This window comes from Haliotis rubra, unplaced genomic scaffold (genome assembly GCF_003918875.1).
Source record: "Haliotis rubra isolate DU_JTF1 unplaced genomic scaffold, ASM391887v1 Scf434, whole genome shotgun sequence".
Lineage (NCBI taxonomy): Eukaryota > Metazoa > Mollusca > Gastropoda > Lepetellida > Haliotidae > Haliotis > Haliotis rubra.
The window spans coordinates 133464-277642 of record NW_025767118.1 but is presented as its reverse complement, the minus strand read 5'-3'; the positions used below and the strand labels follow the sequence as shown (position 1 = coordinate 277642).

Genomic DNA, 144179 nt, shown 5'->3' with positions numbered 1-144179 from the left:
TCATGCAAAGAAGCGACTACTAAAATAGCCGAAGAATAAATTTACATGTGACCATCCATTGAAGCAGCCTCCAGACTAAAGGTTAAGACTGTTAACAAGGGAAGATGAAAAAAAAGCCCACATCAGACAATATTCCATGACCTGACTCAACAAGGCACGCTTGATCCCTTAGCTGACCACTGTATAAGTTACTGTTTCCATCAAACCGACACAAAAACATCCGGTTCGGCTTTAAGCTATTACGAAACAGTGACAGCCTTGTAATTAGACATGGTTGTACCCTGTCCAGTCTATGACAGTGAGCTTCCTTCCTGCGCTGTGGCTCTCATCGCTGAAGCAGATCACAAGTGTACTGTCAACATGTCTACATCGTTACAAAGCCAGGCCACTACTGTGCTGTTATTACGTCTATATCATCAACAGCCACTACACCATCAACAGCAACATCTACACAATCAACAGAAATTATTACTGTCGATGGCAACATCCACTTAGTCAATAGCCAATACAACATTAACAGCAACATCTACACCATCAACAGCAACATCTACATCGTCAACAGCAACATCTACATCGTCAACAGTGACATCTACACGGTCAATACTGCCATTTACAGTACACAGCCACTACTACATCGGTCAACAGTGACATCTACACGGTCAACACTGCCATTTACAGTACACAGCCACTACTACATCGTCAACAGTGACATCTACACGGTCAATACTGCCATTTACAGTACACAGCCACTACTACATCGTCAACAGTGACATCTACATCGTCAACAGCAACATCTACACCATCAACAGCAACATCCACATCGTCAACAGCAACATCTACACCATCAACAGCAACATCTACATCATCAACAGCAACATCTACATCGTCAACAGTGACATCTACACGGTCAATACTGCCATTTACAGTACACAGCCACTACTACATCGTCAACAGCAACATCTACATCATCAACAGTGACATCTACACGGTCAATACTGCCATTTACAGTACACAGCCACTACTACATCGTCAACAGTGACATCTACATCGTCAACAGCAACATCTACACCATCAACAGCAACATCTACATCGTCAACAGCAACATCTACATCATCAACAGCAACATCTACACCATCAACAGCAACATCTACATCGTCAACAGTGACATCTACACCATCAACAGCTACATCGTCAACAGCAACATCTACACCATCAACAGCAACATCTACATCGTCATCGTCAACAGCAACACCTACATCGTCAACAGCAACATCTACATCGTCAACAGCAACATCTACACCATCAACAGCAACATCTACATCGTCAACAGCAACATCTACATCGTCAACAGTGACATCTACATCGTCAACAGCAACATCTACACCATCAACAGCAACATCTACACCATCAACAGCAACATCTACATCGTCAACAGCAACATCTACACCATCAACAGCAACATCTACACCATCAACAGCAACATCTACACCATCAACAGCAACATCTACATCGTCAACAGCAACATCTACATCGTCAACAGCAACATCTACACCATCAACAGCAACATCTACATCGTCAACAGCAACATCTACATCGTCAACAGCAACATCTACACCATCAACAGCAACATCTACATCGTCAACAGCAACATCTACATCATCAACAGTGACATCTACATCGTCAACAGCAACATCTACATCGTCAACAGCAGCATCTACATCGTCAACAGTGACATCTACACAGTCAATACTGCCATTTACAGTACACAGCCACTACTACATCGTTAACAGCATCATCTACATCATTAACAGCATCATCTACATCGTTAACAGTGACATCTACACAGTCAATACTGCCATTTACAGTCAACAGCCACTACATCATTAACAGCAACATCTACATCATTAACAGCAACATCTACAGTCAATAGTGCCATTTACAGTACACAGCCACTACTACATCGTTAACAGCATCATCTACATCATTAATAGCAACATCTACATCATTAACAACATCATCTACATCATTAACAACATCATCTACATCATCAACAGTGACATCTACATCATTAACAGCAACATCTACATCGTCAACAGTGACATCTACACAGTCAATACTGCCATTTACAGTACACAGCCACTACTACATCGTTAACAGCATCATATACATCATTAACAGCATCATCTACATCGTTAACAGTGACATCTACACAGTCAATTGGGCCATTTACAGTCAACAGCCACTACATCATTAACAGCAACATCTACATCATTAACAGCAACATCTACTTCATTAACAACATCATCTACATCATCAACAGTGACATCTACATCATTAACAGCAACATCTACAGTCAATAGTGCCATTTACAGTACACAGCCACTACTACATCGTTAACAGCATCATCTACATCATTAATAGCAACATCTACATCATTAACAACATCATCTACATCATCAACAGTGACATCTACATCACTAACAGCAACATCTACAGTCACTACAATTGTCGGACTACAAGTCCTAAACACATTGTATCCATGGCATGTCAATCTTGTTTCTACCTGTAATATATGACACCTGCTTCAAACATGTGACATGCATTTTACATGATGTACGACACCTGCTTCACAATGTTACATGAATGTATGACACCTGCTTCACCCATGTTACATGCATTGCACATGATGTATGACACCTGCTTCATCGTCCACAGACACTTCTTCATCGTATACAGACATTACTGCATCATCCACAGGCACTACTTCATCGTCGGAAACTACTGCACCGTCCACACACTAGTTACTGCATCGTCCATAGTCAACAGCCATGACTACATCATTAACAGCAACATCTACACAGTCAAAAAACACTACTATACTGTCAACAGCAACATCTACAGAGTCAACAGCCACTACTTCATCGTCCACAGATACTTCTTCATCGTCCACAGACACTAGTGACTGCATTGTTCATAGACACTACGTCATCGTCCAAATTTACAGTGAACAATTTTTTCATATAGAACATGTACAATGTGTGAAGCCCATTTCTTATTTTATTGCTGGCATATTGCTAAAAGCTGTGTATAACTCACTTACTCACTCAATTACATTTACAACCTGCAGGAAAACATCTACATCCCAGACACCCAAGAACATTGTCGGTCTGTGCCTATGCTGATGAATTCCTGGAAATATTAGGGTCATAAATTATGAGAGAATTCATTAATGTTAAAGTGAACAAACATTCCGATCTTTTGAAGCATACACAAAACATCCTTTAGGATGTCAACAGCTGACTATGTATAGTCAAGCATGCTAGGATACAACACAAGGTGCCATTAAAACCTCGCAGGATCAATGTAACTGTGAGAAAAAGATAAATTTAGAGTGAATGAGCAATTGCAAGTCAGTATGGTTTTACACCGCTTTTAGCAAAATTCCAGCAATATAACGGCAGGGGACACCAGAAATGGGCTTCACACGTTGTACCAATGTGGGGAATCGAACCCAGGTCTTCGGTGTGACAAGATGCTTAAACATTATAAAGGCTACCCACCGCCTCAGATAAATCTAGAAAGTCTGAAGCTGAAAGCAACAGATACTCAATCACTCTTTCTTTTAAATCATAATTATGATTGTTAACCAGTCACAATATATAATTATTCAAAAGTTGAGAATTATACAGTGTGCGAAATAGCCACTGGCCCACTTGCCCGTGGCTTGTAAAAATCCATTCAGGCCACAGGTCACTGGCCCAAGTCGCTAGTGAATTTTCATGTGGTCATTTTGTAAATATATCACTCTCTCCGACTTGATCAGTTATAATACACTTTTAGATCATGCAACATTATGTATGGCCTGATAAAAATGTTCAGCATACTAGCAACTTAACGATGAAACCTCAGCGGAGCATGACACAGGTAAAACCCGTGTCATGTCGACAATATCTTATTCTCCTCTATTTGTGTAATCTTTTGCTTAGTTTCTACATTCAAATTTGGGGCTGGTGAATTATTTTGTGGGCTAGTAACTTTCAGGCCTAGCTAGCCGGAAACTGTTACATGATGAAAATCACATGATAAAAATGTACATTTGGATTATTTAGGTTATATGATACAAACCCAGTCTGAATGTCAGGGTTAAAAAACCTGAGAATCTTAACAATTTTCCCTTTACAGAGTATACATTTATTACCTCCGATGGCAGTTTATAAGACTCATGAAAACAGTGATGCATAAATTTTACACATTTTGTTGGTTACAAGATAACATACATTCAGTTAACATTTAAATGTCTCGCTGTAAAATGTAAAATTACACACTTTTTCAGCAATAATCATGATAAACCGAAATGTCAGTCATGTTGCCTCCAGAAAATATACACCTGAAAATGTCGAATGTTTAGATCTTTAGTCTGCTGAAATAGAAATAATACTGTTTATGCATGTGAATATAGTTCATCTGCAATTACTTTTGTTGGTTAGTTAGTAAAGTTGGACAAGTCGTGCAAATGTTATTTCTGTTTCAATGTTTGACGTCTGCAAGTTGAGTCTATACAGTAGCAGGTCTCTAAGATGAGCTTGTTTAATCTCCATATTAATAGTGGCCAAATATGTTCTTTACATTTGTTCCAAACTTTGTTTTGTTGGAGTGAGTGAGTGAGTTTAGTTTTACGCCGCTTTTAGCAATATTCAAGCTATATCACGGCCGGGGACACCAGAAATGGGATTCACACATTGTAGCCATGTGGGGAATCGAACCCATGTCTAAAGCGTGACAAGCGGACGCTTTAACCACTGGGCTATCCCACCGCCACTTGTTTTGTAGGAATTTTTCATAATCTTATTTTTCAATCTTTCCAAACAAGAGGGCAAGACAAATAGAAAAAATTCCCACACCCAGCACTAGGTCCTGTGAGCTATCATGTAACCAACATGCCTATATCTGTTACTGAGGCATGAGAGCTGTCATGTAACCAACATGCCTACACCTGGTACTGAGACACGTGAGCTGTCAATGATTGTAACTAACACGCCTACACTTGGTACTGAGGCACGAGAGCTATCATGTAACCAACACGCCTACACCTGGTACCGAGACACGAGAGCTATCATGTAACCAACATGCCTACATCTGGTACTGAGACACGAGAGCTGTCATGTAACCAACACGCCTACACCTGGTACAGAGACAGGATAGCTGTCATGTAACCAACATGCCTACACCTGGTACTGAGACACGAGAGCTATCATGTAACCAACACGCCTACATCTGGTACTGAGACACGAGGGCTGTCATGTAACCAACATGCCTACACCTGGTACTGAGACAGGAGAGCTGTCATGTAACCAACATGCCTACACCTGGTACTGAGACAGGAGAGCTGTCATGTAACCAACATGCCTACACCTGGTACTGAGACAGGAGAGCTGTCATGTAACCAACATGCCTATACCTGGTACAGAGGCATGAGAGCTGTCATGTAACCAACATGCCTACACCTGGTACTGAGACATGAAAGCTGTCATGTAACCAACATGCCTATACCTGGTACTGAGACAGGAGAGCTGTCATGTAACCAACATGCCTATACATAGTATAGCTATGCAAAAGGCAAATTGATAAACATTTTAAATATCGCAAGGTTTTTTACCCATGAAGTCATTCCTCTCACTGTGATACTGAACTTTTCCCGCATCAAATGATACGTCTCTAACATCCATTAAACCTCTCAGCCTAAGGTTCCGAAACAGAAATAGTACAGTGGTTATTAATCATCTGGATGGCATCAAAACCTCCAGCAAACACACTCCTAATGCTATTATCCTGACAAAACTCAACATACAAAGGTCAGTAGGGGACATCTGTTGACAAATTGAAAATTTGACAGGAAGACTTGTTCAGATGCAGATCAAATTCTGTTACACTTGCATCACTGGGCTGACAGAATACACGTAGCCAGCACAAATGAAATACTGACAATCCCGGATTGACACATAAATAGGAGATTTCATCAGCTTCAAATGGATCAGACTGGAGTATACTTGTATAGAAGTGTTAAAACCATCTTTCAAGACGCCATGAGGGAGATGATTCATCACTAACCCACCCCTTCTTTCACAATCTGTGGGACCTAACATTTTTATGTCAGGTAGATGGTGGGAGGAGGCTGGATTTTATTAAAAACCAAGGTATCTTAGAAAATAAAATATACTCATGCTAGATGTAAATAATAAAAGAAATAATCTAAATGCATGTAAGCCCCCATTTCTTATTAAAACAGTAACTAATTTTGCAGATGTAGCCAAAAAAATATCAAGTCTCTTCACAAAATCTCATCAAACCCTTATCAATCCTTCCCACCTCAGAGGCCCGGGTTCGAATTCCCACATGGGTACAATGTGTGAAGCCCATTTCTGGTGTCCCCCACCATATTGCTGGAATATTGCTAAAAGCGGCGTAAAACCATACTCACTCACTCACTTTCCACCTCAGAGAGAATATGGATAGGCCACTACCTTATTGGCTAAACTGCTAACATTTTTACAAAATCTCTGTCGTCATAATCCATTTTTTAAACACTGAATGTTGTATTTCATATATTCCATATTGGGTTAGCATAAAGGAAACATTAAAAATATATTTAAGTCTTAAAAATCCATTTTGAACAACATAAGCTCCTGTGTTTATAACTTCATCACAATTTCTTGCAAAGCTTGTAAACTTGGGAAAGGGGTCACGAACTGTACACACATTAAACAAACTGTATTAAAAGCACCATTTGCATTTAAAATCAATTTTGAACAAGATAAGCTTCGGTGAATAAAACACTGTCACAACGTCTTGCAAAGCTTGTAAACTAGGTTCACAGGTCATGAAACATACAAACACAAAACAGGACATTATCAAAAGCACCATTTACATTTAAACTCAATATTTAACACCATAAGCTTCTGTTGATGTTATAATGTCACAATGTCTTGCAGTCCAGGGTGAGAGTTCATGGAAAACGCAAACAAAACCACGAACTGCCACCATAACATACCCACGCAAAATCTCAACAATAAACACACCTGCTAATGTACATCTCACTTGACAAAGACATGTTCCTGTATGTGAACTATTCCAACTATCACCCTAAAAACTTACCAGCATCACACATAAAGCAATCCGTTGTTCAAACAGGTCTACATCAGATCCTTATCCACATCCAGACAACATCAGTTCATAGAATAAAATGAAAGTGCGACTCCTGTCTCGGTAATATATAGGTGAAATCTCTGTCTGTAGGGGTCGTGTCCACAAAACCTAGAGAGGTGTCAATATTGACTTAAGGCCAGATATGGACAGGTTGTGATAGAATGACCTTCGACACTGTCCATAATGTCAATCCTATCTGATGCTGTAACTCTATTTTATCCAAGTGTTTTGCACTGTGACACATAAATATAGCTGTGTGCACTTTATAGGATAATCTGTACCTGATTTTAAGCCACATCATTTACCCATTCACTGGTACATGTGTGTTATTGAGAGAAAGTGTTCCAGCATTCTCTTATTTTAAAACTGAAATTGTCCAATTAAGGATGGGATATTTTACTGTTGTATCCTACACATGTAGTGCAATTTCTAATTAGCACAGACTTTGGTTGCCGGAGGAATAGGATGAGGATTTCACATTTTTTCAAATTCAGCATCGCCTTCCAGTGAAGATCCGGGTGAGAAAATATCTTCAGTAACCATTGCTTGTCATACGAGGTGACTAACGGGATCAGGTTGTCAGGCTTGCTGACTTGGTTGACAGATGTCATCGTATCCCAGTTGTGTAGATCTATGCTCATGATGTTGATGACAGGATTGTCTGGTCAAGACTTCATTATTTACAGACTGCTGCCATTTTGCGGGGAAAATTGCTGAGTCAGCAGTGTTAAACAAAAAACAAACAAAACAAAAACCTTAATATTCAACTGGGGTCTGCCTTGGAAGTATTCGGTTATGCTGTTCAGCAAGACAAAAGTAAAGGATCAAGCCCAGACCAGAAAAGACAAATGAAGCAACCAAACATGGTGGTTTGGGATGATGACAGTCACACACTGAAACCCAATCCACAATGTTATCAGCCCCTACAACAATGAGTGGCACCTCTCATCAGTGAGTGAGTGAGTGAGTTATTATTTAATGTCACATCGGCAATATTGCAGCCATATCGTGACGACTCTCATCAGTGAGGGTCAGGGTGCCATTGAAAAAATACAACCTTAACACTGGCTGTCTTAAGTCTATGTTAAGGTATTGAAATTATGATCACCTTAGCACTACGACCTTCGTAAGTCTATGTTCAGGCATGGAAGTTCTGATCATCTTAGCACTACGACTGCCGTAAGTCTATGTTAATGCATGGAAGATATGATCACCTTAGCGCTAAGATAGCTTTGTCCAGCGCACCTTGTACAAGAAGCCATGCATGGATGACCCTGTTGGTCGACACTGCCAAGTATGCGTGAATATGTATGTTGTCTTGTACCTGTCTGCTGCTTGAGAAATTAGACATTCCACATCATGAGTGATGTGATATGAGGAGTAGGATTGCTGTGTTGTAATAAAACCAGGATTATTCGAATTTATAAGTGGGTTGTTTACTGCATGCAAATTGCTTTCAAAAAGGCACAAAGATGTTTCATTTAAATATAACAAAAGTGCACGCAGAAAGGGGGACAAAAAGTCTTATGGGTCAATCCAGTCAGAAATGGATATATCAGAGTATAACCAGGTCTCTTGGGCTACTGTCCTGCTGCCAGGCTAGCACAGTACAGCCAGGTCTCTTGGGCTACTATCTTGCTGCCAGACTAACACAGTATAGCCAGGTCTCTTGGGCTACTGTCCTGCAGCCAGACTAACACAGTATAACCAGGTCTCTTGGGCTACTGTGCTGCTGTCAGACTAACACAGTATAGCCAGGTCTCTTGGGCTACTGTCCTGCTGCCAGGCTAGCACAGTACAGCCAGGTCTCTTGGGCTACTATCTTGCTGCCAGACTAACACAGTATAGAAAGGTCTCTTGGGCTACAGTCCTGCAGCCAGACTAACACAGTATAGCGAGGTCTCTTGGGCTACTGTGCTGCTGTCAGACTAACACAGTATAGCCAGGTCTCTTGGGCTACTGTCCTGCTGCCAGACTAACACAATGCAGCCAGGTCTCTTGGGCTACTGTGCTGCTGCCAGACTAACACAATGCACCCAGGTCTCTTGGGCTACTGTCCTGCTGCCAGACTAACACAGTACAGCCAGGTCTCTTGGGCTACTGTGCTGCTTCCAGGCTAACACAGTATAGTGAGGTATCTTGGGCTACTGTGCTGCTGTCAGACTAACACAGTATAGTGAGGCATCTTGGGCTACTGCCCTGCTGCCAGACTAACACAGTACAGCCAGGTCTCTTGGGCTACTGTGCTGCTGCCAGACTAACACAGTATAACCAGGTCTCTTGGGCTACTGTCCTGCTGCCAGACTAACACAGTATAGTGAGGTCTCTTGGGCTACTGTGCTACTGCCAGACTAACACACTATAGCCAGGTCTCTTGGGCTACTGTGCTGCTGCCAGACTAACACAATGCAGCCAGGTCTCTTGGGCTACTGTCCTGCTGCCAGACTAACACAGTACAGCCAGGTCTCTTGGGCTACTGTCCTGCTGTCAGACTAACACAGCACAGCCAGGTCTCTTGGGATACTGTGCTGCTGTCAGACTAACACAGTATAACCAGGTCTCTTGGGCTACTGTCCTGCTGCCAGACTAACACAGTATAGTGAGGTCTCTTGGGCTACTGTCCTGCTGTCAGACTAACACAGCACAGCCAGGTCTCTTGGGTGATACTGTGCTGCTGCCAGACTAACACAGTATAGTGAGGTCTCTTGGGCTACTGTGCTGCTTCCAGACTAACACACTATAGCCAGGTCTCTTGGGCTACTGTGCTGCTGCCAGACTAACACAGTATAGTGAGGTCTCTTGGGCTACTGTGCTGCTGCCAGACTAACACACTATAGCCAGGTCTCTTGGGATACTGTCAGACTAACACAGTATAGCCAGGTCTCTTGGGCTGCTGCCAGACTAACACAGTACAGCCAGGTGTCTTGGGCTACTGTGCTGCTGCCAGACTAACACAGTACAGCCAGGTCTCTTGGGCTACTGTCAGACTAACACAGTACAGCCAGGTCTCTTGGGCTACTGTCAGACTAACACAGTATAGCCAGGTCTCTTGGGCTACTGTCAGACTAACACAGTACAGCCAGGTCTCTTGGGCTACTGTCAGACTAACACAGTACAGCCAGGTCTCTTGGGCTACTGTCAGACTAACACAGTATAGCCAGGTCTCTTGGGCTACTGTCAGACTAACACAGTACAGCCAGGTCTCTTGGGCTACTGTCAGACTAACACAGTATAGCCAGGTCTCTTGGGCTACTGTCAGACTAACACAGTATAGCCAGGTCTCTTGGGCTACTGTCCTGCTGCCAGACTAACACAGTACAGCCAGGTGTCTTGGGCTACTGTCAGACTAACACAGTATAGCCAGGTCTCTTGGGCCACTTTGCTATGAGAGATACATGCACTCTTCAGCTTATAGACTCGCTCACATACCACAACCAGCCACAGAATCAATGTTCATCTGAGGTTGTCACCAGTCCAATAACTAACTACACAAAACAATGCCAGAGCCTTGGAAGATATTAAGTCTTAATTCCTGAGTTGTCACTCACCCAAGTTCAAGCCTCTGCAGTGAGAAACAGTACAATGCTGGCTCCAATGATATATACTTCTCAACTTTCGATAGGGATAGCATGAACATATTTTGAATATGTTGTTTTAGGACCAACACTACTTAATGATGATTGAACACATCAAGGAACATAGTTTTATGCAGCTTTTAGCCATATTCCTGCAAATATAACGACAGAAATGGGTTTCACACATTGTACCAACTGTGGAATTAAACCCAAGCATTCGGTGTGACGAGCAAACACTTTTACTACTGGGCTATGATGATAAAGGTGTTGGTTTTGTATCAACATCCTCTTTATTTCTCAGTCTATCATTATGTAAACTTTAAATGTTTAAAAATATGCAATCTAGAATAAAACCAGAATGTTGTGTCTATCTGCATCATCTGGTTTGAAGCCAGATTGAGTTGACCTACATGTATATGTACACACAAGTGTGGATGTAGATAATGTTATGTGCACTGGTAAACACTGCTAAATAGCATATTGATGCCTGTAGTACATTGCTGTGTCGCTGTGTATGAACACAGGTGAGTTGCCAGTCACAGCTGACTGTGTGGTTCTACACACCTGGCCATTCCATTCATTATTCTTATTATGAAATTCTTACAAATCTCTAACAATGAAAATGCCAATGCTTTTATATTCTTTCTTTGACCATAACAAATTAGTTCACTGATTCTCCTACTTTGTAAGTGTCAACAGGCACCATGAACTCTTTTCTTGATACATCTTCTGTATTGTAGTGAGTGAATTTAGTTTTACGCTTTTAGCAATATTCCAGCAACATCACGGTGGGGTACACCAGAAATGTGCTTCACACATTGTACCCATGTGGGGAATTGAACAAGGGTTATTTAGCGTGATGAGCGAATGCTTTAACCAGTAGGCTACCCCACCACCCCTTCTGTATGTTACCGTGTTACAAGGCAATTTTCCTCAAGGCTGGCCCAACAATGACCAGTATCATTTAGCTTTGATTTCCAAGTCCTTGACTTGACATTAGTGTCGCAGTAAGTATAAAATCAGCTTTAGGGACCGTTCATAATTTATGGCTAGGGGGGGTGATGATGATTTTTATGGAGAAGCATGTACAATGTGGATGTACTGCATGTCATGTACAAAATCAATGACCCCCCTCCCTTCCCATAATTTCTAAGCATAATTTTTATGTACAAAATTGCTGACCCCCCCACCAGTATGTGTGTACAATATTGCTGACCCCCCTAGCACCCTAGAACAAAATGGATGACCCCCCCTTCAAATCATCATCAAAACACAAAAAAAAACAAAAAAACACACCCCATAAATTATGAACGGTCCCTTCGTCATGCATGCAACCTCCTTGTCTCAAGCAGCCTGCATGGTCACCTGGTTTATCAAGCTATATCACTGCCCTTGTGTCTGCCAGTGACTGACAGGGTGGGGTAGCTTTATGGTTAAAGCGTTAGCTTGTCACGCCACAGATCCGGGTTCGATTCCCCACATGGGTACAATGTGTGAAGCCCATTTCTGGTGTCCTCGCCGTGATATTGCTGGAATATTGCTAAAAGCGGTGTAAAACCATACCTGCAGACTTGTCAGTGACTGACAACGGTATGTATTCCTTATCCAAGTCATCACCTAACATCTCTGAACATTGGTTACCTCAAGAGGATCATTTACTATTATTATGTTATGAATATTATTATTATTATTTGATGAATAGCTATTTATAACATATTGTTTATACTGTATATTTATCATACTGTATCATATCATAGATATTTTTCAAACACCATAATAATGCATTGTATTGTAAACCAGTAACTTAAAACACTTTGTTCAAAATATAGAAATATATATATAACAAACAACATAATTGAAATTTCCTCCCTCAGTGTTACTGGAAATTCATTATCCAGCAAAGTCTGCTTTATATCATTCCACAGTGATAGTCATTAAAAACCAAGCAATGCCAGCAGAATAATTATAACATACCAGCATATTTTATCTGTCAAATATACCCTGCCCACTCCTCAACATTACAATGTTATCTAGGAAGAAATGAATGTTATTATCGGTCACTGCAGGCTTGGTAACCCTCAAACCTGTGCTGACAATGACACAGTTATAGGTATAAATTTGAGTCAGCTGGGAAAAATAGGCTAGGTAGACAATGAATTGTATACAATTAAATAGATTATAAAGGAATCATATGTCAGATCATATAGGACATTATGTTTCCAGTGAACCAATGCTGGGGATATAGAAGTAAGAACATTGATCTTTTATTATCTATAATCTTGAGTGAATGAGTGAGTGAGTGAGCTTTTAGCAATATTTCAGCAATATCACAGCGGGGAACACCAGAAATGGGCTTCACACATTGTACCCATGTGGGGAATCAAGCCCGGGTCTTCGGCGTGACGAGCGAACGCTTTAACCACTAGGCTACCCCACCGCTCCAAGTGAATGAGTGAGAAAGTGACTTTGGTACCAATGCTGGAAATATAGAACCATAAACATTCAGCTTTTATTATTTATCATCTATAATGAAGCATTATTTTAATAAATATTATCACTTACTCACTCACCTATGTAATATAAAACCCATTTTAAGGAACACCCCACCAGACTCTCAAATCAGCTGGGACATAGCTCACCTATATGATATAAAACCCATTTTTAAAGGACACCCCACCAGACTCTCAAATCAGCTGGGACAAGCTCACCTATATAATATAAAATCCATTTTTAAACGACACCCCTCCAGACTCTCAAATCAGCTGGGACAAGCTTGACTCTCTGTCAAACAACAGTGCAGTTTGGGCAACTGAATCACTGACACTTGTCAGTGTCAAAGCTCAGAATTAGACCATATGCTATGTAACAAGACACAGAATAAGCCGGCATAAATGACTACAAGGCTTAACCTGATTATCAGTAATTACAGCTGATAATGAGATAATTGTGACGATATTGTACTGGAAAGCTTCTTTCAGACATCCTGCAAGGTGAGCAATAGACACTACCCAGACCAGACACCGAAGGTTGAATGTGTCTGTCACACACTGATCTGGTGGTCTCTGGGGGTCTCTGTGTCAAGGTCTATCTGAATGGTGATAGAATCACTAATTCCTGCCCTGTGTGGTATAACAACCTGTATCAAATGGCAGTGTTACACCCTTGGGCAATCATTAAACACTGATGAGCCTTTTATATGTGTATAAAACATGACGTGTTGCTGGAAAACGTTTAATGATGATTACGAAACTTACCTAACTTGATTAAATCAGATTGGCATTGCGAATAAAAAGCCTCAAATGAATAGCATTAAATGTTTCTTTTCAAAATATTAAATGTGAAGAACCATAAGATTTTTCTTAATTAATGAGTCAGTTTCAGAGAGTTTTAGGGAAAAAAAGCGAGAGATTATGCCTCATCATCAGAAGGCCCTGGGCAATCTGGTTCAGGCTAAATCTCCAGAAACTCATTCTTATAATGTCGGATTAATATGAGGATAGAGTGGTACAGTGCAATTGGGTGACCGTCTGAGTGTGTATTACCAACTCCAACAGCAAGGAACAGTGCTCATGATATTAAACACTGGTTTGTCTGACTCAAATGTAACTATTTAATTTGCTGCTTTAATCAATACTCCATGTCATGGTGTGGACACCATGGGCTTAACACATTGTAACACCCCTAGCCACTATAGATCATCATCTGAACAATATATGCAAAACATTTTCTGAGTTACACAGTGGGGGTGGTGCAGTAGCCTTGTGGTTAGAGCGTTAGCTCATCACACCGAAGGCACAGGTTCGATTTTCCATATGGGTACAATGTGTGAAGTCCATATCTGGTGTCCCCAATTGTGATAACGCTGGAATATTGCTAAAAGCGGCGTAACACTAAACTCACTCCATGTGGTTCATAAGTTAGAGCCATGCTTTACAAAGGTTCATAGACTAGTGGTTAAAGCATTGGCTCGTCACGCCGAAGATCAGGGTTCGATTCCCCACATGGGTGCAACGCGTGAAACCCATTCTGGTGTCCCTGATTGTGATATTGCCGGAATATTGCTAAAAGTGGCGTAAAACCAACTCCCTGACTAGTTATACAGTGAGAGTGAAGTTAGGCCATGCAAAATCCCCTATCATCATGATGTCATGTTTCTGATCATTATTGCATGATAGTTTCTCATGATAAGATCTTATCAACTGAATGAATTAGCAGTTTTACCAGATCAGACTGATACATATAATGTCAGTGACAGCACGACTAATAATGTCTCATCTCAAAATAAATCATCATCATCATCATCATTCAGCCTACAAATTTGGAATTTGGGACGTCAAGGAACTCCCATCGGTATTTCAAGTAAAAACAACAAAATCCTTTCCATAAATACTAAACAATTCTGAATGCATTATATAGAGGATACTAAACGACCTTCCGTGCAATATCATTTTTATTAAACGAGTTAATGATTTGGTATCTGATACTAAATCTTTCATGAGTTTAATAAAAACGGTATTTCACAGAAGCGAATTTAGTATTCTGTTTATTACTGTCCAACATAAATTGATAGAAACTGCCTACAAACAGTGTGATGACTTTCAGCTTTCCGCGAGTCAAGCAAGCTCTGATACCATTGTGACAGAGGTATTAGCATTGTGACGTCACAATTGAAAACCATTATGTCGATCGGTATTACACTAGTGTAATATTGACATAGAAATTTTACACTGCAGTATCTTCCACGTGCGAATAATAAAAGAATATAATAATTAATCATTAACAAATAGTGTCTGTGAGAAGGTTAGCTGCACACTCTGACCGACCTGTGGCACCTGACACAAACACATGCAAAGGCAAGTCATTACTGTTTAATTAAAAAATGTGAGTATGGTTTTACGCTGCTTTTAGCAATATTCCAGCAATATAACGGCTGGAGACACCAGAAATGGGCTTCACAGATTATACCCATGTGGGGAATCGAACCCGTGTCTTCAGCATGATGAGGGAACGCTTTAACCACTAGGCTACCACACCTCCCCACTTGAAAATAGCACTGGAACATGTAGTACAAGTTAAATTTAGAAATCGCATAGCACATAATTCACATGTCACTTATGTGTCGAACTAAGGTCCGATGATGGCATGGGAACTACGATTAAATGTCCATATAGACACAAATAATCCTGACTACAAACCATCTGTGGGAGTTTTATCTCATCTTGACGCATGTCAGAAATACATATTACCTTATCAAAAAACTTTCCAGACAGTTAAGATTGTATTGTAATCACCATACAAATTTAAACTTCACTTATTCCCCATGGGAGCCTAGCATCTACAGACCTATCTCAGATAGATATTTCAGTGTCGGCTATCTTCAAGACTTAATCAGCACGAGTGGATCTTGTAAGAAAGGGCATTACGGCTGACAAGGGGAGCATCTCAAAGATAAAACTGTCGTTTCCATGCTAAGTGAGTTTCGTCTTAAATTGAGTGATACTATATCAACCTGAGGTGCGAAATCAGATTGGGAAAATCTGTCACTTCCTTAATGAATGAGTTAGATGTGAAACTGATTGACATTAGGTCAGCCTGAAAGACATAATAGTTTAGGAAAGAGCAAATTTATTTTTGATTATGGAAGAAGAGATTTACTCCCCATGATAAAGAAATGGTTTCACGTAGCTCAGGTTTGTTGTAAGAGCCAAGTCACTGAGGACGACTAACAAGGTTGATTGAAGGTTATCATAACCGAACAGTTTGGGCCTCTGTTCATGCTATCAACCACTTGTTGACATATGAGTGAGTTAGTGGTCATTGCTTTAAGCTGCATCAAAAACTCTGCAACTATTCATATCAATCTGGGCAGACACTATCTACTGGACCACTGAGATGGTTGTGGCAGGCGCTCTATCTACTGGACCACTGAGATGGTTGTGGCAGACGCTCTATCTACTGGACCACTGAGATGGTTGTGGCAGATGCTCTGTCTACTGGACCAATGAGATGGTTGTGGCAGATGCTCTATCTACTGGACCACTGAGATGGTTGTGGCAGGCGCTCTATCTACTGGACCACTGAGATGGTTGTAGCAGACACTCTATCTACTGGACCACTGAGATGGTTGTGGCAGATGCTCTATCTACTGGACCACTGAGATGGTTGTGGCAGACGCTCTATCTACTGGACCACTGAGATGGTTGTGGCAGATGCTCTATCTACTGGACCACTGAGATGGTTGTGGCAGATGCTCTATCTACTGGACCACTGAGATGGTTGTGGCAGACTCTCTATCTACTGGACCACTGAGATGGTTGTGGCAGATGCTCTATCTACTGGACCACTGAGATGGTTGTGGCAGATGCTCTATCTACTGGACCACTGAGATGGTTGTGGCAGATGCTCTATCTACTGGACCACTGAGATGGTTGTGGCAGACGCTCTATCTACTGGACCACTGAGATGGTTGTGGCAGACGCTCTATCTACTGGACCAATGAGATGGTTGTGGCAGACGCTCTATCTACTGGACCACTGAGATGGTTGTGGCAGATGCTCTATCTACTGGACCACTGAGATGGTTGTGGCAGATGCTCTATCTACTGGACCACTGAGATGGTTGTGGCAGATGCTCTATCTACTGGACCAATGAGATGGTTGTGGCAGACGCTCTATCTACTGGACCAATGAGATGGTTGTGGCAGACGCTCTATCTACTGGACCACTGAGATGGTTGTGGCAGATGCTCTATCTACTGGACCACTGAGATGGTTGTGGCAGATGCTCTATCCACTGGACCACTAAGATGGTTGTGGCAGATGCTCTATCTACTGGACCAATGAGATGGTTGTGGCAGATGCTCTATCTACTGGACCACTGAGATGGTTGTGGCAGATGCTCTATCTACTGGACCACTGAGATGGTTGTGGCAGATGCTCTATCTACTGGACCACTGAGATGGTTGTGGCAGACTCTCTATCTACTGGACCACTGAGATGGTTGTGGCAGACGCTCTATCTACTGGACCACTGAGATGGTTGTGGAAGACGCTCTATCTACTGGACCACTGAGATGGTTGTGGCAGATGCTCTATCTACTGGACCAATGAGATGGTTGTGGCAGACGCTCTATCTACTGGACCACTGAGATGGTTGTGGCAGACTCTCTATCTACTGGACCACTGTGATGGTTGTGGTAGACGCTCTATCTACTGGACCACTGAGATGGTTGTGGCAGATGCTCTATCTACTGGACCACTGAGATGGTTGTGGCAGACTCTCTATCTACTGGACCACTGTGATGGTTGTGGCAGACGCTCTATCTACTGGACCACTGAGATGGTTGTGGCAGACGCTCTATCTACTGGACCACTGAGATGGTTGTGGAAGACGCTCTATCTACTGGACCACTGAGATGGTTGTGGCAGATGCTCTATCTACTGGACCACTGAGATGGTTGTGGAAGACGCTCTATCTACTGGACCACTGAGATGGTTGTGGCAGATGCTCTATCCACTGGACCACTGAGACGGTCTGGGCAGACGCTCTATCCACTGGACCAATGAGACGGTCTGGGCAGACGCTCTATCCACTGGACCAATGAGACGGTCTGGGCAGATGCTGTGTCTAGATGATGAAGAATCAATGAGCCCTGAGGCCATCACAGATTTAAATGTCGCCTTACTTCATGTAGACAGAAACAGGTGGACATAAACGGCTTGGCTAAGCTCATACACAGACAGGGCGAGTCAGATTCACATGAATATTTAATAGGTCAGCAAGATCAATTAGATTATGATGCCACACACCAGCTTCATCTTCGTTATATAATGCTTGAAACATGTTTGGGGATACTAATGACCTTCAAGAGATCTCTTTGAATGTGTTTGTGTCAAGCACCATTATTCATTCCACACACCTTCAAGCTCACTGAATTTTCATTAACGACGTCTGCTGGTCTGTATTCAGAGTATTCAACTATTTCTGAGATAGGTATTTGTCAGACCTAGTCGACATAATCCGACTTTCCAATCGAAAAAAGTTTGGTGTGCAATCTATTGATCCAGGCAAAATTATCAGCTGCTGTGACAAATTTGTACATTACAATGGAGACATGTTGGGAAATCACTTGACATCTTTATAGTGTTGGACAAAAGAATAATCAATAGTATTTAACTTTTTAAAACATTTCAACCATGTATAGATAAAACATTCGGCAAAAATATAACTTCAGAATTTTGACATTTCGGTGTGCTCATTTTGTAAGAAATTGCAAAAATGTGTGAATTTCTCCATTTCCTAATTTTCTAATACACAGTGCGTGAGTGAAGTTTTTATGCTGCTTTCAGCAAATATTCCAGGAATATCATGCTGAGAAGTACCAGAAATGGACTTCACACACACTGTGCCTATGTGGGGAATCACACCCGGGTATTTTAGTATGGCGAGCAAAAGCTATATCCACTAGGCCATTCCACTGAACCTCAAACAGGCAGAGTGCTCCACTGATGTCATACAGTTGTATGACATGATATCAAATCAGCATATTAATTAGAAATAATATTTTTCAGCACAAGACCAAGACAAGAAAAGATACTGTTCACAGTCAGTTTTATACAGTTCTAACTCATAGCAAAATTGAAGAACTGATAACTGGTTCAGAATTACAACCCTCATATGCTTTTGGTACACCATCATATGATTTTTCACTTAACCTTAGCACAATTTAGCAGTTGTGGACTTGCAGACAAGCGTGAATTATAAATGCTGAATCTAATATCTTTCTCCTTTATAAGTAAAAAGATTTAAGAGACTATGCACACACTCCATGATGTTTCAATACAGAAACATTGCAAATGAAACATTTCACCCAAACTGAAACACCTAATTCGTTAAATGTCCAGTCTATGAATCACAGCTCCTGCCCAACAGCAAGTATTACCCGAGTTAAAACCACCAGCAGGTATATGACAGGTGAGTCAAGTCAAACAAAGTTTTGAGGGGGCGCCAGCCAGCAGCACCTCGCATTACTATGCGGAAACACGCCCAAAGCTCACGACACTTGTTACAGTAATGGAGCATGTGCTGTTTATGGAGTTAGTGGTTAGTAAGTGGTATTGAGAGTGTACAACCATGTCATTGCATAATTCTAATTCATAAGACCAATTCTAACCTGGTGTTCATGGGTAACAGAGTCTTGGAATGGCCATTGTACGTGCATAATGACACCCCCTTATGTTCCTCCCCCAGCTGGCCCTCAAGGTAGAACGGACTCCCAACTTGATCCTGGGTGAGTGAGTGAGTGAGTGAGTGGGTGGGTGGGTGAGTTGGTGAGTGAGTGGGTGAGTGAGTGAGTGAGTGAGTCTGGGTGAGCGAGCAGCATCTTTGATTGTATTCATTGGGGAATCACTCCCAAGTCTTTGACAGGACGAGAAAAGGTTTTAACCATTTGGGTACCCCATCATTCCGAATCTGGAAGAACAGCTACAACACATTTTCCATAAATGATCATAAAGCTAAGATAGAACGATAAACTTATAAGTCAACCTGCATTGCAGCTGATGGGCCACATATTCCAAAGAATAGTAAGACTGTATTGTAAAACATGCCCTGGAACGTAGTCATCCAGCGATGACAAAATCCAGTGATATGCCAAACCAAAGCCAAACCAAAGCCAAATCGGGCCTTATCTGGGCACTTGTCTTAAATGGAATAACATCACAACAACCATTAAGTATACGAGTCATGACAGATTAAGATTGTATGTTTACTTATTTGTTTTTGTTGTACTACACTCAGCAATATTCATGATTTTTATAACTATATGCTGGCAGCTTGTAAATAAGCGAGCCTTGAAGGCACAATCTAGTTATTGATATTGCGAGGTTGCAGCAGACCTGTTTTACCCTGGTATCCACAACGGGTCAGTTAAAGTCAATGATAGAGTACATGAGTTTTCACAATCATACACAAAGACTGCATTGTGAAAGTTGCGCCCAACACTTCAAAGCAATTGTTAGCTAAGCACACCCAATCCCATTTTCCACACAGCCTCCCTAAAAAAAGAGCTTGGCAACTTGTGAGTGAGTGAGTGTAGTTTTATGCCACTTTTACCAATATTACAGCAATACCACTGCGGGGACACAAGAAAGGGGCTTCTCACATGGAACCCATGTCTTAGAGTCTCACCACACAATCCTGTCAGTGGCCTCTAATGGCAAGCATAGATTGCTGAAGACCAATTCTAACCTGGTGTTCATGGGTAACAGAGTCTTGGAATGGCCATTGTAAGTGCTATACAATAGTCTGGATAGTCTAGAGATCAACATCATGAGCATTGATCTATGCAAATGGGATACAATGACATGTGTCAACCAAGTCAGGGAGCCTGACCACCTGATCCCGTTAATACCTCTTACAAGCATGGGTTGCTGAAGGCTAATTCCAACCACGATCTTCACAGGTCCATTGGGAACTGCATAAGGGTTATAGCTCTCTAAAACTGCTGGTCCATGAGGACGATCATTTAATTTTACATGTTTGCAGAGAATTTAGTAGTTTTGGTCTTTCAAATTTCAAAAGCTGTATGGATCTGCTTGATTAAAGGTTTACAAGATTTCTGTTGAATCAGTAAAATAATACAAATGTAATTATCTTTTGCCCTTTGCAGAACTAGTTAAGGAATTTTTATTTTTGCTTCCAATACCCCTGTCAATAATAATTCAATTATACCTGCTCCAAAATTCTCACTGGTATAAAAACTTCCTGGTTTATATCAGGCCTCATATTTGTGAATAAAAGTGTTTCATTTCAATAAATACTTTATTTGGCAAGACTTCCACCCATATCCCCCCTAAATTTTAACGACGAGGAACAATTTCTTTAAGTGGCACTTTTAAAAGTTGGATATGTCTTTCAGTATGTTCAGATACAATCAAAGAAACATGTTAGAACTCATCCTTATGAGATGAGGAATCAGGTGATATGATTTGACTAGAATGAAATTTAAGGGAGGGGGGTGGGGGATACAGGCGGAAGTCCTTCCCTTTATTTCTGAAGTATGAAGCATTACAGGTTATATTTTTGTTTGTTTTTTAATGCCGGTCTCAGCAGTATATGGCAGCGGTCAGTAAGAAATTGACCAGACAATCCAGTGATCAATATCAACATGTCAGCATTGATCTACTCATTACAGGTAAGTTTGTAACAGTAAACTGGCTCTGCATTGAACAATAACAAGCCCAGCTTTAACAGGCTTTAAATAAACATCAACCAGCTTTAAATTAACTGATTTATATATTTTGAAATGGGAGCCAAACTTCTAAACACTCATGGTGAGTGATTGGGTGATTTTGGTTTTACGCTGCTTTTAGCAATATTCCAGAAATATCATGGCCGGGGACACCAGAAATGGGCTTCACTCATTGTACCCATGTAGGGAAATGAACCCGGGTCTTCAGCTTGACGAGCAAATGCTTTAACCACTAGGCTACGCCACCTCCCCTAAATATTCATGGTGAAGTCTTTAGCTAGATTACTGTTCAGTAAACCAACTTAAACAAAGTGACACTACTGCTGTATTAGCAATACAGATAATCAATAGACATGTCTGATACAAATTGAGTCACTGGTATATAAATCTAATATCTAATCTGCCACTACAGCTTGTAGGTCACATGTGTCTCCAGCACAGTCACGAATGACAACTAGGTCATTATGAGTTCATATTAATCATAATGACTGTAAATATATACAATGTGCCAGGCAACTCTCTGCCATATGTCACTGTAAAAACAAGCTTCAAAGAACTGGAGCTGACCAGATACGATTCCATGGCGACATAAATAGTTGGAAGCATGTGGGAATTGTTTTATCTGTCAAGTTTTGTATTGGTTTGTTGTTTAATGTCGCACTCATGAACATTTCAGCTATTTGATGAAAATTTGTAAATAATCATGTTTGGACCAAGCAATCCAGTGACTGATTTACACAATAGGAATATGAAGACATGCATCAACCAAGTCAGTTAGCTTGACCACTGACCGTTACGACAAGAATGGGTTGTTGAAGACCAATTCTTTAACCCATCACCAGCCATCAAGTAACGTGATTCTTTTTGGGGTAATGGTCTCTAATATGAACTTTATTTCAAAGGACACATAATATCAAGATATGCACCAAGACATTTAAACATAAATATCATAGAAACCAATTTTCCCGGTAAGTTTCCCTTCCTTTTGCTGATCAAAGAAAGGAAATGACTATGCTCCAATGTAATGTTTTATATCAGATACATTTTCTAAAATCGAAGTTTCAAACTTAAAAACACAAAACACAAAATGTTAACAGCTATGTAGATATTTTAAGGCATCCTCATGTTGAGGTATCTCTGTCAGAATATGTGGCTGGACGATCAAAGTTGATCCCTCTAGCCGTTTCAGGATGTCTGATTTATGGATGGGCAACAAACAGGTTGACAAATGATCGACTAATAACGGACAACACACAATTGTATAAGTTCCTATAACCCCTGTCGTGACATGATCAATGATGATCGACGTGTTCATATACCATGAACTAACATACACAAAGTCACAACACTAAACACTAATAATTCGTCTACACTGTCACCACTAGAAAGTCTGTACAACTTCGTATACTCCAAAACAAGATTTCTTATCTGCAAATTATTGTCAATATTTAGATACAAAACGTTTTCTGCCAGTTAAAAGTAGTGGTGGTCCGATTAATTGAAATAATCGAAGATTGGTCGTAGTGACTAAACGACCAAGCAATCGGTCATAATTTCTAATAATCGAACACAACCACTTTTGGAACACTTGTTTTCATTAACAATATTTTTCACATGGTTGGTTTTGTCTGTTACATTTCGTAAGCACTACAAGCTCGTTTCAAGTCACGATTGAATTTATCTTAAAGGCTCCAAGAAATTTATGTTCCTAACATACTAGTCATCCTTTAAAGATGTGAAATTTTGCCAAAAAGCCCCAAAAGAATGACATGTTTTTTTCCTTATTTTTGTGTGCGTTAACAAATTTCATAAATGACGCTAACCAATTATTTTCGATGATTGATCGGTTGTAATGAACCAATCATCAATTATGAGATTTTAACCAATTCCCAACACTAGTTAAAAGATTGCTTGTAGACTGGTCTCAAAGTAAATCAGTGAGTATGTTTTTATGCATCTTTCAGCAATATTTCAACAATATCACGGCTGGGGACACCAGAAATGGGCCTCACACATTGTACCCATGTGGGGAATCGAACCCGTGTCTTCAGCATGACGAGCCAATGCTTTAACCACAAGGCTACCCCACTGCCCCTTAGAAGTAAATCAAGAGACCCTTACAGAATCAGACTACTCAATACAGTATCTTTCATTTAACAATCTAATTATGATTGAGAAATGCAACAGCAAAACCACATCAACTCAGTTTGATAGTGTTCAAGTCATCGTTAAATCTTAATCATCAGGATGGTGTTTAAACTCAACTTGTCTGTGATTAAATGTCTGGTCTTACAGACTGGTCTAGAAGTTGTTCAAGAGGCACATATTGAGGGCTTAATACAGAAAATACAATATATTTAAATTTCCAATTAAATTATCATTGACTGACTGACTGATTTTGGTTTAACGCCGCTTTTAGCAATATTCCAACAATATCACGGCGGGGGACACCAGAAATGGGCTTCACTCATTGTACCCATGTGGGGATTCGAACCCGGGTCTTCGGCGTGACGAGCCAACACTTTAACCACTAGACTACCCCACCGCCCCATATTATCATTGAGAAAACACCCAGCAAACCTTCATCTGAACCTTTATCATCACCATGGTGTATATACTCCACTTGTCTACCACTATGCACGTTGAGGATAACTTATATATTTACCCTTTGTAAATAAAAATCAAAACACACCGTATTTCAAATTGAGAGGGAGGAGGGACAGGCCACAGTAAGCCTCACATGCTACAGTGAAGTAATGTTATTATGATCACAGAGGGAATTTTTGTTCACTGAGATGTCACCATGATTAAAGCCTCTCCTGCAGTTTAACAAACACAGGTGCGCGTTGTGTACTATCATTCAATCAGATGTTGAATATGTAAGGAATATTGTCAGATTAGCATCTACATGTCTCCCAATACCGAACACACAAAACAGGTATATTGGCACTACAATTAGTGTAAATTTTATGAAAGTATTTCATATTTTGTTGACTGTGAAACAAACAGAATTTTGTAGGAGATTATGGCTGGGATTGTTAAATATATAACATAAACTAGTGATAAAAGTATTTATGAACCAACTAGCTATCTAAAGATGTATTTTAGAATGATATAATACCTGTAATTTGCTGTCATTAATGGATGTATAGGGTTAGTTTTCAGTCAAGACATTGAATCTGTCATTGTCGATCAGTAATCATTGACATTCTTTATCAATAATCAGTAATATTATAGTATCTGTTATCTGGTATTTGAAAATGGGAGATAGAAGGAAGGGAAAATTGACCCACATACGTCTAGCATTAATACCAGCGACAACAAAAACTGCCTATTAACTCAATGAACAAAATATTTACATTCACAAAATGTATGACAAGGCTGATTACAGAACAAAGTCAACTCTGAAAGAAACATATAAACATAAAGACATTTAATAAAGATGAATATAAACAAAAAGTCTGCTACTAACTTTCTTCCTGGTCAGATTCAGTATTACATGTGTCAGCACAATTTAAAGTAACTTGATTAACTTCTTCACCACCATATTTGTAAATCATTAAAACAGAACCCCCAGTTACACCTGATATTGTAATGAGCCTGTGCTCCAACTATCCCCAAGCCGTGGTGTACCTCCTGTCTCCAACACAGACAGGTATACCGAGACACATGTAAACAACAGTGGACAGCCATGGGACCTCACCTACCTTGTCAGACAAACATCACCAAGTCTACCACCCTTCTGCAGAAACATGGAAGTAAATCCAAATCGTATATTCCTGAATGTACTTATGCACGGTATTCCTGGGTCAGTGTTGTAGTGAATGTAGATGGCAAGATACAGTCTGGCCTACGAGGACTCAACTACTCAACACACCTTGACAAGAGCGAGCCAGCAGTGTGCGAGACCCATACAGAAATAAGGGCCGTCTCAAAACCTACTTGGTTATTTTCACATTTTATGTTTGACTGCCTGCCATCACTTTTATATGCTTTATGCAGTGAGTTAACAATGAATAACCTACATTGATGATGTTCTGTAGATGTAGTACAAAATCGGACTGAATTGACAGGGGTTGTCTCAAAACATACATGGTCATTTTACATCATTTCATGTTTGCCTGTATGCCTTCACTTTTATGCTTTATGCTGATAGTTATGAACAGATAACTTCCATTGATGATGTCCTGTAGATGTAGTACAAAACTGGACTGAATTGACAGGGGTTGTATCAAAACCTATATGGTCATTTTTACATCATTTCATGTTTGACTGCCTGCTATCATATTTATATGCTTTATGTAGTGAATTAGGAATAAATAACCAACAAGGATGATATTCTGTAGATGTACTATATAATCCGACTGAATTGACAGGGGTTGTATCAAAACCTAGTTTTCAATTTTTACTTGTGTTGAAGCAGTCACCTTATTGGCTGTGTTCTGGGAGATAATGTGTTGACATATTTAGACTGGAAACATGTGTCACATTGATAATAATGATTTTGTATGAATTCTGAACATCAAATGTGCTGCATTATAACCAGAAGCAAGACCATTATCACAACATAAATTACACATATATTGAACATCAATGATTTGTCTTCAGAAGTCTGTTTGGTAACCTATGATATTTATAGAATAAAATAGCCTGCCAAAATATGCATTCATGTTTTGCATTGATAAGCTGACAACCAAAACTACCCCATAGAATATAATTCTTCAGTGTTTCTCTACATGCCTGTATTTGCAATATGTGCAATGAAATTATATTTTGCGGAAGAGTGATTTGTTTTTCTGCTAAGGCCAGACCAATTTTATTTCTTATTTTACGGTTATTTGTCCTGAAAAAACTTAAGACAGGAGGGAAAAAAAAATCACCAGACAAAGTAATATTCCTTTTAAATACTAAAAGTATTTTACTTGGGGCATTTTATAAAGTGGATATGGGAAAAAAACAATCTAAAATAATTTCTTGTAAGTTATCATGAATATATTGTAAAAACTAAGATATAAAATTATGATTTTACAATTTCATCTCAACTTTATTTTGCCAACTGAACTTTCCTGTTGAAAATCATTATCAAATTCTATAGCAGGCCTTAGTTGAAAACCAAGACATGTCACAACCTGCATGTTGCATCAAGGTGAGATGTGGTGAGGTGAGGTTATGGAAACTTCTGACTTCAAGCACTTAATTAGTACTAGTGCTGGCTTGAAAGTGCTAACCCACTGACGTAATACAGATTACCATGAATCTCCAACACAGACACCAACCAGTCCTCGTCTTATCAGGGTTATGTTAATACCAAGCAACAGGCAGGGTAACATCAAATACCATATTTTAACTTCATTTGTTTGTGATGTAAGCTTGGGATCAAACCCACTCCTTTTCTCTATCCAGTCAAACACTCTATCCACTACACTACAGAGACAGTCTATGTAGTATGAACATAAGTGTGGAAAAGGTAGCACAATAAAGCAAATAAACTAAAACATATGATACTCTGCACATTCAAATGCATCCATCTACATCTTGTAAAATTTAATTTAAAAAGCATGGATTTCATCACACCCAAAACACAGAATGCTTGAACACACTGAAACATCTCAAATTTTATTCACATTACAAGGTGATAAGAATCTTGTCTCCCTATTTCCACGGCAGAAGGCTCCTTCCAAACGAATCACAGCGATAAGCATCTCTATCAAAGTTGAACATTCTTTTCTCAAACTGGTTGATAAAAAGTTGAGCCGTGCTGTGCAAGACACGAAGGCTGTCACTAACGCTGCACCATGCACGTGGAGAATGTCAACAACTTGCCTGTGATGTAACAGAGAATCATGATATGTCTCAGTCTCAGTCTGACTCACACGGTGTCAAGGCTCGGTGCCACTGAGACGGCAGACATTCGAGCTATTGGTCTGTGATAATGCCATTATATTATCTGACCTTATCATGGACCACCACCAACATGATGCAGGGCCTGTATAGATCTGCAATTATATTATTAAAACATTTCTCATTTGATTAAAATAATAAAAATAAAAGTATAAAGTTTCTGTTACTTTTGCACCACTTGGATGACATTAAGACATTGAAATCTGTAAAAACAATTAAATTGTTTCAGGAAGGTGAGACACTTTCACTAGACTGCTAGTCATGTCAATCTTGAGAAGAGACAAGAACTGGAATTAAAACTAAAGTATTGTCTCCAAAATTTACATTATGTTACCATATTTACACACACTCAAACTTAGTGATTGGAATGTAATTAATGTTTTCTCTTTTCAAAGTCCTAGAATTATTAAATATCCTTGATTAATTATGATTAGCTGTATACTTTAGTAACATGAATAAATACAAACATGTACAACATAGGACTGATTACTCTTCACTTCAACAAAAGCAACTGTGTTTAGATGAAGAATGAAAAGGGGCCATTTCAAAATCCCTAAGTAAACATTAGTTCAAAATACTGATTTAAAGGTTCCAGATTCCGCTGCCTTCAAACTAAAAGATGTCAGGACCTGTATTAAGTTTAAAAAACAAAAACAACATCTGTGCAACAATTCCTCTCCCTAAATGTTAAACAGATGCCGACACGAAAAAAAACCCAACAAAATGTTCCAAAAAAATGACACGACGACTGAATTTCAACATTACCTTAGCAACACTTATAAGGGTGTAGAAGCAGAAACTAATCCTTCAGTATTCAAAAGAAACTAAAAATCCACGAGATTACATAGTGCATTTTTTTCAAATACAGGATGTTTATCAGTTAAATTCAAAGGTTTAACACCTAAGTCAAACAGGTTGTTTCACAAGAGGCAAGCAAACCTGTTTAATTTGATGGACAAACAGGAAACTAAACTGAAGTTACCTCGTGGATCCAAAAGACAAGGCGGATCTGGCATGGCGTAATACGTCTGTGGGACATTGTGCGCAACTTGATGCACCATGTAAATATTTGCCCATCAGTTTCTTCTGTATTGTTTGGAGGTGAGAACACTTGTCTGGGGACTCTTCCCACTGAACAATGTTTAGGCCGTATAAATAGCCCTTTGTCAACTCAGACTTTTTACCCAGAACCTTCACAGAACAAATTTAAACTCCATTTTGAAAGATGTTGATGTTATTCATTGGAATGCACAATACAGTGCTGCTAAATGTATGGTGATTTAGTTATGCATAAATTAGAGATGCAACCTTTAAAGGGCATGAAGCTTATTGTGTCTATACAAACTGCGTTAACCATGTCAACACCATTTATTTCAAATAAAACAACTGTCTGAATGTTAAGAATAGATTTTCTACTGTTTTCCTGAATAATCCCAAAATGTCAAGGATTTGAGACAACTCTGGAAAAACGTAATAATATCTATTGGAAGAAATATGAATTGTGGTTAAATAGTCCAAATTTCTGTTTATGGTTTAACTTCTCTACCTCTTTTCAAACACATACACACAATGTTAATCTGGGGGGTTGAATTTGCCTCTCATGTTTGCAGAAGTTTGGATGAGCTATTATCATTGAAAAATCCTGTGATGGAAAATAGATTTACTGAAGATGTGAGTAACATAATTTGGTCTTCAGGAACATAATACTACAACTCTGTAGCATTGAAGTATCTTAATTTTTAGAGTGAGTGAGTGAGTGAGTGAGTGAGTGAGTGAGAGAGAGAGAGAGAGAGAGAGAGAGTGAGTGAGTGAGTGAGTGAGTGAGTGAGTGAGTGAGTGAGTGAGTGAGTGAGTGAGTGAGTGTGGATTTATGCTGCTTTTAGCAAAATCACGGCAGGAGACACCAGAAATGGGCTTCACATTGTACCCATGTAGGGGATCGAACCCGGGCCTTCGGTGTGACGAGCGAACGCTTTAACCACTAGGCTACCCCACCGCCCCAATTGAAAAAAGCAGTGGAACATGTAGTACAAGTTAAATTTGGAAATCGCATAGCACATAATTCACATGTCACTTATGTGTCGAACTAGGCTACCCCACCGCTCCTCTAGAACTGAGGGGGCGGTGGGGTAGTCTAGTGGTTAAAGCGTTGGCTCGTCCCGCCGAAGACCCGGGTTCGAATCCCCACATGGGTACATTGTGTGAAGCCCATTTCTGGTGTCCCCCGCCGTGATATTGCTGGAATATTGCAAAAGCGGCATAAAACCAAAATCAGTCGGTCAGTCAGTCTAGAACTGAGAGGCAATGACTGCTGGTAGACTAATGTTTACTCTCCGAAAATATTTAATTTTATTAGAACCAAATACCCCATTTAATTTGAAAAGGAGTCTATGTGAACTGAACCTGAATAAAATCTTGACTTGCCTAATTTGGGGCTTTTGCATTATAGTCCAGGAGGAGAATCTCAAAAGAGGCCTAGAAATAGGATTTCATGAGCCTCCCCAGTACTGATTTTGTTTGACACTATTTTCAGTTAGTATGATGTCTTTGGGCTCATGAAAAGGCCTGTAATACTCTCAGATTGTGGTATCAGGTTTTTTTTACAGGCCATTATATGTGGTGGGGTCTGCAGCCATTTCGTCACATTTCGTTTGCTCCCGACAACACCTCAAAGTTAATCATTAATAGTTTTACTACTATCAATCTGATCACTTTCATTTTGACTTTTGTGTACTGCTAAAGGATGTAGAAATTATTTGACATAATGTTGTTTTGAAAAAAAAGATCAAAATGGCCGCCATTTTGTCCGCCATTTTGTTTTGTCGGTGTTTTTGCCTTCTCAGCACTTCAATCTACATAAAATGAACACTGAATGTTTCCATTTACATCCAAAGTTGATACTTTTGATGTGTTTTGACACTTGTTTCTCCTAGAGTGATGGCTTGGGCACAAAACAAGTCATTTGGTTGGTCATATCGTGGTAATTTAATGTTTTACGGCTCATTCTTTGAGTCAGGTGTATTTTAGCGATTCTCCGACTTTTCATGGAAATGTGTGAGGGTGATTTATTTAATGGCAGTTGACATTATTTTTTGTTACTAAAACAAGTTGTTTTTGTTTTCTCTTTACTTCTAGTGTGACGGCATATTATTAGGATTTTTATATATTACCCAGACTCAAAATGGCTGCCAAAATGGCGCCATTGTAGTTTAACTACATATACTTATTGGAAGACTAAATTTGTACTGATATGAAATCCAAACATATCATTTGGTGTCTAATGTTTAATACAGTATAGGAATAGAGCTAAATTTCAATGATAGGGTCAGTCAAAGCTTCACATTCCTAAAATATTTGATGAAATAACATTATCCAAAAGTGTTTGAAAATTATGCTTCATGGCCAATAACTACGCCTAAGCTTTGGTTGTAGGTATTCAAATTGTTCTATCAGATAACTCTTAATCACTTTTGATACATCCATAAGCTTGCAATTAACCCTCCTTTTCACTTTCTTTCATTTCATTTGTTACTTCATGTCAGAATCGGACCTGTGAAGATCCGGGTTAGAATTGACCTTCAATAACCCATGCTTGTCGTAAGAGGCTAATTAACGGGATCTAGTTGTCAGCCTCGCTGACTGGGTTGACACATGTCATCGTATCCCAATTCGCGCAGATTGATGTTCATGCTGTTGATCCCTGGATTGTCTGGTCCAGACCCGATTATTTACAGACTGTCGCCATATAGATGGAATATTCCCGAATCGCACAACTAAACTCACTCACTCACTCATGTCAGAATCGGAGTCATCTACTGGCAACAAGTCAAAGGTGTTCAGGCAACAATCATCTGCCATACAAAAGGACATGCCTATGTGCACACTATATCATTCTTTCTGCTGGCATGATGACTTTTGCTTTTACACGATGTCAGTTCAACTAATCCATGGGGAGCAGGATCTCTCTCGACATCAGAATAGGGATAAGCTGACCATCACAAAGGCTCCAACCATGGTCAACTGGTGAAGGAATGTTCATGATTGGTTGCAGAGACTGTTTCCAAACATGGACTTTGTAGGTTACTCGTTCAATGTGATGTTTTAGACTGTTGGATGTTGGTTGGAGGTTTTCATTCAATATCTTGTGTCATCTACAGACATCACTGGATTATTTGGGTACATGCAATGTTCACAAGATGCAGACATCATTCATTTGGAAGATTGAATGGACTTGTCATCAACCTTGATGTGAACATGGACATTTCTAGTGTTCATTTCACAATGGCTCATTCAGATGGAACATTAAGAAAGAACATCAAAAGCCAGGTTTGTTAAAATGAACTTTAAAAGGAAGCTTTTTGGTCCTTCGCTGCTTATACTAGCAGAAGAGAGAATGTTGCCAGTTCATATAGTTGATGGAATGGCAAAATTGCAAATGCTCAGAAAGGAAGCTGCTTCCACATTTGGACACTTGGCTGATATGCATTGGGACAACTTCACTTCAATTCTGAATCGAGACAGACTGCATTAGAGTTGATGTTGTTTGAGACTAAAGCAGGGGAGCAAATCAAAGAGGATCGCCAACGGCGCTAGAAGTCAAAACAAACCACTGCCAAGACAATGGGACAAACCCATCAGCAGTCCTGTCAACAAGTCTAGTCTTGTAGCATGTATGGACTGACGATGGTGTTACCTGTTGGTAAAGCCTGAGTCACACCAATGTAGTTCTTAGGACGTCCTGCCCTGTCCAAAGAATAACTGTAAAGTGAGCTCGAGCGGGATAGAGAGCGTGTAACTTTTGTATAAATTACAATGCTAGTTTGATCATAAACAGTTCTCAGTATCGTCTGTCACGCCTTTTTACCCCCCAGACGGACAGTTGGTGTTATGCGTTTAGAGTGGGTAAAATTGTCCGTTCAGCCCGTGTGGACAACGTTTTCAAGCAGTCCAATCCGGCCCATAGTCACTTCTATTTCCTTCTGAACTAAACCTATCTCGCTCTTCTTATCACGCAACCCCGTTCTAACTCATTCTTCTAAAACCAACTCATTTTCAGGCACTTCTTTCCGTTCTCACTACTTTCTCCACCGCTTTCTAGTGCTGCAATCGTAAATAGCAATAACTTCATGGTTCGATTTATATAAATACCCTGCCCATTCTTAGTTTCAAGGTGGAAACATTGACATCACCATGCCTCCAAGGAAGAAGAAGGGTGAACATCTAAGTTATAAAGGGGTCAATGCGTTCAAGAAGTTCATCAAACATGGAGGGGTGATTCTCAAGAAATTGTAGAAGGACTCATGATCATCAAAGGCGGAGCTCCTCCATCAGGTGATGATAATGTCCCACAGCTATTCACCTCTCAGGTTTAAGCCAGTTCCTCACCCAACACGTTCTTGTGTTTTCCTTCTTTCTTGCTCTACCAACTCATTGTACTCTTGCTCTGCTTCCGATCAAAATTGCAGGAAACCAGCATTAAATATTTTGACAGCTGCAAACTTGTTCATAGAAACTCTATCCCAAAGGGATCGACCATGTTAAAAGCGCGTGTATATATACCCTACCTTGTCATTTTAAGTAATGCACACAGAGTTGACATAGTAAGAGCGGCGGCATGAGAACTACATAAACATACTAACAACGAAGTAGAACGTGATGTGAACCCATTGCAAACTGTTAGAACCATGTACTACAAATTTCTTCAGAACGATTCTTTTGTTTTGAACATATTTGCTTGGAATAGCGACTAACAACTAGAGTTCAGTAGAGTTCTGCAAACGGATGGACCAGGTGGAAACTGTGTACAAACATATTGCAATTGATGCGGACTGCACTACGTCCGCCAACGATTCTGTTCGTGAGTATGGCAATTCCGCTTCTTAGTATGGCAATCTCATTTTAATACGTTATTACTCCGTCCCATTTTAGAACGTAGTAGAACGTTCGACATGGGGAATTGACTTACACAGAAGTCCTCTGAAAATCACTAACAAACATTGACACAATTGGGTGACAATTTGGATTGTCTGCATCTTGTGAACATTGGAAGTGGAGTTGTTGTCCCCAAGGATATGATTCACAGCCTCTTGCATGTTAAACAGATTGGGGCAGAGCAAAGGGATAACTAGATAAGTAGTCGATTGAACTCTTCCAGGACAAACTTGTGGTCACCTTTACATCGACTGAACCTGAAAACCTTTTCTACATTGATTCCCAAAGAGGCTGTAAAGCCCAGGGGATGAGAAGCTTCTCACACAACAAATGGATGACAATTTGGATGTTCAAGAAACACTCATTACATCTTGTGGCCAGTTTGTGAGTTCTATGCATGTACCAAATAATCCAGTGATGTCTGCAGATGACACAAGATTTTGAATGAAAACCCTCCAACCAACATCCAACAGTCACATTGAACGAGTAACCTACAAAGTCCATGTTTGGGAAACAGTCTCTGCAACCAATCATGAACATTCCTTCACCAGTTGACCATGGTTGGAGCCTTTTGTGATGGTCAGCTTATCCCTATTCTGATGTCGAGAGATCCTGCCCCCCGTGGATTAGTTGAACTGACATCGTGTAAAAGCAAAAAGTCATCATGCCAGCAGAAAGAATGATATAGTGTGCGCAGAGGCATGTCTATTTGTATGGCAGATGATTGTTGCCTGAACACCTTTGACTTGTTGCCAGTAGATGACTCCGATTCTGACATGAGTGAGTGAGTGAGTTTAGTTGTAATGATTCCGGGAATATTCCATCTATATGGCGACAGTCTGTAAATAATCGAAGTCTGACCAGAACAATCCAGGGATCAAACAGCATGAACATCAATTCTGCGCGAATTGGGATCACTGATGACATAATGTCAACCCAGTCAGCCCGAGCCTGACAACTAGATCCCGTTAGTCGCCTCTCTACGACAAGCATGGGTTATTGAAGGTCAATTCTAACCCGGATCTTCAGCAGGGTCCGATTCTGACATGAAGTAACAAATGAAATGAAAGAAAGTGAAAAGGAGGGTTAATTGCAAGCTTATGGTTGTATCAAAAGTGATTAAGAGTTATCTGATAGAACAATTTGAATACCTACAACCAAAGCTTAGACGTGAGTTATTGGCCATGAAGCATAGTTTTCAAACACTTTGGATAATGTTATTTCATCAAATATTTTAGGAGTGTGAGGCTTTGACTGACCCTATCATTGAAATTTAGCTCTATTCCTATACTGTATTAAACATTAGACACCATATGAGTTGTTTGGATTTCATATCAGGTACAAATTTAGTCCTCCAATAAGTATATGTAGTTAAACTACAATGGCGGCCATTTTGTGCAAGCCATTGAAATTCTGGGTAATATGTAAACATTCCTAATAACATGCCGTCTCTAGAAGTAAAGAGAAAACAAAAACAACTTGTTTTAGTAACAAAAATAATGTTAACTGCCATTAAATAAATCACTCTCTCACATTTCCATGAAAAGTCGGAGAATTGCAAAATACACCTGACTCAAAAGAATAAGCTGTAAAACATTTAATTACCACGATATGACCAACCAAATGACTTGTTTTGTGCCCAAGCCATCACTCTAGGAGAAACAAGTGTCAAACAACATCAAAAGTATCAACTTTGGATGTAAATGGAAACATTCAGTGTTCATTTTTATGTAGATTGAAGTGCTGAGAAGGCAAAACGACAAAACAAATGGCGGGACAAAATGGCGGCCATTTTGATTTTTTTTCAAAACAACATTATGTCAAATAATTTCTTTACATCCTAAATGGCTTTCGCAGACCCCACCACATATAATGGCCTGTAAAAACCTGATACCACAATCTGAGAGTATTACAGGCCTTTTCATGAGCCCAAGACATCATACTAACTGAAAATAGTGTCAAACAAAATCAGTACTGGGGGAGGCTACGATTTGAAATTTTTCAGCTGCCTCCTCCTGGACTATTACAGAAAGGTTTGGACGGAAGGTAAAATACCTTGGTTCATGGACTGTGTGTAGGCTGAGAAGGGATTACAGGTTAGACAGCTGACAGACATGAGCATATGCTAAGAGGACAGTAAATAATAGAGTTTGGACCTGTAAGTGAGTGAGTTTAGTTTTACGCCGCACACAGCGATATTCCAGCTATATGGCAGCAGTCTGTAAATAATTGAGTCTGGGCCAGACAATCCAGTGATCAACAGCATGAGCATTGATTTACATGATTGGGATATGATGACATGTGTCAACCAAGTCAGTGAGCCTGACCACATAATCCCATTAGCTGCTTCGTCTATGCATAGGTTGTTTAAGAGAAATTCTATGCCAGATTTTCACGTTGTTTCATAACACAGAATATAAATATTACACATGGAAGCTTGATAAGACTCAATTCACAGGTATTTGACCCAAACTGATTTTGTTGTATATGCATACAAGGTGAGGTAAGGTGAGGTGAGGTGAGGTGAAATTGGCCTTAATGTTGTGCTTAAGGACATTTTGCTCATATGACAAGGTGCATGCGTGTGTATGTGTGGCTGCTTGTACTAGTCCTAGCTCACTGAGATACCATGCCGCAGTTAAGCATGAATACCCCACTCAGACACATTATACTGACTCCAAGCCGACCAGTCCTTGCTGTACCCATTAATGCCGAGCGCCAGGCATGGAAAAACACGTACCATATTTTAACGTCTTCTGGTATGACATTACCGAGGATCGATCTTGTGACCTTCCACTCTCTGGGCGGACGCTCAAACCACTACACCATGGAGGTGGTTCCAAACATCAGAGAGACAGATTTGCTAAATTTGATTCTTGTTCAGAAGTTTGAAAATAAAAGCCCTTGTCATTCACGTAGGTTGTATCATATATTTCTATACTGTCATTAATTAAAACCTGGCAACAGACAGAAGGAAGAAATTCTAGTTGTAAGCCAGACAGTCAAGTCGGAAACCTAACTTCAATCTTTTATTCAAATATCCACAGAAGTCAGACTAAGACTGTATTTCTTATTTTAAGTCCTTTTAAAATGTGATCTTGATGGAGCAACTCCTGACTTGTTTTTGAACATATCTGATCAGCCTATTTTCATAGGGGTGGTGGTGTAGCCTAGTGGTTAAAGCGTTCACTCATCACGCCGAAGACCAGGGTTCGATTCCCAACAAGGGTACAATGTGTGAAGCCCATATCTGATATCCCTGCTGTGATATTGCTGGAATATTGCTAAAAGTAGCATAAAACCATACTCACTCACTATATTTTCATACTTTGGTTGGAATGCAAGTGTTAAAGCTATTGGATGAAGCTCCTCTAAAATCCTTGTTTTGGATTGATATGTTATGCCATATTTTAAGGCGTTTGTTGTTTAACCAAACCCAGCAGTATTCCATGTATCTGACAAGGGTCTGCAAATAAATCAGTCTGGACCAGACAATCTAGTGATTGACACTATGGGCAGTGATCATGTTATCAGTGTTGCTGACAAAGCACAAACCAGGTCACTATGAGTAACCATCCATTCCATTTCGTTGCTTTTTACAACCAGTGCTAATAGCTCGGGATTCCCAATAAAGTCACCTCTTACTAGCAATCAAGTGCTCGAATTAAATTCTCCCAACGATCCCCCAAGGACAACAATAGACACAAGTTAACACTAAAATGATTCACTTACAACATTCAACAACCAATGACAAGCCAACTTGAACTTCAGGCAACCTCAAGTTAACCCCCTGTATAATCTGGTACGACTCTGGCAGGAAGCTGTGGATATACAGGAAGACAATAGCACTTGAGCTTGACAGTCAATGGTCAATTGAAGCTAAATTATGATACTACATCACCTTATCATATCTACTAAATTTTCAACATACCATTACATACTTGACTGTTAGGAGAACGAGATGGCTGTTGTGAATACCTTAAGGAGACAATCTTATTTGCATTGCAAATTGATATGGATACCGTATAAAATGTAATAAGCCACCTAGGCATTTTCAGAAAAATTACAAAATTGTGGTTCTTACAGGGCTTCAAAATTTGTTTTAAAAGCCACTTGCCACAGGGCAAGTGACTTCAAGAAAGTAACTTGTCCTGGCTAATTTCTCAGTATACTACTCCTAAGCAGTTATTAATGTTCTCTTGTTATACTTCTCAATAGAATTTGAAAAACACCCAATTTCATCTTATGAAAACAGGCAAAAAGTCATTGCTGCCGGGTATTGTAATATACAACCTTCCAATTGAGCATGTGCTTAACGTGTTTTGAGTTGCATAGTTTAAAGATTTCGTACCCCTTCCCCACTGCTGTTTTCTGTAAAATATTTGTAATACATCTTTTAAAAAAATGTCATGTAAACTTATGGGCTTTTTGAGGATGTTCTTAAAGATTAATTAAAGATTCATCTTGCAGTTTGCCTGATGTTAGTGCAGGGCACTGAATACAGTGAATAAGGTACATATTTGACTCTCAGTGGAAAGAGATGGCTATTGTGAAAACTCTAAGGAGACAAATATATATAGTATGCTTAACAGCACAACACATGTATGATGATAAAATAAATTATTGTTGAAACTCTTCATCATTTGTGGCACTGGTTAGGGTGAGGTGTAATAAATATTGACTATCGGCAAAAAGTCTTGGAAACTAAATGAGGTGAGGTGAAATTGGGTTTAACGTCGTGCTTGAGAATATTTCGCTCATATGACGACATGCATGCGTGTGTATGCGTATGTGCGGCTGCTTGTACTAGTCCAGACTTAAGCAGGTTTTATAGTGCTAGCCCACTGAGATACCATGCCGCAGTGAAGCATGAATACCCTTCTCTGACACATTATACTGACTCCGAGCCGACCAGTCCTTGTACCCATTAATGCTGAGCGCCAGGCAGGGACCAACAAGTACCATATTTTAACGATGCAGTCTCCGGACGGAACCTTCTAACCTCGACGGACGCTCTAACAGCTACACCACAGAGGCGGTGGAAACTAAATGAATGGATACTGCCATTACTGCATAAAAGGTATCTCTCTGTCGTGAATTATTCCTGAGTCATGTTTACTCAAATCAGAAAATACTGACAAGCAATCGGTTCATATCACTGCGACTTTAGCACATGAAAAGAACACTGAACGAATACCAACATGACAGGTAACCATGGTAACATTAAACATCTGTAAATTCAATTTGAAATTTTCTTAAAGTTTCAAATACTTTATTAATTAATAAAAAATATATATATATTTACATCGGATAAGCTTGTTCAATATTCATAACATGGAACTTGATTTAATGAATGATTTAATGGGACCAGGCCACACTAAGATGATCAATGCATATGCAGTGAATTATATGTGCTTACATGTATGTATGTACAATTATGTACAAATGGTTTAACCACAAGGCTACCCTCCTAATTTTGTAAAGGGTTAACCATTCAGTCTGCAAGCTGAATGATGTCACATTTTCACTTCTCAACTGTTGTCAACAGCTGATCAATACACAGCTAGGGTTGGCCTGGTCTTTCACTGAAGACACCACACTCTCTGGCATTTAGGAGCACCTAATAATTAACAGGAAATAATCAAAGGCACTTTTTTACTGTTGGCCATCTTTCTCACTTTGTACTTTGTAGGGTGTTTTTTTTTTTAAGCAATTTAGTTGAAAGCACACCTCAAAGACACCCCAATCTTTGACTTTGAGACCATGATGTCCATTATAGCGTCGGTCTTCCAGCAGAAGAGGAATAATGACGCTCCTTCATATATGTGCTATTCATGGTCACATACCCAATATAAAAGTTTACAGTGGGAGTATCAGTGATCCAGTTATAGAGAAGTGGGTCTGCTTAATATGGGAAGAAAGCCTGAAGGAATGGACATCTCAGACCATTACCACTTTTATGACACCTGCAAGCACGTTTAGAGCTGACAAATGTTGAAACGTAATCAGAGTGAATTGGGATCTGAACCCACAATCACAGGTTCCTGGCATGTCCAAGGGACATAACTTTGGACAGCAAATTTTACATAGTTTGACTAGATGCAAGTGGAAAAAGTACTATAGCTTCTTCTGTATGTCTAACTCATAAAAATGCAGCTATTTATAATGACATTGCTGATTCTTGGCTGGGGTGGAAATAACTTTAAAATTGCTAGTGTACTCCGGTACAGTGGCACATGTAAAATCACTTGCCCTGATAATTTTTCCACTATACCTGCTGTTTTCTTGTTGATTTTTTACATAAAGAACATAATTAACATTGGAAAGTCAACTGGACACCGGTACAGTGTGATATACAAATTGGCTTGCCCGACAGAAAAAAACACTGGACTCGGGCGTCAGGCAATGGGTTATTTCCACCCCTGCTTGGTCAGTCATGACAGTCTGAGAGTTCTAAGTCCGGTATATTTCTGGTCTAATATGCTCAGCTTATAAAACTATATCAGTGATGGAATAACCCTGAAACTGTTTGAAACTCTACTTGCCCTAAGGTAACCTTTAACACTGACAAAACTGCTTGGGATGAGTAGGCTAGCGTTAATGTCTATCCCTGTAGTTCTTTTAACACTAAAATACAGAAAATGACGATAACAGCCAATAACATGTACCATGATATACACCAAACAGTATATAAAAGGGTTAAATTTAAAACATAAGCCCCTTTATTTGAAATTAAACGTCATATAAAAAAAAACATTACAAGGTGTAGATCCCACTATAATTATTACATTTACCACTGCAATGGCAAACCAATAGGCTATATTCTGACACAAAATTATGCAATATGCAGAATTCTATTTTGTGTCATACAATTATCTTTAATATCCAGTTAGGGCTGGTTGCAAGTAGAGAAGTATGTCAATTATGGACAACAATTGTGTCATTATACATAATTAATTCAGGCTGTATACTCCCCAAATGAGTGAGTGAGTTTAGTTTTATGGCATATTCAGCAATATTCCATCTATATGGTGGTGGTCTGTAAAAAATCAAGTCTGGACCAGACAATCCAGTGATCAACAGCATGAACATCGATCTAAGCAATTGGGATACGATGACAGTTCTCAACCAAGTCAGCGAGACGGACCACCTGATCTTGTTAATCACCTCTTACGACAAGCATGGGTTACTAAAGATCAATCTTCACGGGTCCTCCCCAAATGAAGGGAGTTAAAAGGGACTGAAAATGTTCAAAGACTTTAAGAATGGTTCCAATTGACTAAAAAATACATTAAAAACATGATATCAAAATATCATTTGCATTTGGAAAACACAAAATTTACCTCATGTGACTATACTCTCATACACAGCATCTCTCCTGATTACTTAATTTTGTCCAGTCAGCATTTTCATGTGACGTGTGTTTGAGTGAATGTCATGTTATGTCGGGAATATTTCATGCACGAATAACCAAAAAACGACGTTATATAGATATGACAACTCTGTGCAGCCATTCGTCTAGAACGTCAGGCTCATTTTTTACCTGGGAGTGTGATTTGTATCTGACTGCTCTGATTTGATTGCAATTACACACTCCTCTCTCTGACTGCCATCATCAAATAGCCCGCCGGTGATTCGCTGAATCTACCCATCATACATTGTAATGCTGAGGTAGACTTTGTTGACACAAATTGTGTACCGGAATACAAACGAATCATGGATTCACCCGTGTCTCAATTCGCGAATACTTACTGAAGCGTTCGTACAATATATATATATATATATCATACGTCTAAATAATTATTGCAGTCAATGAAAATAGTGGAATACTTTTGTTTGGCAAGTAATCGTAAATTCTTCGAATTTATGTTGAATTGTAACCACATTTTGGTGCTGTCTCTATTTGGTTATAAATAAAGCTATCAAACTACCATATCTATTCACTAAAGGAAGCATGTTTGACTATTATTCAAATGTTTTATCATCAGACTCACTATATTAAAGGTCGCAATCAACCTGTTAAGCAGTCTTATTGGCAGACAAACGGAGGAGGAAGAGAGGCAGTTTTTATGGATGTCAACTTCTTTATTATGAGGAACACAACGTTTCGGAGCATATCCTTACTCCTTAATTCATCAGAGTAGCGAGTGAGTGAGTTTAGTTTTACACTGCACTCAGCAATATTCCGGATATATTGCGGCGGTCTGTAAATAATCGAGTCTGGACTAGACAATCCAGTGATCAACAGCATGAGCATCGATCTGCGCAACTGGGAACCGATGACATGTGTCAACCAAGCCAGCGAGCCTGACCACCCGATCCCGTTAGTCGCCTCTTACGATAAGCATGGGTTACTGAAGGTTCATTCTAACCCGGATCTTCACGGTTTTCATCAGGTGAATTAATGGTATGGGGCAGAGAACATATATATGTACATGTACATGTAAGAATAGACTAATGCTTAGTCTCTGAATATATATAATTTTGATAGTAACAAACAAGCCCATTTAAATTGAAAAGGAGCCCCAGGGAGACCAGAGATTGAGGAAATCTAGACTTGCTTTATTTAGGGCTTTAGCACTGCAGAGAGAGAGCTTGGCAGTGGGGAAAATAATGTGGTTCAGGGACTGTGAGACAGACTAATGTAAGAACAACAAAAGTAATAAGACAACACAGACACTTATCATAGGCGGATCCAGAGGGTGGGGGGTGGGGGCACCCCCCTTTGGTGCTGAAAGTTTGTTAAATGACCATTGAAACTCGGGTGAAAATTAAATGTGCACCCCTCCTTTTCTCAAAAAAGCTGTATCCGCCCCTGGTTATAACAGTCAATCAGCACTGAATAGAAGCTAACACAGTTAATGTTGGCTTCCATTTGTTCTGTTATGTAGAGTGTATCTTTGTTGTCTTATTACTTTTGTTGTTCTTACATGTACGCTCACCTTTCGCAAAGGGAATGATATATACACATGTTCACCATATAGTCACATTCGACTCTTCGTTTGGTTATTGGTTTACATTTCTAAACAATTATAGGTAGTTGGTCTCTGCTTGTGGTGTTGGATTAGGAATCCTGTTGGACTTCAGTCTGTCTCAGATATCACAGTGTTATCTTGCGAAGAGGGAGGGAGCCGATCATTCATCAGACAGAAATGAGCAAGGTGAGACAAAACAGGCTTATATATGAGTGAGTGAGTAAGGTTTTATGCAGCCTTTAGCAATATTCCAGCAATATCACGGTGGGGACACCAGCAATGGGCTTCACACATTGTACCCATGTGGGAAATCGAACCCGGATCTTCGGCGTAATGATCGAACGCTTTAACCACTAGGCTACCCCACCGCCCGGCTTTTATGTGAGATCCAATGCCCCTTAATATAGTGGCACCTGGCATGGCACACAATTGCTTTGAATTAATATTTCAGGATATATAGGAAGCCTATTTTACATTGTTTTTTATTCCCGAAATTATCATTCCTCGGTTTGTTCTTGAAGCCAACCCTTTTCATTATGATGCTGCTAATAGAGACAGTCTCATAAAGTTACATAATGTTACAGGAAACAATCATCAAATTTGTTTTGTGATACCGCCTTTGATCGTTGGTATTTAATATAAGTTAGGACATCGCCAGATTGTTATTTGTTCGGAATTGTTATTTCGAATCATGTTTCCCGTCCACGTTTTGGAATCTCTGATTTACAGGTGCTTCAAAATGGCGACCAAAACAAACAGGCTTTTGCGATTATGTGGTCTCCTGGTGCTGCTTCTACCGCAGTCGAAGTCATTCCTTGATTTTGAGGAGTTAAAATCTACTCACTATGGTATAGATATTGTCAACGTGCCCGTAAAAATGGGACAGGTTTGTAAAATATGATGCTGGAGCCAAATTGTAACGAGATGTCATATCATAATTAACATTAATAATTCCACCGTATGAAATATTTGTGTTCATTAAGACAATAACAATTTTTGGGGGCGTAAAGACACGCTGACATATTATACTTTGCAGCTTCTGCTAGGGCCACCAGTGTACATATTAGTTAATTATGTCATTAACATGTTATCAGTTCATGAATGAGATAAACAGTGATGACATGCAGTTAACATGATCAAGTTCATCTTGAATGAGTTCGCTCGGTAAAATGCACTGCTCCCCTAGTTAAGTATTTTTAAACATTTGTAGCATATGTGCTCACTCAGCATGTTTTTTGTATGTTTTATTAGCTTCCTTTATTTTAGCATATTTTTTATGCTCTATATTCTTTTAATTAAAATGTAATCCACCCACCTTGTTCTCAAGGCAAACCTTTTCACCTATACATTGGGTGTGTCAACTTAAAAGTATGTATGAATTCACAGTGCTGAGTCTGTCCCTTAAACATACCAGAAAATATGATCATGGGTTCAAATTCTGGTTCAGGATTGTGTTTGTAGGTTTCACTAAAGTGGTCAGAGATTTGCATTACATCAGGCTTCCTTCCCACGTTTACATATTTGAATATTTGACACAGTTTGAATATTTCTACCAAGGGCACGTTATCCACGATATATCCTGGCTGTTTTAGATGATCAACTTGATCAATGGTCTTTTTATTCATGTTCATTCCGGTCATGAAATGGGCCTTTCATCTCTTCAAATAAAATCAAGTGTGGATGTTCATAAGATTCTTGTGTAAGAAGTTACAAGAACAAAAATAGCCCAAAGGGTTGCCAATGAGTCTTGAAGAAAATATATTACCTGAAATCAGCTGATCCATACTCAGCATATTTGCGTTTCACATCAGCAAGGTCAGATGCTTTTATCATAACACATTTCCACTGTGCGTCAGGAATTATCATGGTGTGTGAAGGTTTGTATTTCAAGTTCTGTCAAGACATCCCTGACTGTTTGCAGTGAACTGAAACAGAGCTGCTGAAAATATATTTTTCACCAATTACAATCATAGAATATATTCTTTATCAGTTTATTATCAACCTTTTACCCTTTTTATTTCAGGAAGTGCCTGGCAGTGTTGTGCAGCTGAGTTCAAAGTTCGGCCAGGCGTACCAGTGCAGCTTCCCAAACCAGGTGGAGCAGGAGAAACAAAAGGAAGAGGAGGAGAAGCTGGCCCTGGAGACCGGGATACTGCAGCTACTGAAGCCCTTCAAGACACAGGGCTGTCTTTTTCAAGGTGAGTTCGAATCCCCACATGGGCACAATGAAGACCATTTCGGGTCCCCGGCCGGATGTTGCTGGAATATTGCTAAAAGCCCCAAACTCGTCAGTGTACAATGTGTGTGTGGAGCCCATTTCTGGTGTCCCCCGCCATGATATTGCTTTAATTAGGTTTAAGGAACTGCAAAAATACTGATGAATGTGGAAATGCTTGGTTAAAAGTTAACCACATTGACCTTTTTTAATTTTGTTTATGAAAGAGTTTGTTTCAAATCGCCAAAAGTTGTGGATATGGCAGTGTATGAAATAAGGCCCATCCGACCGCCCCAGATGGGCTAGATTTCTGACGGACGGGCTAAATTCACAGATAGCCAGCCCGATGGTCTGGTAAACAATTTAGATAACATGTTCCATACATCTGAATAAATTCACCGTACCTTAAAATCTATTTTTCAATTTGAACTTTGCATTTAGACTTGACATTTACTGTTTGAACATTGAACTATCGTATTGCAAGCTCAAAGCACTGCGTTGACATATATCATCCTTAAAACAGCGTCTAAACAATAACTTAAAATTGAGTTATTCTCTTTGGATTGTCTGGTCTGGCTAAATCCATTTTGGGCTGGTAACATTTTGAAGTTACCAGCCCTGATGTCTGGCTGGGCTTTTGACTTATTTCATACACTGGATATGGCACAGTGGATAGCTTCGTGGTTAAAGTATTCACTCATCATGCTGAAGGCCTGGGTTCGATTCCCTACATGAGTACATTGTGTGAGACTGATTTGTCACCTATTGTTGGATTTCCGCAAAAATTGCCAAAAAGTTCTCATGGAAAAAGCATTGGAGTAAAGATCGTTCATTTTAGGATTGTGCATTATCACAAGTGAGCTTGTCATGCATACTGATCATGTGGATATTGAAATGTTTGGGTGTGTTTGGTTTCAATTTATTTGTACATTAAACATTGTTGTCATTTGACATGAACATAGTATACCAGCAACTTGAAATATACTTCTGTTGCAGACTAAAGACTGGTGGAGTTATGAGTTTTGCTATGGAAAGTTTATCCGACAAATGCACATTGAGGGTGAGTACAAGTGCACCTATAGACAAAGTCGTAACGTACAATCATTACAGCACTGCTATCTTTTGTAGCCAAGATAGTTGCGGTCACACTTCTCAGTAAAGCTCTTGACATTATTTGATTCAATCCCCACAGCTATTGGTGCTTGAGAGATTGATTGATTATTCGGTCAACCAATCGATCTTGCTTGCATCAGCGATTATAGATGGGCTTGTGAGACTAATGAATATTCATAAAAAATGAAAACAGCAATGAAAACAACATATATCTGTGCATGCCTCGACAGAAGTATCCTTCATCATCTTTAATGCGGTGTTAATCAGTGCCTGTTTTATTTGCACAGTGTAAAGATTGTGGCCTGTTATTGCCCACATAGGTTTTGTGGTGGGGTTTTCGATTACAATCATTTATTGATCGATTACTGAGCTTCATTTATCAATCAACAATTGTTGCTATGCTATCCATCTGTCACTTCAGTGAAAATAATCAAAGTGCAGTGTGCGAAATTTATGCTAGTCCTGTGGTCCCTGGCTTGTAAAAATTCATCAGGAGCACTAAATGATAAGTTTGCAGTGGTCCTGGTGGCCAGTAAATTTTGTATTGATGGTAAAGTAAATCTACACATGTTAATTTTTCCTTATCCTGACTAATGATCTTCAGCTTATCTCCCTTTCCTCTTCGAATGGACCAGTGAAGTACAGACAGGACCACTAATTATTGTCCACTTACTGGTCCTGTGGAAAATTTTGAAAGGTTTCTTTCTCCAAAACAAAGCGCTTTGTAAAATCATCCCCATGTGACTGTGAGAGATACCCCATGCCCCATAGCATTGTCGTCACTGTTTGGTTGTGTGCACGCAAGGCTTGTGCGATTGGCTTGTTAGTAAACTTAAGCTGCACTTGAGTGACATCAATGGTTTTCGAAGACCTGATTGGTAGTATATGGTAGTGTTGGTTTGTTTTAAGTAAACTCATGGGTATGAAAGTATTGAACGGCCACAACACATCTCTTTATTACATAATGCATTATTCATTTTATTGTACAATATTTTGTACAATAAACATGCTAGGCTAACAATCTCTGGGGGGTATTTTGGGGTATTCGAGGCACACTGGAATAATATAACATTGAGACCTGCCATACTCTTTCCATTTGGGGGACGCTGTGAAGAGTTGTGTCCCCTGAAAATGCCAGCAACATGAGATTGCAGCTTCGAATGCCAGTTTAGCCCAGTAACATTTCCAGGTTTGTCAGCACCATCAATATACTCAGGGTTTGACCATATGGTAAACATCTGACACCTCCATTAGCTCTTCTTTCACATTAAGCTGACACACTGTGATATATATGGAATACTGTTAATATAACTGGTGTTGAACCAAATCACTCACTCACTTGTCCTTTCTATTTGATTACAGAAGGAAAAGTCAAAGGCGAAGTCATTTACCTTGGCCATTATGAATCAGATTTTGATTGGGACAATGAGACTTTAAAGGTATTGTGAAGAATGTTTTAGTATCATAATTTAACAAAGTTGATAAAAAAGTTTGTTGCTGTAAGATGCTTGTCTTTGATGCTGGAACTAATTGTACAGAGTTGCCTCCTTTAGTCATAAAGGATCCGCTGGTTGTGATGGAGCTGGGACAAGCAGCACAGGTGGGTCCTGAGTAAGACCTTGGTCCCCACAGAACTACCTGGTGCCTTAGTTAATCACTTGCTATATTGTTTAAGGGCAGTAGCAAAAAAACAAAAGTACCTCATGCATGCATTTCTTTTGGGCTATGCAAGCATTCTTCTTACTTTTATAGGGGGCGGTGGGGTAGCCTAGTGGTTAAAGCGTTCGCTCGTCACACCAAAGACCCGAGTTCGATTCCCCACTTGGGTACAATGTGTGAATAAGTGGCGTAAAACAAAACTCACTCACTCACTTTTACTTTTATATGTTTGATTAAAGATAGAGCTCCAGTGGTTTTCAGTGTTTTCATGATCAGATCAGTTAAATCTGTCAAAATAGTTTTTTGCCAAGGCTGAGGTAAAACAATTCCCAAACAGACATTTTGCACCCAACTCTTGAGGCCTAAAATGAGAATGGCTGGGTAAGAGGGAGGCAGGTCCACAGGTAGTACATCATCCCAGTCCTATCTATATAAGTTGTGTGGAAAACCTCAGACAACTTTACACAAACAACCCAGGATTTGTCATCACCATGACTGTGTTATTGACAATAGTAGTAAACATTGACAAACTGGCTCCGATTTCTTGAAACAAACTTAAGTCTGAGTTTTGACTTGAGTTCGAGTTTTTACTCAAATTTGAGAAAACGCAGGAAAATGCATTTCACAGAATGAACTGAAATCGGTATTAAACTCAAACTATAGAAGATAATTTGAGTTTGGTGGATAGATTACTTTAGTTGTTTGGGCTTTTATATTTAAAAACTGCAGTCGAGTTAAAAATTCAGCTGTTCCAAATTGTGAACTCAGTTTGAGATTTGAGTAAAAACTTAAGTTTGTTTCGAGAAATGGGGTCCTGTTTTACTTCAGGCCTTCTAGCCACTCCTAGCTGGATCATACGAGTGACAGTATGATATCTATATTTGCAGGACCAGCGCCTGAAGACCAAGAGCTTCCAGAGCAAGTACCACAGTCAGAGCTATACAAATGGTTCTAAGTGTGATCTTACTGAGGCAGGGCGCAGAGCTGATGTCAGGGTTAGTAGCAACTGAACTTAGTTAAAATCCAGGTTAGAATGGTTCTTCAGCAACTCATTCTTGTAGTAAGAGGCGACTAACGGGATCAGGTGGTCAGGCTCACTGGCTTGGTTGACGCATGTCATCGTATCCCAATTGCATAGATTGATGCTCATGCTGTTGATCACTGGTTTATCTGGTCCAGAATGATTATTTACAGACCTCCGCCGCAAGCTGGATTCTTTTTCAGAAGAAGTCCTCCTTGGGGTACATATAAGCATTAAAATGTCCATTTTACAAGCCTACGACAGTTGTAACAATATTTCAATAAAATATTTTACCAAACAAAAAACTCGTTATGTGTGGTGAGACCACCCTTACAGGGCCCCCTAGAGGGCCCCCTACAGCCAAGAGCAGGTAACTCTGGCTGTGTACCTCGTACCTCACTTTTCATGCTGTCGTCGGCCGTGTAGGTCGATTGCATGGTCCAGCTTCTGAATAAGAGAGCGATGAGTGAGATAGAGTCAAATCCTGTATGTATGGTTCCTTTTTTTTAAACTCGGGCGCTAGCTGGAATCTTTATATGACTTTTTCATTCATGATTTGTTGTAACTTTACCGGCGTGTTCGCTGTCTCCAGCCACGTGGCAGGCAAGATGATGGACCCGCTGGGTCCCGTTTGCTTTCCTTCTCCTGGCTTTAGAAAAAGCCTTGTAGTCGGGTCGTAGGGGCTGATATTTCATTTTGTAGATTATACTTGCCTAAATTCCTCTTTTTCCAGGCTTTAGGTAAGTTTTTGCTTGAGTGTTTTAAATTGTGGCGTTTGCATTAATGGCTCACACATGTTGCTCTTTGTCACCTATAATGCAAGTGCGGCTTTGCTATTATGGCTTTGTGCTAGTATTTAATAGCTTTGCTGTAACAGTTAAAATATCGCCCGGCGTTGTATTTTGTTCTGTTTTGTTGTGTGCATATTATATTATATATATCGTACAGTCCTTGCTATTGTCATAAGCGTGGTTCTGTTTTTGCAGCCCAAGGGGTGTGTCACCTGTAGCGGCAGTTTGTCGCCTCAGGATCGCCACCTGGTTTGCTTCGTTGTTTAGCCGGAGGAAGCCCATGACCCGAACAAGGTTGTTCTATGTGTCAGGCTTTCTTCCCCGCACCATCAAGTCCAGGCGTGCTGATTACATGTTCTACACGTCCTTACTTCAGGCGAGGGGACATTTGGGGTCAGGAGCCTCTAAAGACAAAGATAAAAAGCAAAGAAAGGAAGGCTTCGGGCTCTCTTTTGGGGATGCTGCTCTAAGCGGGCGAGGTCGCGGGGCCTCCGGCTCCTTCACCTGCCATCCCCTCAACATCACAGGCACCTTCCCCCCTCCTGTCCCTGTTTCTAACCAGCTAACAATTGATTTACTTTCTGATATATTGCAGAAGCAGATGGATTCGGTCCACACTCTAGTGGCTGACGCGATGGCTGGCCTCCGTCGGGAGATTGGCGTCCGGCCAGGTACGGGTGTGTGTTCCGGGTCTATGGCGGGCAGTGCTCCCAACCTTAGCTTAGGCTCTGGTGTGGGGGTTTCTGTCGGGGGTATGTCGGCTCCGAGTCTCATCTCGGTTGCTGGCCACCCTTCCGCTGTAGTAACTACTACCGGCCCGAGCCTTGGCTCTGGGTCTGGTCCAGTAGTTAGTGCCGGTTTGGCAGGCTCAGCCCCTGTAGTTGCCGCTACTTCACATTTGGTCCCACCGCTTGCACCGGCTTGGCCGGGCCATTCGGTGTCGGGATCAGTTTGTCTACCATTGAGGAATCCCAGCACGGGCTCTTCCTCGTCACGCCACCGCGACTCAGTGTCGAGTCTTGGGTCAGGTGTGCCGGGCAACCCGGCTCTGCTCGAGCCTTTGTCCCTCTCTGTAGACCCCTCGGATGATCCCTCTGAGCTCTCTCTGGTTACAGAGACCTCACTCATTGAGGATCGATTCGAGGAGGCTATGGAGGAGGATGAGGGTCGGGAGGAGTTGAGGCACGCCTTTGGTTTTAAAGCTCGGTGCGTCCCTGAGGCAGATACGGGGCGTGTGCCTCTGTCCCGCCCCCAGGTAGTGGTCAGTACTGGCACCCGACCCTCAGGAGTTTAGCCTCCAGGGAGGCTTTTGCTCCCACCAAGGTAGGGGACACAAGGCTGCGTCTATTACCCTCAGTCTTGTCTGAGGTAATCAACCCCTCCTCTGTGGTACCAGGTCCAGGTTGATTTGCCAGAACTTGACCGTCGGTACCTCATGGGGAGGCTTGCCTTTACAATCCCCAGTGGTTGGCGATTGTGTTTTACGCATCCGTGCGCCTGGGGGTTCATCAGAAGTAATTCTATGGCTTCAGCCAAGCAAGGTCGCCGGCTTCCGCCGTTCCGCGACTAACGCTACAGCGCTTAAATCGCCCTATCGATCCTTTGAAGAGCAATACCGCAATGCGGTTCAATGCCTCAAAGTGACGATCCATTCGCCCTACATCTCGGTGTTGCAGAGAGGCAACTACTGGATGTGGGTGGGGTGGAAGAAGATTAGCCTCCCTCCACCTTGGCTAAGCAATTAACGGAGGTACAGACACATCTGGCGCTATTCTATCAGGTCGTCGGCTTGCCAAATGATGTCGGGTGGTGATGGGCCTCCGTCGGCTTGTGGCTTTCATTGGCGAGGTATTAGCCTGCCACGCAACAGGCTCTGCTGGCTGCCATTCCGGATGGGTTCTACCCTGTTCCCGGGGCAGCTACAGTAGTCCGGGAGGCAGCGGGAGGCTGTCTCAACCTTCAAGGACTCTAAGCCCTTGCTGGAACAGCCTCACATGTCGCTGGCGGCCCCGGTTGTCTCCTCCATATCCTTCTGCGGCTAAGGAATCTGTTAAATGGGCTCAGCCCTTGCAGTGTAGCGGAGGGTAAGGGCAGAGAGCAAGGGCAAGGGCAAGGCCATGGCTTCCCCACCAGCCTTTTCAGAGGAAGGGGAAGTCAGCCCGGCTTCCCAGCTATAATTCCTCCGGGCCCTTGTTGGTACCAGACCAAGCAGTGGGAGTACTGCCGAAGTCAGGTATTCAATGTCTCATGCCACATATCCCTGTGGGTGGTCGACTTTCCCTCTTCCTGTCGGAATGGGAAAAGTCACGTCAATCCCTGGGTCCTGTCCACACTCAGGGAAGGCCACATGCCACAGTGGAGCGCGAGACCCACCCCCTTCTCCGGGATCTGTTGCACTCCAGTGCGGCTGCCCTAGAGAGGCGGCAGTGCTCCGTGCCGGTCAGTCAGTTGCTGGACAAGGCAGCCATAGAGGTGGTTCCTGTGGGACAAGAAATGTTGGGTTTTACTCAACTTATTTCCTTGTCACCAAAAGGAGCGGAGGGTTCAGACCCATTCTAAACCTCAAAGGTCTGAACGACATGTTAGAGGTACCGTCCTTCAAGATGGAAACACTGCGTTCGATGATTTCGCCTGTGGAGAAGGGAGATTGGCTCACGTCAATGCGACCCTAAAAGACAGCGTACTTCCATGTCCCTATACTTGAGTTCAGGAAATACCTAAGGTTTTCCTTCGACGGGAGGTGCTATCAGTTTCAGTACTCCCCTTGGCATCTCCACAGCCAAGGGTGTTCACCAAACTCATGCTAATTCCAGCTCAGGTAGCCAGGTCACAGGGCAGGTGCTGTCACCCGTGCCTCTAGACGATTGGCTCCTTAGATGTAAGCTTGCCACTAACTTGAGTCGAGTTGCGACACTTTCTGTGATGAGTATTCTCACCAAGTTGGGCTGGATTATCAACCTCAAGAAATCAGAACTGGTTCCCACCCAGGATCTGGTGTTCTTGGGAGGGCGAGATTCCGAGACAGCGAGGCATAGTCTCCCTGTCTCGGGACCGCATCACCAAAGTCCAGAGAGTTGTGTTACAATTTCTCGAGTTCCCCAGGGCCTCAGCTCGGACTTGGCTCCAGTTGCTAGGCAACATGGCGACAGCGGTGGACATCGTTTAGCGCCCGGTTGAGGATGCGACCCATTCAGCAGGCTCTAGCTCGAATGTGGGTCCACACCCAGGGTTACGAGTTGATTCTCCACACTCCAGGTTGGCTAATTCCTCATTTACGGTGGTGGACACTGGCAGGGAATTTATCCAGGGGGCTCCCTTTGGACATCCCATCGCCAGATCTCTCAATTCAGGCGGACGCTTCCCTCAGGGGTGAAGGCGTGCTGGGCGCCCTGTCGGTCTCAGGCCTGTGGTCACAGAAGCGGCGCAACTGCACATCAATGTGCTAGAATTGAGAGCAGTCAGGTTGGTGTTCAACCGACTTCGGGAGCAGGTTCAAGGCCGTGTGGTCCGTCTCGAGATGGACAACCAGACGGCAATGACCTACATCCTGAAGCAGAGGCGGTCACGGTTTCCCGTCTCTTCTGCAGGAGGCATGGCAGTTTCTGCTCTGGTGCGACCAGTTCGACATCACCGGGTAATGCCGGTTTATCTCCCTGGGGCGGACAACGTTGAGCAGATGCACTCTTGTCGTGTATCCTGGCCCCACCACGAGTGGATGCTCCATCGGGGATATTGAGGGCTATCTCCCAGTTGTTCGGGTCGTTCCAGGTGGATCTGTTTGCATCTGGGGGGCGAACCAGATTCCGGTGTTTTGCTCTCGGATACCGGATCCGAGGAAAGCCATCGCCCAAGGCGCTTTCCAGCTCAATTGGACGGACAGGGTTCTGTGGGCGTTCCGCCACTACCCTGATTCCCAAAGTCCTCTTGCAGCTTGCCACCCAACCAGCTCGACTTCTTGTGCTCCTTGCACCTTTGAGTCGGCTCAAAGCTGGTTTCGGTACTACTCAGGTTTCTGGCTCAGCCTCCTGTACTATTACCCTTTCGACCCGGACTTACTATCCCAGAGCGGAGCCGCACCGAATCCCAGGATTCAGTGGGTGGCCTGGCCTCTGTCGGAATAGCCTCCATAGCGGAATTCCTGCACCAGTTGCAGACACAATTCTGGCCAGCGGAGGGATTCGATAAGCGTTCAGTATGAGGATAGATGGGCCTGTTATGCGGCGCTGGTGTGTGCGGCAGAGGATTCTTGATCCCTTTTCTTCAACTGTAATTGAAGTACTGGAGTTCTTGCAGTCTCGGTTAGAAGCCCGGTTTAGCGGCGTCTACTATCCGGGGCTACTCCACGGCAATCTCTGCCTTCCATATCCTGCCGACGGTGCTCTCTTGGGGCAGCACCCTCTAGTACAGGCGCTTTTTAGGCGTGGACAGAATCCGTCCGACTGTCCGGGCGGATTAGTCCCCGTGGGACTTGTCAATGGTTCTTGATTGGATGTCGGTCCTCTCTTTCACGATCTGTCGTCTCTTTCACTCCAGCTGTTAAGTTGGAAGGCTGCCTTTCTTGTGGCGTAGCGTCTGGCAGGCGGTAGGTGATATCCATGCGATGTCAGCGGATCCTGCTCTGACTGTCTTTCACAAAGACAGAGTCAGTATTCGGTTGCCAGACTCCCTGCCGTCCTAAGGTCGCGGCTGCTTTCATATAACCCAAGCCCTATTGAACTGCCAGCTTTCACTCAGCCTCCATCGTCCGGTGCCTCTCTTACGTGCTCACGTCTTAGATGTCCGTAAGACTCTCAAGGCTTATATCAAGCGAGCGGCTGCTATCAGGAAGATAAGCAGCTGTTCTGTTGTTATGGCGGTGGCAAGGCTGGTCTTCCGGCGAACAAGCAGACCATTTCTGGGTGGCTTGTCTCTGCCATTTGTTGAGTTACTCTTACAAAGATTAACCATCCCTCAGGGTTTAAAGGCTCATTCGGTTAGGGCAGTGGCGACATCAAAGCATGCGCCGCGGCACTGCCCATTGAGGAGATCTGCTCAGTGGCTATCTGGAGCCGACCGAATGCGTTCATCCGCCACTATCAGCTGGACAAACATTCACGGGGCGTGCTCGGTTTGGCCAGAACAGTTCTCACCAGTGGACAGTGTCATATTGATTCTCTAACGAATGAGCCTTAGAAATCGCGTTTGCTTTCTCATGGTGTAGGTGTTAATAAATTCCTCAATTTTTATCGATTGGTGGTATCACTTTGGTTGGTGGTTTTACCGTATGTAGCGATTATCACTTTCAAGCTACAGTCATTGTGTTCATCCCTGCACCAGCGGCTGGTTTGGGTTGCTGAGGGATATATATTGGACTTCGCCCATACTTTCCCTCCCATTTTGATGGTTGGGGGTGGGACTTGCGTCAGTCTTTCTAAATTCCACCAATAGCCTATCGGCTGAGGCTCCTTTTCCCCGCATGCCACGCCCCATGCCAGATTGACATCAGCGGTCAGGTGACTAGGTGATGTACTTTCTCTCTCTGTCGCGGCCCGACATTGCCTTGACTGAACTAGGGGTATGTTAGGCAGACAGAATAATGCAGCTCGACTCAACATGTCGTTGGGAGTCTGTCTTATGCTTATATGTACCAAGGAGGACTTCTTCTGAAAATTTTACAAACCTGGAGAGGTTATGAATTCTTTGAAGAACAGTCCTCCTTGGGTATCGCGACATCCCTCCTCATTCTGTCTGACACGTTCAGCATGAAAAGTGAGGTCACGAGTGACACAGCCAGAGTTACCTGCTCTTGGCTGTAGGGGGCCCTCTAGGGGGCCCTGTAAGGGTGGTCTCACCACACATAACGAGTTTTTTGTTTGGTAAAATATTTTATTGAAATATTGTTACAACTGTCGTAGGCTTTTAAAATGGACATTTTAATGCTTATATGTACCCCAAGGAGGACTTTTCTTCAAAGAATTCATAACCTCTCCTGGTTTGTAAAAATATTACTGAGTGTATTAATTAAAACAGATTCTGATCCCTTTTAACAGTTACATATCTTTTGGTTTAATTTGAAAAAAAATATGCACTTCAACAAAATATCAATATTGAAAAATATGAACCTTCCCCTGTTTGCCTTCAAGGGCATCTAGTTTTGATGGCAGGATAAATATTTTGCTTACAAGGAAGAAATCCTGCTAAATTGTGATTTCAGACTTTTGCTGAAGTTGCAAAATTGAAGCACATTCATATTTTTACTTCAGTTCTTCTGTGAGGAAGGAACAAGCGACCACATTGCCCGTATAGATGAGCCAGAGACCTGTGTGTACATTGTCACCATATACACGTCACATTTGTGCAACCACCCCTACATGAAGCCCCCTACCCCGAAGAAGCCAGTCCCTATCACCTGTAACCCTGTGGTGTCGGAGGAACAGTACCTGGAATATCTCGCAGACACAGAAGGTAACCATAGTAACATAGCAATAATACAACAGTGATTAGATAGGTACGATTTACCTGAAACATGTTGATGTGTTCTTCATGTTCACTGTTCGCATCTTGGTCACTGTGTTCATCATGATCAACATGTTCAACGTGTTCATCATGTTCACCATGCTTGACATGTTCACTGTGTTCATTATGTTCAACATGTTCACTGTGTTCATCATGTTCACCATGCTTGACATGTTCACTGTGTTCATTATGTTCAACATGTTCATTATGTTCACCCTCATCAACATGTTCCCTGTGTTCATCATATTCAACCTGTTCATCATGTTTGACATGTTCACTGTGTTCATCATGTTCACCATGCTTGACATGTTCACTGTGTTCATCATGTTCACCATGCTTGACATGTTCACTGTGTTCATTATGTTCAACATGTTCATTATGTTCACCCTCATCAACATGTTCCCTGTGTTCATCATATTCAACCTGTTCATCATGTTTGACATGTTCACTGTGTTCATCATGTTCACCATGCTTGACATTTTCACTGTGTTCATCATGTTCACCATGCTTGACATGTTCACTGTTCTTCATGTTCACTGTGTTCATTATGTTCAACATGTTCATTGTGTTCACCCTGTTCAACATGTTCACTGTGTTCATCATATACAATCTGTTCATCATGTTTGACATGTTCACTGTGTTCATCATGTTCACCTTGTTTGACATGTTCATTGTATTCACCCTGTTTGACATGTTCACTGTGTTCATCATATTTACCCAGTTCATCATGTTCACAGTGTTCACTGTGTTCATATTCAACTTGTTCATCATGTTCACCATGTTTGACATGTTCTGTGTTCATGTTCACTGTTCCTTGTATTCACCCTGTTCATCATGTTTCCTGTTTTCATCATGTTCACAGTGTTCACCCTGTTCGACATGTTCACCCTGTCCAACATGTTCATTGTGTTCATCATATTCACCCTGTCCAACATGTTCATTGTGTTCATCATATTCATCCTGTCCAACATGTTCATTGTGTTCATCATATTCACCCTGTCCAACATGTTCATTGTGTTCATCATATTCACCCTGTCCAACATGTTCATTGTGTTCATCATATTCACCCAGTTCAACATGTTCACTGTGTTCATCATATTCACCCTGTCCAACATGTTCACTGTGTTCATCATATTCACCCTGTTCAACATGTTCACTGTGTTCATCATATTCACACTGTTCGACATGTTCACTGTGTTCATCATATTCACCCTGTTCGATGTGTTCATCATGTTCATTGTGTTCATCATATTCACCCTGTCCAACATGTTCATTGTGCTCATCATATTCACCCTGTCCAACATGTTCACTGTGTTCATCATATTCACCCTGTTCGACATGTTCACTGTGTTCATCATATTCACCCTGTTCAGCATGTTCAATGTGTTCATCATATTCACCCTGTTCGACATGTTCAATATGATCAACATGTTCATTGTGTTCACCCTGTTCATCATGTTCACCATGTTCATTGTGTTCATCATATTCACCCTGTTCAACATGTTCACTGTGTTCATCATATTCACCCTGTCCAACATGTTCACTGTGTTCATCATATTCACCCTGTTCAACTTGTTCACTGTGTTCATCATATTCACCCTGTCCAACATGTTCACTGTGTTCATCATATTCACCCTGTTCGACGTGTTCACTGTGTTCATCATATTCACCCTGTTCGATGTGTTCATCATGTTCATTGTGTTCATCATATTCACCCTGTCCAACATGTTCATTGCGCTCATCATATTCACCCTGTCCAACATGTTCACTGTGTTCATCATATTCACCCTGTTCGACATGTTCACTGTGTTCATCATATTCACCCTGTTCAGCATGTTCTATGTGTTCATCATATTCACCCTGTTTGACATGTTCAATATGATCAACATGTTCATTGTGTTCACCCTGTTCAGCATGTTCACTGTGTTCATCATATTCACCCTGTTCGACATGTTCAATATGATCAACATGTTCATTGTGTTCACCCTGTTCAGCATGTTCAATGTGTTCATCATATTCACCCTGTTCGACATGTTCAATATGATCAACATGTTCATTGTGTTCACCCTGTTTGACATGTTCACTGTGTTCATCATATTCACCCTGTTCAGCATGTTCACTGTGTTCATCATATTCACCCTGTTCAGCATGTTCAATGTGTTCATCATGTTCACCATGTTCACTGTGCGCACTATGTTCACAGTGTTCAACATATACAACATGTTCATCATATTCGCCTGTCCACCATGTTCACCACGTTTGCCTTGTCCACCATGTTAACCAACTTTAAGCCCGTTTTCACCTCACCAATTGACAAGTTCAGTCATGGTTGTTACATCCCATCTGAAGTGATGACTAGTAATTATTGGTCTGGTCTGGACAACAAGTTTGAACTGTATCATATGTCCAGTCATTACAATCCTTACACTTGAAGTGTTCGACAAGGGTGAATATACCTAGATAGTGACAGTTTATCCACCCCAGATTCCATTAGATACATATTGCCATGAGATAACTGAATATTGCTGATAGTGGTGTATTGTATTTTATACAATGTCACTTGACCAGCACTCACTCACTGTTGACAGCTGAAAAGGAGAGGAAGCAGTTGGCGGAGAAAGCAAGGGAAGCTGCAGCTGTAGCGGCAGCAGAAGCAGCAGCAGCAGAAGCAGCAGCAGCAGAGGCAGCAGCAGCAGCAGAAGCAGCAGCAGCAGAGGCAGCAGCAGCAGAAGCAGCAGCAGCAGCAGAGGCTGCAACAACCACAACTGTAGCTGACGATGTAGATGCTAAAACAGAACCAGAATCAACAGTAACTGACACAAGTGACTCCTCTATAGAAACAGGCATAGAAGCACCTCAGTCAGGTAGGACACAGTCTGCATCACTGCAGTACTTGATAGGGGGTGTTACAAGGAGGGGTGACTACTGACGGAGAAACAACTATTGCGATAGCGATAGTCTATTGCAACATACTGTTGTGATAGCAATAGTCTATTGCAACATACTATTGAGATAGCGATAGTCTATTGCAACATACTGTTGTGATAGCAATAGTCTATTGCAACATACTATTGAGATAGCGATAGTCTATTGCAACATACTGTTGTGATAGCAATAGTCTATTGCAACATGCTATTGAGATAGCGATAGTCTATTGCAACATACTGTTGTGATAGCAATAGTCTATTGCAACATGCTATTGTGATAGCGATAGTCTATTGCAACATACTGTTGTGATAGCAATAGTCTATTGCAACATACTATTGTGATAGCGATAGTCTATTGCAACATACTATTGTGATAGCAATAGTCTATTGCAACATACTATTGAGATAGCGATAGTCTATTGCAACATACTGTTGTGATAGCAATAGTCTATTGCAACATACTATTGTGATAGTAATAGTCTATTGCAACATGCTATTGAGATAGCGATAGTCTATTGCAACATACTGTTGTGATAGCAATAGTCTATTGCAACATACTATTGTGATAGAGATAGTCTATTGCAACATACTGTTGTGATAGCAATAGTCTATTGCAACATGCTATTGAGATAGCGATAGTCTATTGCAACATACTGTTGTGATAGCAATAGCCTATTGCAACATACTATTGAGATAGCGATTGTCTATTGCAACATACTGTTGTGATAGCAATAGTCTATTGCAACATGCTATTGAGATAGCGATAGTCTATTGCAACATACTGTTGTGATAGCAATAATCTATTGCAACATGCTATTGAGATAGCGATAGTCTATTGCAACATACTGTTGTGATAGCAATAGTCTATTGCAACATGCTATTGAGATAGCGATATTCTATTGCAACATACTGTTGTGATAGCAATAGCCTATTGCAACATACTATTGTAATACTATTGCAATAGGGTTTTTTCTCCTTGAATTGTCTCATTTGAAGTCATTTCCCAAATGAATGTATAGTTTATATGAAATAAAATCAAGTTGAAGTAGTTTCAGTCTCTTTATATAACTGACAAGAAACTTGAAACCCAGATCAAGTAAACAGTTAAAACATAATCAAGTTGTTTAAGAGGTAACAGGGGCAGATAACTCTAAATCAAAGTGAATGAATCTGGTACTTCCTGTATTTTGCACTGCTCATTTTTCAATGGAAGTCAATTACTAAACTATCGATAGTCACACATACTATCGATGCATCGATAGTTTTTTGTTTCTGCCATCGATGAATTGCTATTGGAGACTCAACAATTGCAATCCATCGATAGTTCGATTGTTACAGCCCTAGTTACAAGTTTGTTTTTCTGGTTACTTAGTTACAAAATACTTAGTTAAACTTGAATAGGGAGTGATCATTTAATGCTTAATGTGAACCACTGCTGTTGAAAGTCCTAAGAGTGGACCAAAGGGATTGGTTTATCATGTCCAGCGGGGGGACACCAGAAAGGGGCTTCACACAGTGTACCCATGTGGGGAATCGAACCCGGGTCTTAGGCATGACGAGCAAATGCTTTAACCACTGGGCTACCCGACTTCCCCTTACCTTGAGTTAAAGAGTTGAGTCAAACCACTGAGTATATGTTCAACTATTTTTCAGACCAAGCCGAGTCAATCGACGAAGAACCCACAGATATGGACAGTATATTTGGACCCTCGGTGGAGTCCCTCATGAAGAAAACACTCAGCAATGAAATGAAAAGTTTAGCAGGCCAGTCAACAGGTGAAGAAACTTTGTGGTGGTATATATTGTGTTTTCTGGAGGGGTGACTTAGATGATGTGAGCATATGTACATACTGAACAGTACACCAAAACGGTTTAGATTTTGGTTCAGTATTTCCATTTCCGTTTGAACCAAATACATATCCAAATAGCATATTTCAGCAGGCATCAAAGTGACACAGTTTTCTCTGTTGATGAAAAGCGGCAAAATTGGCCAGGATGCTGCCAAATGCTGTTATTGTAGATGGTCTGCTGCAGCAGCAGGATAATACCACTGTTGTTGCCATGGCTGCAATGTATCATTTGTATCCACCAGATTGGGCACCATCAGATTTCCACCTCTACACACACTTGAAGAAAGAGACCACCTCCGTGGTGTAGTGGTTAGAGTGTCCGCCTGGAGAGCGGAAGGTCGCGGGTTCGATCCCCGACCGCGTCATACCAAAAGACGTTAAAACATGGTACTTGTTGGTCCCTGCCTTGCTCTCGGCATTAATGGGTACAACAAGTGCTGGTCGGCTTGGAGTCAGTATAATGTGTCTGAGTGGGGTATTCATGCTTCACTGCGGCATGGTATCTCAGTGGGCTGGCACTATAAAACCAGCTTAAGTCTGGGCTAGTACAAGCAGCCGCACATACACATACACACTCATGCACGTCGTCATATGAGCGAAATATTCTCAAGCACGACGTTAAACCCAATTTCACTTCACCTCACCTTGAAGAAAGACCTATCTGGCAAGCATTATGATAGTGATAGGAAGGAAGGAAGACTGCATCCTGACGGATTTGGTTGTATTGACCATGCAGTGTTACCAGTTTGTCTTTCCTTTGGACCCGTGAAGATCCGAGTTAGAATTGGTCTACAGCAACCCATGCTTGTCTAAAGAGGCGACTAACGGGATTGGGTGGTCAGACTCGCTGACTTGGTTGACATATGTAATTGTATCCCAATTGCGTAGATCGATGCTCATGCTGTTGATCACTGGATTGTCTGGTCCAGACTCGATTATTTACAGAACGCCGCCATATAGCTGGAATATTGCTGAGTGCGGCGTAAAACTAAACTGACTCATGTAATGAGTTATTACAGAACAGAGATCAAGTCACAGAAACAAAGTTTCTAGATATCTCCCATTGCTCGAGTATTGCTCAGTGCAGCGTAAAACTAAACTCATTCACTCTTGATCTCTGAGCATCACACCCATGATTGAGTATTTTGCTGAAGTTTCACACGTCTAAGACTTGCTTCACTCTGGTCTTTCCTCCCACATTAAACAGGCGCACCATTATAAAACTGAAATATTGTTTAAAGTGGAGTTAAACTCAACTCGCAACCTAACTGTTCCAGAGAAACCTATTGATGTCAAGCTGTCCTTCAAAGTTGTAAGAGATCCAAAAGATATCGACAGCTTTATCAAGGACAATTTCAGAGCAGAAGGAGACGAAGCAGAAACAGAGGACTCTGGGTCGTCCAGGGCAACAGCCCACGGAGAACCAGATTCAGATGTTGTGTTGGAGCCAGATGACGGCGTTCAGGAAGATTTGAAACTTGAAGCGTAAGTGCTGCAAGTGTATTGTTCAAACATAGGCTCTCCAGGGTCAAAATTAAGCTTAAAGTTGTCATGACCGGGATAGACTCTATACTAAGTATTATTATTTGATAGGTTAGTGGGATCAAATGTGATTGCAGCATATTTGGACAGTCAGAGCCCATGCAAGAGACCACTGACGCTGAGATTTGGGGAGTTTGGAAACAGTCCTTTTCTGTCTGATTTCACTGGTGTGTTAAATGTTGCTTCCTCTTGATGAGGGGCCTTGACGTAGCCAAGTGGTTAAAGCGTTGGCTCGTCACGCCGAAGACCCGGGTTTGAATCCCCACATGGGTACAATGTGTGAAGCCCATTTCTGGTGTCTCCTGTCGTGATATTACTCGAATATTGCTAAAAGCGGGGTAAAACTAAACTCACTTACTCACTCTGCTTTCCCTGATGGGTTAAATGTTGCTTCTTCTTGATGAGGAGCAATGTGGCAGGACTTGACACACACTATCTACCACACAGGGTATCATTGTTCACAGGGAGGGATGGTAGCTTTATTATCCCCCGCCGCGTGTTTAGCGCGAAGCGGGGGATATAGTTTTAGGCTCCGTCCGTCTGTACGTACGTATGTATGTATTGGAATATGTTAAGAACCGTTGACGAGATTCTTTTCATATTTGGTACCTAGGTTCATCACAGTATAAGAAAGGTCCCAGTCAGGTTTGGTGACCTTGACCTTCATTTCAAGGTCACAAGGGTACTTTAATGTTTTACCCTTGTCAGCGAGATATCTCAAGAACCATTCACTAGATTTTCTTCATGTTCAACACCAAGCTTTTCTTCATATTCAACACCCAAGCTAGGGAAGGCGCAGGGCCCAGTTGATTTTGGTGACCTTCACTTAATTTTCAACGTCATGGCGACACTTTGAAGATTTCAGCATATTAACCTGCATGTTATGCTTGTCAGTGAGATACCTCAAGAACCATTCACTGGATTTTCTTCATATTTGACACCAAGCTGCATCCACAGAAGGCGCAGGGCCCAGTCGATTTGGGTGACCATCACTGAATTTTCAAGGTCACAGTGATACTTTGAAGATTTCAGTGTGTTAACCTGCATGTTAAGATGTTCGGTGAGATATCTCAAGAACCATTCACTGGACTTTCTTCATATTTGACACCAAGCTTCATGTAGGGAAAGTGCAAGGCCCAGTCGATTTTGGTTACCTTCACTTAATTTTCAAGGTCACAAAGACACTTTGAAGATTTCACCATGTTAAATTGCATGTTAAGATAGTCAGCAAGATATTGCAAAAAACATTCACTGGATTTTTTCCATATTTGACACCAAGCTTCATCTAATGAACACACTAATGCAACACTTTGAAGATTTCAGCATGTTAACCTGAATTCACTGGATTTTCTTCATAGACTTTCAAGACTTCCCTTGAATATTTTTTTAATAAGCAATTTCTTTAGTACCATTTTTGCATATTTCATACCCTATGACATTCATGTCAAGGTCAAAGTCAGTCTTGAAAATATTTGTGTGTTTGAACAACTAAAGAGCAAGATATCAAGAGAGGTTGACTGGTCATGTTTTTGTTGACATTTAACTTCATCTTAAACTTTCATTTTATGTCACCTTAGTGACAATGCTTGTTTGATTCTGCATGGGGTTACATTATTTAGAGTTTCCTTAATCTTCATTGCGTTCAAAATTTCTCATCCAAAGTGGGGATCATAAATCCAATGATCCAAGTGGGGATCATAAACCCAACTCTGATTTAATTGCGAATCATAAACCCAACCCTCTCACCCAAGTGGGGATCATAAAACCTACTATCACCTAACTGGGGATCACAAGCCCACTCTCATCTATGAAGAGATCATAAACCCATCTCTGATCTGAGCACGGATCATAAGCCCAGCTCTCATCCATGCTCAGATCATAAGTCTAACTCTCATCTATGCACGGATCATAATCCCACTCCCATATAGGAAGGGATCACAAACATTAACTATCTTCATGGTGAGAATCATTACCCCTATACTACTCTCACCTTGGCAGGGATCACAAGCCCAACTCTCATCTATGCACAGATCATAAGCCCAACTCTCATCCATGCATGGATCATAAGCCCAGCTCTCATCTAGGCAGGGATCATAAGCCCAACTCTCATCTATGCTCAGATCATAAGTCCAAATCTCATCTATGCACGGATCATAATCCCACTCCCATCTAGGAAGGGATCACAAACATTAACTGTCTTCATGGTGGGAATCATTACCCCTATACTACTCTCACCTTGGCAGGGATCATAAGCCCAACTCTCATCTATGCATGGATCATAAGCCCAACTCTCATCTATGTATGGATCATAAGCCCAGCTCTCATCTAGGCAGGGATCTTTGAGGTTGGGATCATAGATCCTACTCTCACTTAGGCAGGGATCACAAGCCCAACTCTCATCTAATGGGGAATCATTGAGGATCAGGGAGAAACTGAAGCAGCAATAAAATCATTCTAGTCATTACCATGACAAATGCTCTACTTTCATCATACTGTGGATCTGTTGAAGGAAATGCCATCAATGTCTTGTAAAACTACTGGACAGATATGCACATGCATGAGATAAATATAAGTATACAATCATGTTACCCATCTTCACCTTGTGTCATAGTTATGTATCTATGCTTTCAAGTTTTGTATATTTCGTTTCAGTCATCAGGTTGAGGAGGGTCCACCTACTGATGTTGTGGGAGAAGATGTCAATATGGATGCAGATGAAGAACTTATGGAAGAATTTGATAAAGGTATGGCCATATGTGTGAAGATCTATCAACAGAATAAGTGCAATGGCCACTTTTCTAGACAATGGTAGCATATTGCAGTTACCTCCCTTTAACTTTGGTTTTGGTTTGTTGTTTTACACCGCACTCAGCAATATTCTAGCTATAAGGCGTGGTCTGTAAATAATCAAGTCTGGACCAGACAATCCAGTGATCAACAGCATGAGCATCGATCTGCGCAATTGGGATATGATGACGTGAAAAACCAGCGAGCCTAACCACCCGATCCTGTTTGTTGCCTCTTACGACAAGCATGGGTTACTGAACACCAATTCTAACCCAGACCTTCACTGGGTACCTTTTTACTTGAGATACAGACACAGCAAAATAGATTCTTGCTGAAGGAGGCAGTTTCCATGGTAGGTTATTTTTGTCTTTTTCTGCTTTTCTTCCCTGTTAGAGAGAAGCAGTGAAAAACTGACAAAGTGGTCAAAGCACCATTCACCCTAACTTAGCCTTGCCCCAATAAGCTGCCCTGATCTTGCTGTAGTGTTGGAGGCTTGTGTGACAAGCCTCTTCTCTTCCCCATTGTACACCAGGTTGCATTGTGGGTCACAAGTTCTGGTCAGAGATGACCTTGAAGTAACACGGCAGAGTATTGTTACATGTGTAACCAGTGCTAAGGCTTAACAGACTCAAGGTTGAAAAGTGAACATGAAGAAACATTCAGCGTGTAAAACCTGCACCTTCCCTGACTCATGTTAAAATAGTTATCATTATGTGTTTACTGACATTTTTTCTGTGAAGTATTTTTGAGTGACATATCCGATCTTCCTGTTTGCTAGTAGATTCGGGGCGACGGGGTAGCCTTAAGGTTACGGCTTCTGCTCATCACGCTGAAGACAGGGGTTTGATTCCTCACATGGGTGTAATATCAGGCGTCCATCGCCATGATATTGCTGGAATATTGCTAAAAGTAAACCATTGTTAGAGAGAAGCTGGACTGAAAACAGTGTCAGCAATGTTTGTCAATGGGGGTACAGTTTGCTCAGGGATGCATAGAATTTGAATCCTGGTTATTCCTGATCATGTTTCTACATGTGTTGTTTGTTTCACCAGTAAATATTTCAGACCTGCATCACTTTGGTTTCTCCTCCAACATTAACCTAACATGCTGAGGTGTATAGAAGTTGTTGTGCGAGTGTCTTTCGGATGTTAAATTTGTGGAGCGCAATAGTGCAGTGGTAAGGCGTCTGCCTATCACGCTGAAGGCCCAGGTTCGATCCCCGGTGAAGGCACCTAGGTTCGGGTTCTGAGGTGGGCACATTTGTGTAGTATCCTTGGACAAGATACTTAGATCCACATTGTCTCAGTTCACCCAGCTGTAAAATGGGTACTTATGAGGATGTGCTGGTAGTGTGAGTGCTTAGTTCATTGCGCCTAACAGGCAGCATGGCTGTATACTCCCCAGGGAGTTGAAAAAGTATCTGAAAAGTATGATAGTGTCCTATGACAGGGGATAGTAATGTACATAGCGCCGCGAGCAGGCAATGTGCCTGGATATGAGCGCCATATAAGCAGACTATTACTATTTTTATTATTATCATACTCTATCAGGACTGACTGACTGACTGACTGACTGAGTTTGGTTTTACGCCTCTTTTAGCAATATTCCAGCAACATCATGGCAGGGGACACCAGAAATGGGCTTCACACATTGTGCCCATGTGGGGATTCGAACCCGGGGCCTTCGGCATGACGAGCCAACACTTTAACCATTAGGCTACCCCACTGCCCCCCTCTATTCAGGAACAAACAGTGTATCTAGCGAGCCTTGGTGAGCCAAATACACAGTGTATGTTCCTAAGGTAGGATGTACACCATCTCACAAATCACAAGCATGATAACCTCTTTATTATACAAAACATTGCAAGTTTCAAGGAATGTGTGTATTGATATAGATATTGTCAGAAGGTCAGTGTATTGTCAGTCGGACAGTGTCAGTAATCATTATATTTCTAACTGAAACATGTTTCTTTCCACTATGGAATCACTACGTAGAGGGAAACCCAGGTTAGAACTGGTCTTGAGCCTTAGACAGTTATTTTCACTATGGTAGACAATTCCATAATGATAATCGCTACCCCAGTTATTTCAACAGATTTGCAATGGTTTATACAGACTCGACTGTCGATTGGCAAAGACAGTGTCATGTTTGTCTGCAAACAGTGAAAGTAGTACTTACTTAGTATATTCAGTTCTTAAAGAAACGTGACCCATGAAGATCGGGGGTAGAATGCTTGTAAGGGACCGTAAAAAAAATAACAAAAGCATGTTTTGTCGAAACCTCGAGTTTTTCGTGTGTGAAGTGTTGTCAAAGTCGTGTTGTTCAGAAACAACCAATCACAGAAAATGAAATTGTCACGTGATGTTACGTCAACTCAACCTACAAAATGGCATCGCTCAAATGACAGGAAAGTTTGACAACATGTGTTTGACGTCTGAAAACGGGAGTTTGACAACTTTTGAAATTTCAACAATTTTCCCGTTAAACCCAATTTCACCTCACCTCACCTTGGATGGGTGATCATGTTTGACAGCTTGACTCCTGAGAGTTCCTAGGACTTCAGTCGGGCCCCACAACAAAGCACATGTGATACATGTGGTCTCACCTAAGGCAAGAGAGTTTGTTTAAAATTGCCTCTGTTCATCCAGTAGAAAATGGGTACCCCGGTTGGATAAAGTCATGTGACTATAACCTTCTGGGTACATGATTTGATTAACAGACCGACATCGTATTGCTGGAATATTGATGATTGTGGCATTTAATAAGCAAACAACCAAACAAACTACATGTGTCTAAAGCAGTGTGTTCAAGATTGTATTAGCTTAAATTGTATGAACAATTGGGTACTCTCAGTCCAATGGTGTACAATTCAGTTCTTATAATCTTGTTCACCCACTTATCATGGCAACTATTACCTACAAGTCGACGATGTTCTTTTTTCCAGAACTGGGTAATTTGAAGACAGCCTACAGAAACAAGAGGAACAAGTTTGCCAACATGAAAAACAAAGTGCGCGACTCCATGAAGCTGCAGTTTGATGAAATAATTGATGAGGTGAGATGATATAAAGAACATTTGGTTAACTTCAGCTTACAGTGAAACTTCACTGAAATCATGATGACCAGCAGAAATATATGTCTAGTTATCAGGGCCCTGTTTCACAAAGCTCTCGTAAGCCTAAGATCTCGCAACTTTTCTCGTAGCATTTGTGCCTCCTATACTGTAACATGGGAGGTACTAATGCTACGAGAAAAGTTACGAGATCTTAGGCTTACGAGAGCTTTGTGAAACGGGGCCCTGAACTTCGAGTTAAGAGCAGTCTCTTGAAAATGAGACCTTTACTCTGATAAGAGCTGAAGACACCTTCATATCAGGTTGTGTCAGATGAACTTTCCATATCGGCAATCAGTGTGGAGACTTCTGAATTCTCAGTATGACGTGACTTCACACTACTTACAACACTACACAATACCATTAATTACCTACGAGGGCGAAAATATCGGGGTTCATATTGTTCATACGATGCCCTAGGGAAAATATCACTTTGTCATAGTGACGTGACGTCATGAACAATGCTATGACGTCACGTTTCTTCTGTGACGTTGTGGCAACGGGGAGTAGCCAGCCTATGTTTGAAAGTTTGAGAGTTGGGCTTATGATCCGTACATAGATGAGAGTTGGGCTTGTGATCCGTACATAGATGAGAGCTGGGCTTATGATCCGTACATAGAAGACCTCCTCTGTGGTGTTGTGGAAGGTCGCGGGTTCGATCCCCGACCGCGTCACACCAAAAGACGTTAAAATATGGTACTTGTTGGTCCCTGCCTGGCGCTGGGCATTAATGGGTTCAACGAGGACTGGTCGGCTCGGAGTCAGTATAATGTGTCCAGTGGGGTATTCATGCTTCACTGCGGCATGGTATCTCAGTGGGCTAGCACTATAAAACCAGCTTAAGTCGGGGCTAGTACAAGCAGCCGCATATACACACGCATGCATGTCGTCATATGAGCGAAATATTCTCAAGCACGACGTTAAACCCAATTTCCCCTCCCTCTAAAGCCTAACAGTTATCTTGTGAATATACTAGCCATCTGTTCTCATTCATGATTGATCCTGAATTGATGTTTGGCCAAAGATCAGTCATTGAGTTGCCTCCAGCTCCAGTTGACTGATTCACTGTGTTGTTTTTGTTACCCAGGCTGAGGAGATGTATGGAGAAGAGATTGACAAGAAACTGGCCTTCAAACAGCTGGCAGGAACACTGGACAAACTCATCACCAAGCTGGAGCACACAGAAAAGGGTAAGCAAAGTAGCTGTTGGTTGTAAGTAACAGACCCATGAGGTGGAACAGTTCTTGGAGAAGAGTGGGTGCTGTGTTTGCTGTGATTCACATGAATGGTGTCTGTGTGTAAACATGGACAGGTGATGTGATTGGGCGGATTGGGTTGTGTCATTGTGTCACTCACAAGAAGCCATGAATGAGTAAAGAAATCAAGAATGTGAAACAGCATTATATTGCACCTTATCCCAACACATTATGCTTGGCCTCTTTGACTTGACTTGACTTGACTTGACTTGACTTGACTTGACTTGACTTGACTTGACTTGACTTGACTTGACTTGACTTGACTTGACTCGACTTGACTTGACTTGACTTGACTTGACTTGACTGGACTTGACTGGACTTGACTTACCTCACTCACTCACTCACTTACTCACTCACTCAAACCATTCACTCACTCAACCATTCTCTCACTCACTCAACAATTCACTCACTCACTCAACCATTCACTCACTCAACCATTCACTCACTCAACCATTCACTCACTCAACCACCCACCCAACCACTCCCTCACACACTCACTCACTCACTCAACCATTCACTCACTCAACCACTCACTCACCCCCTCACCCACTCACTCAACTTAACTGAAAGTACTTGCATACACTTTTCTAGTTTATTGGTTTTCATCTAAAACAATGCAATCAGCTTGGAAGGTCATGTTGATAAGGAAATGCACTCCTTGATCCTAATATCTATTGTGAATTAAGTAACTATATTTAGGTCTTTCCCCCAATTCAATTATAAATTTATTCCATGTTTATTTGGACGGCAGAGACCACCTTCAACATTTTCAAACTTCCTTTCAAGAATTGGGTGACATAACTTGATAAAAAAATGTGAATGACTCTTTTAGTTCTTAAGCTGTCAACATGAATCTCAGCAGCTCTTAACAAAAGCAAACTGAATTCCAGCTTTGTCTACGTTATATAGGCTCAGCAGCAAGTGTGGATCTTTTATCTTCTAAGCTTGGAAGGTGCATGTCTGAAAACACTTTAATGATTGCCACAGAGAGTTTCACAAAGGGAAGAGTGTTTAAGGTTGCCCTGTTTGCTTGTTTCTTGTTAGGTGCAGGTTAGGCGTGGGAGTAGAGGAAGTGCAGTTGTCAAGGGAATTGACACACACAGTGTTTCTAATCTGAATGTATGAGTGAAGGCCATGACAGACAGATGGTTTGGTATTGGAGTCAGTCAGTCAGTCAGTCAGACACTCAGTCAGTCAGTCAGTCAGACACTCAGTCAGTCAGTCAGACACTCAGTCACTCAGTCAGTCACTCAGTCAGTCAGTCAGTCAGTCAGTCAGACACTCAGTCAGTCAGTCAGTCAGTCAGACACTCAGTCAGTCAGTCAGTCAGACACTCAGTCAGTCAGTCAGTCAGTCAGTCAGACACTCAGTCAGTCAGTCAGTCAGTCAGTCAGACACTCAGTCAGTCAGTCAGTCAGTCAGTCACTCAGTCAGACACTCAGTCAGTCAGTCAGTCACTCAGTCAGTCACTCAGTCAGTCAGTCAGTCAGTCAGTCAGACACTCAGTCAGTCAGTCAGTCAGTCAGTCAGTCAGTCAGTCAGTCAGTCAGTCAGACAGTCAGTCAGTCAGTCAGACACTCAGTCAGTCAGTCAGTCAGACACTCAGTCACTCAGTCAGTCAGACACTCAGTCAGTCAGTCAGTCAGTCACTCAGTCAGTCACTCAGTCAGTCAGTCAGTCAGTCAGTCAGTCAGACACTCAGTCAGTCAGTCAGTCAGTCAGTCAGTCAGTCAGTCAGTCAGTCAGTCAGTCAGACAGTCAGTCAGTCAGACACTCAGTCAGTCAGTCAGTCAGACACTCAGTCAGACACTCAGTCAGACACTCAGTCAGACACTCAGTCAGACACTCAGTCAGTCAGTCAGTCAGTCAGTCACTCAGTCAGACACTCAGTCAGACACTCAGTCAGACACTCAGTCACTCAGTCAGTCAGACACTCAGTCAGTCAGTCAGACACTCAGTCACTCAGTCAGTCAGTCAGTCACTCAGTCAGTCAGTCAGTCAGTCAGTCAGACACTCAGTCAGTCAGTCAGTCAGTCAGACACTCAGTCAGTCAGTCAGTCAGACACTCAGTCACTCAGTCAGTCAGTCAGTCAGTCAGTCAGACACTCAGTCAGTCAGTCAGTCAGTCAGTCAGACACTCAGTCAGTCAGTCAGTCAGACACTCAGTCACTCAGTCAGTCAGACACTCAGTCAGTCACTCAGTCACTCAGTCAGTCACTCAGTCAGTCAGTCAGTCAGTCAGTCAGTCAGTCAGACACTCAGTCAGTCAGTCAGTCAGTCAGTCAGTCAGACACTCAGTCAGTCAGTCAGTCAGTCAGTCAGACACTCAGTCAGTCAGTCAGTCAGTCAGTCAGTCAGTCAGTCAGACGCTCAGTCAGTCAGTCAGTCAGTCAGTCAGTCAGTCAGTCAGACGCTCATTCAGACACTCAGTCAGTCAGTCAGTCAGTCAGTCAGTCAGACACTCAGTCAGTCAGTCAGTCAGTCAGTCAGACACTCAGTCAGTCAGTCAGTCAGTCAGTCAGACACTCAGTCAGTCAGTCACTCAGTCAGTCAGTCAGTCAGTCAGACACTCAGTCAGTCAGTCAGTCAGACACTCAGTCAGTCAGACACTCAGTCAGTCAGTCAGACACTCAGTCAGACATCAGCCAGTCAGACACTCAGTCAGTCAGTCAGTCAGACACTCAGTCAGTCAGTCAGTCAGTCAGACACTCAGTCAGTCAGTCACTCAGTCAGTCAGTCAGTCAGTCAGTCAGACACTCAGTCAATCAGTCAGACACTCAGTCACTCACTCAGTCAGTCAGTCAGTCAGTCTTGACAAGTCAGAGCTCATTTCACAAAGCTATTGCAGCGCTACAACTATTGTAATTCATATACTGTTACAAAGACTTACGACAGTCGTATTGCTACTGAAAATACCTATGAGTGAAACGGGGCCCAGTTTATAAAGAGCAATGCAGGTTTTAGAAGTTCACCTCTGTGGTGAAATCTATGTGTACAGGTTTAGTGGTATACCATCTGGGGTTCAAACACACAATCATAGGTTTCTGGCTTACTTAAGGGACAACTGTCATATATTATGATTAGTGTAACTGAGGGAAAGTGTTTAGGATCTAGCCAGGCAGAACTGTGGTTGATGCACTGAGCAATGTGTGTCTACTGTGTCTACTGTCATACATTATGATTAGTGTGACTGAGGGAAAGTGTTTAGGATCTAGCCAGGCAGAACTGTGGTTGTTGCACTGAGCAATGTGTGTCTACTGTGTCTACTGTCATACATTATGATTAGTGTGACTGAGGGAAAGTGTTTAGGATCTAGCCAGGCAGAACTGTGGTTGATGCACTGAGCAATGTGTGTCTACTGTGTCTACTGTCATACATTATGATTAGTGTGACTGAGGGAAAGTGTTTAGGATCTAGCCAGGCAGAACTGTGGTTGATGCACTGAGCAATGTGTGTGTCTACTGTGTCTACTAGCCAGGCAGAACTCATACATTATGATTAGTTATGTGACTGAGGGAAAGTGTTTAGGATCTAGCCAGGCAGAACTGTGGTTGATGCACTGAGCAATGTGTGTCTACTGTGTCTACTGTCATACATTATGATTAGTGTGACTGAGGGAAAGTGTTTAGGATCTAGCCAGGCAGAACTGTGGTTGATGCACTGAGCAATGTGTGTCTACTGTGTCTACTGTCATACATTATGATTAGTGTGACTGAGGGAAAGTGTTTAGGATCTAGCCAGGCAGAACTGTGGTTGATGCACTGAGCAATGTGTGTCTACTGTGTCTACTGTCATACATTATGATTAGTGTGACTGAGGGAAAGTGTTTAGGATCTAGCCAGGCAGAACTGTGGTTGATGCACTGAGCAATGTGTGTCTACTGTGTCTACTGTCATACATTATGATTAGTGTGACTGAGGGAAAGTGTTTAGGATCTAGCCAGGCAGAACTGTGGTTGATGCACTGAGCAAGAATACACAACGTGTGTCTACTGTCATACATTATGATTAGTGTGACTGAGGGAAAGTGTTTAGGATCTAGCCAGGCAGAACTGTGGTTGATGCACTGAGCAATGTGTGTCTACTTTGTCTACTGCTTTAAGGTTATGATTGTCTTGACATTCATTTCCATACCAGCAAACCTGATTTCATGTCCTTACATCTCAAACAATCTGAACCATTAGTGGACAGTCACGGTCAATCAACCACATATTGTAAAACAATGTGGTCAAGTCATTCTTAGAAGGGGCCCTAGGGAACAAGGTCATACAACAAAATTGATGTCCAAGGTAGCCTCAGGTAGAAGAGTCTAACAATAAACCTGGGGCCCTTAGGAGTCCGGTCTTATGACAAGCTGTACACCCTTTGGAGTCCGATCCTACAACAAATGCTTGATGTCCTTGGGAGTCAGGTCCAACAACAAATGCTTGATGCCCTTTGGAGTCAGATCCTGCTACAAATGCTTGATACCCTTAGGGGTCAGATCCAACAACAAATGCTTGATGCTAATTTAGTTCGAAAATAGTTTTGCATCGTAAATGATTTCAGAGCTGTTCTGTGACTTTGCCTCATTGGTTCAATCATTTTTTACTGGTTTATATGTTGAATATTACCATGATGTAACCATGGTAACTGTTGAATATGATAACTGAATCCATTGCTTTGGTTGAACATGCAATTATATGTAATTAGAAACAAATCTTTGGCGCATAGCTAAGGAATATTATTCACTTCTACTTGCCTATATTGTATTTTGACTCGGCAGCATTTGGTGTTTTTCGTAGTGGTGTAAAAAAACAATTAAATAAGAATAGAAATAAACTCAAAAAGTTCATTGTGTCTCTTGAAGTATGTATCTTTTTTTCTTTCAGAAATTGACAATGTTGACAGAGAACTAGAACAATTCAACAAGAAAACATTGACCAGTAAAAGTGAAGGAAATCCCAGTTTACAGAAACCGAAAGGTCCTGGCAGCCAGACCGTGACAACAAGCAAAGGTAAGATCAGTGTTATGTCAGAACCTATTGCAGTCAATGCATTTTCAATGCATACAAAGAGAATCACATATGTCTTTTGATATCAAATGTGTCAACACATGTCGATAATAACCAAAAATTCTTAGTCTTGCATGAACAGTATATTGCTGGAATATTGCTGAAAGCAGCAACTAAACTCACTCACTCCATGAACAGGAGATAGCCGTGTCACACCCAAAACGTTCCGTACATGATACTATGAAATTCATTCTTGGTGTTTTACACCATGATTTTGTGTGGGTATCGCTGATCATGATAAAATGACGTAAAACCCATCCCAGAGATTATGTTGCTATCTTGAGACATTTATCAAGTGCGATATGTGATCTAATGGTTCAAGCTTTTGCTAGTCCAGCTGAAGGCCAAAGTTTCAGCCCCTTGCTAGGTATAATGAAGCCTTTCTCTCCAGCTCCCAACTCCAGCTAAATCTCTTTCTTTCTCTCTCACTCACTCACTCACTCACTGACCGCCTCCTTGGTGTAGTGCAGAAGATCGCAAATAAAGGTGTAGTGCGGCAGATCTTCAAATAAAATCAGACCGCCTCCGTGGTGTAGTGGTTAGAGCGTCGGCCCGGAGAGCGGAAGATCGCGGGTTCGATCCCCGACCGCGTCATACCAAAGACGTTAAAATATGGTACTTGTTAGTCCCTGCCTGGTGCTCGGCATTAATGGATACAACAAGGACTGGTCAGCTCGGAGTCAGTATAATGTGTCTAAGTGGGGTATTCATGCTTAACTGTGGCATGGTATCTCAGTGGGCTAGCACTATAAAACCAGCTTCAGTCTGGGCTAGTACAAGCAGTCGCACATACACATACACACGCATGCACGTTGTCATATGAGCGAAATTTTCTCAAGCACAACGTAAAACCCAATTTCACCTCACCTCACCTCACCTCACCTCACCTCACCTCACCTCACCTCACCTCAAATAAAGTACAAGGAGACTGTTGATTCATTGAGGATATGTCCATCTTCCATTCAGGAATGCAGAACATCTCCTATCCAAACATCCACATTACAAGGGGCGGTGGGGTAGCCTAGTGGTTAAAGCGTTGGCTCGTCACGCCGAAGGCCCGGGTTCGATTCCCCACATGGGCACATTGTGTTAAGCCCATTTCTGGTGTCCCCCGCCGTGATATTGCTGGAATATTGCTAAAAGCGGCGTAAAACTAAACTCAGTCAGTCAGTCAGTCCACATTACAAAATTATAACATTTAAAAAGAAAGTCATATTTAACAACTCTGTCCATGGCCTACAATGAGGATGAGAAATCTCCATCTTAACTTCTTTTGATTTCCGTGAGTGTTTATCCTGATGTGGAATGTATTTACTGTGCTGTGTCCAGTTTAAACATATCTTGATCTGAATGTGTGAAGTTGCTTCCACACAGCTTAATTAAGGTGGTTAAACAGGCAGCACAATACTTTCATCACCTTCGTCTCGATGTTTGCTCACCTTCTTGTCCCGATAAAGTTGTATCATCCCAAACTCCATTAGATGTTAGTTTTAGGGTTTGTTTTGTAACTATTAGGCACTTTAGGTGCAAAGGTTTACGGTTTGTTTGAGACTATTAATGCTCTTTAGGTGTTGAATTTAACACAAGCTATGTTGATAGGAATGTGTACGTGAAACGTCACTTGCCCTCGCTCCCAGAAGTGGAAAGAATTTGTTGTTGATTAGGTTGACTAAGTTGGGGAAATGAGTGAACATTGCTTTGTGTGTACAGCTCTGTGGCAGGATTCACAGGGAGTTTTCAGCCTGACATGTCTTTGAACAATGGAAATGAAAGGATTTATTGGTCACTTACGCATTTATTGTGTTCAAAGTTAATTCCATGGGTACAGTGTGAACCCATTTCTGGTGTCCCCCATAGAGATATTGCTTGAATATTGCTAAAAGCAGCGTAAAACTAAACCCACCATCTCACTCACTCAAAGTTAATTCTGTGAACATATATGTCAGGTATAACTAAATATATACTTAACATATTTCAGAATAATTTTGTTAGAAATATAAGCAAATTTGATCAAAAGTGAAGTAGTATATTAACAAATTAATGAACCCAGCTGCTCCTCCTCAAAGAAAATGTCTGCAAAACTATCAAAGTTTAGTTGTCACTATATTCCACCTGGAGTGAATTATATCAAGAAAAAAAAAAAAATATCAAACCTGTGAAGGTCGGGGTTAGAATTGATCTTTATCTTCAGGCAACTAACGGGATTGGGTGGTCAGGCTCGCTGATTTGGTTGACACATGTCATTGGTTCCCAATTGCATAGACTGATGCTCTTGCTGTTGATCACTGGATTGTCTGGTCCAGACTTGATTATTTACAGACTGCCACCATATAGCTGGAATATTGCTGAGTGCGGCGTAAAACTAAACTCACTCACTCAAGAAATAGCAACTAAATTAACAAACCACAAACTGTTTTAGCCACATATTTACAAGCTTAATAAAAAGAAGAACAAAGTAGTAATTACTTTGTGGATGAAAAGAAGTGTGCCACCTGCAGAATTCTGAAACCCTAATGGCAGTTTCCTGAAAGAGTTGAATAAAATGTTACTTTAGTATCTTTGCAATGCAAAGCCAGATAAGATCAAAAGAACACTTTATGTAAGCCTGTAAATGGCGAGGGTGGATTTCCTGTGATTGAAATGTGTTCTTGTGTAAATTTGGGTTAGGAAACTGTTTGAAAACGCAAATGAATCAAAATAAAAAAAATAAACCCAATTCACGGAGTTTTTCCTGTCATCATTCGGCCTTCATCTGGAGGTAATCCAACTTATCCAAGTCGAATTTTTTCGACATTCAAGGTTTTACATTTTTTACAAGGTTTTACAAGTGTTTTTCACTTGTCCTCACTTATCTTTCTTGAATTAATCTTGACTGGTTTATCATTGTACTCCCACATCATGTGAAGTTGAACAAACTCACTTGCCTAAGGTGAGACCACATGTATCACATGTGCTTCATTGTGGAGCAGGACTGAAGTCCTAGAAACTCTCAGGAGTCAAACTGCCAAACATGGTCACCCATCCAAGGACTCTTCGTGCCCAACGTTGCTTAACTTCAACTGATTGTGACCTGAGCTCTACCACACATCACCACCAAGGGATGCACCGAGCAGACAGAAGTGTGTTGCCTTAGATGATGGTCTACCATTTCAATACAAAAACATTTAAACTAAGTTACAGTATCACATACACACTACATTCCCAAACTAGAACATCTCAAATACTTTAAAAAATATATTGTACAAAAAACGCTGGTAAACCATCAAGTTCAAATGCCTAATTGCAGTAATGAAGTCCTGGCCTTCAAACTATGCAAGAAGATTATTACTGGAGTAGCTCTCTGCAAACTACTCTATCTGACTTGCAGGCAGTGACCTTTACAACATTTACCTCCACATCACAGTTATTCACTAGGAAATGAATAGTCAGTTTTTTTACATCCCACCAATAGGGCTGTAGCATTGTTCGAAATGTTACCTGCAATTGGTAAATATCACACATTGGCTGGAGTTTCAGGTAAGTAGTTTCTGGATGGTGCTTCATACAAGTTTCCTTAAAATTTGTTGAGGAAGACAGAAAGGTGTAAAACTTAGGCAAGTGAGTTTGTTCAAAATTGCCTCTGTTCACCCAGCAGAAAATGGGTACCCGGTGAATGAGTCGTGAGACTATTAACCCTCTAGTGCCTAACAGGCAGCTTTGGTTATCCAGGGTAATATTGATCAGATTGTGCGCTTTGAGCAGGATATCTAGCCTGGAAAAGGCTCGTTATAAATATTCTCATCATTATTATTCTGGAAACTTTATCATGATTATGTTTCTGGATTTATCAGCACCGTGATCTACTTGTGTGTTTCACCAGGCACTTCAGGCTCTCCTTTCACAGGTGTAAGAGGCGACTAACAGGATCAGGTGGTCAGGCTCGCAGACTTGGTTGACACATGTCATCATATCCCATTTGCGTAGGTCGATGCTCATGCTGTTGAACCCGTGAAGATCCCGGTTAGAATTTATCTTCAGTAACCCATGTGTGTCGTAAGAGGCGACTAACAGGATCGGGTGGTCAGGCTTGCAGACTTGGTTGACACAGGTCATTGTATCCCATTTGTATAGATTGATGCTCATGCTGTTGAACCCGTGAAGATCCGAGTTAGAATTTATCTTCAGTAACCCATGCATGTCATAAGAGGCAACTAACAGGATTGGGTGGTCAGGCTTGCAGACTTGGTTGACACATGTCATCATATCCCATTTGCGTAGGTCGATGCTCATGCTGTTAATCACTGGATTGTCTGGTCCATGCTCGATTATTTACAGACCACCACCATATAACTTGAATATTGCAGAGTGCGGTGTTAAACAACATTTCTACCATGAATCAAGAAAATACTAGATTCTGATTGGTTGTTCAGAAAAATCAGACGGCATCAATTGTGGATTGACGCTCATCTGATTGTAAGGCCGCTTCACCGCGCATTAACAGATCTTATTGTGAGAACTACTTCCGTTTGACCACAATGATGGCAGATCATAACAACAACTCCATGGATTTTGACGCTGACTTTCGAATTTTACACATAGGCAATTAGAAATTTTTGGATTAAAAATGCGTTTGATTTCATTGCCCTTCACTGCGCACGTATAGAACACTGCCCCACTACTTCAGCTTGACCACCAACATGACTAATATCAACACAACAGATGTGATGGAAATGCTGATGAAACATTTATTAAACTCGAAAAATACAGTTATATGATTTCCCCCCCACAATTATGAGGGAACCTCACTATCATATTACCTTCTATTATAAAAATATTCAAACTCAATTACAATACACAGCCCCAAACATAAACAAAACAATATCTAACATATAAATCAGAAAGCCTTGTAAAAATACATCCCTATCTATACAAAATATGCAGCAAAACATTAGTAAACATTTACCTACCTGGTAAATGGTATATTTAATTCCGCTTAGAAGGGAAATTTGCAAGATAGATCTAACGGTCTGGCGAAACACCACATTTATGCCACTCATAGTCATACTCCATCATATCCCGTTGCATCGTTCACAAAACAATTCTGCTCTCTGCCAGCTTCCCAGCAAGGTTGTCACTGTTATGTTCATCTACTTTGAAAAACGCTTGGACACAGTCCAGTCCCAAACGATGAAAACAAAGTTCCAAGGAATCACAAGTTAGTCGCATGCCGGGGTGGAGGCAGTACGTGAAATCATGATCGGCCGGTTATAAAAATCAACAGTCTTTGATGAGTTACAGGTCGTAGGTTGATCAGGAAAGGATCTATTCTTCGATTCTGCAGGGTTCAGATTCAACTATATTCCATTATAGTGTGGCCAGGGGGGTACAGTTTCACGGCACACAAAACAATAGGCTGGTTTTAGTCGTGTGGAGTTGGGATGGAAAAAACCCCAAGATCTCGGGTATTACATAATTGCATTGAATAAACAGTAGTTTGATTTCTTTGGACAGAATATTGTTATGTTGTAATGTTAAAAAAATACGAACGGCACCTACCGCTCCCTTCACAGACGAGTTCAATTCGCCTCTCGTCCCATGCCGGATTACGCAGTGTCTTCCGCAGAGCGAGGAAGTTCGATTTTAAATGGGTCATGGTAGAATGGAGATAACCCTAGTGTGTTTGAAAATCAGAAACATGCTTTACTGAATTGATATTTCAATTGAAACCTCATGCTACGCATTCGGTTCCAATTGAAATTTAGTCGCCATCAATTCAGTAAAGCATGTCTCTGATTTTCAAACACACTAGGTTTATCTCCTAAGTAAAATAGAAAAAAACCCAGCACCATTTCGGGATATCTTCCACCATGGAATACTGTTGGAAGTGGCACTTTGTGCTCACAAAGAGCATGTAAAATGAACTGAAATCAGTGAAATCAATGCAGTGTATCACATCTGAACTGGGTCGCCCCTATCTCCATAATTTGTACCTCCCAGATCCATTGAAAATCAATGATACCATTAACACTGCTGAAACTTCAATGGAAGGGATACTGTCAAAGTTGATATTTATCTTGGGTCAGTAAGCCTAATCATCTGTGGCATTGCAATTTGCTGTGCAGAGTGACATCCCCTTAGTAAGTCAAAAAGTAAGATTGTGAGTTTGAATCACAATTCACTCTGATTATGTTTGTAAATATCCCTCATATCCCCTCTCATGGGTTTTACCAAAGTGGTAAACGCCAGATATTCTGTCTTTCCTCCATTATAAAGCCGCATCTCTGATATAGCTAGGATACTGTTAAAAGTGATGTTAAACAACTCACCACTGTTTTTTCCTAGGTTGAGACAGTTTGTCGGTGCTCATGCACTACAAGTACAGCAATACATTCCTGAAGGGGACACAGTGAAAGGTGTCCACATGCTGTATCTGTTTGGAATATATAACCTGGCTCTTCATGTTAAATGTTTTAATTACATGAAAACACTTTGACCCACCCCATTTGTTCATAGACCAGTATAGTGACAATTCCTTGTTCTGCCATCTTTACCTTTCTGCAGTTTTTTCCTCCACCATTTTAGCTGATCATATCTGTTGTTTTGTGAAATTAAATCCTAATTTCTATTTCTGTAGGGCCGGGAGGGTAGCCCAGTGGTTAAAGCGTTCGCTCATCATGCCAAAGACCTGGGTTCGATTCCCCACATGGATACAATGTGTGAAGCCCATATCTGGTGTCCCCCGCTGTGATATTGCTGGAATATTGCTAAAAGCGGCGTAAAACCATTTCACTCACTTCTATTTCTGTATGTGAACATTAAGGTTATGGTATCTTAATGGAAAGTTTCTGAAACATTTTGAAAGTTAACAAACATATTGACAGCAAGTTCAAGCTGGCAGCGTGATGCAATTATTTGTGCATCTGATTGTGTATGTTTCTGCATGGGACTAAATTACATATTTCTCTGCCCTCAATTTTTGAAATTCAAACATATTCTTAACAAAGTACACATAGGCTAAATTCCTCTCAAAATGATGTCTGTTGTTTTCTTCAGCAGCTATTTTCAATGATGTCAAGGAATTCTACTTTCTTTGTGAACAAACCATGTTATTTTGTGACTTCCAGATGTGTTTGTCCTTGCGTATGTTCAACATAACTACAAAGCTGGTTAATGATGTGTGTGTGTGTGCGTGTGTGTTTGTGATAAGTAGTCAGTTATTGTGGCAACTTAACACACGTGTGTGAGATGTGTCTACCCACGTCATCGCCATCTGCTAAAAGTCCACGTGTAAGATGTCATCATTTGTTGTGTTCAAGTGGCGTGCTGCTGTCTCAATATTTTCACTCTGTTGTACAGTAGTCCGAAATTGATGCAGATGTCTTGAAGTTCGGTTTTATTTTTATTGAGAAAGAGCAATAATAGCGTGATTGCAAGCATGTGTTTTGAAAATGACATTTTTCAAGGAGGATAATATTTTCGTTATTTTTTCTTTCACTTTCAATGTTAGTTTTCACCTTTGATCAGCAGATTTGTACCATGTTTCTTGAGATGATTTTTTTTTTAAATTGCTAAGTTAGTACAACCGAAATATCTGCAGATAACAGTTTTAAAAATAAAGGATTTTGAAATTTAACAACTAGTGTAACAGCTTCATCACACATGTTATTATTTTAGTGCATACATGTGCCAGCATGATGGATTGAATAAAATAGCAGTTTTCTCTTTCAGCTGATTGCAATCAAGTTGTTTGTTAGTCATTGTGGTTTCAGGAATTAAGGGGATATGTTCAAAGGAAAGTGCATTTTTCAAGGATATTGTCAGGTTCCCATGTCGCTAAAATGATGCAAGGTTTACCGGAACGATTATTTATGGATAAACAACTTCTTTATTGCAATGGATGCAATGTTTCGAGGTGTAGATGCTAACACCGTTATCAAGCAACTTGTCTGTCCTTATAAACCTCCAGTGACGTCACTCTATTGTCTTGCCAGGTTCACCTTTTACCGGGTAACAGGCAGTTTCGCTGGCATTCTCCAAGAAATCCCGGTGATTTTCTACAGACCTGCTCAGGTCCCGGGGATTTTCTGGGGAATAGCCCTTGTATTGACTGTGAATGAGTTTACTTGTACAAGTTTTTGATACGATAATAAAATATCACATTATTGAAAACTTCCGATATATTGTGCCGATGCCTGGTTTAGAACCTGCAACCCTTTGCTTACTAGCTTGGTGGTTTTATCCACTAGCCTACAAATGATAGTTGTATAGAATGTGATTATTTGTCAGCATGACATGTGTTCCCCACAAGGCGGGCAGCTCTTGCAAAGCACATGCATAGAGCGTGCAAGGCAAGGTATCAGCTGCCAGTCACATCCCAGTTCATTTCAACAGTAAATACCAAATATTAAAATTATACTAAGTATCTAACGTATATCTTCGGTCGGTTCATAAGTTCGATCAAACCTCCTCCTCGGTTTTGTTTGAAAAAGTAAGCCCTGGCCTCGGGAAATTGGTGTTTCCCTCTGTCGCAGGCTTACTTTTTCAAACAAAACCTCAAAGTTGGTTTTGATCCTTCACATATAAAATGGTTCCTGTTCATCATACCTAAATGTCACTCCAAGAAGGATGCAATGTTTGTTTGTTGTCGCAAAATTCCAACGGTTAGTAATTGACAAGCCAGTGACTGATGAAGTATCATGAACTGTATCATGAACTGAAGTAATTTTTTGTCTTGTCATATGTTTGCAATGTTGCTAGAAGCAGTATAAAACTCCATACTCTTCAGTTTCACTCCACTTCACACTGCTCCGCTCCACCCCAACCCTCTCTGTTCTGTCACCTCTGCTCTGTTCCACTCAATTCTGCTTTACACCGCTCTACTCTATATCACTCTGTTCTGCTCCTCTCCATTCAGCTCCGCTCCACTCCACTCCGCTCCGCTCCACTCCACTCCACTCCACTCCACTCCACTCCACTCCACTCCACTCCACTCCACTCCACTCCACTCCACTCCACTCCACTCCACTCCACTCCACTCCACTCCAAGCTAAAGACTTCCCGGTGTTCCGGTAGTTTATCTGCCATGACACATTAACTACAATAATATAAAATAAGTGAGTGCTCCTTGATTTTTTTTAGTAGTATACATTGCAAGCAGTGTTAACTCAACTCACTCACTTTAAAATCATTACCTGAAAACCGATCATTGTATTTTCTGGCCTTACATATTTTAGTTCCTTGTTCTTACTCCTACAATGATCCAAAAATGAATCCACATCTATATTTAGCACAAAAACAGGAAGTTTGATGGAGTGTATAATCTCAGCAGGCACAGTTGTCTTGTATAAACAGACCTTGAAGTAGATCTTGTTGAACCTCTTGTGTCACACATAGTGATTAATACTACTCCTTATCCTCAGAACTCGGGGCTGTGACAACATGCTTCATCCAGGCTCTGAAAAAAGTATAATTTAAAGGCTCTGTTTGACAGGAGCATCAGTTTGGAAATGGCTTGACCTTCTTTGAAGAAGGCTGAGAAAACAATTACTTCTTTGAATAATTAATTAATGGCTTGATATGACCTTGATGTGGCCTTTAAATCTGCAGATGGAAAAATGCTTTGCTAATTGGAAGGTTTGTTTTTTGAGCATGAAATTGAAAACAAAAGTCTTCTTCAAATACGTATAATGAACCAGGTGAAACATTCTAGTCTACTTAGACGAGTTTTCCAAGATTATTCGTTTGTGAACCTTTTACAAAAACATCAAGTCAGTCCACCAAATAATTGCCCCTTTTAATGATTCCAGGTTATAATAGGTACCCAGAAACCTAGGCATGCTGATTGTGTGGTCATAGTGACCCGAAGGCATGGGCCTGGGTTGTTGTTCATGTATCTTCACAAAACAGTCCTAGTATCTCTAAGGCGTGTAATGATAGGGTTAGGCTGCGATACATTACCTATCCTCATAAACCGCCTCCGTGGTGTAGTGGTTAGAGCGTCCGCCCGGATTGTGGAAGGTCGCGGGTTTGATCCCCGACCGCGTCATACCAATAGATGATAAAATATGGTACTTGTTGGTCCCTGCCTGGCGCTCGGCATTAATGGGTACAACAAGGACTGGGTGGCTCCGAGTCAGTATAATGTGTCTGAGTGGGGTATTCATGCTTCACTGTGGCATGGTATCTCAGTGGGCTAGCACTATAAAACCAGCTTCAGTCTGGGCTAGTACAAGCAGCCACGCATACACATACACACGGATGCACGTCGTCATATGAGCGAAATATTCTCAAGCACGACGGTAAACCTAATTTCACCTCACCTCACCTCAAAGATGGGATATTGTAGGGGCAAAACATAGGATGGGGCTTCTCACATGTTAAAGTCATCCCAAGGATGCCAGAGGTCTGAACACTTTTGGTTGTTCCTGTTATCACCAGTTCATCCTCGATAATCTCCAGGGTATAGATAAATCCGATAAATCTCCACTAGTATCTTGGATGTATCTACGGCTCGGCCTGATCATTTTATTACCTCCCTTTTGATTATAGAGGATGTCACCAGTTGGTCTAGGAGAGTTCTTGGTTAATTTCTATCTCTTTTTCAACCCAGCCGCCACCCACGAACAGTATTGATATATACATACCGCTATAATATACTAACAATTAGTGTCTGAATAATATATAGTTTAGATTAAAACAACTCGGTGTAAATTGAAAAGGAGCCCATGTTTGGAGGAAGATTCAGACCTGAGGAAAGTCTAGACCATCTTCATTTTTAGCTTTTGCATTGCCGAACAGGCTTTGCTGAATGGAAAATAAGGTGGCTTAAGTACTGTGAGCCAGACTAACCGCAGTGACTAAACGTTGGTTTTGTGAGTGTCAAGTTACTGACTGCATTGACTTGTGTTTCAGACAGTCCAGGCACAAAGGGGGATGTAGCAGACGATGACCGGGTGAAGGTGCGAGTGACCAGAGTCAAGACAGGCGATACAGTCAAAGATGGAGTGGATGTGCCAGAGGAACAGAAACAGCAGTTGGAGCAGACGGTCAAAGATGAACTCATCAAAGCTGGTTTGGACGCTGGAGGTATGTTCAGTTATTACTTGTGGAAGGGGTTTCATCTGTCTTCAGTGATTCTGACTTGACATGCTGACCTGAAATTGTTGTCTGTCATCATCATACCACTGGTAATTTGTTGGAATGCTTGCGTAACCTTGCTAATAGATGGTTTAGGATGCTACCTGATTGTATTCAACTTTGATTTGAACCTAGTCTGATCTATGGCACCATGCTTAATTTGCAGGTATACTTGTTGTTAGATGTGACAGTTTGTGTGGTCACTGAATTGATACTTGTCATTGCATCCCAGCATAAAGCGCTGGCTTTTCTGGCCCAGACTTAATTATTACAACCGAAATATTGCTTAGTACTGTAAAACATAACTTTGTTCTTTTTGTAACATAAATTTACTTTCCAAATCTCCTCTGTGAATGAACCCTTTAATGTTTCTTGGAGGCTATCCACGCATGATCTATGTGAGGAATTTTGTTTTTGAGAACCAACCATCTATATCTGAAACAGGGTAGATCACAAAACTGGTTGTCATGACTTAAAGATGGTGATAGATGGGTGTGTTAACCATTGTTTAATTTTTTTATCACAAGAATTTGTTATGAAAGTCTATTTTGGACACCGGGAGGTTGCTTTTAGCCACAGTTTCGCACACGGCAAGAGCCTTTTGACTTTCGTCTGAGATAAATCCTCCAGTAAGTACATCAACATGATGAGGATGTGAGCTGCAGTACGGCAAGTAGTGGCAGAACATCAACAGGTTGTTGTAGGGAAGTCCTGTCCATGTGTTCGCCATTGCTGGACAATTTAGAACAATCCTGCCTGGCTTGCTGGCAAGCTTCACATAACTTCCACATCAGGCACAGCTCAACACCGGGGTAATGAGAAGTGCCTGCTCAAACAACTACCTTTTTTAAGGGGTCCGGGCCCTGTCTTAAAACTATGTCACTAAAATATTTAAATACTGGTTTGTCAAACTACTAGCCTTTTTTAGGGGTCCGGGCCCTGTATTAAAACTATGTCACTAAAATATTTAAATACTGGTTTGTCAAACTACTAGCCTTTTTAAGGGGTCCGGTCCCTGACTTAAAATTACGCCACTAAAATATTGAAATACTGGTTTGTGTAAAACCCATTGCCTCTAAAATTTTGCTCCTTATCGAATATATTCCTTATATTGAAATTTGGTCAGTTAATTCATGTGAATACAAAATATATTTTGTGTAATATGAAATTTTTCACTGAATTTTGCATGAAATTAGTGTTCAAATCTTATGAAAGTTGTTGTCACAGCCTTGAAGTTAAAAGTCGAAGGTTTATGATGTCAGTGGAGACAAATACTGTTGCAACCTTCTCGTAGACCTCAGTACCCCTATATTTTCAAAGACTTATGATATAATTGGGAATTCCTATTATTGAAAAGTCTCAACATGCTTGTGTCCCCTAACATGCTTTGACTGTAATATTGTTAAGATTAGAATAAAACACAAGTCACTCACTCACTTGAGTGAAATGTATGCTCGGGGATGACACAGTGTCTCATGGTTTTTCTTCATGGCTGGGGGTGCTGGGGAAGCTTAGGGGTTAAAGCATCTGCTCATCTCACCAGTGACATGGGTTTGATACCCCACATGGGCTCAATTAGTCTGTCTCACAGTCCCTGAAACACATTATTTTCCCTACTGCCAAGCCCTCTCTGCAGTGCTAAAGCCCTAAATAAAGCAAGTCTAGATTTCCTTAGGTTCAGGTCTCTGGTCTCCCTGGGGCTCCTTTTCCATTTATATGGACTTGTTTGTTACTATCAAAATTATATATATTCATTAACTAAGCATTAGTCTAGGGCTCGATGTGTGAAGCCCATTTCTGGTGTCCCCCCCACTGTCATATTGCTGGAATATTGCTAAAAGCAGTGTAAAACCATACTCACTCACTCTTTGATTACATGGCATCTGCACTGGTAAACAGTTGCCTTTTTAATAAATCGGGAATATGCTTGGGATTCATCGGAAGTGCGTCAGGCATGTATTAGCATAAGTTGGGTGCGTCCAATATGCTCGACATGCGCACTGCATATGTAGCTATTTGCAGCAAGAAAAATGTGTTCCGCAAATCATACACAATGGATGCTCTGAATTTGTTATTTATACTCTAGATGTGCGTCACACATAAGTTAAAGTAATAAAAATAATTTTGAGCGTATGGCTGTGTATTGAATTATTTTTATAAGGAACTCATAAGAACTTGATATACACAAAAGTGTGACTCTGGTTCAAGGTGTTAGTTGCATCTGTGAGCATAGTAGCAAATATCTCTTCCCTTGGGGATCCTGATCAGAATTCGTCCCCAACAAAATACGCAGGTCATAAGAGGTTACCTGCTAAGGTGATCAGGCCTGATGACTTTGTTAATTGCACATAATTGTGCCCTAACAGAGCTCCACTCACTCCACCCCATGGTTCCTCCACTCCTCCAGGTTCCGCTCTATAAGCTCTATTTTACTCAACCGTAAACCTCCACTCCCCATGAAGCTTCTCCCATATTCCCGAGACGCCGCTCACTCCACCCTAAAGCTCCATTCAAGCCTTCCATACCATGCTTGTCGTAAGAGGCGACTAACGGGATTGGGTGGTCAGGCTCGCTGACTTGGTTGACACGTCATCCGTTCCCAATTGCGCAGATCAATGCTCATGCTGTTCCAGACTCGATTATTTACAGACCACTGCCATATAGCTGGAATATTGCTGAGTGTGGCGTAAAACTAAACTCACTCACTCACTCAAGCCTTCCATAAAACTCCACTCACTCCACCCTAAAGCTCCACTCACTCTACCCTAAAGCTCTAGCCTAAAGTTTTACTCAAGCCTTCCCTAAAACTCCACTCAATCCACCCTAAACCTCTGCTCATCCACCCCAAAGCTCCACTACTTCACAGAACCTGGATTACTAAATCATGGGTATTGTGTAACTTCTCAATGAATATTTAGATGCTTTCAGCAAATATATGATAAATGGGAGTCTGAATCAATATACTCTTTGTTTAATTATCATAGCCATTTTGAAAACATAACTCAGTCCAAAGATTTAAGTATTTTCCCTCCTCAATGTATGACCCCATAAAATTGACTAACACATAATATACTATTCAAATGGAGTTACAGTATCTGAAGAAATCAAACTTTCTTTAACTTCTTTTGCCGCCTATATACTGTAAATCATGAAATTAATGTGTCACGAATTTAATGCGAGTGCGAGGGTCTAGTCTAAAATGCGTATGAAATTAATGCGAGCTCAGGAATCTGTTGATGATAAGATGTGACACCCTGAATCTTTGATGTTGTTCATTTTATTTTCATACTTGTTAATTACCAAATAACCTGAATTGAGCTTGTTAAGCAATGAATGGAAATGAGCTGACGATGTTTTGATTACGCTGTCATGTTTGATCACGTGATTGTTTGCTGCTACTTGTCTTATGACAACATTTATAAACGTAATCCAACTTGAAAGAGGCAAGTCATCCACCAAAGTACAACAAACAAGTGGTTCGAGAATGTCCGGTCTGGCTGATGTGCTTGAGTGACTTTAAACAATGACCAGTGATTGTAACCAGTGATAATTACATGTGGCTTGAGATACCTGTAATGAGGAAGTGACCTGTACTGGTGTAATGTATAGTGTCAACACTTCCGCTATTATTACATAATTTGCCGATGAATAAGTTCATTGGATATCAATTAGTGTCATGGAAATTAGTCCTCATTTGTCGATTAATTTTATGGGAGATGTCTAAATTGTTATTATATACTTTATTGTTATGATGAATGCTAACCTGATGACGATGAAGACGACAAGAGATTTACGTTTACTGTCTTCTATTAAGATCTCAAAAGTAGACATGGTCAGACTGAAATGCGTCATTATAATAATGCGAGAAGAGTATTTCGCATTAATAAAATGCTCGCATTAATTTCATGATTTACAGTATTCTTATAGTGGATATCATTCTAGGCAACAGTCTAACATGGAGGCGGTAATATCCTGTACATGTTCAAACCGCAGCATGATGTAGTTGGCCACCCATATTAACAACCCATGGCGGCAAATAAAAAAACGAACATCACATTATTGTTGTCGTGTTGTTGTATGGAAAAGAATTTCCTGCCCGACGAAGGTTTGAGGAAATCAGCAGTCCCGTAGGAAATACCTGTCTGGCTTTGGGATCGATGTAGGCTGTTGGCCATCACAAAATAATTTGCCTACATGCGTAGTGCATGTTTGACATGCATATGATCAAAACTGCTTCACTTTCAGACAAGTAGACTTACGTCTTTGACTACTATGCAGAAAAGTTGCTTGTGTTTGAAAATAGCTCCAAATGGTTTGCAGATGGAATCCTCTGTAACGATGGAGGTTTGGAGTTTTAATCTAAATTCCATTGGCAGTTTTAGCTAAAAATGTATCAAAAGTATCCCCAGTCATGTTGTATTTAAACACTGATAATGAGGTAATTGTTAGATTTGCACTCACCTTGCTACCTAACAGCCTGCATCTCATTAAGTTTTTGTCCTCAAATATGCGTCTTGCTGTGGTACAGCAACAGGTTCACTTTCCTAATGTTCAGTAAACAACATGCTGATAAGGTCCCTTTTTACACAAGACAGTTGAAGTGATACATAAGTTACAATGGTTTGCTTTCCTAATGTTCAGTAAACAACGTAGTAAACGGTATCTTATTACACAAGACAGTTGAAGTGATACATAAGTAACAATGGATTGCTTTCCTAATGTTCAGTAAACAACGTAGTAAACGGTCTCTTATTACACAAGACAGTTGAAGTGATACATAAGTTACAATGGATTGCTTTCCTAATGTTCGGTAAACAACGGGGTAAACGGTATCTTATTACACAAGACAGTTGAAGTGATACATAAGTTACAATGGTTTGCTTTCCTAATGTTCAGTAAACAACGGGGTAAACGGTATCTTATTACACGAGACAGTTGAAGTGATACATAAGTAACAATGGTTTGCTTTCCTAATGTTCAGTAAACACGGATATACCGTTTCATATCATTACATAAAACAGATGTTGTTGATAACAACAAGCTGATACGGTGGCTTGTCATTATGTGAGACAGCTGTAATGTGACTGATAAGTTTTGACTGATGTAATACTATAGTAACAAACAAGGTGATACAGTATCACATCAAGTGTTATTAATCATGATTTAAAGTGCTGTCTATTTATTAGGGGTGACTATTGACGTGAAACAACTATTACGATAGCGATAGTCTATTGCAACATACTATTGTGATAGCGATAGTCTATTGCGACCAACTATTGCAATAGTTTTTTCTCTCCTTGAATTGTCTCATTTCCCAAATTATTGTATTGTTTATATGAAATAAAAACAAGCTGAAGTAGTTTCAGTCTCTTGTAATAACCGACAAGAAACTTGAAACCCAGACCAAGTTTGTTTAAGAGGTAACGGGCTGATAACTCTTAAAGTGAACGAATCTGGTACTTCCTGTATTTTGCGCTGCGTATTTATCAACGAAAGTCAATTAGTAAACTATCGATAGTCACACATACTATCCATGCTTTCGTTTCTACCATTGATTAATTGCTATCGGAGACTTAACAATTGCAATCCATCGATAGTTTGATGCATCGTTACAGCCCTAATTTAAAGTGCTGTCTATTTATGATAAAATACTGAATTGAGAACCAGAGAGCTTTATACACAGTGTTTACATGGGCATGTGTCGGAGTCACCTGGTTTGAATGAGTGAGTGAGTTTAGTTTTACGCCGCTTTTAACAATATTCCAGCAATATCATGGCGGTGAACACCAGAAATGGGCTTCACACATTGTACCCATGTGGGGAATTGAACACGGGTCGTCGGCGTGAAGAGCAAACGCTTTAACCACAAGGCTACCCCACTGCCCCACCTGGTTTGATTCACACAGTACAACATTGTTCTAGTACACATGGATGTACATTGTTCTTCACCTGTAAACTTCATCAACTGGTCTCTTGTTCCTCATGATGAAAACATAACTTGAAATATTCCTTCCAAAGAGAAAAAAATGGCTAAGCAAACCCATGCTATGTGAAAACTGCAGAAAATATGTTCAACATGTGTTCGATTTAAAATAGTTTAATGATTCCAATGCTGACCACATGGACATGTGTTTGCTTTCAATTAAATATGGATGATAGCAATATTCATTATTTATCCGCATATCCAAGTTTTTTGGGCCTGGGGTGAATAAGTATGTGTTGATGAACAGGACAGAGTACATTGAATGAAATAATTGTGATTTTCACTTTGTAATACGTCAATTTGTTTGAATCTCTCCTCATATGGGATTAATTTGCCATGTACCGTAATTAAGATCATATTTGTGTGTGTAGTGATAGATAGGCAGGTTGTTTGCAGATTGGGAGAGTTGTGAGTATTTCCGTCTGTTATTGCGTCTGCTCTCAATGAAATGATCATACAACCCGGACATTTTAGTGGGGTAATTTCACAAATATGCCTTTAAGCTACACAGTGCTGGAATAATATTCCCTAGTGTTAAGTGCTATTAATGTGTTCTGTATGACCTTTGTTCCCACCAGGGGTGGTGGGGTAGCCTAGTGGTTAAAGCGTTAGCTTGTCACACCGAAGGCCTGGGTTTGATTCCCACATGTGTACAATGTGTAAAGCCCTTTTCTGGTACCCCACCGTGATTTTGCTGGAATATTGCTAAAGGTGGCATAAAACCATACTCACTTACTCACTTGTTCCTATCAGTTGCTTGCTGTAATGATTAGTCATGTGATACGACAGTCTTTGATGAGTAGAACTTGGCCAAGTGGTTGACGTCATGGGATTTCCAGGATTTACAATGGCGCTCAGTCAACCAAGTCTTAGTCTCACCCCTCATCCATTTAGTCACCAACATGCACAGGTATCTCGGCACTAGACTAATTAGTCTCGGAATGTATATCATCTTCATAGAAACCAACGTTTCCTTTTAAACTGAAAAGGAACCCCACTGAGAAGGGAGCTTCAGAACCTGGGTCAATCTAGACTTGCTATATTTGGTGCTTTAGCACTGCAGAAAGGGCTGGGCAGAAGGGTAAATATTGCAGTTCAGGGACTGTGAGACAGACTGTCTTGGCACCAGTGCTGACATAAATTGCCCAGGTGGTAACTTCTGAACATGCCACTCAAAGAAATTTTCCTCATTGTTAAAATTTAGGGATATAGGCGGAAGTCTTACCCTGCAAAGATTGTTGTTCCTCAGAGATAGACAGAATAACCTTACCGTGAAAGTAAACCAATGTCTACAATATCAAGTTGTATGCACAAGAGTTGACATGCATGGTACAATATGTGAAGTCAATACTTTATACCCTCTCCTTCAATATTGCTGGAAAACTGCAATTTCTAAAGGTTTTACAGAGCTCATTAACTTTCTGATTAAAACCAGAGATGTTGGGGTAGTCTAGTTGATGAAGTGTTCACTTATATGCCAAAGACCTGGGTTCAATTTTGAAAAACCTCCGCCTGTATCCCCCCTTAAATATAATTCTAGTCAAATCATAAAATATCTGATGTGCCCCGCCGTGATATTGCTTGAATATTGGTAAAATCGGTGTAAAACCATACTCACTCACTCTAATTTGAATCGTTATTGGGGATACTGTTACTGGTTTGCCCAAATCATACCTTAAGAGGCTCTGCCCCATGGCATAGTTCACTGACGTATTTTAGCTAAAACATAACTACTAGAAAATTATATTAGTCACACCAGTCGAAGATACAGGAGAAACAGCCAACCTGACTCACACATATGTAATTTCCAACTGGTTGCAATCTCTCACCTTTCAAATCAGTTCTCATATACCAAAAGCTGTATTATACAACTTGATTGACCCCCAAGCTAACTTCCCATATACATACCATGGTCTCTCATCTAAACCACATAGACCATCACTCACCAGGGCTACAGATAAGGGGCGTACAGGTGTAATGTACGCCTCAAAATCAATTAAGTACGACATAATATAAGATTTCAAGCGTATCGTGTACGCACATAAATACCTTTGTACGTCTAACATTTAATTTCCGTGCGTATCGTGCAAATGGAAATCTATTTCGGATAAATACTTGTCAAGTTTCTTTTGCGAAACACGATTTGACACATGAGGAAACCCCGACAGTAGGAATCCTTTGCGTTGCCATGCAACGATATGCGTCACTATTTTTTGATTGGCTAAAAACTACACTGTTTCTATTTATATCCAGTCGGACCTGACATTTCGCGCATCACACGGTCGTTCAGTTATTTCTCACGCGTCTTCAAATACAAATACATGGTTGGAAATAGTGATCGATGAATCGTCCAGACAAACCACATCCCCAACTCGCTCACACAAAAACATGCCAGTACTCCTTCAAAATTCTCAGTACACCTCCACTTGCAATATGATGTGTAAGTACACTCACACCTCCAAAAGTTATCTGGAGCCCTGACTCACTACTTACATAACTGCATGAGCTTGCATGTCCTCACCCCAAAAGTGTCACATGTCAAGCATGAACACATACATTGTACTGATTAAGATCTTGACTCTTACCACCAGCCTTCAGTGGGAAGCCCATTTCTGGTGTCCCCCACCATGATATTGCTGGAATATTGCTAAAAGCGGCATAAAACCATACTCAGTCAGTCAGTCAGGATGCTGGATACGTCTTTCATTTTATATTTCTTCATGCAAACTGTTTTCATTCTTTTGATAAACTGTGGCTACTTATAAGCAGCGCAAATCTGTTTTGTACACTGAAAGCATTTCAGGTAAAATCTGTTATAGGTGTTGAGAAGTGGTCTTTGAAAAAACCCTATTCATTTGGGAATTCTTTCCTGAATGAAAATCTATAAAAAGCGAACAAGTGAAGGATTTTTCAGGTGCTAGGGTTGTTTTGGTAAGACAAACAATGAAATGACAATGTGAGGTATTACAAGACTGTATCTTGAACACCTTCTGTGGGCTGGAATCTGTCACACACGTGGGCAATTGTTGTAAGGGAGGTAACCCTGTAATACCTGTTTGTGTAACACTGCAGAAATGCAACTTCTTAATGGTGTTTGTTTGTTTATTTGTTTGTTTGTTTGTTCAACTCTCCACTCAGCAAATATTCCATCTAGATGATGATGGTCTAAAAGTAACCAAGTTTGTGCCAAAAGCACACTCTCTGTTGATAGGATGCATTGCACATCTACACTTCGTGGTTAACAGTGTAAGCTTTTCAGTAGATGCTGTAAGGTAGCCTATTGGGTAAAATATATCGATTCATCACACTGAAGAGGCGGTGGGGTAGCCTAATGGTTAAAGCGTTTGCTCGTCACGCCGAAGACCCGGGTTCGAATCCCAACCTGGGTACAATGTGTGAAGCCCATTTTTGGTGTCCCCCGCCGTGATGTTGCTGGAATATTGCTAAAAGCGGCGCAAAACCAAACTCAGTCAGTCACTCAGTCATCACACTGAAGACTTGGCTTGATCCCATCTGTTGGTTCTTTATGGTTCTGCTATGAAACTGTCTAAATATGACTGTAGATTAAAGGCACTCACTCACTCACTCATTGGAGTGAGCCTGAAAATCTGTTGATTAAAGAAGTACAATAATACTGAGCCATGACTGGGCATATTCGCATAGCACGTCATCATAGCATATTCGAGTGATGTCATCACAACATGATGTCATCATAATGACAGTACTTGCTTGAATTTAGTACAATGTCTGTATTTTCAGGTGGGAAAATTCAAGTAAAGATCATAACAACTGGTTACTATGACAACGAAGATGATTCCATACACATACTATCTCAGGAAGATTCATCGAATTTCCAGAATATGATTGTGGCTATTTTGGTGAGTATGTTAATTGTTCTCACTTCAGTTTTGCTGTGCTCCCTGAAATTGATATTATTGAGATTTGTTATGGTAAATATTTTGTTTCAGATTTACCTCGCTACTTCATTTTACACCCGTGACTCAAATTTCTGTCACAAATTATCTCCCTTTGTTGCCTGAACATTAGTAGATATATGCATGCGGTGTTCTGATAGCAGTTGATTAATATTTTTACTACCAGTACACGTATGACTTAAGGATTTTGTCATACCCAGCATGTGAAATATCCTGTATCGGACCAGAAACCAGTAGAATTATGCGTTTGTATCACTTTTTTCTCAGTGGAAATTGTAACAAATTGACATGCCATTTCTTATATTATATCATTACAAAACTATGTCTTCGGATTGTTTCAAACAAACTGTATCCAAGTGAAGTGAATAAAATATATGTGAAAAAAAAAACCCATCAGAATTAGGAATATCTCCAGTACGTCGCCTGTTTTTGCACCAAACATTCTTGTTCCAGTTCTTTACTTATGACATAACTCTGTCCATCATGGAGCTGCTTTGTAAATATATAGGCCCTACTCTTGGCAATTAGCTGGGTGAATTCGGAAGTCCTCTAAAAGTCGGACCAATTTACTCCCGTCGAATGCATGTCTGAGAGACTTCAATCTAGAGATGTGAAGCCATGTGTGTGCACTTGGGCTATGATGACTTCCAGTCTACTGAATACATTGTATCTGACAACAATTTGTCCTTTATCTCGGGATGCCATTCTATGTAGAAATGTTTTACAGCACAGCGATATGTTTATGATTGGTTTGCGGAGTGAAAGATTATCGGAAGTGCAAATCTGCTCTGTGAAAGAATGCCCTGTTGTGGTACGGGAAAAGCTGTTGAATCTGAACACGTTGGTAACACAAGTTGATATAATGGGAGGGTGTTAATTGTAAAATCATGGGCTGGCTGCCCGGGTTACAAAGAGACAGTTAATGTCCCACCATATGTCTATTCAAAGTCCTGTTGCTGGTCTATAAAGGAAGTCAAGGGAGTTTGGTCAACAAAATTCAACCACATGGGGTTGGTAGCTCAAAACTGTTTTCTCTGAGGGCTTATGGGCGGGAATTCTAAAATATTTTGTAATATTTTCATTTCTAATAATTACTTCATTGAAATACCTTGTGCCTAGCCAGATTTCCTTGTCTCAGTTAAACACCCTGATCTCCTCCAGAAACCCTTGTCAACACCTCAGCTGTATATCCTGGTCTGAATCAAACACCTTTGTTTGAGTCAAATACCCTTGTCTCTGTCAAACAACCATGTCACAATCAAACACAACTGTCGAAGCATGAAAGGGGATCAACATACCTGTGTCAGAAACATAGCCTCTCTATAAACCACATGGGGTTTCAAACTAAAAATAAAGAAACCTTTTCAATCTGGATCCTATCATTCTCTGTGAAATTGTCCGGATAAACATATTTTTAAAAAGGAGAATCTGAGTTAAGTCAAAATCTCATTTTGTCCTAACAGAAGGAAGAGGGGTTTCTAGATTAACAGGGTTCAGTGTAGCAAGGTTTAACTTTATCATAGTGTTTAACCTTCTTAAAAATCCTTTAAATGCTTTTTATCATCCAAAACTGTGTTCCACAGGAGATATCGCTTGTGTGTGATCATATGATATCTCCTAGGAGATATCGCTTTGACAGTAGATTTTGTACAATGCCCAGACAATGCTATGATGTCATCAACATGATGATGTCACAATGCTATGACATCACTGCACTGCAAGTATAATGGTATTACAGTGTTGATAGATGTACATTTTTCATTGAAAACTAATGAAGAATGATTTTTGATGATAAATAGAATCTCACCCTCGTGTCTACTGATATCAATTATATCAACACTCATTGATAAAGGTAAAAATATCCTCGCAAGCATCGGATATTTGTAACTTTATCAACTCGTGTTGATATCATTTATATCAGTAGACACTTAGATGAGATTCTCTATGTACATCATACATAGTAAATAACAGCTGATAATAACATTTATTACCCACATGGTCAACATATGGGTAGGTGCATGCTAATCTCGTACGTCACACGAGTGTCATATCGCATTGACCTGTGTCATATTGACTTGACCTGAGATTCTAACGATTTGATTGGATAACCGATGACCTCTCAATTAGGTCACGTTGTGACGGAACTACTTTTTCATTCATAACAATCACGTGAATTCATTCATTCTACAACTTATATGCATTGTGGGAATGTAAACATTGCGAACGTTGCCATGTCGCTGTTTAATTGTGAGTCGAACTGAGGCATTATATGTGTCGAAAAACATAAACGCAAAGTTTCCACCAGTGATGTTAGCCGAGTGAAGCAACTGCAAACTAAGAAACGGGTGCTACGGAGTAGTTAATGTAAGGCTGTAGGAGGCTGACAACTGACATGCATCTGTCATGACAAGGGGCAGACGAGCAATTACAGTGTGATGTCATTACAGTGTGAAAATGCAAAAGTGTACTACAGAACAACATTCTTCCGCAACCTCTTTATGAAACCATAACAATAACAAAAAGAATAACTATGCTATTTTGTCAATTTAAAGCATGTAAGACGTGGGTAATAAATAGAATACCACTCTCCGTCTCATAACATACGAATTATACAAAACTTGTGACCTTCCTATGGTTTCTGACCTCGCTTTCACTCGGTCAGATACCATAGAAAGGACACTCATTTCGTATAATTCGTATGTAATGATACCTAGTGTAGTATTCTCTATATGCATAGTGTGTCGAGCATGGTGCACACACGAAGCATCTCAAACAAGCAACAGGAGATTCAGCACTATAACTATCTTCCTCAGTTACCCATTCAGTTATTCAATTCAATGTTTATTGTTTGAAAGGCTACAGACCCAAACTACAAGAAACGCATATAATAATATGCAGGATCATTTTTCAAACAGATTCCCATGTTTCATTTAAATACGTTTCTGCTCTTGGGGGCACCTTTGAAGTTTAACATGGAATGTTTTAAATCATTAAAATTTGAAGATAAATACCCGAGACCCAAGTTGTTGTAAATAGCTGCCCAGTCAGTTCACACCCACACGTGACACAAGTACCATGCGAAGATGTGATGGAGATACTGGTGTCACTGCTGAATGAAGCAGGATCTAGTTCCTGATTCACAAGGGGGCGGTGGGGTAGCCCAGAGGTTTAAGCGTTCGCTCATCATGCCAAAGACCTGGGTTTGATTCCCCATATGGGTACAATGTGTGAAGCCCATTTTTGGTGTCCCCTGCCGTGATATTGCTGGAACATTGCTAAAAGCAGCATAAAACTAAACACATCTTTTAGGACAGTTTAAATGATGTCAAAATGAGATTTTGACTTAACTCAGATTCTAATTTTTAAAATGTGTTTATCTGGACAATTTCACAGGGAATGATATGATTCACATTGATAAGGTTTCTTTATTTTTAGTTTGAAAACCCATGTGGTTTATAGAGGTTAGGCTACTGACAGAGGTATGTTGATCCCCCTCATGCCTTCCCATCCCAAACTGGGGGGAGTGGTGTATAGTAAGGGGGGGGGGGGGTTTGTTAAACCATTTGCTCGTCATGCTAAAGCCCCAGGATCAATTCTCCACTTGTACATTTGTGAAGCCAGTTTGTGGTGTCTCCGTTGTGATATTGCTGGGATATTTGTAAAAGCAGTATAAAACCTTAATTACTCATAGCATAGATTGATGTTCATAATATCAATCACTGGATCGTGTGGTCCAGATTTGTGTATTTACAACTTGCTAGCATAGAGCCAGGAATACTGCTGGAACTGGTCAAACACACTCATCAAGCAGACCCATCACATCGTTTGAAATTAAACATGAAGGTCAAGCAGACCTTGCAATAACCCGACCATTTAAGTTTAGGTTTTGGGGTTCAAATACCATCGGAAACAAGCTCATGTGTCCCAGGATTGTGAAACTAGGACTCAGCTTGTCAGTTAAGGAAGGACCGGGGATGAGATAGTCTGTGACTAAAACAAACAGGGGATGTTTGAACTGGCTGCACCCACAGGTAGATCAGTGTACTGTGTTACTCTGGAGGACAGGTGTTGCCGAGGGGTTGGGAGGATCAGGGGCTGTCTCGGATCATGGAGATTGGAAGAACCTGTGGAGGGATGGTTATGCTGGGTCTGGTTTCAGAAATTGTTTGTTATTTATCACAGGTTAATGTAGTTCTGATGGACATGTCTACTTCATATCTTGAGGGCAGGTGGGTGGCTTGGTGGTAAAAGTGTTTGCTCATAATGCTGCAAGTCAAGGTTCAGTTCCCAACATGTGCATTGTGTTAAGTCCATTGGTATGTCCCACTGTGGCCTTAAGGCTTTTTCACTCAGACACCCATTGACTGAGTGAGCGAGTGAATAAGGTTTTAAGACAGGAATTAGTAGCCCATGGCTCACTTGATCAAAGTGATCACATCAATATTTATGCCATCATGTCTCTAAGAATGTGATCATGTATCTAAGTCTGTGATAACATCGCCAAGTCATTTGTGTTGAAATATTGGAGCTGCAAGTTGATCTGTGGTGCTTTTGTCCTGACTGAGTTGTTTCTACAGAGGATGAGTTTCTGGGATATCCTATATTTCTATTTGTTGAAACAGGTCTCAATAATTATCATCAATAATATAAATGTATTAACAATTAAGTAAACTGGCATCATAGTGTGTGTTTGGCACGTTTGATGCTGGATGATCCAAGATTGATCTAATTATTAGCATGTTTGTCAACATCATATCCATGCATATTAGGCCTGATTCAATGCCCGTGATGTTAAACACTGGATTGTTTGGTACAGAATCGATTATTTACAGACTGCATTCATAAAACTGGAATATTGCTGAGTGCAAACAAAATCACAGGTCAAAGATATGCATCACTTCAGGCTTCCAGTTGTCGTGTGTGTGTGTGTGTGTGTGTGTGTGCGTGTGTGTGTGTGTAGGGGGCACATGCAGTGCGTTTGTGGTGGGCAGCCTAGTGGTTAAAGTGTTGGCATGTCATGTCGAAGACCTGAATTGGATTCCCCACATGGGTACAATAGGATGTGAAGCCCATTTTCTGGTGTCCCCCATCGTGATATTGCTGGAATATTGCTAGAAGCAGCTTAAACCATACTCACTCACTCACTCACTTGTGGGTAAAGAGTTCGATTCTGCACATGGGTACGAAGTGTGAAGCTCATTGCTGGTGTCCTCCGCCATATTATTGCTGGAATAAAACTATAAGCGCTGTAAAACCATACTCACTGACAAAAATAATGTTAGAAAGATCCAGTTATTTTCCTATAACAGCCTATCATCCAGCAAGCCTGCTGTATTTGTTTCATAGGGGGTCATATGTCTGAAACATCAAATCCAAACCAGATTTTCCACATGTTTTGAGAATGTAGTGAGAAAGGCAAGCCTTGAGCTGCATGGCAAGAGCTGGCTGGCCACTGGGGCACAGGTTATCCCTATGCCAGGGGTGGAAATCAGAAGCACATTCGTGCCCAAATCTTGTTGTCAACTTAGACATACATGAGCTTTTGTTTAAACCATAAGGCTACGACAGTGGCAAACCAGAGAGCGTTTGGCTCTTTACTGTAAAAATTTTTTGAATATTGACTTAGCAGTCTTTGTATGTTGTCTAACATATTAATCTTGTCATGACAAGATTGACAGACTTTCAGGTGAGGGGTTAGTCTTGCTATGGCTCTAATGAAACCTTCAGCTCAATCTCCTTCAGAGAATATTTTGTTTCAGATTTACCTCACTAATCCATATTCCCCCTCTTTCTCAAATTGCTCTCCTTTGTTCCGTCAGCATTAGTAGATGATGTACCCTTGAAGAATTGGTCTCCAGTAACCCATGCTTGTCGTAAGAGGCGACTAACCGGATCGGATGGTCAGGCTCGCTGACTTGGTTGACACATAATTGTCATCGTATCCCAATTGCATCGATTAATGCTCATGCCGTTGATCACTGGATTGTCTGGTCCAGACTCAATTATTGCCATACAGCTGGAATATTTCTTAGTGCTGTGTAAAACTAAACTCACTCACTCATTCACTCACTCACTCACATAGATACAGCAGTAGTGAGTACATGTAAAGCAGGCGGCGGTCTGTAAATAATCAAGTCTGTACCAGACAATCCAGTGATCAACAACATGAGCATCGATCTGCACAACTGGGAACCAATGACATGTGTCAACCAAGTCAGCGAGCCTGACCACCCGATCCCGTTAGTCGCCTCTTACGACAAGCATGGGGTACTGAAGATCAATATTCTAACTCGGATCTTCACAGGTAAGAAAGCTCAAGGTACATAGACACAGCAGGTGCGAGTCCATGCAAGTGAAACAGTAGCCACAGAAAGCTTGAGGTTCATACACACAGCAGGTGTGAGTGTCCTGGTCTCCTTGGCAGTTACCCTGACCTACATTCACATACAATACTTGTTAGCATCAAAACAATACTTTGTAGAGTTGCCTACGACAATATAACTGGTCACATATGTTGAGACAAGGATTAGATTATTCTAACCACCTGTGAAAACCCGTCAGTCGCAATAATTACTCCTGTCAACTGTCTAAATATTGCTGACCTCAATTTTGAAATACTTTGCATATTTGTTAAGTAATCTGTTAGGATTGCACATCAATATAAACGAAGGAATGTGGCGCCAAATGCAAGAGGAATTGTCACCATAGTTACCTTATTTGGTAGTCACTATTGCTGTTTTCAAGATTTGCCCCTTACACTTGTACAACAAGTCTAAAGTCCAAATAAAAGTCAGTTTGACCTCCAAATGTGCTCTGCCTTTTCTGGATAGCTTTTCTTTACTCTTTTGACAAATTATTTTTTGAAATAGGTTCAGTCATTAATGAGTGGTAACTTAAGCACTTTTTGAAATGGCAAATTTCAGATAACTATGTATGAGTTTTAGGCAATTGTTAGAACCCTTCTGTGGTCTGATGAATATGAAATGGAAGGTTGGAGATAACAGGCAACATTACACCAAAATGTGGTGCTTGCTGAAACAGGATAAAACAAGAAATGGTCGGCTTGGAGCCAATATGCCCTGTGTGAGTTGGGTCATGTTATTTAGCCTGTGTGAGGTATGGGTATTCATGTTATTTAGCTGTGTGTGAGGTATGGGTATTCATGTTATTCAGCTGTGTGTGAGGTATGGGTATTCATGTTATTTAGCTGTGTGTGAGGTATGGGTATTCATGTTATTTAGCTGTGTGTGAGGTATGGGTATTCATGTTATTTAGCTGTGTGTGAGGTATGGGTATTCATGTTATTTAGCTGTGTGTGAGGTATGGGTATTCATGTTATTTAGCTGTGTGTGAGGTATGGGTATTCATGTTATTTAGCTGTGTGTGAGGTATGGGTATTCATGTTATTAAGCTGTGTGTGAGGTATGCTATTCATATTATTTAGCTGTGTGTGAGGTATGGGTATTCATGTTATTCAGCTGTGTGTGAGGTATGCTATTCATATTATTTAGCTGTGTGTGAGGTATGGGTATTCATGTTATTCAGCTGTGTGTGAGGTATGGGTATTCATGTTATTTAGCTGTGTGTGAGGTATGGGTATTCATGTTATTAAGCTGTGTGTGAGGTATGGGTATTCATGTTATTTAGTTGTGTGTGAGGTATGGGTATTCATGTTATTTAGCTGTGTGTGAGGATTGGGTATTCATGTTATTTAGCTGTGTGTGAGATATGGGTATTCATGTTATTTAATTAATGAGGTGGTAACTTAAGCACTTTTTGAAATGGCAAATTTCAGATAACTATGTCATATTATTTAACTGTGTGTGAGTCTGATGAATATAAGATGGAAGGTTATAACAGGCAACTATGTGTGAGGCTTGCTGAAACAGGATATTCATGGAATTTAGCTATGGTCTGGTATGGAGTGGGGTCATGTTATTTAGCCCTGTGTGAGGTATGGGTATTCATGTTATTAAGCTGTGTGTGAGGTATGCTATTCATATTATTTAGCTGTGTGTGAGGTATGGGTATTCATGTTATTAAGCTGTGTGTGAGGTATGGGTGTTCATGTTATTAAGCTGTGTGTGTGTGAGGTATGGGTATTCATGTTATTAAGCTGTGTGTGAGGTATGGGTATTCATGTTGTTTAGGTGTGTGTGAGGTATGGTATTCATGTTATTTAGCTGTGTGTGAGAGGTATGGGTATTCATGTTATTTAGCTGTGTGTGAGGTATGGGTATTCATGTTATTTAGCTGTTTGTGAGGTATGGGTATTCATGTTATTTAGCTGTGTGTGAGGTATGGGTATTCATGTTATTTAGCTGTTTGTGAGGTATGGGTATTCATGTTATTTAGTTGTGTGAGGTATTGGTATTCATGTTATTTAGTTGTGTGTGAGGTATGGGTATTCATGTTATTTAGCTGTTTGTGAGGTATGGGTATTCATGTTATTTAGCTGTGTGTGAGGTATTGGTATTCATGTTATTTAGCTGTGTGTGAGGTATTGGTATTCATGTTATTTAGCTGTGTGTGAGGTATGGGTATTCATGTTATTTAGCTGTGTGTGAGGTATGGGTATTCATGTTATTTAGCTGTGTGTGAGGTATGGGTATTCATGTTAAACTGCAGCACATTATTTCACAGGGCTAGCAATACATAACAGGCATTTATTCAGGTTTGTGCAAGCAACCACACACATGCATCTAAATGCAGTAATCTTGGACGCACCATGAAACCTGACTTTACCATCTCTCATCTGTTGTAACCCAACCTAAGATACTTCTGATCTGAAACTGTATACCTGGATACATAGAAGTTAAATCCCATTCTTGGCCATAGCCTGAGACATGATCTGGAATCGTAGATGCCTTTATCTTCATTCATGTAGTAATTCAGTGAATCGTAGATGCGTTTATCTTCATTCATGTAGTAATTCAGTGAATCGTAGATGCCTTTATCTTCATTCATGTAGTAATTCATGAATCGTAGGTGCTTAGTAATTCAGTGAATCGTAGATGCCTTTATAGCAGTGAATCGTGAGATGCTGTAGTAATTCAGTGAATCGTAGATGCCTTTATCTTCATTCATGTAGTAATTCAGTGAATCCTTTATCTTCATTCATGTAGTAATTCAGTGAATCGTAGATCAGTGAATCATAGGTGCTTTATCTTGATTCATTGAATCATGCGTTTATCTTCATTCATGTAGTAATTCAGTGAATCGTAGGTGCCTTTATCTTCATTCATGTAGTAATTCAGTGATTTTGCAGTCATCATCTGTTTACCCGAATGTTATGGGTGGTCCAGTTGTCTGAGGTGCTGCAATTCCCTGTGCAGAGTTGCCTCCCTTATGCAATCCAGAAACCTCCAATTGTAGGTTTGGATCCCCCTTTCGCCTGATCATGTTTCTAATTTTTTATCAGCATCATAACCAAACTCATGGATGTCACCTGAGTGAGGCTTTTCCCCATATCATTAATATCCGGGGGTTTTTAGGACTTTTTTTATGATAATAATATCCTGCTCAAAGGAGCATTAACTCACTGACTCACTGGGGTGGTGGGGTAGCATGGTGGTTAAAGCGTTTGCTCGTCATGCTGAAGACCTGGGTTCGATTCCCCACATGGGTACAATGTGTGAAGCCTATTTCTGGTGTCCCCACCATGATATTGCTGGAATATTGCTAAAAGCAGCATAAAACCCAACTCACTCACTCAATATGTCGAGAGGGAAAGGGACAACAAGCTGATGTTATTTTATAGTGGTAGCCCACTGACATGTACCATCCCTCAGTGTATCATGGATGTAAAGACTTTGTATAAAGACTTTGGTTCCTGTATTGTTCCCATAAAGCCAAGCATCAGGTAGGGTGTAACATGCGTTATATTTGTACTTTACTAAGAAAGTGTAATCCCAAATATAACATATGTTACATTTGACCACTTTCTAAATGACATTGTGTAATCATATCTTTCGGCCGTGGGAGCCGTGCCAATTTACACTTATCAGAGGGGTACACAAAGTCCGCAGTCTAGACTACCAGTTGTCCGACTTCCATTTTTGTGGAAGTCGCGGTGGCTGAGCGGGTTAGGCAGCTGATGTTGTGTGCTGGCGATTAGGTGCCTGACTCTGAGGGTGTGGGTTCGAATCCCGGATGGGACTCAACCCAACAAAAGTGCTAGAATTTGTACTTTACTAAGAAAGTGTAATCCCAAGTGTAACGTATGTTACATATGACCACTTTCTAAATGGCAGTGTGTAATCATTAGTTTGGGTAACAAAAACTTCCATTAGGCCAGACCAATTTTATTTCTTGTTTTACAGATCCAGTCGTATTTTTCAAGAATATGAAATAAAATATATATTAATTTTCCTTGCTCAAAAAATAAAATTTTAATATTTTTATTGGCCAAAAATGTAATTATGCAAGAAAATGTTTTTAGATTGTTTTTTGCCCCATATACACTTCATAAGTTGCCAAAAGTAAAATACTTTTAGTATTCAAAAGGAATATTACTTTGACTGGTGATTTTTATTTTTATTGTTTTTACCCTCCTGCCTTTAGGTTTTCTAAGGACAAAAATCTGTAAAATAAGAAATATAATTGGTCTGACCTTATATAACATTGTTTGGTGACTGACAAATCTTGTGTCTATAACTTGATATTCATCCAAATATATCTCATCATATTTTGGATCAGCCATACTCCACACAACATATTTTTGTCAGCTGGTGACTATGGAAATATCAAAGTTACAATACTGATTGAGACACATTCTTTATTTTTTATGATAACAATAACAACAATAATGAAATTTTTAAAAACGACCACTATCTTCATGTGCTTTGGGGTATCTTGTGGAGGAGTGAGTGAGTGAGTTTAGTTTTATGCAACTGTTAGCACTACTACAGCAATATCATGGCAGTGGGTACCAGAAATAGGCTTCACACATTGTACCCATGTGGGGAATCAAACCCAGGTCTTCTGTGTGATGAGCGAACGCTTTAACCACTAGGCTACCCCACCATCCCAGGTATCTTGTAGCTGAACTGTTGGACTCGTGTATATAAAAAAGTTACGCAGTAAGACATAGTGCTAACTTTAAGGAACGAGACTTTACACAAGTTTCCACAAAATTAACAAGCAGAAACAACTCTTTCGCTAGATGAAACCCACAATCTTATTCACAAAAACAAGAGATTCCACGCAGCATTCTCCAAAGTTGACACATCTCGATGATTCTTCAAACATAGCTTGACCACCTTCCAAAATGTCATCAACGGCCACATGATGCATGTGAAAATAGGTCAGTTGGTCAGCAGTGGTCAGTAGAAACTATCCAGGTATCACGGACATAGCAATCCATGTACAAACAGAGGTCCTCGGTTGGCAATCAACTCTCTTTAGTTTAGTCTTTGTGAAAAATCCCCATGGCGGTGGTCAGTTTACATCAAGACACTGACATTTTGAGAACACAGTGTTCACAGATCATCAGAAAACTTAGCAAGTAGATGGCAAACGTGCCAAAACATTGTATTTTGTATGAGAGGAATGAGTGACGAATTTGACAGTGGATAGGTATTTTGGAAAATCATTATTATTCTGCAGTTGTACAGATACGAGAATTTGCTTAATTGCAGTTTATTAGTTCCTTGACTAATATCCATATCAATATCCCAGTTGCATAGATGGATTCACATGCTGTTGATCACTGGATTGTCTGGTCCAGACTATTATTTACAGACTGCTGCTTATAGTTGGAATATTGCAGAGTGAGATGTTAAACAACAGACCAATAAAATTCAGTTAAAACATATAGATATTAATAATACAGATTGAGATGTTCTTCACATGATTTATCTATCGAAAGTGGAAGATTTAAAAATGTCAAAAAAGAAAATAGAACTTGCAAACTATGTGATCTTAACCAAATAGAAGATGAATATCATTTTCTTTTAATTTGCCCTGCTTATAATTCCATCAGAAAGTTGTATATTAAGAAATATTATTGTGCCCATCCAAACCTTTATAAATTCTCAGCATTGTTGAATAACAAAACCCATACTATACTTCAAAACTTGTCCATGTTTGCTTACTATGCCATGTTGTTTAGGACAGAATATATCTCAGAACACAATGTAACCTAAAGTTGATTATGTTCCCTTCTTCATGTATATTATCCGTGCATGTAAATATTGATTTATAAATGCATTGTACTACAGGCCTGTGGCCTTTCAGTACCGGAAATAAATATATATGAAAATACTCTTTTGTGTGTGTTAAACAAGTTGATTTTCTTCCTCAGAAGAATGTGATAATTAGTGGTGTTCTGATTAATTGAAATAATCGAAGATTGGTCGCAGTGACCAAATGACCAAGCAATCAATCACATTTTGTAATAATTGAACACATATGATTTTGGAACTACTCTTTTACTGTTTGAAAAACTTGACATGTCTTAGAAGTTGTCAGAGCCTGAAAACGTGTTGAATTCTTAGAAAAGCCACTTCACTTACTGAAAAGTCATGACTGAATATTTCTTGAAGAATCAGGGAAGCTTATCTTCATGATATATTAGTCATCACTTTAGAGGAGCAAGTTGCATCATGTTACATTGGAATTGAAATTTACGTGGTTTTTAAATGAAACAAAAACAACAGAAAACCACATTCTTTACACTTATCTGCATTAACAACCTGAACAGGAAAATCTGAAAAATGACGCTAAACAATTTTCTTCCATGATTGCTCGTTGGTAATGAACCAATCATAAATTGTGAGATTTTGACCAATTCTCAACACTAGTGTTAATATCATTCTATTAAGCTGAACTGATTGTTCATTTAGTCATAATTACCATGTAGGAGTCCATGTTTTATGGATTGCTACTTCCATCTCCTTTGTAATGACATATCAGAGCTACTTTTGCCTGTTCATGTGATAAATTGTGCAAGAAGTAAGTCAGAAACATAACCAGAATTAAGACTGACTGACTGAGTTTGGCTTTACGCCGCTTTTAGCAATATTCCAGCAACATCACGGCGGGGGACACCAGAAATGGGCTTCACACGTTGTACCCATGTGGGGATTCGAACCCGGGTCTTCGGCGTGACGAGCCAACGCTTTAACCACTAGACTACCCCACCGCCCCCAGAATTAAGAGATAAGGACAAACTTTATGGAGGAACAAATTCTTTATTCAGGTGATGCGACGTTTCGATACGTTGTCATACCTTCTTGACGAACATTGCATCACCTGAATCAAGAAGTTGTTCATCTATAAAGTTTGTCCTTATCTGACTCTTCTACATCTAAAAATGCCACTCAAAAAATGAAAAAGAATTAAGTTTTTATTCATAAGACGTGGTGGGGTAGCCTAGTGGTTAAAGCCTTCGCTTGTCATGCCGAAGACCCAGGTTCCATTCCCCACATGGGTACAATGTGTGAAGCCCATTTCTGGTTTTCCCCACCGTGATATTGCTGGAATATTGCTAAAAGTGGCGTTAACCAAACTCACTGTTATTCATAAAAAATGTGTCCAGTATTCATTTTCTTAAAGCTTCTAAATGCCGGCCAGAAGACTCCTCTAGCAGTATATATGTTCCTGTTGTAACAGTACATGTGTCAAATCACTTTGGTTATTTATGAACATTGTGTAAGGATCTATTGTACATTTCATATGTGAAAAATGTGTTTGAAATTGCCTCAAAACAAAGACACAAAGTGTCATTTTAAAGCACACATTTTCACAGGTCTGAGAGCATGTATTTTTCACTCCAACTTTTAACCTCATGCCAAAGATATGTATGTCAGGAACCTTACAGAAATAATTCCTGTTGACATACATGATACACATTTTGAGAGAAGTCAAATGGTAGCAACTTTGGCAGGCATTGAATTTCTCTTCAACTCTTTGAATTAAATTGAAAACATACATTGTTTTGTTCAACTTTTGTTCAATGTTTAACATTCTTATTGCGTAAGACACATGTTGGTATCATATGGATGCCTCTTTTACAGGCTTTGTTGTTTTAGTTCCCTCGCATGATTTATGTTTTCATTGCAATTGATACAGAAGTTTGATCGACAGCTTACAGCTTTTCAGGCAGTTTCAGTTACAGGCCTAAGAACTTATATTTGATAAAACAACCGACTCCATTCCTTAGCCAGGGGCATATGTGGCCCAGTTGTTTTAGAAGGTGTGATTTGATGGACAGAGTTGCTCCCCTTGAGTATACCAGAAACCTATATGAGCTGTGATTTGCTGGGCAGAGTTGCTTCCCTTGGGTATGGCAGAAACCTATAATTGTGGCAGGGGTGGATACAGCTTTATGAGAAAGGGACGATGCACAGTTCATTTTCACCCGTTTTCACGAGAGTTTCAATGGTCATTTGATGAACTTTCAGGACAAAAAAGGGGGTGCTGTGGGGCACCCCTGCACCCCCCTCTGGATCCGCCTGTGTGTGGTTTGGAATCCCAAAATGTTTGAATTCAAAGCGTGGGGTCCAATAGCCAAGGTTTATGATAAGTGATCTAGTGGTCAGGCTTAACCATGACATAATCTGATGATGGGTAAATGTTGCTCAAGATATCACTCACCGGTTTTGTCCTCTACCGACTGGGGTGGTGGGGTAGCCTAGTGGTTAAGGCGTTCGCTCGTCATGGCGAAAACCCGGGTTCGATTCCCAACATGGGCACAATGTGTTAAGTCCATTTCTGGTGTCCCCCGCCGTGATATTGCTGGAATATTGTTAAAAGCGGCGTAAAACTAAACTCACTCACTCACTTCTACCGACTTGATTACTTCCTGTTATGTGGTAGCTGGAAACTGAAAAGCAACATGAGCTTCTAAGCATTAGTGAGGTAATTATCAAAGGTAGCATTATAAAGAAATGCTGTTTTGTTCAAATTGTCTTGTCAGGCTGCACCTGGCATAGGGAAAATAGACATGTCTGCATCTTTAGCCACTGGTCGAAAAGAACGGGTCAAGTATGTGTGTTGCTCAATAATAGACCTGTGAAGATCCGGTTTGAATTGATCTTCAGCAACCCATGCTTGTGGTAAGAGGCGACTAACGCGATAGGGTGGTCAGGCTTGCTGACCTGGTTGACACATGTCATCGTATCCCAATTGCGTAGATCGATGTTCATGCTGTTGATCCCTGGATTGTCTGGTCCAGACTCGATTATTTACACACCGCTGCCATATAGCTGAAATATGGCTGAGTGCAGCATAAAACTAAACTCACTCACTCACTCACTCACTCACTCAGCTAATAATAGTATACATGATTATACTTTTCTGTACTGAAAATGTTTGGGTTGCCAGGTTTTTGTACAGACTGAGCCATGTTACATTCAGAAACACAGTGAAGTTGACCTACCAACAAGTAATTGTGAAGTACATGTTCATCTATGCAATGTCCTTGGCTACTGGTCAGAACTAAGTCCACTTCATGTTTGACCTGATCCAAGAATGGAAGGTCTAAATCTCTTGTTTTAGTAATCCTGGTCAGTTTTGTTTGTTGAAGATCAGTGTTGACCCTCTGCTGACCACTGGAAGGATGTCCGGATTTTGTTGACCCCAAGTTGCCAATCTATTAAAAACTTGGTCAAATTATGTTTACATACTAACAGGATATCGTACTATCAAATATGTTTATTAAATGGTTACAATTTTTATAAGATTATATTTGTCTTCACTTAATCTGATATATATTTGACCTTAGGTATAATATGATATTGTTTTCCCTGAACAAATCCTGACAGATTCCCAGGCAACATTACTGAAGTGATGCATCTAAGCACCTTGTAGTGCAGCAGTAGAGTGTGACCGAGCTTGTATGTCTTTCAGTAATTTAGGGCAGTGGTAGCCAAGTAGTCATGGCTTTGCTCATGAAATATAAAGGGCATGTAAGGGACATGAAGGTTGAAATCTTTGTTATCACTCACGAATTGGTGAAGATCCGGGTTGGTCTTCAGCAACCCATGCTTGTCAGGGGTAACTAATGGGATCAGTTGGTCATGCCTGCTTACCTGATTGACACACATCATCTGAACCCAATTTGCTTAGATTGATGCTCATGTTGTTGATCACTGGATTGTCTGGTCCAGACTTGATTATTTACAGGCTGCCGATATTGCTGATTGCGCCGTTAAACTAAACTTACTCACTCATAATTGACTTTGTGTAACGTCTGTTCTGCATTCTGTTTTCATCCAGAAGAACAGCCATGCTGAGCCTCAAATGGGCAAAACGTCATCATAACATATTCACTCACATTACCAATCAACCAGTGTTTCTGTTTTCTAAAATGTTCCTGTCTGTTTCAGGGTGGAACCAACGAAGCATCCAAAGAAGCATCAAAGCAACAACAGTTAGAAGAAAACTACAATTATGTCTGGGGACAAGGCAAAAATAAGAAATCAAAAAGTAATATTATTGACAAAGGGCAATAGTATTATGGTGAACGTTAAAGAATTCTATATTTTATATGTATTGTTAGCTTTCCTGGTTTTCGGATGTTTGGTGCCAGTGGTTGTGGAATACTTGCCTGATATTACACAAGATGAGTATTCTATACAGTCACCTATTTCCTCCCTGATCTGACATATAACATTGAATATCTGTAACAATGGGTAAATGTCTGGGACATAAAATTATATACAATCAGAGGTCAATATTTTGTGTTTGTGATATATAAAATGTATGCAATCAGTAACAGCATTTCAGTACAAAAAATTTATTTATCTAAACAAATAATATACAAAGAAGAATTCTCTTGCAGCCTATGCTGAAAATTTAGCTTTAAAGAATTGTTCGAATTGTCTGGAGTTAACAAAACATTTTTGAATTCACAGCATCTTACAACTGTAACCATTATGGTTGTCAGAAATTACAACTTCCAGTTTAAGAAACATTGCTGCTGCTTCTGCTCATGACTTTTATCTAAACTGACGGCATGAGATGCAAAAAGTTGGAATCTGGTGCAAAAATGAAATATCAGCTGAAAAGATTTTTCTCAACAGTGCTAGAAAATGGGGAATTAGAGACATGCTGAAATTAATTTTAATAAAGCTTATCGGATTCAAAGAGTTCCGTTCCAGCCATATTGTCTGCAATTACCAGAAATGATGAAATGGTAACACCCAGGTTGGTCTGTGTCTGATTATAGAGAGTTCCTGGGTCATGTTTTAGATGCATTTGCAGTTAAATGATATGTTATCAAAATGAATGTTATGGAGTCTGTTATGGACATTTTAGCAATGGAGTTTGAGGGATGATTGTGTACATTATGACGCTGTATGTTTGTATATATTGATCAGTATGTGAAGGTAATCAAAATACAAACTGAGTTAGACAACCAGTGGAATTGAAACCAAAGTAGCCATGCCTCTATCTCAAACCATATTGATATTGATAACTTTAAGAACTCAACTTAAAAAGCTTTTTATATTATGAATTGCTGCCCTATTGCTGATGTGGGTTCAAGCAATCCTTCACCCACTTGAACTCCATCATTCTGGGGAGATATGGGTTTGATCTGGGTTAGAATTGATCTTCAGTCACCTACTGCTTGTGCTTTTTTTGGTGTCACCCGCCGTGATGTTGCTGGAATATTGCTAAAAGACTGTACCCAGTCAGCAAGAGCCTAAAGCGTAAACAACAAAGCAATAATAGTTTCTGGTTTTAGCAGTCTCACAATTTAAATATATATTTTGGTAGAGCAGGGTCTTGTCTGCAATATGTTTCTGCAGGATAAGGTGACTGCCACAGATGATGAAGTTATCATCATCATCATCATCATCATCATCATCATCATAATCATATGATCATAGTGGTAGGTAGCTGATAAATCTTGCTTGCTTAGTAGTTTGAAGTTGTACCTTGATGTAAGACAGTGCTCGCTTGTTATTCTCAAAATCAGAAGACTTGGATACTGTACCACACTATTTGGATCTCATTACCCTTCCATGGGAAGTTGGGGCGGTGGGGTAGCCTAATGGTTTAAGCGTTGGCTCGTCACGCCGAAGACCCGGGTTCGAATCCCCACATAGGTACAATGTGTGAATCCCATTTCTGGTGTCCCCCGCCGTGATGTTGCTGGAATATTGCTAAAAGCGGCGTAAAACCAAACTCAGTCAGTCAGTCCATGGGAAGTCATGTCAGGTGAGGCTTGAGGGAACTTTGACCACAAAGTCTCAACAAAGAATGTGTGTTTTTGCCAATCTGTTGTTAGTTTTCTTAATGATTCAGCTTTCAGTTTCTTCACATTCTTGATTCGGAAATTTCTTTTGAACAAAAGGAGACCCTCATATTACAGACATATATTCTTTGATGGTACTCACTTTTGGGTGTATAAAATCTCAATAACAATATAATTTATGGTGTATTCTATATTTACATTCGGAAGTGGACAATAAGATACATTTTGAAACACTTTGTGGCTTATTTGAACGTTCACCCAATGTACCCCTATGGAAGGATTGTGAAATTTTCACTGTGTGAGGTATCGCATCTTAGGAAATGATCTGATCACTCTTCTCTTGGATATAGCCTAGTATTGTAGCTTACAGGTCACCTGACATGGTTATTTCTTTTCAAAAACTTGCCATCAAATAATGGATTTAGTTTGGTCATTTATTACTACAGATTGATACATGTATGTTTTGTTATATTTTGATAAAATGAATTTGTATATTTTCGAGGGTTTTGTATGTTGTGCAGTGTTAAAAATAGAGCAGGAACGTCAAAATGGTCCTGAGATTCACAAAACATTCGACTAGACCTAGACGCCATTATTTTAAATACTGTCACGCGTGCACATAGATTCTAGTCAGATGATTTGTTAAAGGTCACATGCAACCAAAAAACAAACATAATTAAAACACAATTATCACTTATTCATGACATATAATATACATTGCTGATTGTGCAAAAACAAATGAACAAAACTATAAGCGTACAATCGCGAATCAAAAGTGCAATATTTTGTACTTGGGTTTACTTCCCTCAAAACGAAGCACCTGGGAGACCGAACCTAGTCAGAGCGGGTGGGTGTGCACTCAAGTGTAACGAAGTCTTTCCATTGGCTTGTTCTTTTGCCGATACACTGAGGGCTCATTGTGTGTGTGTATATAGAGATGATCTGTTTGATTGACATTTTAGAAGTATGGTGAGTAATAAGAAAGTAAGATTCTTTATGGATAACAACTCGCATCATATACAATAAAAGAAGTTGTTATCCATAAATAATGTATATAGAGATGTTGGGTTTTGTAAATACATGCTCTCTGCATTTGCGTTCGATCCAATCAACAAATACTGAGATGGTGAACTACTGCGTGGCTGGAAACTGTCGTTCGTCCAAGTACAAAGCAGGACTTGAAACTGACATTCTGAGTTTGCACCGGTTTCCGTCCGATCCAGTCATCCGAGAAAAATGGATGCAGTTTGTTTGCAACCTCACCACCCACAGACATAATAACATGTCATGTGTACAAGTATCACACCTGCCTGTCTGTGTAATTACATAATGTGACAGAAACAGAACTCAGGTGCACAAACCATAAATCAATGTATTTTGTTTATGGTGTATAGCCTGATAGGTGTTAAGTTCAAATTGCATGTGGTCAATGATTGAAGTTGTGTATTGCATATTGTCATTAGCAGACAGGCAGGCAGACAAATAGGTGTCAATGAAACAGACATTGAGTTTTGTCTGTGACAAAGACAGCTTATTACAATCAACATATTTTGCTGTTTCCATAGACATGTATTAAAACATTTCAGTTTTGAAGCTTAGCAATTTTTGACAATGAAATTAGTATTTCTAATGATAGACTTTCTTCAAAACTTGGTTTGCAAATCTGCAACCAAGTATGGGACCAGTGTATTTTTATTACTGCAGACCCAAGATGTGCTGGGGTGAAATTAGTGAATCGTTTGAGCTCCGATTTCGCAGGGGTGGTTCATCGCGTTATTTGTCAACTTTATAAGTTGAATTTGCATTTTTCATAATTTCTTACTGTAAGTCCATACCGAAAGGTATCAGAATCTGCAAAGTTGTGTTTTGCGTTGCATGTGACCTTTCATGTGTACATAAAATGTTGCTGGTGTACTAAGTCAGGGTTTGGTGTGTTGGGGGTATGTGGTTTGTGGGGATTTGATTTGTGTAGTCACATTTCTGTAGGAGGAGCTGAGAATATCACAATGATCTTTATATGTGTTACCATATAACCCCCTTGGTTTACTGAAGCGTGGAGGGGCTTACAGTTGCAAGCTTAGGTCAATACTTTATTTTTTGTTGGATCACTGATCTGTGGACCCTGTTTCTTCTAAATTAAAATAAAGCAAAAATGGAATACAATGATTTTGGAATACTAGTTTTGGCAAAAAAAATACTAATTGTTGCATCACTTTTTGGCCAAAATACTAACTGGGTTAAATTAGGGTTGTCATATCTGCTTCATGTCTGTTTCCATTACCTCCCGAGGGTTATATCCTTTTGCCATATCTCTGTTTGGTTGGTCGATAAAAATGGTATGAAAATCAAGGGTATGTATTTGAGTTTGCAAGAACCACTTGAATGGATCCATGTGTTAGCATAGCCCTGATGATATAGGTGATGTCAAAACTTCAGCATGATCAGTACAGTGATGTTTTTAAATTACAAGCCACACTCAGACTACGGAATAACGAGATGTATTTAGGAGACACTATCACTTAGAAACACTTTTACTTTTTTGGCAAACCTTTTGAGTCAAAATAATAAAAAAATTCTGCCGTAATAGTACCAGTAGATATTATTCTTAGAAGAAGTAGAAGTAGATATTATTCTTAGAGTTATTCATCCCAAAATGTGAATTCCTATAATGCGATTTGCATGTCTGTACCACAAAAGATAGATATCGACTTCATCTTGTACATACACAAACTTGCCAGTAAAAATCAATGCAAATTCTCCCTGAATATTGTAATGGAATATATTTAGTTTTTTTGATAACATTATATATTTTATTTGTAACTGTATGACAAAGCTGAGACTTACTGCCATATTCACCCCTTCCTCAAATTACTGAATTAATACCATGCAATTACACATTTAGTGTGGAATGTGAAATATGTACTCCAATGTTACCTTAGTCCAATTTCTTTGTCTATTTGTGATGTTTGAGCATTGGGAAATACATGTGGATTATGTAGTATTCTTATGGGATATGGTTCTGTTGATGGTTTATTTCTACTAGTTTCTGCTCATCTGAACCATGACTATTGTAAAAAAGATGTTACCAGTTCTTCTCGCAGTAAATTATCATGAAAATGATGATTAGTGAGGGGTGGTGGGGTAGCCTGGTGGTTAAAGCGTTCACTCGTCATGCCGAAGACCTGGGTTCCATTCCCCACATGGGTAGAATGTGTGAAGGGGCGGTGGGGTAGCCTAATGGTTAAAGCGTCGGCTCGTCATGCTGACGACCTGGGTTCGAATCCCCACATGGGCACAATGTGTGAAGCCCATTTATGGTGTGCCCCGCCGTGATACTGCTGAAATATAGCTAAAAGTGGCGTAAAACCATACTCACTCACTCATGATTCATGATTTCTAAAGTTGTCTTTTGTTGGTTGAAGATTTCTTAAATATTACACTATTTTAACTCGTCTCTCTTTGAACTACATAAATTTTTATTGTTTGTGTGGAATATTGTCCCAGATTTTCTGATTCAGTGTGAGAAATGTGAAATAATTTATATTCAAGTCTGTGATTTTGTGTTCAGTTGTATGCATAATCATCATTGGATGAAGTTGAATTTGATGCTGGCGATGATACAACTGTTATTTAGTGCTGGAATACCAATAGGTAAATAATAGCTTTTGAGGACACAATTTATGATATTACTACAAATCAAAAGTTCTGTTTCACCTGTTTTGGGTGGCTTTATGCTTTTTAGATGTGTCTTTAGTAATCCTTTTGATGTTTAGAGAAAGTCTAAAGCAAGATGTCAGGGCCTAGATTTTCGAAGCTCTCTTAGTGCTAAGATAGTCGTAAGTTAATGTTAATGTGTGGCACTTACGACTATTGTAGCGCTTAGAGAGCCTCAAAAATCTAGGCCCAGGTGTTTGTATCGTAACATTGTGAGTCTGACATGTCCGATGTTGGGAATATAAGAAACAGAGGTCATACTTGGTTATCAAATGTGACAAGTCCGATGTTGGGAATATAAGAAACAGAGGTCATACTTGGTTATCAAGTGTGACATGTCCGATGTTGGGAATATAAGAAACAGAGGTCATACTTGGTTATCAAGTGTGACAAGTCCGATGTTGGGAATATAAGAAACAGAGGTCATACTTGGTTATCAAGTGTGACATGTCCGATGTTGGGAATATAAGAAACAGAGGTCATACTTGGTTATCAAGTGTGACATGTCCGATGTTGGGAATATAAGAAACAGAGGTCATACTTGGTTATCAAGTGTGACATGTCCGATGTTGGGAATATAAGAAACAAACATACTTGGTTATCAAGTGTGACAAGTCCGATGTTGGGAATATAAGAAACAGAGGTCATACTTGGTTATCAAGTGTGACATGTCCGATGTTGGGAATATAAGAAACAGAGGTCATACTTGGTTATCAAGTGTGACAAGTCATGTTTTTTGTATCGTGACATAGTGTATCTTTATAATTGTGACATGTCCAATTTGGGAATACAGGAAACAGTTGTCATACTTGGAGTATCAAGTGTGACAACTGTGTTGTGTGTCATGACATGGTGTGTCCTTACATGCGTGACATACCCAATTTGGGAATACAGGAAACAGTTGTCATACTTGGAGTATCAAATATGACAACTTTATTGTTCAGTTTATTTATTTAATAAAAATGTTGGTTACAATGGTTTGTTTTGATTTATAATCATATCAACCTATGGGTGATGCACAGTTTAGTCAAGATGATGAATATGTATTCCTGCCTGCCCAAACTAATCAGTATATATCTGTAATTATCATCCAAAACTGTGTTCCACCGGAGATATTGCTTGAGTGAGATCAAACGATATCTCCTAGGAGATATCATTTTGACAGTAGATTTTGTACAATGCCCTGACAATGCTATGACGTCATGTACTTGATGACGCACAATGCTATGACATCGCTGCAATCTTAAGTCTAATGGCAGTACCATGTTCAGAGATGTACATTTTCATTGAGAGATTCTCTATTTAGGAGTGACCATAGTGGCACACATGAAAACACATCTCAGCCTGAAACCCTTTGGATGAAACCATTTTGTCCAAGAGGTAAGGATTCCTGATTCATGGACCATTTGTTATGATGTTTTTGCTGTAGGATCGCTGTGTAGACTAGGAAGTGTATTTAAAGTATGGGATTTCAGAGCACCTTAGATTGCTTTGAGGACCGGATCCCAGAAAAAAAATAATGTAGCCCTTGGTATCCCCTGCAAACTGCACACACCAGGATGCGTTAATCACTGGTCATTGTATCAACTACTCATTTGTGTTGTCTTGGTTCTATCAAGTGTAGGATGCTATAACCTAACTGTGAAATTGAATCATAAAATTGGCACAAAACAACATTCATTCATTCAATGCATAAGGTCGTCATACCAAAAGACCTTAAAATATGGTACTTGTTAGTCCCTGTCTGACGTTGGGCATTAATGGGTACAACAAAGACTGGTCGGCTTGGAGTCAGTATAATGTGTCAGAGTGGGTATTCATGCTTCACTGCGGAATGGTATCTCAGTGGGCTAGCACTATAAAACCAGCTTCAGTCAGGGCTAGTACAAGCAGCCGCACATACACATACACACGCATGCACGTCGTCATATGAACGAAATATTCTCAAGCACAACGTTAAACCCAATTTCACCTCACCTCATAAGGTCACTCTGAAGGCCCAGGTTCGATTTCCCACATGGGTGCAATGTGTGAAGCCCATTTCTGGTGTCACCAGACATAATAGTGCTGGAATATTGCTAAAGCAGCGTAAAACCCAACTCACTCACTCTATGCATAACTTTCAGCTTCTTAAGATAAACCAACAACTGAAATACAATCAGTGGAAACATCACCTACCGTTTAACCCTGGGTTATCCTATCAAAATACCCACAGAATTCAGCACGGGAAGATGAGGAACAGCAAGTGACCCGCTGCTGCTGATAAAAGCTAACCTTGCAACATGATGAAGACCACTGTTCCATAAAAGCACTTTTGACGTTACAGAATATCAAACGCAAACACAACAAAATCCTTCCTGGGTGAAGTGGAAGCCAGATTGTTTCTTATTTGCCTCGGCCAATATCCAAGCTCCATGACTTCTGTTTACAGGAAAACCTATAATTACAATCAACAATCTGGGAGTATTTAGCAAACACAAGATGTTTATGCAATATTTTATGTGTTTATTTACTGGGTGACAAACAGAATCATTTTGCTACTTTTGCTTTTGAAATTTCTTACTGTAGTTTCATGTGACTGTATATTTGAATGTGGAAACCCGTTTAAATGGCCGGCTTTTTATTTAGTTTTTAGACCTGGTCTTATGATCCAGTCTAACACAATGCAAGGACAGAAAAGACAAGTTGTTTGTTGTTTAACAGCCAATCAACAATAATCGAGCTATATGAGATGGTCTGTACACAATTACATCTAGACCAGACAGTCCTGGGATTTACATGATGAACATCGATCTACGCACTTGGAATTGGTTTACATCCATCAAACGTGTCTGCAAGCCTGATCACCGACCATTGGATTGTCTCTTTCACACTCAATAATTTACAGGCCGTCGTCATTTAGCTGGAAAACTGCTGAGTGTTGTTAAGCAACAAACAAAATACAAACCATAATTGAATCATAAAATTGGCACAAAACAACATTCATTCATTCAATGCATAAGGTCACTCTGAAGGCTCAGGTTCGATTTCCCACATGGGTGCAATGTGTGAAGCCCATTTCTGGTGTCACCAGACATAATAGTGCTGGAATATTGCTAAAAGCAGCGTAAAACCCAACTCACTCACTCTATGCATAACTTTCGGCTTCTAAAGATAAACCAACAACTGAAATACAATCAGTGGAAACATCACCTACCGTTTAACCCTGGGTTATCCTATCAAAATAGGGGCGGTGGGGTAACCTAGTGGTTAAAGCGTTGGCTCTTAAAACCCGAATCCCAACATGGGTAGACGCTTATATTCCCGAGCACCAATTCTGAACAGGATCTATCAATATTCAGTTAGTTCCTCAAATCAGGGAACCAATTCGTGTTTTGTAACATGCGCAGTAATAGCCATGTAGCCAATGGGAAGACTGAAATTCCAGTCTGTCGTATTCCCTCAGCATTCTATATGAACCTCAAAGGAAGACCGAAATTCCAGTCTGTCGTAGCAGCATTCTATAGACAAGGGAATCAGTCCGCCAAGGACGGAGCGCACCTTGCCTGAAATTCTTCCGCCCATCCGCGGGAGCACATGGGGGAACACACGTTTGGCGTCTGATTACCCCCTTGGGAGGGGACGGAAGCACATGTCCATCAACTTGCTCTCAGTAGCAACAAACAAATACCTGGTATGCTCCTTATTTACAACAACAGACAAGTATCAAACCATTGGTTGATGCCTTTGGGCTATAGCTTGCCAACGTGCTGAAGTTCATGGTCAGGTTGTTGCAACAAACAAGCCAATGTTACTGTTTCCGGAGACAATTTGAGTCTCTGAAATTGTTTAGGCCTTTGTGAGCAGTATTAATTTGAAGACATGTGCATCACGGACAGTATTCGGACGCTAAATTGCATGGTGATATTTCACAGTATTGCCCGACACCCTGGGGGTTCCAGGTTTAAACTGGTTCCCAGCAAACTATCCTGGCTATAAGGTGAAATAATGGTTGATATGAAATCGAACTTGAGACATCCAAAACGAATACCTGTTACAAATGAAACTTGGCAGGGACCACATATTTCTTCTTCTAGTGCCTTGTTAATCCCGTTTATTTCGTAACTCGAATTCGAATGGATCAGGCAAACACTTGTCCATTATATTATGTCATCGTGATTTGTGTAAGAAATAGAGTGGATTATAAGTAATGTTTTTGTATCATACCCCCTCAGATTTCTCTATTTGGTCCAATTGACTGTTTATCAGCGTATATATAGACCTTCATGGTGTCAAACATGGGATCGTATGGTCCAGACTCGATTATTGTCAGTCCGACATCCTTTGCGTGAATATTGCTGAGTGCTGTGTTGGAGGTCACTTGATCGTCTGGTCCAATCGTCTTCATATGGCTGGGATATTATAATACCGACAGTGGAACTTAGGAATTAAACACGAGACTTCACTTGGCGAGCTAACACTTGAGCCACAAGACTACACTTAGCCCGTAAAAGTGCAGGCGACCGCTCAACACTTTTCTGCATCAGGGTGCAGTCAGACCTCCATAGACGCGCGTCTGCACTTATTTCAGGCTATTTTTGTTACCAGTTTAAAACTCGAAAGGTCTCTTTGTAGATAGGACTATTTCAGGAGCTTTGTTCTCGGTAAAATGCAAACCACAAAAGTGAAATATTCTCTTTTTTCCCAAAGCCATTAACTTGTATTGTGTCAGCGTGGTAGGTTAACCGTTGATGGTACGACTAACTCCATCACTCCGACATCAACATTGGGGATCGTTCTCTTCATTAAAAAACACATGCTTCCTTTGATTTCAAAATATTTTTAAAATACTACTTTTATTTGCGAGGCGATGGCCTTAGCATTTTGTAATGAAAATCAAAAGCATTTGAACATTGGGTATCGTTAGCCAAATTGGCGCGCTTTCTGAAATTAAACTACCTTTTCAAATCGCAAAGGATCAAAACGCTAATTTGACCGTAATTGGTATAAGGTTCTTTGTCAAGACGCGCCATGCTGGGTTTATAGGACACCGATTAGAGATTGTTAAACCGACTTTGTCTATCCCAAGGTGTCTGTGGTATTTTAACGACTAACACACATCCGTCAAACATTCTTCAGCATTTGGAAAGCATGTTGCTGACCATTTTAAACAAACACGTTAGGATAATAAAATAGGAAAATGTCGGAAATAAAACACAGAAAAATACACACCTCACACACATTCGATACAGCGAGAGTAAAGCTATTATTATGCAAGGAACTACTTTGATAAACAACTTTAGCAGACTTGTTTGTTTTTTCTTGGTGATATACAAAAGAATGCTGTATGTCCTAAGGTGTTTTCACCATATTCCGACGTGGCTGCTGAAATGGACGTTCTGAGTGTGGCAATGCATTATAATGTTCCATTGTAAATGATAGCTCACATGTGTTATATAATATTGAAACTGAAACAGTTGAAACTAATACGTAATATCGTACAGTGCTGCAGTTGGGAAGTGAAAGTCAATACTGACAATAACACCCTTACATAGATGCTACTGCTACTACTACCACTACTACTACTACAATCACTACTACTACTACTACTACTACTACTACTACTACTACTACTACTACTACTACTACAACTACTACTACTACTACTACTACTACTACTACAACTACTACTACTACTACTACTGCTGCTGCTATCTACTTACAACCACTACTGTACAACTACTACTACTGACTACTAACAACTTAATGAAACTACTACTACAACTACTACTACTTAAACTTTCATAAAATTACTACTACTAGTCCACTATTGTAGTTTCTTAAAGGGTTACTAGTCCGCTGGTGTAGTTTCTTGAAGGGTTACTACTACTACTTCACTGTCTGCTACTACCACTATTGTTTTCTTAAAGGGTTACTAGTCTGCTTTTGTAGTTTCCTGATGGGTTACTAGTCTGCTTGTGTAGTTTCTTGAAGGGTTACTAGTCCGCTTGTGAAGTTTCTTGAAGGGTTACTAGTCCGCTTGTGTAGTTTCCTGAAGGCTTGCTAGTACTGCTACTGCTACTACTTGAAGGGTTACTGCTCCGCTTGTGCAGTTTCTACTAGGGTTACTGGTCCTGCTTGTGTAGTTTCCTGATGGGTTGCTAGTCCGCTTGTGTAGCTTCTTGAAGGGTTACTGGTCCGCTTGTGAAGTTTCTTGAATGCTAACTGGTCCGCTTTTTTAGTTTCTTGAAGGGTTACTGGTCCGCTCGTGTAGTTTCTTGAAAGGTTACTAGTCCGTTATTGTAGTTTCCTGAAGGGTTAGTCTTGTGTAGCTTCTTGAAGGGTTACTAGTCCGCTTGTGCAGTTTCTTGAAGGGTTACTGGTCCGCTATTGTAGTTTCCTGAAGGGTTACTAGTCCGCTTGTGTAGCTTCTTGAAGGGTTACTGGTCCGCTTGTGTAGTTTCTTGAATGCTAACTGGTCCGCTTTTTTAGTTTCTTGAAGGGTTACTGGTCCGCTTGTGTAGTTTCTTGAAAGGTTACTAGTCCGTTTGTGTAGTTTACTGAAGGCTTGCTAGTCCGCTTGTGTAGCTTCTTGAAGGGTTACTGGTCCGCTTGTGCAGTTTCTTGAAGGGTTACTGGTCCGCTTGTGTAGTTTCCTGATGGGTTGCTAGTCCGCTTGTGTAGCTTCTTGAAGGGTTACTGGTCCGCTTGTGCAGTTTCTTGAAGGATTACTGGTCCGCTTGTGTAGTTTCTTGAAGGGTTACTGGTCCGCTTGTGTACTTTCTTGAAAGGTTACTAGTCCGCTTGTGTAGTTTCTTGAAGGGTTACTGGTCCGCTTGTGTAGTTTCCTGATGGGTTGCTAGTCCGCTTGTGTAGTTTCTTGAAGAGTTATACAATCCACTTGTCCAGTATCTCGTAGACTATCCACTTGTTCAGTTCTTTAAAACGCTTCTTATCCGATCGGCCCTTGTCTTGATATTGGTCTTCGTCGCAGTGTTTGAAAGTATTCCGTCGTCCAACTTCTTGAAGAGCTACTAGTCCGCCTGCCAGGGACCTTGACGAGCAAATGGCCTGCTTGTCCAGGTCCTTGAACAACCACTGGTCTTCTTATCGTAATTCTTGAAAAAAAACCGGTCCCAGTTTCCAGCAATAATTACTGGCCTGCTTCCATTGTTTCCTATCTTAATTAATGCACACTGACCGTTGCAGGAGCTATGTGACGTGGCCTTGTTCTATTTCAAGATTCAAACATCCCGCGGAAATACCAACGCACGCTCCACCCCACATGGCAATAATTTGCAAGGCAAACAGTTCTTAGTTCTAAAAGCATCCCATTTTTACTAAGTGTCAGATATACGTCGTATGTGGTACCTTTCACCGCTCAGCTGCCACCCCAATATCATATCTCCTAGTCAACACAACATTATCTACATGTCTCGTAAAGGTCAGCATATCTATTACCCTTACGAAATATTGAAAAAAGATGGGACAAGAATGCCTCACTTCCTTGATTTTTGACATAAAGAGGTGTGAGACTAAATCTCCTGGTGAAATGGTGTAAGACAATAGTTCTTGTAGGTTGTGGAACACATTCCAGGAATCAGCCGTGAACAAACCGGTATTCGGCGTTATTAGGACAGCATGTGGATGATTTGGATATAGACAGGTTCGAGCCCAGATCAGCTTCTCGCCTCAAGGGGTGTCAAACATGGATAACCTCAGACGACGTATCCGCTGCTCCGTGGTCGAGATCTCTGGTTATGTTAAATGTTTCCAAACACTTGTTTTGATATCAATCTGGCTCGTGGTAATTTTTTTTTCAACCATCACTATTTCGTGTGTCTCAACTGCTGTCTAAATGGCACAATATCCGATCCTCAGATGCTGTACGAGTCTTGTCGCATTTGCAGGATTATGACCTATTGCTTTGACTCTCACGGTATCTTTACACAATATGCTGCTTATCCCGCCCAAAGAAACTATTGTAGTGAAGGAATTGACCGTTGGTTTAGGTAATTCTTGTGGAATCAACTCACTCATATTATTTTTTTTTCTGGGCCTGTCAGGAAGTCTGCTATCCGCGAAGCTTAGATGGCGTTCCGCGAAGCTCGATAATACGTGTAACGGCTCGCTCCACGTGGTAAGTTCGTGTCCATGTCAAAGAAGACGTTATGTCGGTTCCTTTAGGGACGTGGGTCGGTGGAGTAGCCTGGTGGTTAAAGCGTCCCGAGTTCGATTCCGCACATAAGCACCATGTGTTAAGCCCAACATTGTTGTCACTAATTGTGATATTGCTGGAATTGTGTTTAATGCGGCGTAAAACCAAACTCACTCACTTATAAAAGAGGATGGGGAATACCTGTCCTGTAACCAAACTGTAAGATCTACTATTGTTAGGTACTACGTGTATTTTCCCTCAGGTTCTAGCCAGAAAACATTTACGGTCTGCCACACATGCTAAAACTGTCCTAAAAAAATGCAAAATAATACAATTTTGGGAGCGACTGGTGAATATATGCCGTTTCAAACAAAACTCCCAGACAGAATATGAAATGGTGGGGCCCTTACGGATTATTAAATATGTTTTTTTTTCATTCAAATAAAACATTCAAGAAGATCTGTTCTTAATTTAATTACATTCTCAGTTTGGGGGGAAATAGTTTTTACTTAGTATTTACGTGTCTTATTAAAGTAATGGTGAAGGAAAACTTGCTTGATAACGGTGTTAGTATCTACACCGAAACGTCGCACTCATTGCAATAAAGAAGTTGACTATCCAAAGAACTTGATTTTTCTTCATCTTTACAACTTTTAAAATGCCTCTCAAAGAAGTCAGAAATAGAAATGGTGTTCTTATTGCAGCTGATGTATCGTCGCCTTACTGAACCGTTGTTCTTAGGACTTAAAATAGCAATATATAACAATCCATATCCTTGCATAATGCCCAGGCCTTCAGAATGGTCTGAGGCCATATGTGACCTTGGCCTATCCAGGAGTAGAAACCAGCGTCTGGACGGGGCATGTTCGCCGATGTAGTATCGGTGGAACTGATGTTGCCACGGAGGGCGATGAAACACATAACTGAATGCTCTGGGATATTGAACAGGGGATTACAGCATTGTGTCCCTTATAAATAGATACCCGTTCTGAGTGTAGGAAACTACCCTATGGACTTGTTTTCGCGAACACCTGGTGTCATCGTTGTTTTTGTATTGATACATTCAATTTTACCGAGACCGCCTCCGTGGTGTAGTGGTTAAAGCGATCCCCGGCCACGTCATACCAAAAGACGTTAAAATATGGTACTTTTTGGTCCCTGCCTGGCGCTCGGCTTTAATGGGTACAGCAAGGAGTGGTCGGCTCGGAGTCAGTATAATGTGTCTGAGTGGGGTATTCATGCTTCACTGCGGCATGGTATCTCAGTGGGCTAGCACTATAAAACCAGCTTAAGTCTGGACTAGTACAAGCAGCCACACATACACACGCATGCACATCGTCATATGAGCGAAATATTCTTAAGTACGACGTTAAGCCCCGTTTCACCTCACCTCACCTCAATTTTACCGACATTTTACCGTCAAATGGAACCAGTTTCGTCGGCTGATCTAGACTGGTTATCCTGTGGCATTGGCGGTTCATATTAGCACGACTACGGGTATTAACACGAGTATATTGGGATCAAATTTGTACATGAATGTCAGTGTCATCACTTTCCACCCGTGAAGATCAGGGTTAGAACTGATCTTCAGCAACCCATGCTTGTCTAGACTAACAACTAGTCTCAGAAATGAACATATTCTACAGAAAAAAATTTCATAGTAAAAAGAATAAAACATAATGAAAAGAAGCCCTGAGACTTTCTTCATTTTCAAACTGTGGAAATCTAGACTTGCCACATTTTCTAGACTTGCGCTTTCTTGGTTATACTTGCTTCAGGGTCTGTATGACAGACTAATGCTTGTCGTAAGAGGCGACTAACGGGATCGGGTGGTCAGGCTCGCTGACTTGGTGGACACATGTCATCGGTTTCCAATTGTGTAGATCGATGCTCATGCTGTTGATCACTAGAATGTCTGGGAGGGAGGGACAACTGCGTGTTTACCGCCAACGGGCGTTTATTTTCACTTATCGTCACCAAGCAGGCACATTGACAATGACTCGATTATTTACAGACCACCGCTATATAGCTGTAATGTTGCTGAGTGCGGCATAAAACTAAACTCACTCATTCTTCCCCATCCTTGTGGGGTACACGTTTGGCCCAGTGGACCAATATGCATGTTTTTATTCTTAGCCGTGCCAGGGTCCGGTCATAATTTTATTATATATATTATACCAGACTTTACACCCGGGCCCTGCCAGGTCCAATCACATCGTCAACTATAAAAGGTTTTAAACTGTTCCTTCCAGATTAAGCTTACACCTCGTGAAATAACACTGGCCACATATATTGGTGTTTATTTGTTCTTTATATGGTGAAGACACAATAAAGTTTCATTTTCCATATTTGTACAAAATATCCTGGAAATGAAAATAGTAAATAATTTCTTTTCCTCAGAGGGGAAGCAGCTTTCTATATTTCCTTTTAAAAAAGTCTTATCTAATCTACATACTGTACTGAAGTTTGAGTCAGCTTACATTTTATAATCTGTTCACGTGACATAAAAGACTTTATTTCAAAGGCGAATAAACTAGGACAGGAAGTTCGCACGTCGCCATTTTGGATTTTGCATCTGTAGGTACAACCCCTTAGCAGACATCAGTCTCTTATCTTCGGAAACGTGATGGTGTTAAAGTGTATGTTTATCTGTATGGCTGTATGTACAAGAGGTACACGCGGGCCCAGGGTCCCGAAATTCGCATAGTTGCGTCCCTTTGGCGTAACAGAAACCTATGATCTGTGGTTCGAATCCCAGTTAGCCCTGATTATGTTTTTGGTTACTGGTGTTCGTGGACCTTTCTCCCACATGCATGCAACTGAAATTGTTCAAAGCGGCGTGTTAACCCCTGAAGATCCGGATTGGAACTGATCTTCAGTAACCCATGCTAGTCGTAAGAGGCTACTAACGTGATCGTGTGGTCAGGCTCGCTGACTTGGTTGACACGTGTCATCGTACCCCAACTGCGTAGACCGATGCTCATGCTGTTGATCACTGGATTGTCTGGTTCAGACTCGATTATTTACAGACTGACGCCGTATAGCTGGAATATTGCTGAGTGAGGCGTTAAACAACAAACCAACCAAACAACCAAAGCAGTGTGAAATCCAACTTACTCACTCACTCACTCACTCCTACTCTCAGGAATTCTTACGTGCACGACCCTTGAGACAGGCTCTCGTTGATGAATTTTGAAACACTTTTCTGTCATCTAAAGTTGGCCAGTAATATGTATTCAAAGGAGGGACAACTGCGTGTTTACCGCCAAATGGCGTTTATTGTCACTTATCGTCACCACGCAGCCACATTGACAATGTACATGCGCATTTCCTAAACCTTCATCGTATTATTCAGAGAACAATATGTCCCACTCGGTGGTGTCAGAGAGTTTACGTTGAGTGCTTTAAGCTTCACATTCAAACGGACGGAGCTCTTTCCTCGAGAGTAAAGCATCTAAACTATGTCCCCGGAGACCCCCTACCCCGGACTATTTCGTTCTGCGCAGAGACATCAAGTTCTGGAGCAGATCGCGTCGCAAGATGGCGCCCAAGTAACATCAAACCAGTGGTAGGAATTTCAAGTGAAACTAATCATACTAGAAAAAGGATTTTATTAAAAGCATAGCACCTCCCATGTCTAATATGCGCATTTGCTACTGCAAGACGTATTCTTTATAATCTTTGTTCGTTAAAACGGACCTGAAAGAACATTGCTGCATTAACCATTTCCGATTCATGTAACACTTCATACAATTAAATTGAACAAATATTATGCTTGTTCACTTTAGTCAGATTGTGTACAAGCATGGGCGCCGAAACGCCCGTGCCAGTTGCCATGGTGTCGCGTGGCCACCTGATGTCAATCAGTTCTCCTTAACTGTTGAGGTTTGGTGGAAATTGGGGAATATCAAAAACTCGAAATAGGCATTGAGCGGGTTCTAACATTCCGTGACCTTGTGAATCGCTTTGTTAGATTATCTTTAAAGAGGCGTGGTGTAATGCATCGACTCTTGAAAAGTATGTCCACATCCCAAAACGACATTGTGCGTAGTGAAACCATGGGCACGCCCCTGTTTATTTCTCTAAACGTTATTCGTAATAAGATGCAAGAGGGGAAGAACAGAGAGTGATCCATATCAGATGTGTTTTCAGTGCATGTGCTCTCGGCATGCGGAGGTATACAATTTGTGACGGAGGTGATGCGGTCCTCTCGAACTGGTCCAGGCAGGTTTCAACTTGATTTGGTTCTCGCTCTGTGATTCTAAATATGGTCATGGTTTACGAGAAATTCATGGTACCTGTTACGTAACACGACCAATGTTGAAGTTCCTTGGCTGCATGTAAAAAGTATTGTGTTTTTTTGCGCAGGAATCTTAAAGTACACTCGAGTATATTGTTGTACCTTCAACAAGAATCCGTATCGAAACGTCACATCACCTGAATAAAGAAGTTGTTCATCCTAACTGTTTGTCCTTATCCGACCCTCCAGCTTCTAAAAATGCCACTCAAAGGAGTACATGTATATTATTATCACTAAATGTTGTCATCCCTACTCTTGCAATACACACACACCGTATGTAACATTCACAATAGCATACATTACCACTACTACCACCACTACCACTTCTACTACAACAACTGCTTTTGCGACTACTACTACTACTACTACTACTACTACTACTACTACTGCTGATGCTGATGCTGATGCTGCTACTACTACTACTACTACATACTACTACTGATGATGATGATACTGCTACTACTACAGCTATTATTATATCTACTACTACTACCACTACTGTTGCTGCAACTACTACTACTACTGATGATGATGATGATGATGATGATGTTCTGACGAATGACTGAATGTTCTGACGATGACTGAATGTTCTGACGAATGACGATGACTGAATGTTCTGACGATGACTGAATGTTCTGACGATGACTGGATGACTGAATGTTCTGACGATGACTGAATATTCTGACAATAACTGAATGTTCTGACGATGACTGAATGTTCTGACGATGACTGAATGTTCTGACGATGTGTTCTGACGATGACTGGATGACTGAATGTTCTGACGATGACTGAATATTCTGACAATAACTGAATGTTCTGACGATGACTGAATGTTCTGACGATGACTGAATGTTCTGACGATGTCTTCTGACGATGACTGGATGACTGAATGTTCTGACGATGACTGAATATTCTGACAATAACTGAATGTTCTGACGATGCCCGAATGTTCTGACGATGACTGAATGTTCTGACGATGACTGAATGTTCTGACGATGACTGAATGTTCTGATGATGTGTTCTGACGATGACTGGATGACTGAATGTTCTGACGATGACTGAATATTCTGACAATAACTGAATGTTCTGACGATGCCTGAATGTTCTGACGATGCCTGAATGTTCTGACGATGCCCGAATGTTCTGACGATGCCTGAATGTTCTGACGATGCCTGAATGTTCTGACGATGCCTGAATGTTCTGACGATGACTGAATGTTCTGACGATGCCTGAATGTTCTGACGATGACTGAATGTTCTGACGATGACTGAATGTTCTGACGAATGACGATGACTGAATATTCTGACAATAACTGAATGTTCTGACGATGACTGAATGTTCTGACGATGACTGATGTTCTGACGATGACTGAATGTTCTGATGAATGACGATGACTGTAAAGTGCGTAAACATATTCTAACATCAACGACTTCTTACTGAACAGGCCGATGGGGGTAGCCTCGTGGTTAAAGCGTTCTCTCATGACGCCAAAGACCCGGGTTCCATTCCCCACATGGGTACAATGTGTGAAGCCCATTTCTGGTGTCCTCCGCCGTGATATTCCTGGAATATTGCTAAAAGTGGCGTAAAAACAAACTCACACACTCTTACTTACCACACCATCTTAAAAACAACTAGAGGAGATTTAGGGATACCAAAATTATTGTTTTGTCTTTTCATGTTTCCAGTTTAAGACACACTTTGGAATTTTGTATGAATCGAGTTGTAACGGGAACTCGCCCTAGTGCACTCACAATCGTGAAAAATATACACATTGCAAATGAACTTTTACACATGAACGTAACATTTACATATCAATCTGCCCCTACACGTGTATTGCTATTCCCCTAGACCTCGGAACTAATGGTAAAATATACAGACCTCAGTCGAAATATTATTGTACAGCCTTAGTATTATCCTTATGAAACAAAAGTTCACGATAAACTGAATGTCAAAACCAAACGGAAATTGGTCAGTGTGCACTTACAGGAGATAGGTTCTTAATCTAGTTGAAAGGAAACATGAAAATATTGATATCTCACAACAACGTTATTACTTTCCAATGTCACGTTTATACAAATAAACGTCACTTCGTGTGGGCCGTAAGTGACCATTGTTCTTGATTCCGGTTATTCAATTTCTTCAATATTTCCATAATATCTAATCATATTTCCCTCGCCAATATTGTTTACCTTTCCTCTGCAGCGTCTGAGACCCCACATAAGGATTTTTTGTTTTTCAAATGATAAACTATTGTTTCAAAATAGAGCCCGTCTTCCGGCGAGAAAATGAAGACATGATTCTGGAAATATTTGTAAAAAACCGGAAGTGAGACATCACGTGATATCTTGGCGGACCTCCGAGAAGACATTGTTAAAAGAGCGACCTCTGCCGGTTAACAGTTAAGGACAGCCTGTGGCGACACTGTGATGTGTCGAACTTCCTCTACCGACTCTGACAGTATTTGTCTAACATACTTAGTGACCACTGCTAAACGCGGGCAACTGACGGCTTGTCTTTGAGATTTGAACGCTGACCCACTATCTCAGACGTAGGTCACATCCTAATTGTCCTTGAGCTGAATTTTGCAGATGTCGATATTTGACGTTGCTCAACATCCTCCCCATCATACTTCGTCCACAAGATACCGAAAATCATTTCTTTGGTGTAATGGTTAGAGCGTCTGCTCGGAAGATCTGTTGTTCGAGCCACGAGCGCGTCATACGTTTTGCGATAAAATATGGCATTTGTTGTTGCCCTGCCTTGTGCCAGTATTTAAGGGATGAAACAAGGACCGCTCTGATCCGACTTTATAATGTGTCTGAGTGGAATGTTAATGCGACAGGGAGTGAGTGAGTTTGGTTTTACGCCGCTTTTAGCTATTCAGCAATATCACGGCGGGGGACACCAGAAACGGGCTTCACACGTGTACCCATGTGGGGAATAGAACCCGGTTCTTCGGCGTGACGAGCGAACGCTTTAACCACTAAGCTACCCCACCACCCCTTAACTGCGACCGTATCTCACTGGCTTAATTAGGGATACACACCTGGGAGCACGTTGTTATATACGTGCGACGTCATGAACGCAACGTTTAACCCAATTTCACCTCATCTTTCTGTTTGGCAGGCAGTGGGGTTGCCTGGAGGGTACAACGTTCGCTCGTCGTTCGATTCCCCACATAGGTACAACGTGGGAAGCCCATTTCTCATGCTACATTGCTGGAATATTGCTAAAGGCGGCGTAAAACTAAACTCACTCACTCACTGGTATGCCGAGCGAATGCCTGCGAGGAGCAAGTAGTTTTGAAGAATGTCTAATTTATGAAACAATAAACTTAATGGTGAAAATGACATGCATAGTTTTGTTACAAAATACGAACAGAAAACAACATTCTTTAATACAATACAACTGGACGTAAATAAACACGCTAACGTCAAGAATGTCTTTGTTTCCCAGGCAACAAAATAACCCAAATTCCAAATTCGTGTAAAATTCTTTTGACTGTATCATGTACTGCGATTCATACCATGGCGTCGTTCTTGACATGGCTAGCAACGCCAAGCCAGTTCCGAAGGTACGACATAAATACCTACATTCATTAACCGCCGTTTGAGACAATATGTCACGTGACGAGTGCTACGTCCTTGACCTTTGAGGACACAAGGTCACCGAGATCTTGACCAGACGGGGACCCTGCGCAAGATTGGAAGTAACAATGGGGCACAGGTGTCTTGGGTGTAGTGAAACACATTCATACAGAACAGCCGGGAAGACACATGGGATTCTGGCGTGTAGATTTGAAAAAGAAGCGGGATTGCTGTGTGGGATTATGGATGTACTACAGAGAGGCTAACGGGGGCGGTGGGGTAGCCTAGTGGTTAAAGCGTTCGCTCGTCACGCCGAAGACCCGGGTTCGATTCCCCACTTGGGTACAATGTGTGAAGCCCACTTCTGGTGTCCCCCGCCGTGATATTGCTGGAATATTACCTAAAGCGGCGTGAAAATATATTCACTCACTCACTCACAGGCGTCGAGTTCAAGCTCCGATCGCCTTTTTTTCCTTAAAAGCATATAAAGTGATTCGGTCGTTTTCTATGAAATTCGTTTTCTGGTTAATAGATATGTAAAATGGTGCCAGCAAGTCAACACCTGTTTCTCGTAGGGCGCATAATGAACGCTCAGCAAATGGGCGGCTTATCAATGAAGAAATACCATAAATCAAGTTTTCTCATAAAATAGCTTCATAGTTATGTGAAAGAATTTTAATATTTATGGAAGGCCTGGTTTCAAATCTGAATTCACTCGAAGTAGTTTTACCCAATGGAGCCAAAATTGGCACTTCGGTGGAGTCCGGAAGTATGGGTTTGGTGCTGACAAACATAGAAACATGATCAGGACGAATCGGGATTCGAACACACTATCACGTGCTTCTGTGGTGCATTAGGGACAAAAACCTCACGTTTGGCACGAAAATAAGAAACGTATACATTATACTGACTGACTGACTGAGTTTGGTTTTACGCCTCTTTAGCAATATTCCAGCAACATCACGGCGGGGGACACCAGAAATGGGCTTCACACATACATTATACACGTATTTATTTATGATTTTGAATATATTTGCAACTGTGGGCAATTGTCTTAGGTGCATTTATACGGCCTTCCCTGGTCCAGAAGATATCACCTACCAGCAGTAAGAATGAGAAATAAATGATGATTTATGCCACAGTTAGAACCATCTAGCCGGATCATTGAGACCGGGTCCTAACCGGCTAGTGGCTGATAACATGACAACCATCTAAGACGTCACAGCAAGCTGACGTACATGCAAGCAGGTAACACGGTTCCAATTAGGCCCGGGTGGTGGGGTAGCCTGGTGGTTAAGGCGTTCGCTTGTCACGCCGAAGACCCGGGTTCGATTCCCCACATGGGTACAATGTGTGAAGCCTATTTCTGGTGTCCCCCGCCGTGATATTGCTGGAATATTACTACAAGCGGCATAAAACTAATCTCACTCACCCAAATTAGTCCGTCCTTGTGACCATTATGGGTCACAGGGTACCAACATAACCCTAGACTCCCTATAGAGGTCCATATAAAGGCGTATGGCATCAGTTATATGGACGTTTGTGAGTCTAATGCTTGCTGCTGCACTCCGTCTGAGATACATTACGAAATCAGTGAAAAAGACCCCCCCTCCCCAAAAAATAACCCCGATTAAATATGTTTTGCATTTGTACAGTGAAATTTGATGTAAGAATGAGTGTGGCCAAAACCAGAATGTGTTCTTACACCTCTTCTCATTTTATTCTCACTTGTTTCAACACGGAATAAAGTTACTTATGCCGACTTACGCAAATATGGCCGCCACGGCGGAAAGGTCAAGGACGCCGTGAGCTGTATAATGTGAAACTAATGAGTTCCACCATTTTGGCAGTGGCAAATGTTGAAATCAGGCCCCAGTAATTTCAGGAAATAACGCCTTAACGATAATTACATAAACATTTGTAATAAACAATACGCTAGCACGCGGTTTTATGTTATATTACATCTGGTATCCCATTAACAAACAAACCAAGCGCAAAACATGTTTTGACAGAGATGCGCATTAACTTCCGCGCATGTTCCGATAAACACAGAGCCGGTTTCCAGCATGTGGTAAATTTGATCATATTAGGAACCACGCCTTTCTGAAAATGGTTAGGATTGTTTGTATCTCTAACTGTTATATCCTCACAGAACCAGAGTGTATAAACACCGTGTTGTCTCGGAAACGCTGTGGTTGTAACGCCATCTTGAGAGCAGATAAGCCACTAGGTGCAAGTATTGTACTGAAGTATCATTCCCCGACAAATACATTCGTATGTGTCACTGATTTGCCGCACGGGTGAGTGAGTGGGCGCTGTTTTATGCCACTTTTAACAACATTCCATCCCTTCTTGGAGCTCAACAAATATTGTTTTATTGTCATAATAATTGTTTTATCGGCATTCTAGAGATGAGGTGAAATGGGGTTTAACGTCGCACTTAAGAAGATTTCGCTCACATGACAACGTGCATGTGTGTGTATGTGTGGCTGCTTGTACTAGCCCAGACTTAAGCTGGTTTTATACCATGCCGCAGTTAAGCATGAATACCCCACTCAATCTTATTTTACTGTCTCTGAGCCGACCAGTCCTTGTTGTACCCATGACTGCAGGGAAGGGACCAACAAGTACCATATTTTAAAGTCTTTTTGTATGATGCAGCAAGGAATCGAACCCGCGACCTTCCGCTCTCCGGACGGACGCTCTAACCACTACACCACGGAGGCGGTCTCGGCGCTCTAGAAGTTGGTGAGTCAATAATGAAGCATATATATAACTTTATGGACAACAATTTGACTTAACCAATATATCAATCAATCTACACTCTTCAAAAAAAAAGAAAAAAAGAAATGCATATGCCATTTTTAGAACAATTTAAAATGGTAAAAAGGCGAATCTTCACACGTCTACACACAAAAAGTTCGCCAACATAACAGAAGCCTTTATTGTTGTGTTTCTGTTTACCTGAGTCCACAAGATGGTGTCAAAGTCAGTACTTTGTATGGCCACCATTGACAGAAATTACTGCTCGACACCGTCTCGGCACAGACAGTGGCTCTTGCGGACTTCTTCCCCTCTGTTCCTGCATTGCGATGACCAGTTGTGGAAATGTCTGAGGCGTGTTTTGCGTTGACGTACACGTCAATAGCGTTCATCCCATAGGTGTTCTATCGGGTTTAGATCTGGTGATCGTTAAGGCCATGGCACGACATTAACGTTAGAATTGGCAAGGTAGCGGACCGTGACGCGTGCTGCGTGCTGGAACAACTCCCGCTGTCGGTCCACAAACGGAAATATGCGACGTGCAAGGACTTCGTTGATGTGCCGATTTGCTGTCAAATCCTCTGAACCAACACTAAATCAGATATTTGTGCGCCGGATATCCGACCCCACACCATGACACTGTCACCACCGAAACTGTCGACCTGTCGAATGCAATTAGGGACAAAACGTTCATTTCTCCGATGGCTGTCTCCCATCTCGACGGTGAGTGAGTGAGTGAATATGGTTTTACGCCGCTTTTAGCAATATTCCATCCATATCACGGCGGGGGACACCAGAAATGGGCTTCAATCTCGCCGGTGAAGACGAAATCGTGATTCATCACTGAAGCAGACTCGCCTCCAGTATCTAAGGTTCCAGTTCAGGACTCTACGACGCCACCGCAAGCGATTGCGCCGATGGAAGGCTCTCAAAACAGGGGTGACGACTGGCCGCCTTCTTGGTCGAATCCCCACTTTACGCAATCGATTCCTGACAGTTTGGTCGGAAATTCGTCTCAAACCAGGGTTGCGTTGTGCAGTCTCCACGGCTGTGGCAAGACGATGACGCAAGTGACCAATTCGGATGTAGCGGTCTTGAGCCTGGGTGGTAACTCTTGGGCGGCCGCTTCTCGGGCGATCTTGGGCTGAATTGGTCAGCAGGAAACGATCCCAAAGGCGAAATACGGTGCTGTGATGAACGTTGAAATGTCGGGCAACTGCAGACTGCGACTCCCCAGCTTCAAGACGGCCTATGGCGATGTTTCGATTGGCGGCACTCAGTCGTGGTATGATGATTTCTTCTTTTCCAGTCAAAACGAATGACAAAATTAAACACAACATTTGCTTTTCTATAAAGACCGATACCGCTTTCTTACTTACTTACACGTGCATTCTGCTTTGAATGCTTTCTTAGTGACGTACTGGCGATTAATTCTTCAAACGCTTCTAAAACAAGGGGAATAGTTAAAAATTGCCGCGTTTTGGCGCTGAAGCTGTTTACAATCACACAAAGATGACGTGTTGGAAAGAAATAGTATATTTGTATTGTTTTTGCCACAGCTATATGAGTCCAATATTCTCAAAATCATCTATGCGTTTCTTTTTTAAGAGAGTATATAAGTCGATGAAATGTACCCCTTTGTTGAACCACGGAGAATAGGTATGATGCTGACAAGCCTGAATACAGACTCTGGGAATCCAAGATTCGAACCCATCATAGGTTTGCATTTCCTTAATTAACACTGCACATAAGCTATGCTCTCCTCTCATCAAAAATCGTGTTATTTTCCAAGTTAAAATCATGTCCAGAGAAGAAGGTCATATGTGGTTCCTGTTCAATTTTGTATCATACGGCGTAGAATCAATGAAACAGATGCACTTTTAAATAGTATATTTGTATTGTTTTTGCCGCAGCTACATGAGTGCAATGTTTTCAAAATCACCCGTTCGGTTTTTTTTTGAAGAGTGTATGTTAAACAATGCATCATGTACATTTGCGTCTGCAATGCCAAGGCCTATTTCTTGATATTGAAGTCACCTATTTTGGTGATTGAAGTCATTGTCTGTTACATACTGAACAAAAGAAGTTAGGTAACACAGAATAGATTATATGCCGTACATTTAATGAAACTGTTCCCTCCCTCACATCTCTTTGCTCAGTACATATTTGATCCAGTAACATTGAATTATGATTGATTGTATGTAGTTCTGGTACAGTGGTGTTTGGAGCCTGCGTACCCGTTTAGATCAGGGTTAGAATTGATCTTCAGTAATCCATGCTTGTCGTAAGAGGCGACTAACGGGATCGGGTGGTCAGGCTCGCTGACTTGGTTGACACATGTCATCGGTTCCCAGTTGCGTAGATCGATGCTCATGCTGTTGATCACTGGATTGCCTGGTACAGACTCGAATATTTACAGACCACCGCCATATAGCTGGAATATTGCTGAGTGCAATCAATCAGTCAATCAATTTGGAGCCTGTGCAGAGTGCCGTCCCTTTGGAGTGACAGGAACCTAAGTTCTCTGATTGAATCGCTCCTCCCCAGTTATATTTCTAGGTTTGTAAGCATCCAACAGGTACTCGGTGGACTCAGCAAATTGGTAAACGTCTAAGACCTTTACTGTTGTCGTTCCTCCCCCATCAAACTTAAACCACTTCACTCACGCACTCTGGTACTATCATGTTATTTAGGCTAGTGGTTGAAGTATTCGCTCGTTAGGTTGAAGGCCGGGTTTCGATACTCCAACGGGTGAGTGAGTGTTTTAGTTTTACGCATCTTTTAGCAATATTCCAACAATATCACGGCGGGGGACACCTGAAATGGGCTTCACACATTGTACCCATGTGGCGAATCGAATCCGGGTCTTCGGCGCGACGAGCGAACGCTTTAACCACTAGGCTACCCCACTGCCTCCTTCTAACGGGTACAACGTGTGAGTCCATAGTATATAAATCATAGCGATAATGGTCAGAAGGGCGTAAAATTATACTGAACAACATTAAAAACGCATCACACTAAAATGCACCGACGATGCTCAGATATCATGGGTACATTTCAGTCTGACGGGGATATTTCGTACTATATGGGTGGTGCGTTTCTAATGTTGTTCAGTATATATTCATTTACTGATTAGCTTCTGTCAAAGTGCCCAACAGACAGATGCATTTCAGTAATATCACGAAGAACTGAACTCAAATAGTTTACGCACACATATCTCAAACAAAAACAGGTTGTCACTCAACTGAAAAATTCAGCAAAGGTATGCGCAAATATTTTCAGTTGCTTTCAAAACAAACTTTCTCCGTTTGCGTTTACCTATCACGTAAGTTGAAGGCCTTAAATATATATCTGCACTAACTTTCAACACCCAACACTAACGTATTGACGTACCCTGATTTCTAAATACAACCAGTTGGGAATGTCGCGGTCACCCTACCTGGCTTCACGACAGGTAATTAATGTGTCGCCACAGACAGGTGAGATATTTGCACCTATGTATACACTTGATTGATAATTACTTACACTTGACACGTGGGTTAACGGTAAACTGTGTGGCGGTACTGCATAATGTACTTTCAATGTTGATACCGAATAGCGGTTTCCGAGTTAGAATCCAGAAAAACCAACAATTCTTAATCTGTTATTCGTCTATGAAAACATTACAGGCATAGTGTTGAAATGTACTTTAAATTAAGTTAACCGACTTACTGCGTAGGATTCATTCGGGAAACGGGGAATTATTGTTTTGCCGTTCTGTAAATACAACGCTCTCTTTTAGATTTGCAGTTTGTTTGTTGTTTAAACCGCACTCAGCAATATTCCAGCTGCATGGCTTCGGTCTGTAAATAATCGGGTCTGTACCAGACAATCCAGTGATTAACAGAATGAGCATCGATATACGCAATTGGGATACGATGACATGCGTCAATCAAGCCTGACAAACCGATCCCGTTAGTCGCCTCTTACGACAAGCATGGGTTGCTAAAGACCAATTCTAACCCGGATTTTCACGGGTGTTAGATTTGTAAATGCTGGAACACCTGACCTGATCCATCGTAATGTTAATGTTGGAATATTGTAATCAGTCAACGTGGAACCCCTGTACGGTCAAAAGAAAACATGTCACCAAGCGTTAATGCACACGGCGTGTACATATACAGTCACACCTTCCCCGGACTGATGTGTCAAAACATTAATGCATTAATCTTGTTTCAGATTGAAAGGATCAGTCTCGGATGCGGGGGATTAGGGCTTAAAGGTGCTTCAGATGGCACAGTAGGCTGTTAAAGGCGGAGAAACAGTTTGTTCGAGCAGATCTGACACAGACAAACCATCATAGCTGGTTGGCTGCAAAACTGTGAAATAGGTACTGTAGCTCACCTATTTGAGTGAGTGAGTGAGTTTAGTTGTATGCCGCTGTTAGCAATATTCCAGCAATATCACGACGGGGGACACCAGAAATGGGCTTCACACATTGTACCCATGTAGGGAATCGAACCCGGGTCTTCGGCGTGACGAACGAACGCCTTAACCACTGGGCTACCACACCGCTCCTTATCTGATTGAAAAATACTACCTCTTAAGAAAGGAACTGTGATCTCATTGAAAGTTACTGCCATATAATCAAAGAAATATCTTATCTACTTGAGATGTACTACTGCATAAGAAAGTATTGTCTGTTCTCATTGTAGAATACTTCAGATAAGAAGTTTTTTTTGTCTGCTCTTGTTAAAAAATACTTCCAGATAGACAAGGAATTGACTGTTAGGTATACACATTGCACACATTTATGAAATATTAAGTGACCTTAAGCTGTTCTTAAAACGGTTTATCACGTGTTTGTCTGCTCGAGTCTACGTGCTGCACGTGCAGATCTATTGTAACTAACTGCTTCATATTATGATCGTTAGAATAATATCAAGACATCGAGGAAATGACGGTAGTGAAATGATTAAAGAAATCCTGAAATATACTAACAAGCGATACATTGCCAGATAGTGAAGTCTTGAGAAAATGTCAAAGTATGACTGTGGCCCGAGAGTCTCCGATACATGGGATTAGACTTTCCCCAAGTGTCGTCTGGTCACAGGAACATTTATCTATGGGGTTCATGTATGCAAAAAGCCGTCTGCTCTGCGTGCTGAAATAATACATTTAATTATCAAACATATTTACAGTAAATAAACTGGGTCTGCTTCTCTGGCAGCTGAATTTTCATTATAAACTGACATTTGCACACACCTTTCAATCGGTAAACAGCGACAATCATCGAGCCCCGGATGTTGCAGGGAAATAAATGTGGCGCATATCATGACCAACAGTCGGCCAATCTCGGATAGTACCTCTTTGACACCTACGACCATTAGTACCACCAGATCTACCATTACTATCGCGCTACTACTACTACTGCTGCTACTACTACTACTACTGCTACAGCTGCTGCTGCCGCTACTACTACTAGCAATAGTATTGTACAAATATCGTTTAACTGTAATATTTGAACAAGTCACAATTTAAATGAAATACAACTGACGTGACTTAAATTTAACTTTCATAAAATTGAAAGGTTACTAGTTCGCTATTGTAGTTTCTTGAAGGGTTACTAGTCCGCTTGTGTAGTTTCTTGAAAGGTTACTAGTCCGCTTGTGTAGTTTCTGGAAGGGTTACTAGTCCGCTTGTGTAGTTTCTTGAAGGGTTACTGGTCCGCTTGTGTAGTTTCTTGAAAGGTTACTGGTCTGCTTGTGTAGTTTCTTGAAGGGTTACTGGTCCGCTTGTGTAGTTTCTTGAAGGGTTACTAGTCCGCTTGTGTAGTTTCTTGAAGGATTACTGGTCCGCTTGTGTAGTTTCTTGAAAGGTTACTAGTCCGCTTGTGTAGTTTCTTGTAGGGTTACTAGTCCTCTTGTGTAGTTTCTTGAAAGGTTACTAGTCCGCTTGTGTAATTTCCTGATGGGTTGCTAGTCCGCTTGTGTAGTTTCTTGAAGTGTTACTAGTCCGCTTGTGTAGTTTCTTGAAAGGTTACTAGTCCGCTTGTGTAGTTTCTGGAAGGGTTACTAGTCCGCTTGTGTAGTTTGTTGAAGGGTTACTGGTCCGCTTGTTTAGTTTCTTGAAAGGTTACTTGTCCGCTTGTGTATTTTCCTGATGGGTTGCTAGTCCGCTTGTGTAGTTTCTCGAAGAGTTATACAATCCGCTTGTCCAGTATCTCGTAGACTATCCACTTGTTCAGTTCTTTAAAACAACAACTACTACTACTACTACAACTTCTACTCTTACTGCCACTACTACTACTACTACCACCACTCCTACGACTACGACTACGACAACAACTACTACTACTATTACTACTACCACTCCCACGACGACTACTGCTACTACTACCAACACCAATACCACTACAAATCCTACGACTACTATTACCACTACTATTACCACTACTACTCCTACTACTACAACTATATAGGATATAGGTCAGAATAGGCCTTCAGCTACCCATGCATGTCGTGAAAGGCGACACAGATTTTCGTACTTTGCCCTCAACCGACTTCATCCGTGACAACATATGTTGACAGCATCATTATAACCTGATATGTACCAACGTACCAATAATTTGAAAAAGACTGTCACCCCAACACGCACACACCTGCACGTACATGCACTTACTGGATCGGGTGGACAGGCTCGCTGACTTGGCAGATCATGGTATCACCGGATTGTCTGGTCCGGAACACTGCTGAGCGCGGCAGCAAACAACAAACAAAGAACAACTACCAACACGACTACAGCTACCGCTACCAATACATGGCAGCTACCCTTTAGATCAGCGGCAGAAGTTGTCAGTATATGCATCATGTAGTTAGGATATTCTCACGGAGTAACACCCACGTTTGCTTTCTTAGCACTCTGTGTTGATCATATCTTACCGTGTAGCTGTCAATAAGAAAACACGCGCGTCAATAAACGTTAACACGGAAATAAACATTAACACTCAACCTTAAATTCGGGCATCAATGTTTATTTGTTTCCCAGGCTGGCACTGTTTATATGTTCTTCCGTGTTTGTGACCCAGATAAAGTCCGGCAGGGAAAACAATTTTTTTTATTGTCCCTTACCTTTTTTTAATTGTTAACAAGCAATTGGTTATTTTAGTCATTTATTAATTTATCTTAGCGTTATTAAATAGGTTGATGTTATTCATATATTTTAAGCTATAGGTTATTTTCAGAGGCCGAAGGGGTTGTGGGGTAGCTTAGTGATTAAAGCGTTCGCTCGTCGCACCGAAGACCCGGGTTCGAGTCCCCACATGGGCACAATGTGTGAAGCCCATTTCTAGTGTCCCCCGCCGTGATATTGCCTAACTGGAACAGCGGCGTAAAACTTAACTCACTCACTCAGACACTGAACGTTGCTCTGGGGACATGATAAGCCCTTTCGCGAACACCTGGTGTCAAAACAGCGATCATTTATTATACCTTCCATAGCTATTTTGACTTTTACTTCCAGTGGTATCTGTTTCGTCGGACAGTCGAGACTGGTTATTCTGTCATTGCCGTTTAATGTATTTGTAAGGAGAAGTCAACAATTCGTTTTCGAACAAATATTTCTCCTGGACATTTAGTGAACCGTTGCTTTTGTTTTGCTTTGGTGTTGTTGTTTGTTTGTTTTTCAAACTAGATATTAAATAAACAAAGGCCGTGAAAGGATAACTGTCCTTTTATTTGCTCACATTTAACAGTAGGCTATTTTTTGTATTCAAGAGCTTCTACATGTGTGATATGTACGCTGT

The 144179-nt window shown here is 40.8% G+C and overlaps 1 protein-coding gene and 3 long non-coding RNA genes across 5 annotated transcripts; 2 read left to right on the top strand and 2 right to left on the bottom strand.

Moving 5' to 3' along the window:
• Positions 1-27630: 27630 nt before the first annotated feature.
• LOC124289151 lies at positions 27631-29052 on the bottom strand. Its single transcript, XR_006901604.1, has 2 exons — positions 28911-29052; positions 27631-28023 (listed from the first exon to the last, which is right to left on the bottom strand). It is a non-coding gene; the product is annotated as an uncharacterized LOC124289151 (long non-coding RNA).
• A 14523-nt stretch (positions 29053-43575) lies between these two features.
• LOC124289145 (protein OS-9-like) lies at positions 43576-112729 on the top strand. 2 transcript variants are annotated; one of them, XM_046725748.1, is made up of 16 exons: positions 43576-43720; positions 44858-45031; positions 46046-46109; positions 47525-47601; positions 48709-48816; positions 55876-56077; positions 58717-58992; positions 60709-60831; positions 62183-62390; positions 65100-65191; positions 68179-68288; positions 69433-69535; positions 74472-74597; positions 85545-85718; positions 95512-95630; positions 112019-112729. In XM_046725748.1, exons 1-16 carry the CDS (start codon positions 43712-43714, stop codon positions 112142-112144), a joined length of 2091 nt encoding a protein of 696 aa, XP_046581704.1. In that variant the 5' UTR covers positions 43576-43711; the 3' UTR covers positions 112145-112729. The 2 variants fall into 2 exon arrangements, with proteins under 2 accessions (XP_046581704.1, XP_046581705.1); XM_046725749.1 differs by lacking the exon at positions 43576-43720 and having other exon boundaries at positions 44899-45032.
• LOC124289147 lies at positions 110627-113471 on the bottom strand. Its single transcript, XR_006901603.1, has 3 exons — positions 113318-113471; positions 113260-113261; positions 110627-110638 (listed from the first exon to the last, which is right to left on the bottom strand). It is a non-coding gene; the product is annotated as an uncharacterized LOC124289147 (long non-coding RNA).
• Positions 113472-117197: 3726 nt separating this feature from the next.
• LOC124289146 lies at positions 117198-118014 on the top strand. Its single transcript, XR_006901602.1, has 2 exons — positions 117198-117860; positions 117917-118014. It is a non-coding gene; the product is annotated as an uncharacterized LOC124289146 (long non-coding RNA).
• Positions 118015-144179: the final 26165 nt, after the last annotated feature.

Bases quoted from the DNA above. Each gene is read 5' to 3' on its own strand.
- LOC124289145 (XM_046725748.1), top strand. The intron at 48,817-55,875 runs GTTAGTAGCAAC...TTTTTACTTCAG, and splicing joins GGCGCAGAGCTGATGTCAGG to TTCTTCTGTGAGGAAGGAAC. The intron at 95,631-112,018 runs GTGAGTATGTTA...TGTCTGTTTCAG, and splicing joins ATATGATTGTGGCTATTTTG to GGTGGAACCAACGAAGCATC.